Raw genomic sequence first — 144,179 nt, forward strand, 5'->3', positions numbered from 1 at the left:
GGAATACTACTGTGGTGTAGTAGTATTGCACAGTCGTTATCGGTATCAGTTTCATTTTTATTTAATACAGGTAAGAACTCTGGAGAGCTCATTTCAAAGGGAAAATTGCATTGTGGGAGATTAGTATTCCTAATGCAATTTACCTTATCTGCACAGGTCATAAAAAGGTACGAGTTTGTAACTTTTCAACGGAAACTCTAAAGAAGACTTTTAGCTGGTGGGTCTAGCTGCAGTCTGTTTCAGTAGGTTGGGTCGGAGACTCGGATAAGCTTACATTACCCTTGGTACAGCTCATTCAGAGGTTTCTTTGGGAGAAATGTACATCTAGGTCATTTCAGGGACAGGGACAGTGTGGTCAGAAATCGATTAAACTAACCAATTTTCTAGCCACTTTATCCAATACAGGATTGAAGGGGAGTCGGAGCCTATCCCAGCAAGCAACAAGTGCAAACCTGGACATATCCGGGACGGGACAGGACAGTCCATTGCAGGGCGCGCACAAATACGGTTAATTTTCCCAGAATTTTCCCTCAAATTACAAACGTGTTTCTTCACCCCCCCTTCCTTTGTCTGTGAGCCCCCATTTCATGTCTGCATTATAGTTTTACATCTTTTGATTTTGTTGCCTGTTTGTTTAAAAAAAATGTTGAAAAACAACTGAAAGGGGTATAATTATCTAAATAAATACCACTGTAAAAATAAAGAATTGACAAAAGGAATCTACAGCATGTGTGGAAGTTATTTTTAGCCCAGAAGAAAAAATCCAATTAGTCCAAAACCAGCAGTTACGCACAAAAATATTCTCATGACACAATGCTTATAGTCATGCTTTGTTACCAAGGTAACTGTCGTTTTTTATTTTATGTTTATTTTTCCTTAAGTAATGTTTTGAAATGTTTGGTATTCCATGTAGATATAATTAAGGACTAAAAATATTTACCCGTCACAGTTCTACATCATTGCAGTGATGCCAAAGCCCTTTTTATTCCTATTGGAGGAACTGGGTAACACCCAAAGTCCTTGCCTGCGATGTACTCCACATGGAAATACAGTCAGCTTCAATCTCTGTCATCCTTCCCGTATTAAATCTCAATCCAAGGAGGGTATGGTCACCTAACTTTTGGCTCTTTCTATAGGCTCCAAAGAACCACTCTGCATGGGCCTGCATGGCCTGATAGCAAACAGTGAGCAAGAGACAGAGCACAGAAGACACCAGACAGGGGACGATTGGGTAAGCTAGAGTCCCATTGAGCTGTCTTTGGATTGCGGCACAGCAGTGCCCCCTGTGGCTTGCTGGAGGTGTGTATAGTCTTGCTAGTGCTAGTGCAAGAAAAGCATGTGTGAGCCAAGTTGCTAGACAAATCAGTCATGCATTTTTGATCACCTGGAAGTATGCGTGCGCACACTTGCCGTCTGCCGCGTTCTGTTACATTAATAAAAGTCTCTTGCTCTGTTTGCACAGAAAATAAAAACGCAGTCAATCCAGTCTCCACATGGAGCAGCCCGGGAATCCTCAGTGTAAAAATATGTCAGGAGGGTCTGTAGCTGCTATTTAGCTCCTCTTCAGTGGTCAGATGTGATCTTGATGTGTCTCCACACGAATCAATACACTCAGTTCACCTCCAAACCCTGCAGCACGTGGCCCTGCGGGGCAGTGAAAGCACAGACGGGCACTGTGGCTCTCAATTTCTTTAAAGGCTTTTCCCAGCATGTTTGCAAATTCCAGGGCTTGTAGCTACGTAGTGTGCACGCATACTTTTATTATATATTTATTTTTCAGAGTGAACTAATTACCTCCAAGTTGAACATGAGTGTTCACTTAATTAAAGCCCAGACCGGGGATTCTACGGATGAGCCCAGCGAGCAGGCAGCGTTAATATTGTTATACAGCACCTGTCAGAGCAGCTACCAGCTCCCGCAGAGAAGGGTTATTAGGCAGCCTGTTATTAGATTTGTAGAAGCCAACAGCGGTAACTGCGCATTTCCTATTCTGAACAGGTAATTGGATTGTTCTGATCGAGCCCTGATGGGAGAACTCAGTGCATCTTACACCAACTTTATTGGCGGAAGACCCAGTTGCAGCTTCGCCGACTGATTTTCTGAAAAAGAGAGCAGGTCTGGGAACAGGAATTTAACAAAAGCCAGCAGGTTCCAAATTACTGAGAACTGTTTGCCTTCTCTTTTGCAATGCATACCGCCATGTGTCCAATCTGTGGATAGGAGCCCTCTCCGCCAAAGGTGGCTGAACGTTTTTCTTTGTACTAAGAAATTAATGAGCGTGGCATGGAGCAGACCTGCAGACAAAAGGTTTGTTTCACTTGAAGTCAATGGTTTTACAAAATGAGTCAGGAGGTATAAAGTGTTACCGACAGCTCATCACAGCAAATCATTTCAGTTATTATCGTTAACTAATCTGGCAGATGTTTTTAGCCCAAGATGCTACTGTAAGTAAAAAAAGCTGAGATGAAGTAGAAGTCATTGGGCTGATTTAGCTAATTTGGTGTCCGGCTTCATATCCACCTCAATTCCTGGTAAACTACATCTTAAAGGATGTCATGGAGTGTCAGTAGCTGAGAAATGTGTTCCACATCAGTGGTCACCAGGTGAAACCCAGGGGCCACTGTGATTGCCCACTGAAGTTGAGTGGACCTCCACCTAGAACTTCTGCAGTGCAGGACATTTCCAACAGCCCGAAACAAAATGGAGTTTGTAAACAGAAATTTGGGAGATCAAATTGTAATCTTGCACTTCTGATCTCTAAGGCATAAATATCTTTCCCTTTGAGCACCTTCTGAGTATCTTTGCTCAGAGTTTGGCATTTTGGCCTTGCCAGAGACAAACATCTCTTGCACTCCATGTTCCTAGATCTTACCTTCTCCTTCTCCTTTCCATGGGAAAATTAGACCCTGCACCTGCTTTCTTCTTCCTGCTCTTCCAATACCTGTATCCCCTCTCTGAAGCTTCGCAGCAGGTGCAGCCGAAATTCCCACCTCCTTCTCCACAATCCCTGCTTGGTCCACTCTCTCGTTTTTCCCTCTCCATTTCTTGCGGTGGATGGTCGAGCATCCAACCCACTGCACCAACAGCCCCAGAATATCTTCGATGTCTCATCTCTCCCCCTTCCCCTGTCCTCCTGATTGCCGCACCCACACTCCACTCTGAGGGTAGGAGAGCTCAGTGCCGGCCTGCTCTGGGCCCGGGCTCCTCGGTTACGAGTCCCGCCAGCTCGTTTTCCCCTTCTCTCTCACCACTGTGTTTCTGCGTGATGGACCCAGCATCTGGCAGAATCTGTTCTAAAAATGTTCTCTCGGAACAAAAAACGGCAGAGACCATTCAGTTTGATCTGCGCTTGGGTTCTGAATAATTTTTCAACCTCTTCAGAAAAAAAACAACAAAAAAGAGTTTTGATCTCCTGTGACTATCACACTGAGGCAAGAACGACATCGAATGATTTTACTTACATGGAAAATGACAGTCAGGATGCATATGGGAATTCCCTCAAACCTTGGGATCTTTGGCGCTCACTACCTAACAGATAAATATTAGTTATGGGACTGAGTAGAATCTGTATTTATCAGGTGCTAGCTGCCTGCCAGCCTGGAGAGCCACAGCATTTCCTCTTTAACCTGAATGAGATTTCTGACTTCCACCGCCAAAGTAAAATTACTCAGCCGTATGCAGTTCAGTCAAAGCTCTCTTCCTGACTCAGTCCAAAGTATATAAACTAGATTACCTTTCATGAAAACTCATAGCTTGAATTCCTCAAGTGTATAGACTGAAGTGGAGCACCATGATAAAAAACTTATAATTTTCCTACCCTCATTAGCAGCACTGGTAGTATTGGTGGTAGCACCAGCACTTACTGAAATACATTCTAACATAAGTGCCATACACATGGAAGCTTTGAAAAAACTAACGAGGAAATGTACCCCTAAAAAAAAAAATAGATGATTCTAGTAAATTATTCCACACAAGCCAGTGTTCATTGTTGATAATAGACACACGTACAGTAGGTACATGCATTGCATTGCATGGTTGCAGCTCTGAGCCATTTCGTTCAACTCAGTCAACATCTGTGCAAACTGAAACAAATAAGTACTCTCAAGAACTAGGCCGGCCTCCGTGCTGGTGGACGTTGTGACTGGATTGCTGAAATAACTGGATCTACAGAAGCATTAATAGGCGAGGAATATTCATGACCTGAGTCAATCTTCTGGGGTCTCATGGGTTTGCACCGGTTTCATTACTGTGTCTCTAATTAATTAATACTGTGCCTCCGAACCTCAGAGAAGCTATTTGCAAAAAAAAAGGCTCTCTGTTTACTCATGGTTTACCCATGGCTTTTGGAACTGGATTTCAACCAACACGGAACTGAGAGGCAGAGGCTCCGCAAAGCCCAGCTGACCCAGACACAGACATTAATCTTTCAGGAGAGCTATATTTTCCTGAAACAAAACATGGACCTAACTGTGCACTGAGGCTAGCTTTTAATGCATTATTTAACGCTTGCTTAAAAAAATGAAAGGGTGCTCGGGGAGAAGGAGTTTCATTTGGAGCATTTTTTTAAAGTAAAAAAGACCAACCCCTACCTTATTGGTGCAGATCATTACCAGATTTGCAGATGAGCTCATGTTATTTTTACACTTTGTGCAGCACAATGAGAGTTAATAAGCAAATACGGGCCATGAAGAAAACTCCTTCTGCACTTTGCATTTTGAACTGGAATGATGAATCGTTGATGTTGGTTTTATTTTAGATTTCTCTGCCAAGTATAATGAAACCGCTATAATTTTGATCCCCATTCCACTTTTGACAAGCACATTAGTACATTTTTCCAAGCCTTTGTTGAAAACTCTGAATCAGTGTCGCGTCTTGCTTGTGCAGAATATGAGAAAGGTTGCAAACAAGAGGAGGTCATTCAGCCTTTGTTGCTTGTTTGGTAGTTTACTCGCTCAGTTAATCAAAAACTTTATCCAGTAACTTCTTGAAAGTGCCTAAGGTTTGGGCCTTAACCCTCTGACTGGGAAGCCTTTTTCAGACACCCACAAGTCCTTGTGTAAAGACGGAGTTTGACATTGTTGCATAGGTTGATCCTATCTGTACCTTTTTGAACTTTATGAACTTGGATTAAATCTCCCCTCAAATGCCTTTGCTCTAGACTGAAGAGATTTCATTCATTTAACTTATCCACATGTAACAATCCCCTTAGACTGAGATTCATTATTGTTGTTCTTATTTCTAAGGCAATATCATGTTTGTGGTAGGGTGACTAAAACTGAATACAATATCCTAAAGGTGGATCCCTGTGGTACCCCACTACTTACCTTCACTATAAATGGGAAGATCTGCCTCTTAAGGTGATGGTAAACTGTTCCCTGTTTATTAGCCTGCACTAGGTCCATTCACATTGGGTCCCTACTGTTATGTCACACACAGTGTTCACTTGTGTTTACGACACTGTTGAGCTTGTGTTTTGGGGTTCATGCGTTACGGCACTTAGGTGCCTTGGCGCTTCATTGTCATTCTCTGTCAGTTCCAAGACATGCACAATAAAGAGCAGATGTCTGCGAAACCTGTTGCAGTCCCTGGTTTTCCACGGTGTAACACCTACATCTTTGCTTTAGAGAATCTACCATTTCTGAAATGTGGGTGTGACAAGCTGGCCGTTGAGTCTGCTGTTTGCGATGAACGGCACTTCAAACAACAAATCAATTCCCTGAGTCGCAGAGCTTGAAGTAGATACCACTGCAGAAACCACAACCCTGCTGATGTAAAGATTTAGATACTATTCTTTATACTTCCCTTTCTGGAAGCTTTGGCAATGGAAAAAATAACTAGAGCTCCAATAAATTTAGATTTTCATTCGCTTTCATCTGGTGTAAATGCCATATAGAGAGTAGTAGTAATACTATTACTGATAATAATAATCTATATATTATATAATCTATATAGAATTATATAATACATGTCTGTTCAGAACGCTTAATCAAAAAACAAATGGACACTTTCACAATTGTAACCACAACTATTTCAGTTCAGTAACTGGCTCATAATAAGGTACATCAGTCTCTCATTTGTATATATGGTGTCCTTTAAATGTAAATGCTGTAACGAACAGTTCTTTCCTGACCCTATGCGGACGACACAATCCGTAAAAGTGGGGAAACACTAGGAAAACGTCATGCAGGAATACGGGTCTGAAAACGGGGGGGCGTGTCCAAAGTGCGCTGGTGCACGGGGGAGGTGTGGCCGAGGCAAACAATCCAAAAGTAATCCATAGAGGGAATCCAAAAACACAAGAAAGTCCATAGCCAGGTGATCCATCCAAACAAGGAACTAAAAACACAAACCGGGTCGGAACCGGCGGACAAGGAACAGGAACAGAGGTTAAAACCTTAACCGGACCAGGCGCTTCCAGGTCCCGGACTCGCACGGTGCGGAAACCAGATGTAGATCCAGGCTGAATGTCAGCGCCTGGCTTTTAAGGTGGGCTGGGAAAAGGGGTCAGGTACACAGAATTAAGTCTAAAGTGAAAAGGCTGGAGCACCCTTAAGGAGGAGGGACTATAATCGTGACAAATGCATGATTCATTTCAGTCATTCCTCTGTCAATTTTGTAGATGCTTTAGCTTACAAACGTCATCCTTTCATGAAACGTCTGAAAAAATGTGGAATAATGTGGTACTTATTAAGAGCACTTAGAGAGCTGGGTGATCTGCTCTCTAATAGCCTTCCAATAGACCAGAGTTCTTCACTCCTGACTTAACTGGGATAAAAGCTGTATTTTCAAAATGCGCTACAAAACCCAATCAATGAGTTTCTGTGTTTAACAGTGAACTACCTGCTTTTTAGTGGGATGTAAATGGTGTTTTCTCCAGAAACGTGTTAATCCATGTTTGAAAGGTTGGATTGCCTCAGCTGACACACCATTCTCCAGCCGGACTTCTAACACAGACAAACCTGAATCGTGAGAATTTTTGACAGCGAAGGGTATTGTTCAGTTTTCACATTAGAAAACAGAAACATAAAAAATTGAAATCTTCTCGTTTCTCAATCAACCCAAACATTTTTTTTATGGTATATTGATCTCTCCTTCATAACCACAGTATTGATTGCAAAAAAAAGCAGACTGACAGTACATTGCATGCAGCTATTTCTGTCATCCTGGCAAAGTGAAAGACATCTTCCTGAATAAAAAACACTCTCCTTCTAAGCCCAGAGTCCCTGCCTCTGACTGAAGGTGGAGGAGCTGAGTACAGTCAGAGAACAGCCCATCAATTCAAGTCAAATTTTTGGCTCTTGGAGGTGCAAGAGTTATTTATAATTTAAGCACTGCAGACACATGCTTGGCAATTAAAAACTCACCAGTTCGGAATAGAGATGGAGGTTCAAGTCGTTTTTTTCCCCTGCTATGGGCGGCCTGCCCACTCCACGGTAAATAAAAAAGGTTGGCAGTTTGCCTGAAGTGGAAAACAAGGCCTAGCTATTTCTTATGTAAAATAACAAAGCCCCAAAAATGAAGGGAAGATACATCAAAGGCAGAAAACTGGCAACACCCTGCCTACCTTACCTAGAGTGTAACGAACAGTTCTTTCCGGACCCTATGCGGACGACACAGTCCGACGGAGTGGGGAAACACTGGGGAAACGTCATGCAGGAAAACGGGGCTGAAGACAGGGGGGCGTGTCCAAGGTGCGCTGGTGCACGGGGGAGGTGTGGCCGAGGCGAACATTTCAAGAGAGTAGTCCTAAGAGTATCCAAAACAAATGAGTAAGTCCAAACCCAGGAGATCCATCAGAAGAAGGATTAAAAACCACGAAGGCCGGGTCGGAACCGGCGGACGGGGAACAGGAACGGGAACCGAGGTTAAAACCTTAACGGGACCAGGCGCTTCCAGGTCCCGGACTCGCACGATATGGAAATCAGATGCAGAGCCCGGAAGAGCGTCAGCGCCTGGCTTTTAAGGTGGGCTGGGAATAGGACACAGGTGCACAGGATAAAGTCTCACGTGAAAGGGCTGGAGCACCCTTAAGGAGGGGGAACTATAATCGTGACATAGAGTGCTAATGGTTTATAACAGTGTAGCGCCCACGTGTGGCGCTGTAGCCGAGCGCACGCAAGGCAGGCTGGGAACAGTGGCTGAGGGGCGGGACTACCCGCCCGTATATAGTGGGAGGGGCTCTAGAGACGCCCTCTTCCCTCTTGTGTCTGTGTAGGTGTGGCGCAGTGCTGTAACCCCCCTCAGCGTCTTTAAGAAATGTCCTGCCAACCCGCGCCAGAGCCTCCGGCCTCTTGTCGTCGGCGAGCCCCAGGAACTTTACCATAGTTCCTTCCAAGCAACTGACCCGGGTTTGATTGCTCAACAATGTATTATCAAAACACGGGGCTTCCTGAGTCACTCGTCCATGACAGGAGCTTGCCCGAGCACGGCCTGGGCTCTATGGTCACAGGTTCGAGCCTGAGTCATGTCACTAGCAGTCCGTGATGGGGATTGCCCAGCAGGTGGCGCACTATTGAACAAGTGCAACCAGGGGGGGTGGGATTAATTGACCAGGCTGTCAGCTCTCAGTAACACAACAGTAACCCTACAGCAGTTCTGTCAATGAGCTACAATACGTGTCTCTCCTGCAATTGGCACTGCTCCTCCAATACGGGCGAGGCAGCCTGTGACATGTTGAAAGGTGATTGGCCGGGAGGAGAGTGAGTAGGAGGGAGGGGTCTGGACACACTTCCTCATTCTCCTGTGTATGCCTGTGGGGTTCACAGATGCAAACGAAATGTGAAAAACGAACAGCTGGCCATTTAAAATCTGTTGGGTAAAACACAAATAACTGGGGATTTTAAATAAAAAAAACTACACCTGAGACCTTGAGTTCTGACAGCTTTATTGTTATTGTTGCTTAAAGCTCAGGAGCACAACTGGAGTCTGTTTTAAAAGGATATATCCTGACCAGCATGAATTACTCACTATATTGCACACAGATTTAATTATTGATTCTGATTAACAAAAATTGCTTGTACTCTTCCCCGACTGCCTACCACCCCCACAACATAAACATCTAAACATGATAAAGGAGAAATGATTTCAGAAAATTGGAAGAAAAGTGCTGAAAAAACTGAAAACTGGCAGGTAATTACTTTATGTAATTGTCTCTGCACACAAGGTGACTCACTTCTCACTTTGTCATTTTTATTCTTTATTTTTGTTCGATAGACGTTTTTATCAAGTTCCAGCACATTGGCATCGCGCATCCCAGCGGTTTGTCCACCAGCCGACAGGAATTCAATACAGCCAGGATTTAATATAAAAACCTCCGACAGCGGCATTCCTCTGCAGCCTGACAAGGCGCCAGGAAAACGGGGGAAGCTGTCAGAAGAGCCGCAAAGGGGGTGGTTAAAAAAATAAATTTAAAAAAATACCTCGGGGAAACTTTTACTCCAAACCTCTATTCCCAAATAAATAAACAGATAGCGCGCGATCCAGCCACTTTCGCTGGATTTTCCTCAGCCTGCTGTGGCGGTCCCTGAATAATACTGCAACTTCTTCACCGTGATGATGGGATTTTGTATTTGCATATGAAGAGAAAGCTTTTTCCCCGAGGCACCAATTAAAACTTCCTTTGACTACATTTTAATTCTGTCTTCCCACTAACGTACGTTAACAACAGCGTGCACAGATCTGGGCATCTTTTTCTTTTTAAGAACGCGCTGTTAAGAATGAGCAAATCTGCAGCATTAAGCAAACATTACTGAATAATTTAAGACAGAGATTTGCATCAATCAGATTAGATGTTTTCGGATCGTTGTCACATGCATATTGAATAATAATGTGCATAAGCTGAAAGTTAGTTGTTTAAATAGTTTTTATTTATATTAATCGCACCCACGACTCCACCGGACGAACAACATACCCAGAACTTATTTGGCAGTGGTGAAAATCTTTTGGACTTGTTTTTAACCGTCTGTGCTGGCCTTAAAAAGGACCCTAAACTCTAAACTACACAGGTTGAACAGAATAAAACACAATCAGAATAGTCTTCAAATATTGTACAGTTTGGCTAGGTTGGGCTAGCAGCTGTACATACTGTATATTGGATAGAACTGAGAAGGTAGTTGAGGCTGTTGTGTATTGGAAACAAGCTGTTCTCTACACCAAACATGCAAAGCAGCTTTGCATATATTACATGCAGAACATATGTTGCTAAATGAAGAGCAACTCTCCAGAAGCATTGCCCTCGCTTGTCAGTTTAAAACTGGGTTGCTGCAGGCTGGGTGCTTGGTGCGCAGAGCCTTTCACCTTACAGACAAGAGCCCTACTTCGTTTCAGACAACTTTTACTTATTATTCCCATCTCTCAATAATAACAAGTACTTGTTGACAAATACAATCTGTTCTATGTCGCCTTGCCATACACCCATTTTTGTAGATTCAAGTAGCTACAGGCGACTCCATATCTTCCTCCAAACGGTGAGTACACGTGTGCTTTTACATTAGTATAGAAGTGGCAGGTGTCAGGACACCTGTTTTTATGTTCCTTCTAATAACTCCACAGGCTCCTGGCTCATCCCATGTACCACAGTCTTCAGGTTTGCCTGACCAAGTCCAGGGGACTACAGTGACGTGAGTTTCTGTTATTTATATTCCCTCTGAGCTCTCAGCAGCTTAATGGAATCCCTCATTGGAGGTACATGTTGCTTAATTGGAAATGTTCTTCTGATTAGTTCTCATGTTATTGCTCTCCCTGGCCAAACTATTTGGCCCCAATCAAATAAAAGACTCCCTCATAGCCTGTCATGCCTGGCTGGCTTGAGGAGCATGAGACAGATATCCATCACATTGACTGGCCTTGACCTCAATCCTATAGAAGGCCAGTTGACCTACAATACTTGTCTAAGTTGTTCAGTTCAATAACACTGGAGGTGATTGTGCAAGAATAGCACAAGACTGGACAGCAAATACTTCAGAAGCCTTGTTAAAGACATTCCACTTGCTTTTCGGAGTGTTGCTTGGAGAAGCCATTCTTGAAGCCTACAGCTGCTGAAGAGTTGAAAACAGCGAGAAATGTTTAAGTCAACTACCAACTGGAGTGAGCAGCCTGTACAGCACCGTGGTCACAGGCAGCAGGCTTGGTATCCTCCCTGCCAGCAAGATAAACAACAGGAAGAGCAGCAGCTCTCACTCGAACCCGGGACCACGCTCACAACCTGTCCCAACCAGGATCTGCGTCAATACTGCCCTTTAACGGCGACACCATACTGGAAGAGCATGGCTGGATAGAGTGAGGAAGGGACTTTAATTGCTGTGATTTATAAAGGGGCTTCTGCACACTGGGACTCCCTTGCCAAGCCAGTCCTTACTGCAGTCCCTGTGCCAACCAGTGCCAGAATCCCATAGCCTGGCATTCTGCCGGCACAGGGAGAACAGAAGCTGACCTTGTCCACCACCTTACACTCTTCCTTGGTGCTGTGACTCTTTATTTCAATTGGCAATTAGAGAACACTGAGCATCAATTACAGTGTAATTGAGGGTTTAATTTCTTCCTGAAACACAGTCATATGGTGGACCAAAGCTCTGTTAGGCACTTATTAAACAGAAATTGTAATTTCTCATCTCGAAGGCGGATTTAAAAAAAGAAAGCATAAAAGAAGTTCCAGCTAAAGAGTTTTTTTTTCAGTTGCTTAGAGACACAATAAGGATTCTAACAAGCTGAGACCTGTTGCATTTCAGTTTCAATTAATTTACAATAAATCCGCCCTGAGTTCTCATTATCTTCCTGCTCTATGACATTTTCTGTTGTTCAAAATCTGCTTTTTAAAATAAACTCAAAACTTTTCCCTCAATCATCCTGACGAGGAGCGTGATGGAGCCAATAGACTGAACCAAGAAATTCTATTTGAAATCATTATTTAAAATCACAGTAAGGATAACAAAACAATAGAGAAGGAATTTAACTTTATTCATCTCCAGGCCAATACATGAGGCTGGAAAGCTTGAAGGATTCTTGCTGTCTGTGCTTCTGTACACAGGCTCCTCAATCCTCACCTCTCTGATTTACAGTGTCACATCAGCTGAGCTCCTGGATCATTTCATCAGGTCTGGCCATGCAGCACACTCCATCCAGGGAGCTGTGAAGCAAAAAATCTTCTTTGGTCTTATGTATCTTGAAAGTACCTTACACAAAGAAATATAGAACGAGAGAGGGCCACAATGCACTTCAGAACTGTGCTTCATAAACAGGCTACAAGTGCTGAAGAATAAATTACAGTGTGAATATCGTAAATGGGAGGTCAAAGGAGACACCGCTATAAAGATCGGTTGCATGCAGATTTTTACAGTCCGTAAAAAGCTTATAAACTATTCATAAATGCTGGATTGTAACACTAAACAACAGGGATACAGTAACGTGTGGAGAAGTAAATATTAAGTCATGTTAATGGCTTAATGATCATTTATGCTTCATTAAAAGTATTAATTGGTTTATATGCAAATCCTAGCTGATCTGGTTCTCAGCCCAAGGCTGCTGAAGGACCTTTCCCATACAGACCCTCCTTGCCTGGGAAGAAAGGAGAGTGAGCGCTGGGTGAATCAATTTTAGATTCCTAATAAAGGGGAAGGAGGGGTAATAAAAATGCATTTTATCTCTACCTAAGCTGCTTTCTAATCAGCTTTTCACTCATCCTGGATTAAGGCCTTTCCTGGGGACTCCTCTGTGGGCCTCTGGAACATGACGTTCCCGTCCGCACGCTCGCTGTCCCCCTGCCATGTGCTCAAAGACTCCGGCAGCCACAGAGCGTCGGGGCCGAGTCTCTCCCGGACACAGACGGCCAGCAGCCATGCGGGAACTCTCTCCTGTCATGGCAGAGGCCAGATCCCAGATCCCCCACAATCTTCTTGAAGAAGGAAACAGACACGGCACAGCGCCATGGGCAGCCAGGGCCACCTGTCTCTCCTTCCCGTACCTTCACACACCCTAATTTCAATCTGGGAGTGAGAGACTACAGATTCCCTTCATTTACAGTTCTGTCCATATCAAAGTCGCTGTTTGTACAGAAAACATTCAGTATGTTCAAAACCACATTTTGCTTAACACCTGGATGGTGAACATGGTTGCTAAAGTATTCAAGCAGCTTTGCTTCACTGTCCAGGTTTTAAGCACTGCAGCTCTCTTCTGAAATGGCTTTGACCATTTTCAACTAGCTTCATGCTGCTTTTTCACAGTCGTCAATTTTACTTCAGTAAACCACAGTAAACCGCAGTGGACGCAATGCAAACTGCCATGAAATCATGAAAATGGGAAATTATCACAAGGTAAGAGGCAAGCCGGGAAAATTCATGGCAAAGGAAAACTATCCTTACTGGGAAAGTTTACAATGGGCAAGCATGGTAAAAGGGTGGAGCAGTGGCTCTGTGGCACAGGATCTGCGCCTGTGGCTGGAAGGTTGCAGGTTCAAACCCTGCAGCTGGCAGAGGAATCCTACTCCATTGGGCCCCTGAGCAAGGCCCTTAACCCCCAACTGCTCCAGGGGCGCTGTATAAATGAGTAACCCTGCGCTCTGACCCCCAGCTTCTCTCCCTGTCTGTGTGTCTCATGGAGAGCAAGCTGGGGTATGTGAAAAGACAAATTCCTAATGCAAGAAATTGCATATGGCAAATAAAATGATCTTATCTTATTTTAAACACATGGGAAAAGGCGAGGAAGCCACACAGATTTATCCTGGTACCTCAGGGAGAAGAGCCACCCCCCACACACACTTCTAAAGGGCCCTACCTGAGCCCCAGGTCACCACACTCATTCAGCTTCCTTCTGCATCGGTGTGCCGGAGCCAAGGAGGGGACACAGCAGCCGCCTAAATCAGCTCTTCCTTTTCTGGAGGACAAAATAAAGAGAAAATGACGGTTCCCATCCCCAGCCTGTGACCATCCGACTGCTCACAGAAGATCATCCAGCACAAGTGAGCCAATCAATGGGCAGGTAGACATCTCAGCACCTTGTGACCAGTAAAGCTTTATTCCATGCTGAAAAGAGAATAAAAGAAATGCATTGTTTCTGCTGTGGAGCCTTCTTCTTCTCGGGCACCTTGGCAATCAGGTAGAGCTCAAGGCCGTTCACTAAGCCGATCCGATAGTCGCCATGTGCTCTCCTTCTTAGCGAGCATCCATCTGCAGATGTTTGCTCTATCTAAAAGATGGAAACACAGGAATATTTCAAGACTTTGGTCAGGACTGTCTGTTTTTATATCTGATTTGGCATGTGCACCAAATCCAGTATTCACAATGTGAAAATGGCTTATTTTACATCTGGAGAAACACAGCATGGTGCTCTCTGAGACAAAAGAGAGTGAAATTTTGCTTCGAGATCACTGTGAGTGGGAGGCAGCAGAGAGATGAGACACACTCTCCCAAACATTGTTCACAGCTCAAAACTGCTTCCTGGGACTAGTTCTGTACTTTGCTGTAGACTTTCAGACCTGATATTTGGGATCAATGGTGAGGTCACTGATGCAATGGATGAGTTAGCTGTGTCCATATTCAACACCCACCAACGCTGTAATTTCAGCCAGGTAAGGGCGAGTCAGGAGAGAGAGACTCCGGAGGCTGGAGAGCAGACACAAAGACACAAAGATAGAAATCAAAGCATTCAATTTCAAATGTGCAGCATTGTTCTGCTCTTTCCACTAAGGGTGTTTTTTTCCCTTAATACAGAAACACAGTTCTGTTGTGATCTTCTACTGAGATTGTAGGTATTTTGCTTTAAGCTGCCAGGTGATCCTGCTAGATGTGTGTGTTGTAGCCCAAGAAGAGCTCGTTCAGCCTGCTGGCTGTGCAGAGGGGAACGGGTGATGTTCCTGAAGAGGAGCCCCTGACAACGAGTCAATTAGACCTGACTGGGAGCTGTGATGGATCAGCAGCTACAGCACTTCACACCAGCTGCTCCAGCGCAGTTTACCTCCAGTCACTGATTGTGAAAATGCTGAATTAAAGACCTAAATTGACAAGCTTGGCATCCATTTATCCAAACTAGTCTTTTTTAATAGCTGTTGTAACATCAGTGACTCACTGTGGAAACCACTAGTGGGGGCTTTGAGTAAATTGCTGATACTCCTAACATGCATACAGTATACCTAAACACCAAATTGTGCCCAAGATGTCTGGAACTTGCACAACAGTGTGTTTCATATCAATGATCAACAGAGATATGTGCTGCTCTGTTAAATCATGAGTTTCCAGCTACAGTAAAGGACACAAAATCTTGTTTTTCAGTTAAAAAAGTTATGAGAAGCTAGTGCATCTGTTTCCCAAAGCCTCGGTTTTCTGAGTTTATATATATTTAAAGCATTTAATTTTTCTTGCTTGTTCAGAATAAAAGTCTAGCTAAATAACAGAAATTACATCCATTCATTTCACATCAAATGAGAAAAATGGCCCATTTATACTGGAAGCTAATCAGAATCTAGAGGGTACACTGCAGCTTTTTTTTAAACTACTTCAACAACAAAGTGTTTTTTTTCCCCTTTAAAACATTTTTTAAACAAAACTAAAACTGTACATTACTGAAAAACTCTTCCTATAAGACGAGAGGAAAGGGAACTCTTGCCCAGCCAGGCTGCAGTTTAATAAAACCTACTGGAACCTGGGATCTACACAGAGACTTGGCTGCCATTCCTTGTCTACCACAGTGTTTTCTTTAAGCTTTTATTACTCTAAAACAGGAGGTTAATACAGGACATCCCACAATTAACTACTATACTTAGAGTTCACAGTTAATACACACTGTTACCTCTTAGATCCATCATTCTTGTCATTGTAGCACATTAAAAAAATAATTGAAGAAAAAATAAAGCTGAAATAGAAAGCTCTCCTAGACAAAGATCAATATATCAAAGCAGGCATTTGTAGAAAGGAGTGTAAAGCAAAGGTCAGATGTTTTGTGAGCAATATGTAATCCTTTCACCGTGGATTTCAGTCACAGTGTAATTGACTCATTAATTGCAACGTGCCCCTATGTGCTTATTGGGGAATACTTCTCTGGCTTCACTACAAGTTCCCCAGAGTCCGTCACCAAATATTTCTCCACTTCTCACGCCTGAATGAAAGATTGCAGTGCTTCTCCTGCGGCAGTCCCTTTCTCCCGCAGTGGCCAGACCCAGTTCTCAGCAGCCAAGAGCCAGCGATCATGCGATCCTAAAAGCATTACAGGTAGAGTCTGAGTAGACCCAACATAAGGAGCCAAGTAGCCAAGAAGTTAAGCTTTCGTGTTTCTACAGTCCTCCAGCTAACTTGGGAACAGAATTTTAAATAAAAATGTCTAATCAAGCAGTTTATTGAATCTATTAAGAGTTTGATAGGGTAATAGAGAGCACAGCTGCAATAAATAGCAGAAGACGTTGGCTTTGCTGTAGAAGTGTCCCTTGGCTGTACCACACAGTACACACAGAGCACACTGAAGCAAAACACAGCCACATCAGTAACATTGTAGACTGGGGGCTGCAAGTGCTATTTCTGAATGGTTTGGAAAATGGTATACATAATGAGCAGGCCAAGAAGATGATCACTTACATGTGGAATACATTTACAAAACTATTATGAAGAAAGATATCTCATTAGCCGGAGCAGGAGCACAAATATTTTATCAGACAGACATGACCCAAGAAAATTAATTCTGGAGATTAACATTCGTCATCAACAGGGCTGATCTGATAGGAGGTGCACCATGAAGATCACAAGCTAGTACAGGGTGCGGCCGGTGCTGGAAGTCGTGGCACCTGGGCACAGACGTGTCTGTTTACCGGTCTCTGAACCCTAGAACACACAGGTCATCCCAGCTCCCTCGTGTGTGTTTGACGGGGCTCAAGCATGATAAGTAGAGCATCCGTGAGCTGGCTGTCACAATCTCATGTCACAGGAGGTGCTGTTACATGAACGTGCAGAAGTGTACCTCAGGACGAGCTCTCATGGAAAGGCAGCGATGTTGGTTCCTTCTTGTGATTCGCTTTCTCGATTTTGCACCAGGCTGGACATTCAACGGGATAAATCACCTCATCAGAAGAGACCTATCAACTCTTTCCCTGTTAAGATGATTTAGTGTGATAGGCAAAACCGCTGGAGTGCATCACACATTTAATCAATATCCCAAATCAAATCAGTATACTGTAATTTTCTAAAATCACTGACACCCATAGAGTAGCTTCCTTTGATGCTCAGCGTATGAAAAACCATTAATAGAATGACATTAATAAACGATCAGCCGTTACTGCAGATGAATTGCTTATTTTGTATCAAAACCCTTATCCTGACCAGGGCCTGAATCACACTCCTAGCGCTGAGCTTGGGGTTATGTGCTTCATCTAGTTGATTAACACCTCGTTTATTATCCATTTAATCTGTGTAATTCTGTAGCTCCTCAGATGAAGTATGTGACAGTTAAAGCGTGGTCAAGCGTGCAGAGGTGAGAATTGTAAAACCTGATACAGTTCAAGGGGAAACCGCTGTGCTGCAGAACTAGGGAGAATAAGATCAGATCACTTTATTTGCCCTATACAATTTCTTGTATGAGGAATCTGTCTTTTCTCATACCCCAGCTTGCTCTCCATGAGACACACAGACAGGGAGAGAAGCTGGGGGTCAGAGGGCAGGGTCGGTCATTTATATGGTGCCCCTGGGGTAGTTGGGGTTAAGTAGGATTCCTCTGCTGACCGCGGGATTCAAACCGGCCACAGGCACAGATCCTGAGCCGCAGAGCCACCGCACCGCCCCGAGAATTGTCTCTGCAGAGGTTTTTCAAGAGTGGTGGTGTGAGGGCCACTGTCCAGATGCTCTGCAGCAGGCTGGTCGGGTCCCTGGCGAAACAACTGCCCCGCATGGGAGATAGAGACAATCGCAGGTGATGGGTGGGAGCAGTTGTGTGTTGTGCAGTATGAGCAACGGCAGCCACAGCATGGCTCGCGAAGATAAGCGCTCCCAGATAATGACCGCCAAAGCACGCTGCTGATTGACTGTCATCGTCTGAGAGATTTATAACAGGCTCGAAGCGCATATACTGTAACAGGTGGGACAGGCTGGCGATTAGTCCTTGCACTCAGCACACACGCGCGACAGTTAGTGAGTGCCCGGCGCCGGCGTCTCCTATAAATCTAATGCAGGCCGTGGTGTAGATCGCTACCATTACTGCAGCAGAAGAATTTAAGAAGGGCTTTTTAACACTTTCACAGGCCTCCCCTACCCAGTCCACAGCAGTGTTGATAGAATTAAAAAAAAGGGCATTTTCATGCAGGGTCTCTGAAACTTAGTTTTGAGCATTGCAAGTTTTCAGTAAACTGAAGTACGAGTAAGCAACGTAAGTATATTAAGTAAGTGAGTGAGTATGTGAAGTAGGCAAATAAAGTAAGAAAAGTTTGTAAAGTTATTTAAGTAAGAATAGTAAGCAAGTAAAGTAAATAAGGAAGTAAAGAAAGTAGTTCAGGTGGGGAAACACGTCAGCATGCGTAGGCTGCAAAGGAACAAGTAAAGGTTTATTCCTGCTGAAAAGAGAAGAAAGAAAACACAACTTTTTGGCTGTGGAGCCTTCTTCGGGTGTGAAGAAGAAGGTGAAGGCTCCACAGCTGAAACGTTGTGTTTTCTTTCTTCTCTTTTCAGCCTGGAATAAACCTTTACTTGTTCCTGTAAAGAAAGTATATAAAATAAGAAAAGTAAGTGAAGAAAGTAAGCAAGTGAGTGAAACAATTAAGTATATAAAGTAGGTAAACATATAAAGCAAGTGAAAAAGTATGTAAATTAAGTACATAAAGTAAGGAAAGGAAGTAATGAAAGGAAATATCCAAGTACAGTAAGTGAATGAGGAAAGTATACTAAGGAAGTGAAGAAAGTAAGTAGATCAAGTAACTATACAAAGTAAAGACGGCATAAATGTTATTTACCTGATTAAATTAGTCAATAAACATTAAAAACACCTGTTGTGTCCAGCTAAGAATTACCCAGCTTAGGTTGAAGTGGATAACAAGAAAGTTTTTTAGGTAATTCTTTCTGCACACTCTCATGTAGTTAGAGGAACGTTTTTTACTCGGAATTGCCAGTTATTTTTAAACACATAAACATACAATTTCACATTGTTCATTTATTGAAGTTTCAGCTTATAGCTTCCAGTCCAGGACCGCGTGGGAAGAATTGGGTTCTGCAGCTGTGCTCCTCTGATAAATTCGCTGGTCAGATGATTCATCTTCCGCCACACTGCGAGCGTCACGGAGCTGACAGGAGAGCAGGTCTCTCATTGACATCACTGCCAGCCTGCAAGTGCCCGATGAGTCATCGATGTCAGTGTTTGGCTAAAACCGCCAAGGCCCTGGTTAAGTCACCCTGTGAATTATATCAATCACAATCACAATTAAATGTAATTTGATTTTAGGCAAATTAAAATATAAGGATGACATTTTTGGCATCGTTTTGCTGAATGAACCATGACATCTCGACTAAGTGTGGTACACTTGAGTGCCTTGCCTAAAGTGATTGTTGCATAAATGTACTTATCACCTCTTTACTTGACCGAGTTTACGCACAGTCGATGAAGTGATTTAAGATGTCAAACCTGCTGAACTTCGAGACAAAAAGGACAAATAACAGGATGACAATGGGCCATGCCTCCGTGCCAAGGGTCACCTCAGGAAGACTCACCAGCAGGGGAGCCAAGTACTCCTTAGTGATGAATCAGCAGTGCAGGAAGGACATTAGAGAGTTTGGCGCACTAGTGCGCACTAGTGCAGCATGATATACCAAGAGAGGTGCACATGGGGAACTCGTGTGCTGGTCTGGACAGGAGCGTCTGGTACCTGTAGAACTCCACTTGACGTGGCTGACGGCAATCTGACTACACAGCCCAGCTCTGAACAAGTCCTGGGACCTCCCATCGGCTTCTTCTGACACGATAACTTTCCAGCAGGATACAGGCGCATCCTCAGGCTGCTTGTACACAGGACAGAATCCTACAATCTACGGTACCAGCAGCACCACACACCACTAGCCTGTGAGTTTCACAGCAGATCTCCATTGGTTAACCCCTTCTAATGACATAGGTTAATCAGCTTGATTAAAATCTATTGCGTCGACTCGATCTGTTCAATAAAATGTCAATGCGCCCGTTACAAAAATATTTAACGTTGTGGTAACTGTGAATCTGTTGCAGTTAGAAGCGATAGGTCTGTTCTGATGCTCAGTATCTAAATTCATTTTACAATGTTTAAGAGTTTCAAAACAACTGTTAATTTCAGTGTTATGCAATGTAGAATTGAGTCTTCTTGCACATGCCGTCTCCCAGACCTTCTGGGTGAAATCCAGCTGCATAATGATGAGCTACAGCACCAAACCAGCATCTCCAGCAGTGCTGCTTCACACAGCCCTTTCAGCCCACTCAGCTGCAGAACTAAAGCACCACCCCCACACTGCGTTATCACGTTAATCCTATTAATCGCCAACTAATTAATGAAGGAGCTGGTTGGTGCAAAATGATCTTCATTCACTAGAAGGGAAGAGATTTGGGTTGAGTCTCCCCATGTATATAAAGTAATTTATCTGCAGAAGAGACCATCCGAAGTGACTTGTGTCATCAGTCACTTTGGTGTGAACTGTGGCTAAGTAAAAGCAAAATCAATGAGTTCCATACCTGCCCAGAATGCCATACATGTGAACAGGGGGCTGCAGAGCAGTCTGCTGCTGGAGTATAACACTCACATTCATTTAAAAAACTCATGTAAGCAGTCTGAATGCATGAATTGCATCTAAAATAGACTTTAGGCACAGGTGGCACAGTGTTGCGACAGCTCTTGAGTCCTGGGTCCGGTTGCAAGGGTTATCTTCAGATGCTCTGGTTTTCTCCTGTTTTCCTTTCTTCCCTGAGATGCTTTCAGTGTTGGTGCTATTTCAGCTTGTACCCTGTTCCTCTGGTCCAGTTTGCTGCAACACTTATCAGGAATAAGCAGCTTTCCGGAAATGAATAAATGGGTGGACTTTATTTCAGGCGCTTGTTAAATGGACACTGACAACAAAGAACTCTGGCACCATCTGGTGGACATTACAGAACAGTGTACTGTTAGAGCTTGTCCATTCACAGCCTTGGGGACTCAGAATTGCCACAATTTTTTCATCCCAACCATTCTGAATCGGGAGCCCCAGACTGTCACAAAGAACTCCCCAAGCTGTAGCTTGAAGGAACAGCTTCTCCAACAACATTTTGAACTTATCCTCCTGTAAGCGTCACAATCTTGAAACCCGACTACCCTGTGCTGGGTACAGATGGGTCAGACGTCTTAAAGGACAAAGCAGCAATGAGCCTGGCTGTACTGAGGTGTCTAAACACTTGCAGTTCATGAAGAGGACTCAGTATAATGATAATACATTGATAAATTGATCAATTCAGTTTGTATCACGAAAGGTATTTTATAAAATATAGATTAATATTAGAAACCTTTTTGTTTCTGCTGTACACTACACATTTTATTTTGTCTGTGGAATACAATAATGGTAAAGATAGATTGTGATCAGTTAATTAATATTTCATCAACTGTGAAGCTACTACCTTCACATTAGCTCTGAATGTGTCCTCAGGTTCTCAAAGTCCTTCCTTCCACTTCCTCACTCCTGCTCTTGGGGCAAATCCATCACACAAGCACTGCGTCTCTTCACCTAGGCTTCTATGTAGGACTGGAACATTACTATAGAAACCTAAGGGTTATCATTATAAGGGTAACAACGGTATTGACAGATATCTGTAAATCATAAGCAACCAAAAAAGAAAATGTAATTTTAGCACAAACACAGACTTGTATTCACCTTGCGGAGAAGTGCTGGTGAACTATAAAGTGACTTATGCAGATATACACGTAAAAAAACGAGAATTTCACTCTCCAGATCGCGTGTAAAGACACTCGCAGGTGGGCAGCCTGCTGTCGTACAGTAAAAGCCGACCGGGGAGAAAAGAAAAATGGCCCCCACCTGTCGCAACACCTGCGAGCGCTCTCCGCCACTCTCACCTTCCCGCCGCGCGGCCGCCGCCAGTGGAGAGGAGCGCTCCAGACGGGTAATTGACTGCGGTTAAATCACCACCTGTTTCAAGCGAGAGCCAGCTGACTTCAACAGCGGCTGCCGCAGCACTGGGGCTCCCCCGCCCAGCGGGGACGCTGAACCGGAGCCATTCCTGGAGAAGAATCAGCTGTGACAGCAGGACACCTGGCATCAATCACCAGCCCCCGTCGTGACCGCCGGGGCACGCGCATGACCATACGGCCATCCCATGTGTGGCACTTCTGGGCCAGTCGCCGCCACACCTCCCTCTGCAACTGTGGGCATTTATAAAACTCAAGGACGTGTCTTTTTACTGCTACCCTTCATGCGAAATCAGTGTTACGCTCTGAGTGTTGCCCCCACACCGGGAGAAGAGGAGGGGTCGCCTGTTGCCACAAGCTGCAGCGCTGGAGCTCCAGGACAGCAGTGCAGAGAGATGCCGAGTGGTCCCCTTGGTCTCCTCCAGCCATCTGTTGCAGCCCGTGCCAGTCATGTCCAGGGACCCAGCCCTTGCTTCCTTGCCACAGGCCAAGCGTGTGCAAAGCCCTGCTTTTACAGAGAAGACACTGGATCGTTTTAGACCTGAAAGCTTCCAGAGAGCTAATGGGAGCTCAAAGGCGGCGAGATATTTGTGTGCCAGAGCAGAAGGTTAGAAATTGGAGCTCCTTCTGAACTTCACACTTATTTGAGCAGGTTGGTCAACTTCGAATTGAGACGTCGAGACGAGGGAACAGCAAGTCGGCGTAAGGAAATGGTAGCAACCCACCTGCCGATGCCCAGTGAGCAGCCGACGGGGGAGTGAGGAAGGAAGGGAGTGAAACGATTGAAGAGATCCTTTGGGCTCGCAGTGGAGTCGAGTTTGAAGTACAGAATATAAGCGTCCTGTTCCCCAGGGACGGATTTAAGGCTCAAACCTGAAAACAGCGGCTAAAGAGACGATCCTTGAGGGCAGTCAGGAGTCCGGCAGACTTGAGAGGGCTCCAGCTGGGGTCTATGTATAGAAAAATCAAGATTGCTGGATAACAACAAATAAGAAACCCCTGCACTCAAATTATTTATTCTTATTTCTACATGCAAGTTTTCCACAGAGTTGGAAACAAAATGGCGAGGTCAGTTTCATGCTGGACAGGGTCAGTCTAAGTGAGGTTGTCCGCTAATTATTTATCACCCCTGACCTCAGCCTAACTGAGAGAAGGAGCACCCAGTACCAGCAGGCGGCCCACAGCTCTGAAAGCGCACATGGGTGCCGAGCGACATGCACAGGGCAGGAAGCCCAGGCCTCCATCTCCTGCACCAGAGACCAGTGTCCATCAGCCTGCATACAGGCAGGAGCTCCAGTGGCGCTTCCAGATCCCGCCTGCAGGGGGGTCCTACTGGGCTCCTGCTGGGCCAGACGAGTAAAGTGGGAGAAACGGACAAGCACGGAATTAAGAGGAGGAAGCAATGTTTTTTTCAAAGAGATCCCAGTTCTTAAGAATTAAAAAAAACAAAACATATTTGTATTTGCAAAACGAACACTAAAAAAAACATGTCAACAAAGAAGAGTTTGTGGAGCAGGTAGTCAAAAATCTGCTTGATTCTAAGGAAGAAAAAATGGCTGATGGAAACATTGTGACTTATGAGCTGCGTGCAGTACAATGTCACTCGCAGTTTTTGAACATAAAAGACACTAAATCCCACTTTGAGGATTCAATGTTTCCGCTCTGAACCGCTTGCAAAAAAGAAAAGAACAACGCTTCCCTTTGCTCAGAAGCGCAGTGCGTGAAAACAGCAGTCGTGCGTCAGACAGAAAACTATTTATCGGAAAATAAGTGCTTTGTCTGTCTAGTTCAACATAAAATATTATTGTTCTTCCTGTGCTTCACCTGCAAATGCCAATATACTTTTCACCCAGTTAGGTTTTCCATGCCTTCAGGCTGGCGCTACGCATTAGGCTGCCACCACCCACAGATATCCAGGTGCCTCGATTTTACAGAAAGATGCTGGAAGATTGTTTATGAAGTGCGTTGTGGAAACTCTCACCCACCAACTAGATGCAATTAAGTGACAGAAATAAACGCACCACTAAAAATAATAATTTATAACATTTTCAGAAACATTACTAAGCTAGAATCCTGTAGTGCACAAAAAATATAAATACTGATCAGAAAAGTGGTAACTGAGCTTTCTAAACTCAATGGACATGACCTGTAGCACCTGCGGCCTTGAGACTCCAGAGGAAAAGGGCTCTAGGAGGCTGAGGACACTCAGAGTAGACTGAAGGAGGTAATTCATCAGCTCATCCTGCTCCAGTCTCAACACTCTCAGGCCCTGCAATCACCTGGGACATATTCAGCAACCAGATGATGTCTTTGTACTTGGGAAAGTAGCGGGCTGCCTTACAGGAGACGGTGTGTGGAAATGACGGGCTGTGATTGTCATTTCAGGTGAAAGTTCCCAGCTTAAATGCACACAGGTCACCTGAGGAGGAGGAGGAGAATGAAGAAGAAAGACGCCACATTGAGGCGGCAGAGATATGGGCCAGGTGAACGTATCAGGTGAACAGAGTGGGATAGGATGTTTGAGAGAACATGGGTCAAAGGATATTGTTCTATTTCACAGTACGTAGGCCATCACAGTGGAAGCTTAAGACATTTCTCTCCTTTTCCTGCATGGCTTAGTAAAAAATAAGCTGGGAGCCGCTAGTAATCTCTAACAATAAAGCATCACTTAGGTTATGGTGCTTGCTTCTGCATTATTCATAGCTACTCCAAACGGAACTGATAAAATACATTTCCAAGTGTTGCTACAGTATAATATGAGATAACGTGCCCATTAGGCTAGAATATTGCAGGACTGTCACTTTTAAGAAAAGAATACAGTTAAGTATGCTTGAGTTACATAGGCTTCCCTGCAAGTTATTACACTACACAGATACAAATGGAAAGATGGATTGATAAGTTTTTAACTTACAGCCAAGAGATTAGATATGTAAACTGTTTATATGACAAGGTATGAAACTGATCTTATCTATAAAAGCGAGACACTATCACAGCATGGGAGCTAGCCGCATAAATGCAGTGAGACAATGAGCGACATCGCCCTCCACCAGCCACAGCTGAGAAATGAAAGTTTTTAGCCTTGCTCTCTCACCAACAGATGGCAGTGCTGTTTCAAGCAAGAGAGACGATTTAACAAGTTGTAAAAATGCAAGCCCTACAGAGCTGTCGCTTAAACACACGCGCTTAAAACTGCCCATTCATCTCCGTCCATCCTTTTTTCATCCTGTCGAAGCATCATTCCTCCGATGGCATTTTTCACTCCACAAGTATCTTCATCACTCTGCATGCACGTTTTCATTTGTTTCAATTTTATTGCCAAATCCAAACCCACTTGTGGCTGGCAGATCTGTTCTGCGTGAGTGTAGGCCGAGGAATCTTGCGAAGGAAATACCACGCCCAGATGCTCGGTTAGTGCCTTGATGTGGTTCAGAGCCTACCGCCATTTCCAACCTCTGCAGCGGATGAGGTTTTAGTCAGACGTGCAGAACCTGGCCTTCTTGGAGTGGGTCCCCCAGAATCCTGCCTTGAGGAAAGCCCTGCGGAAACCTCACTGCGGGTTACCCTACAGGGCTTCCATCTGCCCCAGGCGGCGACCTGGACATCCATCCCTACGTCACGGCAGCATCCTGCTCGATTCCGCCAACAGGCAGCAAGGCTGCACAGAGGCAGGGCGGGGGAGTCCGGGCGCGTGCTCAGTATGGCCCCGCTCGCGGCTCTCCGTGGGTGTGAAAGCCCTATTCCCACCCCTGTTGTTTTTGTTTGGATGCACCGTGGAAAGCTGCCTATACGATTCCTCCCCAAGGCGGGAAATTACAGCGCCGAGGACAACGATCCGGCTCCAGTAATTTCAGCTTGGCAACCAGCCCCGCGGCTGGCAGGGACCTTTTACAGTTTTCATTCATGCATTACAAACAAAAGGAAAAAGAGGGGATGAGGCCGATTTCGGAAGGCAGGGCTGCTGAACTAAGGCTGTCTCGTCTGCGAGCCTCTGTCCCACCCCCAGCCTGCGGAGAAACATGACGAGCGTGCGCCTCATCAAGAGCATCCTGCTCCACATAGTTGTAAATTACTGCTTTGCGCCTCACTAACCAAACCAACCAGTCTTCAAAATGTTCCTGGCGAAAGGAGGGACCGAAGAACAGCACGTCAAGTGCTCTGCTAGGTACTACCTTTCCTCCAGTTGACTTAAAGCCAGATCACACGGGGAAAACATGACACTGGATCGCGCTGTTCGCCGGGAGGCGGTTCGAATGCCAAGCCCCGTCTCCCAGAGCACGTGCCCTCCCCCTGCCTCCACGCTGTCGTGACAGGCGGAGCCCTGACGCGTTCCAGGCAAGAGAGCTTCCAAAGCACCTTGGCAACGACGCACGGCAACAAACAAATCAGCAGGCCTGCCAGGGGCCAAAAATAACCGGAGCTGAGCTGCAAAACAAAGCCAGCAAGTCTCTTCTCATCAACTTGGTTTGCCAATTTCTGTTTTGTTCTGCTCGGCTACTTCAGCGGTCACAAGCAGCCCTCGTAGGTGTCAGGGGGTTCATATTTCCCCTTCTAGATGAGGTTTGTGATTTTTTTCCAGCTCTTGGAAATGATGGGAATATGACACAAAGCTGTAAAGCCTGCTGACCTAGAACTACAGATGGTCCAGTAATTCTGATGGGGTGGGAGGGGTTGGGGATCTTCACTTTGCTGAGAACAGGTGGCAGCTCATTATTTCTGTGAGCATCCCTGACTAAGCCAGTCACACAAATCGCTTGCTCACATCATGAGTAATCATGACTCAGTCTGCCAGGAGAAACCAGGCCAAGTTCTGCCCCGAGTATCACGCCTCTCACACACCAGACTGAAAATATCGAAGGGAACCCTTGCCCACCTGCATGTCAGCCAACTGAGGGCAACATTAACATGGCTTAAAAAAAAAAAACATGCTTTTTTATAAACAATTTGAAATAATCACCTTGTGATTTTCACCTCCGCAATCAAAACAAATCAATTTAAAATCTCATCTTGGTAATGGCCAACATGCCTTAGAAGCTGTAGTTTGTCTTGTAAAAGGCACACAAGGGTGAGACAGCAGCAGTCTCCTTTTTATGATCTATACAGGGATGCAAAAATTAGGGATTTTTTAAGTAACAAATATTCCTCTCTACCCCTAAGCATCCTCCTTTCCACCCTGACCCCTGGAGTCAAGAAAAGGGAAGCGAACACCAGTGAGACTGAAAAATCTTTCGGAGACCTCGGATAGCTTCAGGCTCTTCAGGGAAGGACTGGAATGAGACGTGAGAGCCAGGAAGGAGGCACAAGCCAGTAACATCACAGAGAGCGGGAGCATCTTGTCGGCAACCGTGTCCGGATTGCGGAGAGGTGAAAGGAAAACGAGACCCCGCGCGTCTGAGGGGGCACAACTGGCACAGCTGAGCAAAGCGGTGTGCTTCCTTCTTGCGTTCAGGCTTTCAGGTACAACCCCTCTTCAGAGGCCCCGCGAAGTCACTCCAACGCGATGACCGCCGAGAGGCACCCTTTCTTAATGCACTGACCACTCTCTACACAGCATGTTGGGCTCTGAGTTCTTAGAGAAACTTTTTAATCTAAAAAAAAGTTAATAACATTAAGACTTCTGTTCACTGGTGTGACAAGAGTTATTTTTCCCAAAGATTAACCTAGGTTTCATGTCTGCATCAGCTTCAACTACTTGGGAAAATTAGTCACAGCAAATGTCTGCCACATTTTGTCTCAACTGTAAAAAAAATTGGTTTAACATTGATAGGCAGCAGTAAGATCAATACCTCAGTCAATGAGTGATTTTCCACTCACTTGTAGGCACTTTTTTAAAAAGAAAACATATCTGCCTACTCAGCTCATCCTTGCACTTAAGCTCTTGTCCTTGGCCATCTGGGACAATGGAAAGATAAAAATCATATCTTTCCAATGCATTCACTCTCATCTCCGATTAGCACAGCGCGTCACATCCGAGGCAACTGGAAAACACTCCACCTTATCTGTTCTCTGACGCCTTCAGCAACGTCAGAACATGTCGCATTAAATGTAGAAAAACAAACGCTTTTTCTCTGCTTGCTCCTTGTCCCTGACCATTCACCACTCAAGAGGCAGTTACTGCGCACAGCTATCAAGTTTGCAGTGCTTCACAAAAATCCATTGACTGCAGACCGTCTGATGCAAGTCCAATGGTATTTTTTCTAGCGAACTCAGTTTTAACCACAAATAATTAAAATCATTTTGAGGTGGTTGTAACATTAAGTGAAATAGTGAACGTGCACCAGAGAGGTCATCTTGTTCAATCGAACAAGTAATAGGTTTATTCCATGCTGAAAAAAAGAAGAAAGAGAACACAACGTTTCGGCCGTGGAGCCTTCTTCAGGTGTGAGAGAGACAGGGCAGTAGGCAAAGGTAAAGTAGCGGGAGAACAAAGGTTGAGAGGGAGGAGGAGTGAGAGGCGGGAGCAGGGGACAGAAAGAGAGGCCAATCAAGAGGTGTGAAGTCAGAATGGGTGCAGAGAGGTGTGAAATGAAACTTCCAATGAATGGAGAAAATTTAAAAGAACAGTAATCTGTCGTTAAGGGAAGGGAGAATGTGTGATCCTAGCTGCAGAATAATTTTAGTTTCGGTGGTCTTTCTAATGTATGAGTTCGGAAAACCGTCTTTGAGAACACAGACGGAGAGATTAGAGTGGTCGTGGCCGTCAGAGGTGAAATGAGAAACAATGGGCTTGGAGAGATCTTTAATCTTCACAGCCCTGACGTGTTCTCTGAAGCGGTCTCCGAGTCTCCTTCCTGTTTCCCCAATGTAGATGGCTGGGCATTTACTGCAAGAGATACAGTAAATAAGGTTGCTGGAGGTACAAGATGCTGTCTGGGTGATCCGGAATTGTCCTGAGGGGCCTTGAATGAGTGTGGTGGTGGCTGTGTACTTGCAGGTGATACAGCGAGCTCTTTTGCAAGGGAAGGTGCCTGGTGTGGATGGTTGCTGAGGGCGGTCAAGGGAGCTGTGAACGAGGAGGTTACGCAGATTAGGTGGTCGGCGATATGAGATGATAGGGCGATCAGAAAAGAGGGCCCCAATGGAGGGCCCTTGTTCAATCTTGTTCAATCTGTGAAGAGAATGCAAGATATAGGGGGCCCCTCAGCAGTCAAGGCAGAGTTTACCAACCTCCAACCAGAATGCTGAACAGTGCAGCTCACACAGCGATGGGAAAACAAGCTATCTCATGGGCATCTCGGTCTTCCAAACCAGCTACTGCAGAAGACTCAGCCCTACATTCACAACCGTTGTCTGGAGATTGTGTAATTTCAGGTCCATGAGTGCGCACACAAAAAAAATACCAGTTCCAATGCGATTGTTTGCTTTGATTTAAAACTTTATTTCAAGGGATTACTAAATGTACAAGCCGTCAAAAAAAAAAGTGATGTTCTCTCCCCTTGTCCCCGGCCCCTCAGCTCTTTCAGTCGGTGATGGAACTTGGCACAAACTACATGATAGACTAAATTCTGTCAACAGGAAGAGATTATAACAGACACTTAGGATGTGTTCAACCCCATAGTTTTCTTTTTAAACCATTCTCTGCCTTCTTAAGAGCCCCCTTCAAACTTGTTAGGAAATCCACATGACCTCCTGAAAACAATGCAGAGATGCGCAATGCATCTTTCGCAACAAAGCTTAAAAATTAAAAGACTGCAATTTAAATAAAAAAACACCCCCCTTAGTATAAACACACCCAAAACAGAAAAATCAGTTTGAGAAATAAAGCATGAGGAAAGAGGGGAAAAAAAACACAGGAGCAGAAACGGACTTTGTCTTCTTTCCTATGGTGCAGTTTTGCCAATAGAGATTTCCAAAAGGCAGTCAACTGCTACCGCACAGCAATGTTGGATTTACTTTGAAACATTATATTAAAGGAGACTGGGTTTGAAAATGAATCCTAGGTAATTGTCACTTTACAAAATAAAAATGGCGCAATTTGTCTGCAACAACTACAGTAAATCTCAAATTCCTTGACGGGGAATAAAAAAAGACTGATGTATATTGCGCATCAGTGTGCTAGGTCAAGCGCGCTAGTGGCCGCAGCTACTAGCATTAAGGCATACTGGCACGGGACAGGGATGAGGATAACCTGCGTTTCACCCCTTCATGCGAGAAGCGGCTTCAATTGCTTGTCACCCCTGTAAATGCGGTGCAGAGGCCCCATGGCGTCACCGCCTGCTCGCCAGGCAGCTTTCATGCAGACCAGCCAATAAGATCAAATCAACAGTCCTGTAGAAGCCGGGTAGGCCTGACCTACAACTCAATCTGGAACATCGCATCGCCCGTGCTCCCCACTGAAGCGGTGGGTGGGCAAATGATTTTTTGGATGCTGAAATAAGAATGACAGGCCAAGGGCCTAAGAGAACGTAATTTCTAGCTCAGTGTCTTAACTCGTGTTTCATATTTCAGTTAAAAAATGCCGCAAGAGAGCACCCCTTTGTAATTGCTCCACAGGCCAAGTGTCAAACAGATGCCGAGAATGAGCACATTCTTTACAGATAGAAGCCGTCGCCTCACAGTCAGAAATGAGAGAAACTAACAGCACTAGGACAACACAGAACAAGAAGATATCCAGACAGCTTCACTTATACTGCCGAACTTTCTTCCCAGGTTTCCTCCAGGACTAATTATTCCTAAAGTGCTGAATCATTTAGCCACAATGATTTAATCTACCCAGGCTTGGAAAAACAATTTAAAATAAGCTTGGCGAAATAATTGGTTGTCTGTTAATTAGCTGGTATGTGCCAACATGATCATGGTATACTAGCATGTGAAGACATGCAATTTGATTTTAAAACCATACAGCAAGTTGAAAGGATAAGTCCACTATATCTACCTTCCAGAAAGAAAAAACGCTTCCAAGTCCAAAATACTTTAAAAGAGGAGAAATTTCATTTTATTTAAAAACGTTAAAGGAAGCTTTTAAGAGATCTGGCTGGCTGGGAATCCTCCCACCCCTTCAACAATGAAATTATGGAAACACTAAGATACACAATGAGATGAGTGTTGCCATTAAATGTTTCTTGACACCTTACAGTGGTGTTGAAAGAAACGTTCTATAATCCAGCAGTGTGACTGGGGTGAGGCCTGTGTTTCTCCATGCAGGTGGCAGTACCTTTACTGGCAGATTGTCATCTAGTTGACAAAAAAAAAATGACAGGAAGCTCTTGGGACAGTAAAAGGGCAGGAAGAAGCTTTTCTAAAGCAATGCCTTCACCCTCGTTAACGGAGCACTTTCAGACTAGGGCACAGAGAAACCGCACTGCCCATTCTCTGCCAGCAGGGGCACAGACAGAGGGGTGGCCGAGAGGGAGAAAAGGCAGAGGGAGGGAGGCAGCTTTAACAATAGTGATTCTAGAATTTAAATAAAAACTCTAAAGGATGATTAAGAAACAACGATTTCTGCTTTATTATAAAATCTCATTTGACCTCCTCCCTCACCCCCCCCCCCCAAGAAAAAAAAATCATAATTACTGCATTCAACCGGAACCTTTTGGACACTGTGCAAAAGTTTACTGAACTAAAAACATTGCTGAGGTTTCCAAAGAGTGATCTCTGCACCCCTCCGCTCCCTGGCCCCAAGAAGATCCAATCCACCCCTCCAAAATACAGAAACTGATTTTTGTTTTTAGGGTAGACAGAACAATCCAAAAGGGACACAATCCATCACCTATCAAGTTCCAACCAACCACGATACAAAAAACAACATGGAATCCTTCACCACAATTATGAAGCTAAAATATAGAGACATTTATCCTTTGTTAAAAACACGCTCCACCAAGCAGACTGACCACGTAGTTCCATGCTGCAGGAGGCTCATGACTGCGAGGGCATTTTTTTCTTAATTTTCTCAATTCAATTTTCTAATCATCATCATCATCATTAACTCCCCCCACCCACTTTCTATCTACTGAATGCAGCAGTTGTGACCGTTTGCGTCCTTGAACTTCAGGCGCATCTTGGGTCGGTATTTTTCGAGGTAAAGCAGCTGTTTGGAGTTGAAGGCTCCACGTCTCTTCCTGAAAGGCAAGCAGGGGAAAAATGTCTCGATTATAGGTGCACTAAGACCGTGTCCAGACGCAACACCTTGTCCTGTCTTTAGGACAACAGGAATTTGAAAACGTACGGTTTCACGCTTTGAACTTGGCCCCTAATGAAGCCCCTGTAACACTCGTTTGATCACCCGCCTACACACGTGCTCATACAAACGTCCTGCTGCCCCATGAAGCATTTTCAGGACAAAGATGACTGATAAGACCCAGCCATTTTTTGCATGAATGAAATGCATGTGCTAACCCAGCTGATGCTCGATTGCATGAAAACTGTTTTGAAATTGAAATTGCTTGCTCTCTCTTAGTCAAGGTCACTGTTTTACAGCAAGGGGTCAGTAGTAAAGAGCACAATTTATAAACTAGTTTGAGCTGCCTGAAGTGCAACAAATACAAGATTCAAGGCAGCAGCAGCAGCATGGGGGAGCGGTCAGGCCTCTGGATTCCAGGCTTAAGGGTAGCAGGTTCAAATCCAGGCAGGACACTGCACTCAGTGTTATTTGGTAAAGTCTCAGCTCTATAAATGGGTCCCCAGAATCAATAAATGAAAATTTGTTCTCAATGGACTTGCTTGGTAAAAAACAGTAGCGAAGCCACTCCAAATTAACCATGATTTTACACACACTAAACAGAACCACAATTGTAAATAGGCTAAGAGATCCTTAGTCAGCTCCATGGCAGCAGATTTGTGATGCGGTGCTGTTTAAGATGATTCTGCTTATATGATGAAGGAAAAAAATAAGAGGGGTCTTGTAATAACTGGGATTATTATGCAAATATTAAAAAAGCTACAGCGAGAAACATGTTGACAAGCTTACAGGGTAGCAAAGAAAACCACAACCTGAAACAAAGAAAAGTTTGAAATGTTTTGGATGAGTGAAGTCCTTCAAATTTAAAGATTCCAGTCCATGAAAGAGGAGGAGTTTCAGAGTAAATTCACTTGGAGCTAATTCTTAGCAAGAAAGAATTCCAATCCTTAAAGAATACATAAAAACAAAATTCCATTTTAGTCCTACACTAACTTCCATATGAGTCTGGAACAAATATGTACTGGAACTAGTTTTAACACGTCTTTCAGCGGTACTGCTTAAGGGATCTGACAGTTCCATAGGTAGTTTTTGTCGACTAGCCTCAGCCTAGAAATCTTCAGTCTGGACAAAATCTATAGCATTGTATAACCCAGTAATTCATATTACAATCACTCTCCTTCACCTGCAACTGGCTCTAGTGTCTTAAAATACACCCACTGCATTCCCTCCCACAATACAAGGACCAACATAACTTACTGTCGTATAAACTGGACCGCATCCTCATACTTCATTCCACATTCAATTAAGGCTAAGGCCACCAGGACAGGTGCTCTGAAAGACAGGGAGCTGCATTTGAGCGCTGGGGAATCAGAAGTCGGCAACAACAGCAAATGAGAACAGAACCTCTCTGCAAAAGGTCACCGAGGGTCCTGACAAGCTCAAGATGCTTCATGACATATCCGCCAAGGAAATGAAGCACTGGACCCCTCCAAATCATTGTAAACGCTGACTGAAAAAAGAAAATGGCAGTGCAGTAGGCAATTTGGAAATAGTGGAGTATAATAAGTTCATCTAAAGACCAGCCTTCAGGAGAACAAAAAAAATCAACCTGTCGAAGGAAGTGGTTACGAAAAACAGACTGGTATCTGTTTTAGATTAACACTTAATCGGAAGTTCCAAACATTACAAACTGTTTTGACATGAAAAGCCAATGTCATACTAGGGATTGGCCATGAACAATCTAGTTTTTAGCTTTCAACTTCAAAAACATTTTACTACCCAAAAGCTACAACAACAATGCAATGCTCACATATTCGCACAATCTGCCAATAACCATTTACAGTAGTTGGCCAGACCCATCCTGTTTGATAAAAAAAACTCTTTGATACCCAAGTTGCAGAAACAGGGTCATAAAATATTCACCAGCCCATAAATGCCGACAGCAAAATGCTACTCTAAGGCAGCTTGGTAAGGCAATAAACTTAATTCCTGGAAAAAGAACGATTGCCCAAGTCACATATTTCGGGAAGAAGAGTCCATTCGTTAAAAATCTTTTAATACCACAGTACCTACATAAACATATAAAGTCAATAAACCCATCACTTGTCACTCTGCTCTACCGGTATCATATCACCACACTTCTGCTGAATTCATGCAGTGCTGTGAAGAAATAAAGATATATGCAACCAGACTAGAACTGCCCTTCCTCTTCAGACTCGGCTCCTGTGTGGTCTAGCAACATCTCGTTTCTTCCACCCACATTTTCAATTACACTGCTGGTCTTCATAGCTGCATAAGTGTAACACTTTAGGTAACTGTACCATTAATGAAGTCAATGCGTCATGCAATTAATTTAAAAAAAGGCTTATGGAAAACTCTATACCTGACTAATGAAAGAAAAATAATTAGCTGAACTGAACGCCGGTTGGAACAAAACCCAGAAGATAAGGCCGTCCAGGAATGGTGTTTGAGAGGCCAGCGGCGGCGTACAGCAGGGAAAGGAAATGTGTGGTTAAGAACAGTAAGAAACCTCCTGAAACACTGGGCTTCTGCCACCTGCTGTCAGGTCCGGCAATGTATCCCTGCAAAACACACCCCTCCCCCACAACAGGGCCCGGGCATGCTTGATTCACTAAACAGGAAAACAAAAGTCATGGGATTTAGTTTAAGCAAAAGAGGAAAAAAATAAAAACAAAAAACCATTAAAGTCAGGCTCTCCTGCACAGTAATTTGGTTTTTCTCGTTGTCTCTACACTGGTATTTAAGTGGCTTTTTCAGGCCTAACCAATGTTATACTTGGAATGTGGTTATTTTGCAATTTTTCTCCCAAGTCGCAGAAGACTAAAATTACCCTATCATTTTCATTTGACTATGTCTTTCCTAATGGCTCTGGGTGCCAGATCACAGCGGCTCAGCCTCCTTCGGTCAGGGCAGGACCCAGGAGGGAGATTCTTGAGGTTGTGTGTGGGCTGGATCCTCCGAGTGACAAACAGAGTGAAAATGCAGACTTCACCCACATGGCTTTCACACTTGTCATTTTCCTTTGTTCACATAATTGGTGGACGAATTAAAACATTCGAAGAACAATAAATGCTTCTAGTTAAAAAAAATTGTGGCAAATCCAGATTCCAAATGCCTCACTCACAAGTAACTAGAAACTGTACAATGTTTATTTCAAGGGAAAAAAAAAAACTTATTGGCAATGAAACAAATGAATACTTGTAGCAGTTCACTACAAATGTTTAAGTGCCGCTGACAGCATACATACTATACGGTACAATACAGGAAAATGACACTTGTGATTTCTATTTCATTTTAAAGTCTTCAGAACTGTTTAAATGCACCTATAAAGCTGAAAAATAATGGCAAGAAACTTTGTCCTGAAAAATGTATATATGGATATTAAGAGACCTTAAAATCCATTCCAATCAACCTACATACTTGACCACAAGGGTGTTTATTCATCTCTGCTACAGAATGCCCAGTGAAGTAAAAATTTTGTAATTTTGTACCTTGTTTCAGTGCCAATAAGTATTTTAACAGAATTCTGGATCATGCTTAAGACAATAGGAAAGGTCTTCCAGTTAGGTATTGATACAGAACAGTTCAGGAGCAGGAGTATTGCTGACCTCTTGGCCATGAAGACTGTTCTTTAGCCTGCAACAGCATTACAAAAAAAAGAGCTGTACAATTTTGCAATTTTAAGTGTAGATAAGCTTACAAAGAAAACTAATTTGTTCAATGGCAGTCATATTATATGTTCAGGTGGGGAGCTGCGTCAGCATGCGTAGGCTGCAAAGGAACAAGTAACGGGTTTATTCCTGCTGAAAAAAAGAGGAAAGAAAACATCGTTTCGGCCGTGGAGCCTTCTTCAGGTGTGGCCGTGGCTCCACGGCCGAAACGTTGTGTTCTCTTTCTTTTTTTCAGCACGGAATAAACCCATTACTTGTTCCATATTATATATGTGAACAGAACATGACTTTTATTCACAAGTCTACAAAAATGCTTATGTAAACTAAAAATCTGCAAGAAACAGCTACTTCTTTTACCCATCTTTGAAATGATCTGCATGGCAATGTCTTCTCAGCGGCCGACTGCTATAAGCCTCTTAAAGGAAGAGCGCAGACTAGCTCCCTGTAGGCCAGGCTGCCTGGCAGGAGAGTGACGTCAGAAGGGCGACTCCCCCCGTCACACCAATGGAAGCCACCTAGTCTTCACACATCCATCCTCGGCAAGTCCAGGTCTGTGCTGCCCACTCACCGGCCCAACCCAGCCACGCAGTGCACCGCGATGCAGCACCCTGGCTCCTCCCGGAACTTTGTTTTCAACAGATTCAGCCAATCATCGACGATCTGGCTGGGGGGAGGGGCTCCGTCGTCGAAGGGCCAGTCCTGAAAGAGGGAAGAGGAGGACAGCTCTTACTTGCCAGCTCAAACCTGAGCCACGGTTTTAAGGCATTGCCAACGTGCAGCAGAGCAGCCTGAAATCAGAAGACTCGAGACTACGGCGCGGGGTCGCCACTGAACGTTGCCAGCATTTGTAAACGGAGCACACAGACAACCGGTTCGCCACAGGACAACCGGAAACCTTTGATCACTGCGCCATTTCAAAACAGTTTTCCTGGCTTCACATCCCTCTGAGATAAGCCTAAAGTTGTTAGAGACAGCAATCGATTGGAGTCAGACTTTGGAACAGCAGTGCTCAAGGATGCATGCAAATACTAAGCTAAATACCATTTGAAGAGTTTTTATTGAAGCACAGAAAGTGAATTTGTCCCATTAAATGAATTCAAACAACATTCAAGCTTATACATTCCTCATGTGGCAGAGCTTAACTTCCACTGAAATTCAAACTGTTTTTCTTCAGAATGTGATAAGGGCAAAGAGCCACAGATACTTGGGAGTACCCCCCAGAAACCAATGCCATCTCCAGGAAAATTGCAACACCGCAACTAAGCAATAGAAGTTAGTGAGAGTCCTGAAGGTGAAGGCCGTGCCTGCAGCCAGGGGAGTGACATACAGATGACATCTCCTGTCTGGGGCATGGAGTGAGGAGGTACCTTTCTACACTTGGGGGGTTTCAAAGCTATGACCTGGGGTGGGGGATCATCCCTGAAGACTGGCCTGTGTCTGCTTGTGTTTTAGGACTGCTCAAACACACAGATCTCCACGTGGAAGTGGCCCAAGTCCAGCCAATCGGGATTCCCACACAACGCTGGACTTGGATGCTGTATTCCTGTGGATCCCGCTGTCCACGGGAATACACCTCGCACTCCCGCGGACTTGCACGAATGGAACGCGTGCAGCTATATACTGACCATATTTGGGAAAGAGGAAAAAAATAACTAATGAACGTAACTTATGTCCAAACATTGTGAGCTTTTCCTAATTTTCATTAAAAAACAAATGTAACTATTAACACACGTCACATCAAACATTAAAATATTTTAACAGATGACTGCAGAAGACTGCAGAGGGTATAAGTCACGTCAGTGTTCATCTGACAAAGGGCAAAGCTCTGCTTCCCGAAGAGCGGGGAGAAAAGCCTGCTCTCGGTGACATCCAGTTCCTTCTGCTGCTGAAAGGCCTGGACTCCAGCTGAGCCGTGGATGAGCCTTTCTTCCCACACAGTGCCTGCCTGCCCTCTGGACAGAGCTTCTCCACTCACGTCCGCAGACCGCAGAGAAAGCAGAATGGACACCTGATGCTCTGCTGGAACCTCCCAGACTGCTCCAGCCCACACGCACAGTCCCCAAACCCCTCACCACCAACACCTGCGTTCACACTGCGCTTCTTAGATGTCAGATTGAAAAAGGAGGATAAAATATGAAGTGCGATTTTGCAGTTCAAAACCACTGCAACTATGTAGTCTATAGGCTTTAAATCTGTACATACTCCACAACAGCAGCACATTAAAAAACCCATCTGGCCCCCTGCTGTTTATGACAGGACCACATGCCCGCCTCCCTCACACCCAGGAAACACGGGTATTTCTCGGCAGAAACCCAAACTGTGATGATGATACAAGGAAAGCATTCAAACACTGAACTAGGTTTATCTATACCCGATGAAGTGGTAAAATTCCAGAATGGTGCATAGACTCCAAAGTCATTGACCAAAGCAAAGCGTTGACTTGTGGGAAGACAGCCATGCTTTGTTCTCAGCTTTCATAACCCTTTTCTTTTAGCCACAGTCATACCGCTAAATGAATGTCGCAGAGGTTCCTCTGCATTACACGAATCCAAACTCGACTCGTAGCAGAAAACCTTGACCAAGGCATTCTGTACGAATGTTTCAAAGAAGGACAAAGAAAAGGGGTCTGTGAAAGTCTGATGCATTGACTGGGAGAACGCCTACAGATATCTAGAGCACCTCAGACACCTCAGGTTCGCCAGCCAGAGAGATTCACTCAGCCCCCTGCTCTGATTCACTCCGGTTCCTGGACAAAGACTACCTCAGTCCCTTTCAGTAAGGGAGGATCAGATTCACTGCAGGCACATGGTGGGGGTGGGCTGGGCTAATGGGGGTTCAGGTCTTGCCTGACCCAGTTACTGAAATGGTTGAATCACTTCAACTTGGTAAAAATCGACTTCCCTGCTCCACGAACAAGGGGAGACGATCTGGAAAAGATTCAGACAAGGAGAGACAGCAGAAGCTGCTGATGTTCAGCTGACAAAGGCAAAAAAAAAAACAACCTTTAAGACTACCTACAGCTGTGTTTTTGAAAAAAAACACCTAAAGCCAATACAAAGAACCTTTCTAAATTTAAGCACTACAAGATGTAACAGAAAAAGGCTTCTCAATTTACCTCTGCTGGCATCAAGTCCTTTACTTTCAGAAATTCACTTGCACTGCTGCAGCCTTCTTTTAATGTACAGCCCTCAGCTCAACACCAGGGGGAGCACACAGAAACCCACTGTGTTCCACGACCCCCGTAAAACCTTTGTGGCCTGAATTTTATGTTTTCATGAAAACAAGTGTTTGTATTCTTGTATCAGACACAAAAATAACATTGCTAAATAACTCATTCATTCCTAATACTACAACAATATGTAAAGGCAGAGGGACTTGGAATCTGGGCTTCTAGCCTGGTGGAACTTGCGAGTCCATCGAGTTTCTCTGATGGGACTTAAGACAGGTCAAAAGGGCTTTTCTGTCAGGGGAGGCTGGTTGTCTTCCACCCTGCACTGCTGTGGATTGCTTAACGTCCAGACTTCATCCACCTGTATAAAGATTAATTTGCAAGACCTTAATGGAAATGTTATACATTCCCCTAATGAGTACACGAAACTGAGCATCCATACACACACCAATGAACATGCTTAGGATGTGCTGTACATAGCAATATGCAAATTTTAACCACTTTACCCGATGAGAATCAATTAAATTCTTATGATTATGAATACCAAAAACAGATCATGTGTGTTTTGTTCTATAATATTTAAAAAGTTAGTCATAGGAAAGAGAAAGTACACCCTCTTTCAATTCAATGGTTTTATATATCAGGGCATAAATAATCGTCTGGTCCTCACTAAGCTGAACTCGAGCTCCAAGCAGATTAGTAAAAGGGCATCCTCCTCGCAAACAATGGTCACAAAACTGTTATACTTAAAAGTTTTTTTTTTAAAGGCAAATCACACGATCTGGTCATGGAGAAACAACAGGCATGCAAAGTGAAAAAGTGGGGCTCATGTCAAGTGGAAGAGATCAGAGGTGGATTTAGAATCACAGATTTCATTTTTATTTTCAAAGCATTAACATCGACTTGTCACCTAGTAATAAAGCACAGGCACTATTGCTTTTTATATATATTTTTAGATTAATCCTTGCTGGGCTCACGGTAAGCACTCTTGGAAAATGGTCAGGAGTCTTTGCTAATCCTCTAGACCTCAGCCGTGCACATAAACAATTTAATACCAAAGATGAAAGACTATCATTACATTAGCAGCTGCTCAAATATCTTTTTCCATAATCACTCAGCGCAAGAGAGGGGCAGGTGAAAACATGAGTTACTGTAAAATCTGATGGAAAATTGATTTGAGTGGAGCTGCTCTTTGGACAGAGGACAGGGTTGTAAGTGGAGAAAGATGATCAATGGGAGAGATGGAGATTAACACCAAGGAACAGTGACCTGGAAGACCGGACGAGAAGAAAGGCACCAAGTGTTTAATTTAGCGTACAGACTCGGCCACGTCTTCGTGACAGAAATAAAACAGCTGCAGCTTCCAACTAGATGGTAATGTCGTCAAATTATTAGAACACAGAGAGAGACTATTTCTAAAGCCATGAACAGTCTTTAAACAACATGAGTCACACTAAACAACATGGGCCGAGGTTAAATCTGAAGTCTCATTTACCTTCCAATCACATGTGACATGGCTGATACTGGTGGGTATATCAGCAGTTTGATTTAATCCCAGCTAATGCAACAATAAAAGCAAGGTGTACTGTGCACAAGCAGACTGGCAAGGAGGGATTTTTGCGTGTGTACCCAGCGGGGAGTAGGCGAGTAGGCCATTACTTTGTTATATCTTTTCGTCATTGCTGTCCACTTTGGGGTGGATTCAGCTTTAGCTATTCCCCAGCTTCAGTGAAGACCGGAAGACAGAAGGCAGATCCTAGCTTCTGTAATGTTGAGCACACGTAATGCTGGCTGCACACATCCCGGCTCTCCTGAAAGGCGAGTCTAGGTCACTCACCATCGGAAGACAAAAGCTAAATGCAACATCTAAAAATACACACCTAACATGCTTTGGAAACAGCATAATGTCTGAGACGCCATCAGCCTACTACTCCACTGGGCCCTTTCAAGAAAGAGCCTAAGGAAGCCTTTCATGTTCCTCAGTGCGACGTGTCCTAATCCAAACTGTAGCAACCCAGGTACTCCTCCCCACACAGTCACAGAACACCGGGCACAGCCCGGCCAGCAAAGTCCCAACTTATATTTAGCACGGACAGCTGCATCAGGATCTGGGAATCGGCTTTGAGGAGACCGGCAGGCCATGGATTACTCCCCGTTGGAGACGAGGAGTCCCGAAAACTGCAGGCGTCAGGCAGGGCTGTCAGCTGCAACTTTGCTGGAGGTTAGCTAAAGCAAAGGCATCCGTGAACAAGAGGAACAGAGGACCCTTTGTCTGCCGTCAGCCTCATATTCTGCATGATAGTTCCTGGACAGATGACGGGAATTCCCTTGTTAACACCATCTAAGACAGCAGCTAAAATACCCTGAATCACATATTTATAAATGTGTCCCCTAACCAACGTGGGAGAAACTCAAATCAGCCAGAAGTTAAACTCGCTAGGGGTCTGTTCATCTTTTGAATGGTTAGTAAGGGACAAGGTACTGTACCTTGCCAGCATTTCAGTATACTTTCCACAATTACCAAAAGCCCCTCCTGCAAACAGCTCTAGAGTCCTTATACAAACAGCACCCATGCCCTCTCATACGCACTGCTGTACATGCTTAACGAACACCCAATATTCCGGCAGATGAAAAGAATTGCCACAAACCATAAACGCAGAGGAATGTTAAAAGTCTGATGCTGCAACAGAAGCAGAACACTTCCGTCAAGGTGCTGACTTCACAAAATTGCTGCAGTCCAGAGTGAGTGGTCACTGCCACAGTTCCTCAAATTCACCCTAAATCGGTTCTGTGAAAAAAAGTCTTTCTGGCTTCATTTCTTTTACCGTAAAAGAAGATAAAATTAGCTATGTTAAAGCAGCTTACAGTATTTCACGTGGCTTAAAAACCGCTATTTTGCACAAAAGGATCAGCATAGTATCAGCTAGCAGAGCTCTGCACAGTGCAACAGGTCTCCAGAGCAATCTTGACTTGTGGAAGAGCAATGTTACGGCAGTAGTTTCCTGTATGAAAGTCTTATGAACAAAACCCCAGACTGAGGCAGTTGCATGTTAAGCATAGTGTGATCGAGGTATACCGCAAACTTATCTGGTCACTGCCTTCTCGCATAGATGCCAAGGCGCAAAATAAATATGCGTATGCAAAAAAAAGAGTGCTGACCACTCTGAAGGTCCATCTGTATTACATTAGAAAGTTCATCTGAGCAGTTCATGAACGGAAACTTCAGAATCACATGGCAATGAGCAACAGAAAGGTCTCTTACCAAGACTTGAATCCCTTCCTTCTCCACTGGCGCTTTGTCGTAAGTGGCATCGCAGACGCGGACCAGCGTGTGGACTCCGTACTTCTTTAGCTCCTGAGAAGCCGAGAAAGCAGAGAACCAGTCATCACAGCTTTGTGAGAAACCATTCTCAGAAACGCCATCATGAGACCACACGAAAGGGGTGACAGGCTGCCAGACCGCTGAATGCAACAAGGGCCTGACCGACCAAATAAGGAGACTTTCATCTTTTGCAGTCGCGCACAAAATAAGGATCTGCAAGGGATATGGGACTCAACCTAAATCCTAGACATTGCAGAGTTGGGCAAAAGCCATTTTGCAACTGGTCACAAAGTACTTGGCATAGCATGGAAGAGCAATGAATATCACAATTCTTGATCTTAAACCTTAGACATGTTTCAAGAAAACCACTATCTTGAAAGTCAGGTCTTAAATAACCACTAAGGCAGTGAACATCACGCCACAAAAGCTGCTTTATAAACTCTATATACACTATGTACTGTATATTTGCCAGCAGCTGAAGCTGAAGCTCAGCAGGTCTGAGCCTGCCCAGTACCTGGATGGGAGACCTGGGAAAAACAGGCTGTCGCTGGAAGAGGTGTTAGTGGGGCCATTAGGGGGTGCTCACCCTGCGGTCGATGTGGGCCCTAAAGCCCCAATATAGTGACAGGGACACCATATAGAATGCTATTACTTATATACACTAATATATAAAAAGCTGTCCTTCGGATGAGATGTAAAACCGAGGTCCTGGCCTCTCTGTGGTCATTAAAAATCCCAGGGCATTTCTTGAAAAGAGCAGGGGTGTTACCCCAGCACCCTGGCCAAATGTCCCCCTGGCCTTTACCAGTCATGACTTTCTAATCCCCATCTCTGAACTGGTTTCTTCTGTTCTCCCCCCTGAGAGCTGGTGTGTGGGAGCGTACTGGTGTACTATGGTTGCCGTTGCATCATCCGCGTAGACTTTAAAATCCTCATGCTCACCTACAAGGCTTTACATGGCTTGGCACCTCAATACCTGTCTGAACTTTTATCGCCCTACTCCCCACCTCGCAACCTCCGCTCTTCAAATTCTGCCCTCCTTACTGTCCCCCAAGCCCGTCTACATTGTATGGGCGACAGGGCCTTCTCCTGCTATGCCCCCAAGCTCTGGAACTCCTTGCCCAAGGATATTAGAGAGTCACCTTCTCTAAACTCCTTCAAATCCAGACTCAAAACCCTCCTTTTCAGAAAAGCCTTTACTTAACTGCTTCCATTCTTCACCCCTCTGCTCTTCTTAATACCATCTTCCACGGTCTCCTCTATTGTTATTGTTGTATTGTTGTAATTATAATTGTGTCCTGTCTTGTGAAATTTTCTTATTTATTGTTGTAGTCTTCTTATTTATTGTTATTGTCATCCTGTAAAGCGCTTTGAGAAGCCACCTTTAAAGGCGCTATATAAAATAAAGTTTATTATTATTATTATTATCCAGGTGGGGCTGCACACTGGTGGTGCTGGAGGGGATCCCCATTACCTGTAAAGCGCTTTGAGTGGAGTGTCCAAAACAGTGCTTTATAAGTGTAAGGAATAATTATAATGGACCTCAAGACCTCAAAAGAAAAATGTGGGGGTATCTTACAACAGTGAGGATGAAAAAAGTCACATCCAAGGTGTACATAAAACACTGACTCATGGCTCTCAAATTTAGGACACCTCAACCATTAAGTCTGAATATGACTTGATAACAGTGCACTGGGACTTACCTCTGTGAACTTGTTCAGAGTGGTGTTGGTGGGATTGTGGGTTATTAGAAACCTCATGCTTTCATAGGTGATCTCGACGGGGGCAGGACGGTTCATGTTGGCAAGTAAAGAAAAGACTACGCCAAAAAAAGGTCTAAAAAATTGCAATTAAATTTTAAAAAAAGTGGACTTTGGCTCAGATGTCAGCGAGGACTTTTTTTTCTTTACCGGCAAATGTGCCAAGTAGAAATATATATATAAAAATTAAATTACAAAACTTAAATAAGGGGGGGGGTAACAGGATGTGGAGAGAGGAAACAGGGGGAGGGCAATAAGGGGTGTCAAGTCCACAATGCCCCCGAAAAAGAAAAGGGGGGGAGGGACTATCCTTCAGTCATCCAATCAGACAATTGCAACAGATTACCCCATTCAGGAGAGGTGGTCTGATTGGAGGTTTAGAGAGAGGGGGTGGAGTCAGAAGACAGTTCAGCCTGTGACGGTACAGGGCGTGTGCCAACGACTACGAAGGTCCCCCCAGGGCTGGTAACAGCAGCAGTTTAGTCCCAGCTTGCTGGCGTCCAAGGGCGTCTACGGGGGCTTCCGGGCGGCGTAGTCTCGGCAAGGACAACCGACGGTTCACTTGTCCGCGAAGGCGAGGTGCTGTGCCTGGCAGAAGTCTCCGCTGACGCTCAGAAACGCCATAAATGTGCGGACCAAATCAACACAGAAACACTGCAGAAAAACAGAGATGGGGGAGAGGGCAGGTCAGGTAGTGCAACGCAGTCACACGCTTCAAGAACTGGGATTTTTCAGAGAGTCAGCCGTGTTTCTTTTTAAAAAAATCCTAAAATCTTCCGTACTACCTTGAGGTTTCGCAAGCAGGAGCTCGCTTCAAGACGGGAGCAGATTTACTAATTAACCTGTGGTCCCCTTGCATCACTCGAGTCAGCTTCGAAGTGCCTACTGTCCCATGACACACCAGCCTGGTCCCTTGCAGCAGGTAAACCTATAGCACCAAACATTTCTGGAGTACACTGAAACTCAATACTCCCGAGGTGTGACTAAAACAGAACACTACAAGTCCTCCACTAGGCGCCTTCTCACCAAAGCATGCCTGTGTCCTTTCACTTGTCACCACAATGCTCTTGAACAGGAGACACCGGGGGCTGGAATCCATTTTGACTGTTTGAAAAGTATACTAGTCAGCACTGCAAGCAAAGGCTTACAAAACTCCATTCAAGCAATAATAATAAGGGCCTCCCTGGTCATGTGAACAAACAAATAAAGTTTGTTTTCACAGGCGTAAAAACTGAAAAGTTTCTCCTCTCACTTTTTGAAATCCTCACGAACACCACGCACTGAACAGGCCAAGTTGTTTTGCTCAGAGAGGAGGTTCTGTTAGAATGCATCCTGGCTCCGGAAGCCTGCTGGGACCAAAACTCTCTAAAACTGCATCAGTGTGGAAACTGGTCACAAGGGTGCAGATTACACAGAGGCAAGACTTCAAAGAGCCCTGGCTCTTATGTTCAAAAGCACGTCTGCAGTGGCAGAAGCCCAACAAGAACCTGCACTTCAGTTCCAGTTGTGCTTTGGATGAGATCCAATGCAGAGCTTTAAAAGTAGCGGCTATTTTAAGACCTGACTAATTACTAACCAATCAATTAAAAACGGAATTCACGGGATCGACAAAAATAGGGCCAACATGGCAGCACTACTTTAGAACTGCTTAAAGAGCTGTCTGGAAAGCAAAGCATATCATAACTTAAGAAACAGTATTTTAATCTTGCACATTATTAAAATATATAACCAACAGACACTGTGATAGTAAAATTTATGGAATCTTAAATTTTAAAAATCCCGACCCCACAAATTAAAGTGAAAAGAAATGAAGTAAAATAAAAGCTAAATTAATTTGCAATATGTGGAGCATTTCACAGTTTTTCCTCCCTACCACCACACCTTTGACACTTTCTGTAGGGTTCATTTTATATTGATTCTATGCAACTGCAGTTTTATTTACAGGCGTAGCAAATAGCACCGTACAGACCTGCATAGGTCACTGCCTCTGTGTGTTGCTTACAGCTCGCTATCTCACTGCACCATCGCTGGAGTTTCTGTAAAAGCCAGACCTCTTCCCCTTTGCCAGGAACTCATGCAAATTTCACTGACAGATGACATCTGAAATTACAGTGCTTGGGTACAGAACTCTGCAAACGCTACATCACAAAGCAGAAAGACCACATGCAAAAGAAGAAAAAAAAAGAGCAACCCAGAAACCCCATCTAGCTGTGAACTTTCTCGTGGGGACATGGCAGCCCACAGGAGCAGAGACAGGTGCTCCTGTCTCCAGGCCCTGCACCAGCGTGCTTGTGAAGCTCCCAGACCACACAACGTCAACACTCGCTGCCCAGCTGCTCGCAGGCAGAGCTGTGGCTCGGCTAACTGGAGCACACACACCCTCTACGAGCGCTGTCGCGCGAGGCTTTGCAGGAAACGCTCTCAAGCAGCACGAACCTGTCTCTGCCAGGGCTGTTCACCGACAGCGAGGGTACAGCAGGGGCTTACACTCGTGCATCTCCTGGTTTGAAAAGCTCGGAATGAACACTAAGCTGACCTGGAGCCTTCCAGGTCTACGGAAGAAATTACAACCTAAACTGATCAAAAACCATCATCTTGTTATGAGTCTTTATAAAGTGATAACCGAGGCAGGCCAATACCATTGGTCATCTTCCAATAACCATTCTCTACCCAAGACCTTTATGGCTCACTGAACTCATTACAAACACAGGTACAACATTCCAGATGTTTAAATTACTGCATATTGGGTTTCTTGCAAAGCCTGCAGGATCCAGAGCAATGAGGATCATTGTTCTACACACCCACTCATCTTGATGACCTTTCCCCCCATCTTCTCCATAGCCTGCTACAGCCAGCTTGTTAAATATTTAATGGATAAATCAGCAGGATCAGTGTAACAATTAAGTGCTGGTTGTACAGAAGTACTGGAGCACAGTGGCCTAGAAAGGTTGCATGTTGAGCAGGCCTGCCCTGCACACCGCATATGAAACTGAAGAACACTTCAGGTGTGAGTTTTTAATGTGGCAAGAGTGGATGTGAGCTCAGAAGAGTCTGAGCTGTATCAAGAAGCCTCAGCAGGTTTCCATCACAGCTCATACACTGGAATTCACATCTGTCAAAAACGGCTTCCTGGTAAGTTCAACACTTTCTAGCAAGGTTCCTCTGTTCTCCATTTCAAACTGAACACAGGCCTAAGAAGCTTGCTTTTTAGTCCTGCTTAAAACATGCACATTCAAAAATCAAATTAATAAACAGATATAAATGCTAGTGTAGGAGTGCTACAGACTGCTTCAGATCAGAGGGTGACAGTGCTTCCAAGTTTTGGATCGATGCAAACACTGACCATGAAATTAGCAATGGATGTCCCACTGCTTTTAAACCAAATTAGACTAAAATCCTTTTAAAACCCTGTGCATAGAAACTGCTGCTATATTAATGCTACACCATTGCAGCATCCCCTCAAGTGAAGGCTACAATCACTTGTGTTCTAGCACTCAGGGAAATAAAAACACAAATGACCTAACAGACCAAGACTACAAGTGTTTCACATGGTTCACCTCGTACCCCTTGAAGCCAGCGAGTCTTGGGCAATGCAGACTTCCCGTTACCCAGTGTCAGATGCGCTCTCTTTTTCAAGTGAGCTGGCAATTTCCACAATCCGGATGCTGGGCTTTCATGCGACAGAGACGCTGCGACTGAGTCACCCATGAATGAGCCCCCAGGGGTAAAGAGAAAAGGGGGGTTGCAGAAGGTTTCCACAAACCTTTAACTCAACACATCTTTGTAAGGAACACCTTTCCTTTACAAATGATCCAGAGGAGGAGCTACTGTGCACTGCACCGCTAGAGAAGACATTAACCCAAACAAATGATAAAAACACACTTATCTTTCTTCAAGCACCTACATATAGAAATGTCATCTGCCATTATTGTTCACCTATCTGGAGATGCGAATTAAATTAAAATGTTTCTGAATGAACGATCTTCTGAAATCTTGTTGAAAAGTACCAGACAGTAGTGATGAACATCAGTTATGAAAAGTAGATAAATGAGGCTTATTTAGAACTACTATGTCCTCAGCACTTTTTATGAATAAAAAAATAAGTCTTCCTCGCTGTTAGGATTTGAACTTATGAAAGTAAAAATGTCCCAAAGTTACCAACATGTTCATGTAGTGTAGCAAGACCCTAAATAAAGAAAAATGATTTAATATATCTTTAAATAAAATCCTCCATTCATCACTGAAACACTATATCAACAGTGCTAAAAATACAAATACTAAGAAGGGGACTCCAAGCTGGTTTCACAACCCTCAGCAAACAACCTCTTTCCATATGTCTAGACGCGAACATCTTGGAAAAACTTGCCATTTTCGTCCTTTTGTCTGATTACTTTGTCTGGAAAATGCACTTTTCTGAAAGGCAAGAACAGGACTAAGGCAGAGATCCACAATGAAACATTCGGGGATGTAAATGACAATTAAGTTTGTATAAAGAGGAGTAATTGCTTACTGCTTTGCTCTAATTTATACAAACATAAAAACTGTCATGTCTTACAGGGAGTCATAAAATCTGACCTACTGAAAACAAATTCCATGTAATCTTCTTAAAAACCTTAAGACAAGACTGCTCTCAGAAAAACTCTTCGACTGCGTCTGCTTCTACTAGAAAATCAAGTGATTGTACAAAATGACTGATCAGTGTGAGAATTTCCCTAACTGGGTTATATAGAGTAATCCCTCTAAGGAAAGAACAGGCACAAGAAAGGTGCAGCCCTGCTAACAGGTCAACTTTTAACTGATCCAAAGCAGGGCCGCGGGAGCCTGTCTCGGCAGGACATACCCTGGACAGCATGCCAGTTCCGTGACAGGACACACACACAAATAAACACACGTCCACCAGGTCCAATTTCCCTAGAACCCAACTGTCCCCCCAGTACATCTTTGGACCGTGGCAGTAAATCGGAGTGCCCGGAGGAAACCCAGGTGAACACAAGATCAGAACCAATCCCAAATCCGAGAGGCAGGCTCAGCGATGTGCCAGTGCTCGTGGCCACACGCTGAAAGCAACACTTGGCCCTTCTCCCCCCCCCATAAAGGAATATAATGTGACCCGGGAAAGGTCAGAAGTATGAGATTTCAAAACAGCGCCAGGGCAGGAGACGGAGCAGAGGCAGCTCATTTGTTCCTAGGTGCCGGAATCGGGAGACGGCCAGTCCGAGCGCAGATGACATTTTCTGGAAATAGCACCGGAGCTCCGCCTCTCCTCCCAGGCGGACGCGCCAGCCGGGAGACCAGCGGTACAGTTACTCGTGGGTACCAGCCGGGGCAACCCGATACGTCCCCTGACACTGCCTCACGAAGAGGAACGAACACTCTGACAGCTCCAAGAACACAGTGCCACGCGAGCCGGGCTTCAGAGCTTTTGCAACATTAACATAATACTTAAAAAAATGTCTTCACTTCTGGCATCCATTACTTTGGGTAGCTTATGGTTATGGGCTGTATGGAATCATCTAAAAAAAAGTGCATTCATCTTGGGCAGCTTCAGTCCCAGGTATGTTTCAACCGGTGTCCTGTCCACATTTCCCCCTGGTCACAGTCACCTCATAACCCCCCTCTCTGAACTGGCTTCATCACTCTGTTCTCCGCCCCACCGGAAGCTGGTGTGTGGCGAGCGCACTGGTGCAAATTTGGCTGCTGTCGCATCCTCCAGGTGGGGCTGTACACTGGTGGTGAAGGAGGGGAGTCCCCATTACCTGTAAAGCGCTTGTCCTGAAAAGCAGGACAACTGTAAGGAGTTATTATAACTTAAGGATCTGAAATAATACAGACTATTTGGCTTCTCAACTAATTAGTTATAATCAGAGGTGGAGGCTTGGGAACCTCTGGCCCCTGCACTATTTATATGCGAAACCTCACAAGCACTTACGCTCTCCGCATTGGTGTCTTTCCTGGTCTGGCCCTGCCCATGCGCCAGCGATCTGGCATCTCATTCTGCTCCCAGTCCTGCACCTCTGCTCCCCAAACCATCTCTGGCAATTACCTGGGAGGAGGCAGCCACCGATATCGGGCAACACGAAGACTCGACAACTGCAGATGATCAGAGAAAGGGCCGTAGACACCCAGAATGGATTATAACTAATTTCATTAGAAAGAAATCAGACATCTTAGAAAAAAAATTTAAACGGTCAATTTGCTACACAATCCAATCTCACAGAATCCTACGGGATCTTATTTTCAGACAAGCGTTGGTCCCTACTGATGAACAGCACACTACCATGCAGCTTTGCAAAAAAAACATTAACCAAATGCATCTGAAAAAGTAATCCCTCAGTAACCAAATACTTAAGCCCTCCCCCGCATATTTCTCACACATTACTATCACCTTGATTCAACTCCCTTCACAGAAATAGTCATTTAAAAGACTTATCTTGAAAGATAAGCCATAGCTGTCCAATCATAAACCCGAAAGTTCACTTTCGGCTCCCCCACACACAACATGTTAGAATTTACATTATCAGACCTCCAGCAGTTTATTTAACAAGTGCATAATTTAATTAAAAGACTCGTGATGATCCCATAACCAAATGCTATCAAAGTTTAAAGAAACAAAACCCATATAGGAACTGGACTACTGAATGAGCCATGTGAGAGCGTATCCCCAAACTGCAGAGCTATCGGGTTTGAGGGGAATTCCCAGCACCAGAACAGCTAGGAGTCTGTACTGTACACTTGAAAGTGGCCTTATGAATCATGTCACATGCAGGAGGATAAATCCTACTATCCAGAAGAAAGTAACAGGTTATCACCCTGGACCCATGACCTACCATTTCAAAGCAAAGCCCCTGACTAGAGGAACAGAGTACAATGTGCACCAATAAAAACACTTCCAGCACACTGCGCTCCATCACCTGTGGCTCTTTCCAACAGGCAGTACGAGAGCTGCATGTGAAGAGATCGGCAAGATACCAGGTGTAACACCTTCTCTGCATCTTTAAAACGCAGAAAATCAAGTGGATCAGGAAGGGCTTTGCGTTTAAGGCAGTATAAAACCTGGTGCATAAGGAATAAGTCATCTAGAGTCCCAGGAACAAGAAACAAATGCAATTCGAACTATAGTCCAGCACTGGTCCGGCCATCTCCTCTCTATGGTCGATCCAGATGTTTGTCACCAACGCAGCAGTGGAGCGCCAGCAACACGATCGCAGCCACCTGCTGGAAACTCAACTGCCAGCTCTTTGCATCTGAGGGTTTCAAGCAAGACCTGGGTTTCCCGTAAAAAACACAAGCTAAAACAGCACTTCTGCCAAAGGTGTTGGAGGAACTTAAATCCCCTGGCTTTCCAAAGGCCGACTTTGCACCACTGGAAGAAAATGCAAACAAATTCCACCTCTGTGACAGGCTCGCTTGCCGAGACCGCCGCTCCTTCAAAGCATTCCAGGAGACCCAGGCAGGCCTGCGCACCTCTAGCTGCTGCGAAACAGTTAAGACAGATCACAGGAAATACTTTCTAACTGTGTAGTGGAGGAACCTGTTTGCATGGCAGAGCTGAAGTCCAGAGGCCAGGCTGCAGGGGCTGGTTATGTAAATGCAGAGGAAGAAAAAAAAACTGCAAGTGCAAAGGTATGACTTCAGTATCACAGAAATCGTAACCTTTCAAGTCAACGGAAAACTATAACCGATTTCTTGTAGCCATTATGATTTTTAAGAATTCGATTTCTTCCACCATTAGATTTTTTGTCAGTGTCTTAAAATGTCCTCTCCCAGCTCCCAGGACTGTGAGCGAGAAGCACAGCCTGGGTCTCACTGGAGGATGGAGCACCTGAACCTCACATAGAGCAGCTCCTTCAGGCCAGACCGCTGTGCCTCTGGGCTCCTCTAGGACATCACACACGATGCCTACACGAGGAGGGAAGGCAAGTAGCTTGCAAGGCATACTCACTCCTACTCTTCAGACAAGACACCTGGCCAGCTACATGCTTAAAGTTTACTCTGCATCATTTAACCAATGAAGCACTGCTTGTTTGTAAACAAAAAGCAGCCTTTTTGTATGTTTTAATGCCTAAAAATCATAAACAAAAACTCAAAGCCACACGGACCACACGAGCTGGTACCAGGCCAGTCCGATATGCTGCAAGGATCTTGCATTGCAGCCTGGATGTACTACCCCAGGTATACCTGCCACACTCCACTCCATAAGATTATCAGCAGGTCACCCTGCTTTTAATTAAAAGCTGAAAGGAGCTTTTTCGTGGGCTTCACTCTCCTGGATAGTTAAAATACCCAAAAGAAAGTGAAGCGAGTCTGGAAAATACAAACCAGCACCTGCTCATTCCTTTTAAAGTCCTTCACTCAACTTTTACTCAGATAAAGCCTTATATTGGTTACAGGCAGTTACATTACTTCATTAAAAAGCGCCAAACCTAGCTTTTGTCAGTAGTGGACAATAGAGAAACTGCATCAAACAGAGCAGAGACATCTGCAGTAGTGTGTGATACAAGCAGGACAGAAGTGCTCAACACTGCTGAGAACTTGCCCTCCCAGTGTTTGCAAACTATCGTCAAAAACGAAGAAAACTCCGGAAGATCTTTCACGAATGCGAGGCTAGTTTAGTGCAAAAACACAACTAAGCTGTCACCAAACGTTTTGTTTGATGGAAAAAAACAGAAACCCAAGCAGAATAAGCATCAGTACAGACAGCCATCTCTCAGACAAGTGGATTTTATTCCAGTCTTCCGACATTCCAATGCAATTTGTGGTGACAGCATTCCGATTGTTCAGCTACCTGTAATTAAAACTGCTTATTAACAGCAAGAACGAACACACCATTTTCCCTACAAGCATGGACTGCTTCGTGTACTGCTAGCTTCACAGCCTAACCTGGACACTTCACCCTGCAAACAAGATGACAATCTCGCTCTCCTATTCCATCATCTCCAGCACTTCTTCAGAACTGCCGAGTGCAGGAGGACAACAGCACGACACTGCTACCAGTGTCATTAAGCAAAACAAATTAAACACAAGATGCCTCACGCATCATACTGCGATAACTGCACTAGTGGACTATAAGATCAAGAATTAGAGCACGCAGGGCTTTCAAGACTGGTTTGATCCAAAAACTGCAGTGTACAAAACTTGTGTTCATCCCACAATGGGGTCCCAAGACAGAGGTTTCAGAGTCCCTCCCTCTATCTCAAAGTACACACAGGACAAAAACTACACATAACCAGCTGGAGATTTGTAATGTGGTCTCATACCTTTTGAGTCCTGGGCTCCCTGGTGTGGAGTTTTTATGGTCTCCCAAATGCTTATGAGGCTTAACTTGTATCTCAAAACTGGTGTGTGTGTGTACACGGCGCTGCACGTAATGTACCTCTCATTTAGTTCAGCTTTGAATCTCTCGCTAGATAGGACACTGGTTCTCAACCCTGGTATACTGGTCCCTGTAAGATCACCATCTTGTCATTTTTGTACCAGCCAATTGCCTAATCACAGGCTAATTGATGTTAATGTTCTACCTGAGAAATATTCAAAAAATCTGCTTTCACACTGAAAGGCCTTAAAATGATCAAGTGGGATTTGTAATTGGTATCAACCCTGTATCATTTCTGAGTTTCAAAGCTGCCCGAGATGTAACCAGTCAAAAGGAAGACTACAAAAACTCTACAAAAGGAAGAGCTTTTATCGCTGCCACCTGCGTCCCTTTACGAGAAACAGATCAAATCGCAAGAGCTGTTTGGTAAGAAATAACTGCCAGCAAAGCTGCGGAAACAGTACCTTTGAAGTAGGGTGTCGTTGACACGCTGGACTGACAAATGTAAACAAGCTAGCTGATTGTCCTGCAGAGTCGGTCACCACAGATTCAGAGCTCAAATGGGATGAAAACGAGCAGACCGAGTGACAGCCCAAGACCCATCACTGCAACCCTTGCCAAGAAGGACCAGCTTTCCGATAACAGGTGGATATAAGTTTCCAAATGTTCGCACTTGGTCGCCCATCTTGCTCTTTTAAAGTCTAACTGCTCTGGGTTGGGAAGGATGCGGAGAAAGTCAGCGACCTCCATTTGCCTAAGGCAGAGAATGTGAAAGATAACCGTATAATAAAATAAAATATTTCAAGGAAAACATTCTATGGGTGCACTGCCTAGCCATGTGATTGGAAAAAAAAATATCAACATTCAACTTTACTTACTGCTGGATGGGACCAGGGAACTACAGCACAATTAACAAGATCCGTAGCCTCGTGTTTGTTCCTCTTCAAGCGAGGGTCTCCAGCATGAAGACACCCGTGGGCCACTGGGACAGCCTGTGAAAGGACCTCCATCGGGAACCACTGCAGCGCAGGACACCGCCAAACCCCCTAATCTAACACATGGAGACCCATCACGCACACTTGACACCAAGGAAGCGTCAAAATGAGTAACAACAAAAAGCCGAACAGTCACTTGTGCAACAGCAAAAAAACAATCAAGCAATAATCCCCACGTCTTCCGAAAGGAGTTTTTTTTGTAATTCAGTTTCCTTGCGTAAATGACCACGTAGGAAAAGAGCAAAACTTTTCACAGAGCAGCCTCTTTCCTTTTTTAAAGGAAGAATTTAAAATAAAACGCATGTAGCCCTTAGGCCACCGATGACGCAAAGGGCAGCCCTGCTTGTGACCCCTGTCAGACGAGTGCAAAGTTACAAGTAACCAACTCCGCCCGAACAAAGGGAACCAAACCCACGAAAACTGACAAAGCGGCTGCCCTTGCCCTCCCCTCCTGCAAGGTCAAGTCACAGGACATTCCCAGAGGGCAGGATGACGAGAACTGTGCCAACTGTTGGGCAACTCAGAGCTTCAGATGGATGCTGGAGGGAAGCCGGCAGAGCTGGAGAGGAAAAAAGACCAAGCCGAAACCTGCCTTTTGGGACAAAGATTTGTTTCATAAATCCTTGCCCCGTTCTTTTGCCTCATGGACACCAGAAATCTGAAACAAAATCCTTGCACGAGGCAGCCTGGCTCCTAATATCAGGCCAACATCCAATAATTGCATGGTTAATAGGCACCACAGAGTTGCTTCCTTTTTCTATTAACCTACAGACTCACATCAGAGACTGCTCCTCGTTCTGACTACAGCATGAAAGAGAACCAAGACCAAAATGAGTAATTTCGTAACTGCTGCCATTTAAAATATCAAGAAGCAAAAGATTCCAGCAGTTTGTTTTGTTAAGACAACAGGAATGCTATTCCGAAGAAAAGAAACACTACATTACCTCAAAATGAATACCTTAAGTGTTTTGCAGAAAAAAAAAACATTAACAAAAGTGGAAAACAGTGCTCCCGCGTAGCTCACACAACAATCTCCAACAGAGCCCATCCAGCATGACTGCCACTTACTGGTCAGTTACTTCTCGTTAACCGAGCCCACAGACGCTTGTAAACCGAACAGCCAACAAAAAAGGCATTTTGGGTAAAACCCCCACAGCTCACAAAGGGACACATCAGCCTGAAGGCTGCTGACACACATGCAGTCTTTGGCACCTGAGGTGAAGGCATGCAGAGTACAGCATCCCTGCACCCGCTCACTCACTGCCTTGCCACAGCTAGCGAGCAAGTAACTTCACCATCACAGAAAACACCCTGGGGCCACCTCTGAGCTGAAGCAGTTTGAAAAACAACACAGTAGCACAGACCAGAGTCAGTTTCAGAAGTATACGTTTCTTCATTGAATAATTTATAACTAAATTAATGGTGCCGTTTACATAACCATAGTCTTAATACCAAAGAGCGCATTGTCAATATCCTTTAGTTCCAACCAGCTCCTCCTGTTGTGTTTCTTTCCTTCTTTCAGGAGATTCCTACTGCGGCACCCTGCGGAGCTCTGCGACCGAAAGAACAAGACGACCTGAAAGCCAGCTGAGAATCACTCTCTTCAGGGGAATGAGGAGGACCCGCTGCTGTTTTCTGAGAGTTTCAGATAAGGGATGGAGAAGGAAGGAATCACCCTACTCTGACCTAGAAGCTTCACACAATTTAAGACACTTGCACCAGCCCCTTCTCTGCATTCAAAAGCCTGCACACTTCGTTGTAGGAAAAACAAGCGACTTGAAACTTTTACCATGGGGCTTTGGGAGATCCTCAAAGCTGCCGAACTTGTTAAAAGTCCCAGCCAGCAAGACAGAGAGAACCACCCACATCCCCTCCTCCCCTTGGTGATGGTGGCCTTCATCGCCCCACCCCCACAACCCTTGAACACCTCAGTCTGCACTGCCAACTTGCTTTTATCTTACCACTTAATTCAAAATGATTTCCTGGAAAGTTCCAACAAATAGCTGGAAGGCAATTCCAGGGTCAGTGAGATATCTGTAACCATATGCGGAAAGAAAGCTACACAAAATGTCCTCCTGTCCTTTTGTAGCACCCCTCTTTGGTTAGCGCGTTTTAATTGGGAGCGGATTTAAATCCTCAAGATGCAAAGGATGTTCAAAACTGTTCTTAGCCCTCATAATCTGTGACAGGAAGCCAAAAGCAGCCGATCTAGCTTCGGACTACCCTGTGCTAAAATACTGGCACCACCTTTAATCAGGCTGGATGTGCTATTTTAGAGTCCCTGAGCAGTGGAAATGCTCTTCAGAAAGTAGGTTAGATCAAGGAGTCTGGCTCCTCCGGTGCCTTCAGAACCGCCCAGAGCGATGCAGGAAATATCACCTGTTTCCAGCACGACGGGGTGGGGAGGGGTGAGGTGGCTACGACTGTCCTGCCCCGAACACTCAGACTGGCGCGCACCGGCGTCGGCAAGAATCTGGTTCGAGTCAGTTATGCTTGAACCTTTTTCACATCCCTGGTTAATTTAAAATGACTCACAGCATAAATAAATGGACAACTAAAGCCTCTCGGAGACAACGGAAGCATGCCAAAAGCAAACTGACCTTTGAAATGTGTATCTAAGAAGCATTCTTACACTGGACGCAACGCAAACCACAACAGGATGGATTGTTCTAAAACACGTTTTTGGCAAGTCTCTGGTTGTTTTTTTACCATAATAAATCTTACTTAACTCGTGGACAAGGAGAAGCTTCAGGGAGAGAACCAGATGCGAGGTCACATTTGACTGGCAGGAGAAATGGAACAGGCGGCCTAACGCCACGCTCACAAGCGAGAGAGAAGGTGAGCAGGGCTGACCGCTGTGCAGGTGCGAGGCGGCGCCGTCGTCGGCACGGCGGACTGCAAGTCGGCCACCGGCCGCGAGATCTCCGACGCCGGAGCAGCAGAGGCTCCACAGTGGGCCGGAGCGGTTTTCCACAAAAAGTGCGGACAGGGCGAGAGCAGCAGTGCTCCCAGATTCCGTGGGGGTGCGGCTGTGCCCTGACGAGGTCCCCTCAGGGGCCGAGGGGGCCCCCCGTGACAGCCCGCAGCAGGACAGGGTGGGTGTTGTTACCAAGTCAGCGACTGAGACGGCCAGCTGGAAAACGCGCTGAACGGCAGAGAGGACCTCCGGAAGCAGGCTCCTGCAGCCCACACTGTGTGGAAAGTTCAGGACAAGAGGTGGGGACAGCATGACTCACACGTGGGTCCCTCCAGTGAGTAACCAGAGTACTGCATGTACTCAAAACAATGTGCAATACCACTCAGTCCTGATAACACGCAGCTTTTATGAGTGGAAAAACTCTCTCCAGATACCACGTCTTGAGCAGAGAGGCCGTTATCGTTTGACGGGGGTGACTGTTTTCAAATTTTCCAAGCAAGTTAAAGATTAAATAAGGAAAAAAACAGAGCCGACGTTATCGTCCCCGAGCTTTAACACGAGCCTCTGATCCCGATCTGCTGGGTGAGAAAAGGCTCCTGGGGATGGGAAAGCCACCGGACCCACAGCGTGAGGGAACGGTGCCCTTGTGGCAGGCGGGGGGTTTGGGGGTGACCAACAATGCCAGCATCCACTGTGACCTGCGCCCCAGCATGACGTGTCCCCCCCACCCCTCCTCCACAGAGGGGGACACAAAGGCAGAAGGATCTGCCGTGTTGAAACGCTCACCCCAAGCACCGCCATCGACATGAAGAGACGCTCCCCACATCACCGCCACCTCACAATCAGAAGCATGATAAATATTTTGAATTCCAGCACACAGGCTCTCTCGAAACAGAGGAACTCTGGGGGGGAGACACAAAACCCCTGCATATGCACCAATTGTTGACTTTATAATTGAGCACCTCATGATTTCCAAATCACCTGTTCCGTTAGCTGCCTACTTTCAAACTGAGCTTCACTGTCGACCTGCTATCCTCTCCCTGTAACAGGACACAAGTGCAAGACTTCATTGCAGGCAGAACAGCTTTTGATGTAAAATGCTGCACCGCCAAATGCGAAGAGACAACAGTTCAATCCTTTTGCAGATGTCAGTTGTAATGTACGAGCCGATTACACATGAGACTTCCTGGATACAATACTGACGAGCGTAAACAATAACATCATTTCCTCTCCAATAAATATTTAGCATTTCTGATCTAGCTTCGATTTATTGAAAGAAAATCTTCAACAATATCCCCATCCACAAGTCCAGGCAGGAACCTGGAAATAAATTTTGCATAGAGAGGCACGACTCCCACTGAACAGCAATCTGATAATCAAGTTCTATGAAGTACTCCAAACTGAAATTGACATTATATGCAAATGAATTCACAGTAACAAGGGAAAAACACTAGTCTGCCTCGCTGGAACTCCAAATCTTGATGCAAAGGGCATCTGGCCAGTTTCCTCATTCATGCTTTTAAGCACTTAATTTGTGTGAGTAAACCCCACACTTCTTACAATTCAGTCTGCCTTTGACAGTTCTAACCTGATGAAGACCAATAGCTCAGAAGAGCATGATCATTTAAATCAGACTCAGCAATGGTTATTTATAAATACTGCCCATCTTTCCACCGTATACCACAGCATAACGCCAGTCACCTGAAGGCATACTTGTTTTGCTCCAACCATACAACCCATGTTTAACTACAGGACTGAAGATAAGCAGTAAGGAATACATTTCTTGAATAGGTGGAGACTTTCATCTGAGTACCTTAAGAGTTATCTGTTGCTTTCAAAACACAAATAAACAAAACCAAATAATAAATCAGAGGGGCTTAAGCAGGTCTCATTTTGAGAGGCAGCCTTCCTCACCTGGGAGAATTAAGGAAGTTACCTTATCTGACACTAATTATGGCACACAATGTGCTTTCTTCAAAAAGAAGCAGATTTTTTTTTAAAAAAGTGGCAAAAGACCATCAACCAATTTGATAGCTTGTTCTTAAAGACTCAAGTGCCGAGAACTCGGGCTCAACAACCTGGCTGTTAACCCTTGAAATGAGCACTGACTGACCCCAGCCTGCATTAGCCTGACAATCGTATCTTAGTTTAGTGCAAGGAACGTGATAGAATCAGGCAATAAAAAACACTTAGTTCTTAATATTGATGGAGGCTCAATCTGACCTTTCGGCAAATACATGCTTGGTGTAGCAGTCTGCACAAAGGACTCCTCTCAACTAGCTAGTCAACCCGCTGAACTAGGAATGGATTTACTGCGTATGTGAACTGGCCTGTGGGCAAGCCACACAGTGCACACAGGGAGAGGCCCAACCCTGCACTGCTGTTCCCTGAGGCCGAGTTCAAACCATCAGGTCTCCCGTCCTCACCAGGCAACGGGGGAAACCCCTGGAGACTCCCACAGAAATCTAAACTCTGTATCCCCTCGAGATAAGAGGTCATAAATATGGAACAAAGAGCTGCTTAATCACACAGTACAGCTGACATTTTCAATACTGGTTGAGATACAGAAGGTTTCAGACTTATTCAAGAGCGAAAAACATTGTGAGAGCACAGCTCAACACCATTTACCAGTGAGGCCTGAATATTTAGGAAATGCCTGTTATAAAACCACCCAGAGACAGTCAACACACCCCACACACATGCACCGATTACATGACCCCCGACACTCATTTTAGATGTTTACCATTGTGTGTTGTTTAAAAACCACTTTACAAAAGCCAACCCAGAACAGAAGGTGATGGCTTTCTGAGATCTGTTTGCTTACTTGTGTTGTAAGACAAGTGACTCATGCGTGACTTCCTCTTAGTCCTCACTGGCAGAGGAGAGAGTGGTATCTCTGCACTGGGCAGCCCTGCATGCGAAAGTCCAGGAGGCCCCCACCAGGCAGAGCTACAATTTGGAGCTACCCTTGTGCAGGACATCAGACAATGGAGAGGCATGAAGACGACACCAGAGCAGCCCAGGGAACTTGAACCCGTGACAACCAGAATATCACAGAAGGGAACATGCTGTTCAGAGTCTGAAAGATTAAAAAAAACTGACAAGTGCTACCAGATGTTATTTGCTTTTAATGAATTAATTGCTGTTCTTGTAAAGCATCACAGCTCTCAGAAGTACTGGCCAGGCATTAGGATGCCAATACCACAAATGTAATTAAATTGTTTAAAATAAACATTTATTTGGGCTGATGCTCTTATCAGCAACAGCATTCATGTTATACAGCTTGGTATTGTACTGGAGCCATTTAAGTGAAGTACCTTGCTCAAAGGTACTGCAGTCTTTCACCTGGGATTTCAACCCATGATCTTGTCACAACCTGCCTGACAGAAAGACCATTATGCTGTGGTTTTCTGTGAACGGGCAAGCAGGTGCAGATTTTATTAGAACTGCTCACCTGTAGCTGGACAAGGAATGTAAATACTGCAGGTAATTAGAGTCACAAAGAAACAGGGAGGAAGGTGGGGGGGGGGGGGGGGGTCTTGACTAATGTCTTATGGTAGCACAACAGAGTCAAACAGAGCCCCAGCTGACACAAGGCCTTTCTTAAGAAGGGCTGAGAGCAGCAGTCTTCTTTAAATATTTAATAAACATCTTTGAGAAGCAGCATTTCATTACAGGGAAGCAGCAGCGAGGCTGGAGGCTTTCAGCAGCCCCCTGGGGATGACAACACCAGCCACAGACAGCAGCACACTGACCCCACTCTCACATGAACACTATGCACACAAAAGATGAGGGGGTGGGGGAGGAAGCTGGCTTATAACATCACTCCGACACTCTGTAAAACACGACGAAATTAAACGCAGGATGGCTTACAGGCCACTCCCACGACCTGAACGAGCAACACGGGTTTCGATCGATTTATCCAGAATAAATTGCAGAAGGATATGACATTGGGGGGGGGTTTCATGTCACACATCTCAAATATTTTAATTGTCAGATGTCCAGCCCTTCTGTGAGAGAGAGAGAGAAGCCAGCCAGGAGCCAGGTGGAGAGTGTGAGGGAGGAGAAGGGGCTGGGAGACTCCAAAAGACAGACGCACCACATGAAACACGTGGGCACAACCAGGCACTTCTGTAGCTCAAACATGCAGACTGGAGGCGCTGAGGCAGCTGCACATTTGGTGCACAGAGAACACAAGTGCGACAGCAGAACCGCAGCAACCGGAGAGAGTCGGACCCGGCCCCAGCCGGCGGGGAGCCCCTTGGACCGGTTTTAGTCAGGCCCAGATGTAGCCAACCACCGGGTTTGCGTCTGTACCTCAGAACAACCTTTAGAGGACAGTCAGGATCACGACAGTAACACCAATACCAAGCCAGCTAAGAGCAAGCATGGGCATCAAGGGCCTCCACACTGGAGTAACAACAGAAGTAGCCCCCTCCACCGGACATCACACAACAGCAACCTACCCCAGCCCTGCCTCTTTACAACACCAGACAGAAAGAGGGCCCACTGGACTTCCGAAGTGGAGTGTAAATTAAAGATTTGATTAAAAAAAGATGTCCATTTAGCAATGTTAAAAAAATCATACAATTTCACCTGCGAAAAACACATTTAAAAGGAGAGAGTGGGGGAGCACAGCCAGTCTCAATGAGGCGCCCTGCCGGAGAGCTGCGGACAGGTGACAGGTCAGAGACACTCCGCATGTACACCGCAAAACGCCACTTGGCCGGGCTTGACCACGGCGACGACCGACCAACCCGGCCAGCCAGCCAGCGAGGGGTGTGGGGTGGGGCTGCATGCTGATTCACAGCAAGTGACCTTCTGGGGGGGGCGCCGGTAACAACCACCCTCCACGTCCCGAACCGCAACGCCGACAGCTGCATGCAAATATCCGGAGAGCCCCCCACGCCACTCGCGGAGTGGGCTGGCCGCCCCAGCTGAGAGCCGCGTGAACAATGAAAGCGAAACCTTCAGAGATCTGCCCCCTCCGTCATCAAGGGCGCACAGATAACTCCCCCTTTTAAACAACAATTAAATAAAACAACACCTTCGTCCACTCAGCAGGGCCGTGGCAGCCCGTGAATCTGCACGAGCGGGCCCCAGGCCGGGACACCGCTGACCGTGGCGTGGATTCCCGCACAAGGGCAAGTGACCTAGAGCCGGGGCAGGAGACGACGCCCGGCGGTCATCATCATCATCATCAATTCCTGTTATTGTGATTACTGTGCTGACGATTAGTGCGCGGAGATCCAGACCCAGCCAGCCAGCCCAGGCTCTGCGCCTCAGTTTCAAGTTACACACCGCTCCTTGTTCTGCAAATGACTTACGAAACCCAAAGAAAAAGGCCGGACTCGCGTCAGCAGGCGAGATGCTGGTCCTGCCTGCTCGCAGCGGAGTTTCAACGTGGTGATGACGCATTTCAGTGACAGCTGTTTCACGACCTACCCTCCCTCCCCCCCGACAGCAGACAGCCAATTTCGCGCACACAACTACAGCCATACATACACACGGCGTGTAAATATACATGCATGTGTGCAAGCCCGTTGTAAGGCTCTTGCAATGCAATGCTCTTCCGAAAGAACCGATTTCTTTGCAAGCCAAGACTATATATATACACACACACACAACTCAGAAGATGTCGGCCGTCTCTCTCCCTCCCCAGACTCAAGTCCATGTATATGCACAGCTCAGGCTTCAAGCCTCGCACGGGTTTTTTTAAATCCCTTTAACCCAGCAAGCACATCGCGTCGCGTTTTTCCAATTTAAAAAAAGCCTTTTAAACGGCTTTGTTCTCCCCTCCCAATGAACCCCGACAAACTCGCACTCGTCCCCCTCCTCCACGGACGCTATTTTTGTTTTTCGCCACGATGGGATAATTATTTTTCAGACTACTTCAAGGAGTTTCGTTGAGGTTTTTTTTTTCTTTGCAACCTCCACATGGAAACAGACTCTTCTTTAAACAGACATCAGGAAGTTGCGAACAAGCAAACTAGTAGTAACCCTAACGCCCACGAAACACGTACAACTTCATCTAAAATATATCTATACACACACACACGTATCGCTGGAACTATGAAGTCCCAACAAAGGGAGCTACACGTCGTGAGGCCGTTTTCGGATCAGACACACGTATGTCTATATATCATCTTTTTTGTCCCCTTCGGAATTAAAAAGCCTCGCCCGGACCCACCACGACACACGAGCAGAGGATCGAAGGAAACGGAAAACACCTTCGCCGGCAGTGCAAGCCACAGACCGGAATTATTTAAAAAAAAAAAAAACAACAAGCAATTAGAGCCGAAAGATGAGACCGGCGAGCGGCAGCGGATTATACCGACGCTCACTCCTAATGGCTGCCGCCTCGCCTCACTTTCCCCGGCGCACACACGGGCCACCCCGGAGCCAGGGAAGAGGCGGGAGGAAAAGCGGGGACTCGGACTTACAAAGGGCAGGCTGCTCATTGAAATCCCGTGACAACCCCCGGAGAAAAGTGGACGTTTTACTGCCGTGACCGTTGGCTGCTGCTGCCGCCGCTGTTGTTGTCGTCGTCTGCTCCGAGCGCCGCGAGCGACCCAGCCAGCCTGCCTGCTTCCCTCCCTCTCGCGCTCGCTCGTTCCCTCCCCCCGGCGGGGAGGGGCTGCGCTCCACGTCACCCGCCGCGCCGGTGACGTACTACACACGTTAAAGCGACGGGGCGGCGCCGGCGGCCTGGGTGGCCCCAGCGCGAGGCGGGACCTCGCGTCCAAAGAAGGAAAGAAAGAAAAAGAAAACAAACAAACAAACAAAAGCGACGTAGAACATCAAACATAAAAATCACAACCACGCGGGGGAAAAAAAAGGGGCGTGTCACCTTACTGCAGCACGCTCGGTGTTGGAAAAGAAAAATTTTATTGCTGCGCTTTTAAAACTCCCGCCCTTAAAACTCGCTTGGATACAGAGGCTTTTAATCAGGTTTATTGCAGTTTGCAGTTTATTGCAGGCAGCTGTCTCTGTTGGTCTCCCTGTTGCCTTGTTTTATCGTGAAGCGCCTTCAGCTGATGAGTCATGGGTGTGTCAGAATGAACGACAGAGACCGCTTACATTTCTTCTTCATCAGGTGACTGAGGACAATAGCACCGATGTGTCACTCTGTGCAAGTGCACCGCGCACCCTATTTTCACTTACCTGTGCAACTTACACTGCGCTAATAATGCAGTGTATATATGGTAAAACGTTTGCATCAAGATCAATAAACTAGTTATTATAATTAGGTTGTCCCTCATGTGAAATAAAGCTGATGGTTTGAAATAATGGAGTTTTACTCGGCTTCGAGTGAAAGTAAAAGAGTTTGGATTCATTTCAATGGAAACTTTGTGTATTCCCACAATAACATCAAAATAAGCCCCCTTATTGTTTTAAGTTCCCAACAAGAATGCACACAGTATTTATTTGGAACCCTTTCCAATCTTTTTAGATGAGAATGAGAAAGGAAAACAATTATTTTAATCTAATTTGTTGAAAGCCTCTTGGTAATGGTTTGGCCAGGCTCTGTTTGATTTCGTATGTTAGGTTTTGGTGATATCTGGTGATATTATTTGCAATGCTGAAATGCAAGCATGGATCTTAACAAGTAGATATTAAGACATTGTAGACATGTCAGCTACTCCAGACAACATGTCTCTGGTTTGTGGGGGGAAATGGGAGAAGCCAGAGAAAACTCACATGGGGGGGTGGGGGGTGGGAGCTAGATGTTCTCCTAGGAAGAACATGCAAACTCCACCCATCTCGACTTCAACCCAGGACTGGGGGGCTGTGAGGCGCCAGGGCTATTTGCCCACTACACAACATCTTTTCTAGGACACTCTTGTGTCCCAAGAGCTTATGATACTGCCACCCACTGGGGGAAAATAAGTTATAACAAGCGAAAAAAATGAAACCCACTGTTCTGGATCCAATAGAATAAACCTTTCACAGGACATCACTTGCAAGGCACATCTGTGTTGGAATCTTGTTCGTCCCCAAATCATTGCATCATTTCTCATGACAAATACACCCCGTGTACGGGAGCCGATCGTTGGGAAATACTGTGCATGACTCTGAAGTGATACACTTGTACAGTATGTATACACTTGTACCCAGAGCTCAAACAGTCCTGTGCAGCGTGATTTAACCGCAGTCGGTTTTCATGAGTATTGTAGTCTTCTACAATGTGCACTGAAATTCAAATAAGATGGATATACAGTAAAATCCCATTCTTTTTTCGCATGCCTCAGTCAGTCATTTTTTTAAAGATATGATTTAGTCCCTGCATGCAAATTCTGCATGATTCAAACATGTCCTGCAGAATGCCTCTAGAATCTTTTATATTCTGGGGGTAAAATCTCTATCATATCCCAAAAGGCTTCTTCGGGATTCCATTATTTTTCCTGAAAAAGTCCTGCAGGATGTTCCCTGTGGGATATTTTCAGAGATCTACAAATATTTTGGCACTCTCCTGTAGGATCATATGTTTATTTATCATTTCTAGGTTTGAAGGCAGTCTGGAAGGATATTTTATGTGAGGGGAACATTTGGTGATTCAATCATTTTTTCCAGGCAAAACCAGTGAGTTAAGTCTCTTAAATTGTACTATTGCAATTCTGACTAGTTACCCTATTATAATACTACACCACACTAATGAAAATAATAATATAAGTAATAAGGAGACAAAACACATATACAAGATACTCTTTATTGATGTGGTATCAATACAATCAAGTACTGTAGTTTTAGTTTCAAAAGAAAAAAATCTTTTAAAATCACAAGAAAAACAGGAGTGCATTTTATACCCACTTCCTATTACAGACAGTGCATGTAATAGACAATTTCAAAGAAAAAACAAATATCCTATAGTTTGCTACATAGTACATTAGACAGAAAACAGAACTTACATAAAAGCAATCCTTCAAAATCAGCACCAAGGTGCACTGATTACTCATTTGAAAAATGTAGAGGCAGTCACATATCCTTTTAGCAAATACAGACTTTTTGATTTAGATATCCAGTTGTAGAATTGTTGTCATTATACAAGAAGAAACATAGTTTTACAATGTCTTGTTTTGTGCAAATGGTAATGCAATGGGCCAATTTTCTAATCCAAAAGAAAAAAATACAATATCCCTTAGGAATCTAAATAAGGCACTTTTTCTTAGCTGTATTTTCTAAAGTAGTCTTTCATTATATGAGCACTAAATACCTGCTTAAATTTGCTTTGTAACATTTACATACTTCCAGAGGGGGAAGTGACAAAAACACACAATACCATGCATCCTTCTTCATGACACCTGCTAAGAAATGGGTATGAGTAAGTTGTACAGCATGTCATTCTTGGAGTACACAAAATAAAGGAAAAACAAAAATAAAAATAAAAACCAGCATAAATAACAAGAACATGCCTTGCATTGTCTAGGAATGTCACAATAATGATCATTTACAAGCCTTTTTCGTTAACTGCAAAGTATACAACAGTGCGAGGGAGTGCAATTCGGAAATACTGGAAGGGAAATACTGTCGGACAAGCATGTATTTCTTTTAAATCAAGCTAACAGGCTTTAGAAGTTAAAGTAAATACAAAAAGAGTTAGAGCCGTATTTTTGGAACACGTATAGAGCTGAGTCTTGTGACTCGGCCACCACGGATTAGTTTTGACAGTATTATACACTTGCTTGACTCCGATCCATTAGAATGCACGCCCCGTTAGTTTAGATTGGTCGCGTTCCTTAAAAAAAAGAGTTTTTGTGAAGTTTTCCCGATGTTTGGAGGGCTGTACTTTTTTTTTTAAATCATAAGGCTCGCTTCACTGTTCAAAATCCACTTTACCGCTCACGGATTGTCCTTATAAGAACGTGGGAATCTGTTTGTTTCTTCCCCCACCACCTACAATCTATTGACTATAAACGCTTGGAAACCAGAGTCTACAGATGAAAAGATGGGGTGTAACTGAATCATTTTGGGAAGCACTCCCGTCAGTCCCGAAGCAATGCAGAGGGCTGTTGTTCTTCTCTCCAAGCTTCCTCTCACATTCTTCACTTTCATGTAAAAAGATGGTCGCGACCATCACATTGTCCCCTGTCATAATCAGCAAAAGAATACATTTGCAAGGAAGAAGGAAAACTCAACAGACATTCGCTAAAAACGTTCTATAGTACGGGGAAGTGTATTTAATAGCCTAGTTTCCATCTTACATCTCAATGGCACTAGATATGAAGTCAGAGGGATGGCGGACGAGAGGGGCCTGCGGTTCAAACAGCCTATTTGGTTTTCAGTAGCTAACTGATCCGAGACCCTCGAGCAGCTCTTTCTTGAGAGGATCTTGGCTTCGAACGCATGACTAGACATCTCACAACCCAGATATTCCTCAATGCACTGTAAACTACGCTGTAGCAAAGGGTCCTTAAATTAAGTATAGGCAATCCATTTAAGCGTTATTCACCAGCAACCTAAAAGGCGTCGACGTAGAGATTTTTCACTTTTTTTAAGCGATTACCATCTCTTTAATGGACCACAAATAAACGAAAATAAAGCTCGAAACCTAATACTGGAGTTCCCGGCAACACTGGACATGACAACGAAAGGATAAAAGCGATGGCGTTCCCCCTTGAAAAGTGCAGAAAACCTGCCTGATCTAGCTTCACCTTCCTCTAAAAAAAACCAAACTACTTTACCTCAGCTGCCGAAGCGCGTGTGCTGACGTCACAGGGTTCCCGCGGGAGCAGAGCCGCGGAAATGACTTCACCCCCTCCGGAGACTCGCCCGCGCGGAGGCTCGGTCCTGCGGTGTGAAGTCATTGCCCGCTGCTCAGAGAGGGGAGCAAGCGCGCTCCGATCCCAGCGGGAGCCGGGGTTGCTTCACGCACGACACAGACTGCTGTCGGCCCTCTCATCGAGACTTCGCTTTTCTACCGGCCGCCATGACACGAGCCAAGCGCGAGGATTTCGGTAACGTGCCGCGAAGCTGCGGGGGGACAGCACCGGAGTGTGCATTGTGCCTGGACATCACGCCTGGGAACAATCTAACTGCAGTTCACTTTATCCCATCACCCCATGGCAATGCCCACCTGCAGCGGTTTTACATTCGGTCATCATTGCGTGCGTGTGCATGTTTCTGTGATCCAGTTCCAAGTGATCCAAGGATAATTAAGGCACACGCCGTCATCCCTCTCTCAGGCCACTCTCGGTCTCGATCGGGGTCATTTCGCTGTTGCACAATCTCGACCTCCGGCCTCTGCGTCCAGGACAGAACCTGCAATCTCTTCGAGCCCTGTTGTCCCCCCCTTCGCCACTGAAGACACTACCAAGAGTACACTGGAGCTACAGCCATTGGGTTCTCCTGACACCTTCCAGCCAAGACAAGACTTTAGACTTCAAGGGAAAGAGGAGGAAGCCAAACATTGACTCAGAAGCCCTATCTTATCATCGCCCCCACATGAAAACATCTACACAAGCCAAACACTCAGGGCCATGTGGGTATTAGTCTGGACATGGTTTTAACGACCTAGTAGAAAACGTAGCACATATCAGTTTGCAAATTGAGACAAAAAATGCTAACTGTATTGACTCTTAACTCTCATGCCTTTGAAAATTGTAGGATGGTATTCTGTCTCTGCCAAAACAAAAAGGAGTTTGGAATGATAAAAAGCTTATGTATTAACAATGTAATAGACCTGTGGACATCAGGATCATTCATGGCACTTTTGCTCTGCACTCAATGGCTGTTAAAAAAAACAGAAGGAGGATGTTGCCCTAGATTTGCCAATGATATTTTAAATCTGATTGAATTGCTCACAAGTTTTCTCAACCTGCATTTTATTACAGACACATTGTCAGTGCTAGGTCTGTGCAGTCCCCCTGCTCTGAAAAGAACATGTAACTGTGCTGAGAGGACAGTTCATTCACATGTAGTGAATCTTCAAAATGTACCAATAGGCATTATAAACACAGCACTGACGAACAAGGCGGTATGTACTAGCACTTTGAACAGGATACACTCAATTCTTCTAACTGCAAAATGCTGCTGCTTGTTGAAACATCATGAACAGACTGTCCAATGTCCTCTGGATGAGACGTTAAGCCCTAAAATATCCATCCGCTCGTTCCAGGTGAAGGTTGCAACAACCCTGAGTTTATTCCAAAGGGTATTCCAGCTCAAAGTTGAACTACATAGTCAATGGGACACCAGTCGATGGCAGGGCGCATGCAGGGGCAATTTAGAAATGGCAATTAACATAGCCAGCATGTCTTGGGATGTCTGAAGAAATCAGCAGATCCCAGGGTCACAGAGCTGTCAGGCAGCAATGGTGCATTATTATTACAAATTATATTATTACAAAGCCTCCTATAGTGAATTTTGAAAAATGATCTAGCTCCTCATTTAGTGTTATTGCTCAATATAGCACCTCAGGTGAGTCTGTAAATTTGTGATGGGTTTGCTGAGGTGCTGTTAAAATGATTAGCATTGTCTGCACAACACGGGTCTTCCACAGATCGTGGTGAGTACACTGGTAATATCTTTAGAATCTCGTCCTTGAAGAGCAAGAACAAGATCTGTCTTTTCACAGTTACAAAACTGTGAAAGTTAATGAAAATACTTCACCATTTTGTATTTTCAGGCCAAGGTACATGTACTGAACACCTTAGTGCTCCTAAAGAATCTGTCAAAAATCTGTTCAGATTTTTTTTTTTTAGATATTTCAGATTGGTTTTGGAACATTTGTTTTCTTGTACTCAGTTCTTAAATGATACATTTGCACTTCTGCATAACACAGTCATATCTACATTCTGTCTCTTTCTGATTTAGAATTATGAATGATTACGGCAAAGAACAGAAATCAATAATAACTATTTGCATTTATATGTGGTGATGCCTTCAAGAGAATGCATCATCTTCAGTTCAATTCTTTTGTGCTTCTCCTAGATTTGCATGCACATCTGCTCGTATAATAAATGATAACATGCCCAGCAGGCCTATTCATATAGCAATGTTCCTTGATCATGTTCTGAGAATTAATAGCAAACAGATTATATGTCATGGGACACCTAACATTAAGTTGTACTAACAACAGGCCTGTAGCCTGTCGTTAGTCTCCTTCCTTGGTAAATGTCATTATAAATGAATACTTGATAGAGTGTGGAAGTGTAACACTGTGAGAAATAGAATTGGAAATTACTCTGCAATAAAATTGCAAAATCATCAATCATTAGTCCATTATGGCTGCCTTCTCCGCCCTGGAATAACAATTTATGTGACACCTGGCAAAACTGCTAATTGTACTACATTAGTGTGGCACCGATGGCTTTAAATTGTTACCCCTGAAAACGGTTTTGAATGCGTGCATTTACGGTCATGTCCCAGCGATGGTGGCACAGGCTTGTTCGGGGGACACAGGACGTGCATGCATCAAAACCCAAAACAGAAAACTTGTAAGGTCCAGCACCGACGCGGAAACTCATCGATCTCTTTAGGACAGAATCCAGCAATACCACTAACACCAGAAGCTAATCTTACAATCTGTCCCTTCTTTGCATGAATGTCTACTGTCTAAATTTATTGTCCATGTCTGTTTGTCATTTGTGCCTTTTTTTCTTTGTCTCTTTCTCTAATGTTTCTGGGTCCAGCTGAACGAGTAAGCATTCCAATACGCTTGTGTCTTACCGACACTAGAATGGGGTGACGTCACATATGCTTTACAATTAAGGTGCATCAAATGTTTCCATGAACAGGGGTAGGCAGTCAGGTCGGGGAAGAAATCAGGAATCAGACTTAGATCTTCTTCCTTTCAGGATGTATCTGGTGCCTTTGGCCTGTGTGCACAATTGTGGGGTTGTTGTGCTATTAGCACACTAGAATTTGAAAGCATCTCCCTTGTCCTAACATTCGGAGAGGGTACGGCTCCCTGCACCTGTTTCACTTTTGGGTGGCAAATGGGTTGGATTGCTCCCGACTGAGAAAGAAAACAAATGGAATCAGAAAACCATGTAAGCTCCCCAGTCAGAACTCCCCTATCCCCATCCCACACGTGCTTGCGCGATCCAGACACCGAATTAACCCCCGCTAACCTTTGGAGAAGGGTCGGGCCGGGGTGGAGGAGGCTAAAATTCCATTAAAATGGGAAAATTTACCTTTGGAGTTTTCTTTCTACAGTGAGCAGGAGTACACAGAGAGAGTTAAAAGAACCGCAAAGAGCGATCTGGACAGCTGGTGCTGCTGGAGTGGTTGCAGGAGTGTGGCTAGGTGTCTGGGCAGGACCAGGGGCAGGGTGCGAGCAGGCACAAGGGTAGGTTTCTGGACCAGGGGCGGGGGCCGAGCAGGCACAAGGGTAGGTTTCTAATGATGATCGCCGACCGACGGCGGAGCAAAGCCCTTGATAGTCTGATTTCCATAAAACGACCGCAACAACAGTAATAAAAAATATTAATAATAAAATAATATAGGCTAACAGTAAAAACGAACACAACATTAAAATACAAAAATAAACCCCAAAAAAACAGAACTGGAAAGGGTGAGACAGGCTGCCTCCGAGCGAGAGTGCCTTCCTAGCTCCCGGCTCTTTTGCTCACGCAGTCATTTTGTGTTTGTTTGCCGTCGTTGTTGTTCTTCGATATCCATAAGTATGGCTGATGTTTCGAGGTGCTGGCGCTGTTTTGAGCCGTTATGTTGGACAGAGCAGGAACCCTGAGAAGGATGAGTGGATGTACTCGGTGGAGTATAGCCCATTGGCCTGGTCTGAAGGCATCTGCACCCACACCTGGTCGTTCTCCTTGAGCTCCAGCACGGCGCTGCCGGAGGCCTGGTCCATGTAGCCCTTCTTGTACTCATCGTAGGTGTACGTGGCTGGCACATTGTTCTTGTACAGCGCCACCCACAGGCTGGTTCCCTTCACGTGGACGTGGTAGGAGAAGTAGTAGACTCCGGCCAAGGGGCTGGTGAAGATGCCGGTGGCGGGGTTGTAGGCGTTCTGCCCGTTGTACAGGGTCTTGTCGAACTTGATGGGGATCCCAGAGGGCGGGAAGGGGGTGCTCAAGATGGCGGTGAACGCGGGAGCCATGCTGGCTGACAGCTCACCGCGCCCGAACTGGGGTTTCCCCGGCTTCCCGCCTCCCGGCACAGTCTCCCCCCCGACCCCGTTCTCCTCCAGCCCCATCACCCCCGTGCCTGGCCCATTGATGAAGGCTCCTGGGGGACCAGGAGGCCCGGGTGGCCCTGGGGGCCCCGGGATCCCGTTAACACCAGCAGGGCCGGGCTTTCCAGGGGGCCCCTGAGGCCCTGGGGCTCCCTTATCACCCAGCCGCCCCTCACCCGGGAGCCCGGGCAAGCCCGGCTCCCCCTTCAGGCCCGGAATACCCTGGGGACCCATGGGCCCTGATGGCCCCTGGAGCCCAGGGATCCCTGAAAGGCCCCTGGACCCGGGGGCCCCAGTCAGCCCTGGCTCCCCTTTTGTCCCTGGCACTCCTTTCAGCCCTGGAGCCCCTGGCAATCCTATGTGCCCAGACTCACCTTTAGGACCTGGTTTGCCCAGCGGACCGTGAGGTCCAGGCAAACCTCTTTCCCCTGGGATGCCAGGCTTCCCATCCAATCCACTAGGGCCTTGATCTCCCCTGATTCCTGGCAGTCCGGGAGGCCCTATAGGACCCACTTCGCCTTTAAAGCCAGGTATGCCATGTTTCCCTGGGAGCCCACTGGGGCCCTGAATTCCCGGAGGCCCGGGCAGTCCCTGCTGGCCCGTGACCCCCGGCTGGCCGTCCAACCCAGGGAGGCCCTTGTCCCCTGGCATCCCCGGTTGTCCCGGAGGGCCCTGGTCGCCTTTCTGGCCGACAAGCCCCGGCTTGCCGAACCCCGGCGCCCCCGGGAATCCGGGAGCACCCCTTGGACCTGGCTCCCCCTTGGGTCCGCTCGTTCCAGGCACTCCAGGCAAGCCGGCTAAGCCTGGCTTGCCCACTCCATTTAATCCCGGCTGGCCCTGCAGACCTGGCGGCCCCATTTCCCCGGTTAGCCCAGGTTCCCCTGGGGCCCCCTGGTCTCCTTTGGGCCCCACTGGCCCCGGCAGCCCGTTCAGCCCTGGTTTCCCTATCCCCTGCAGGCCAGGCGGCCCGGGAGGTCCGGTGATGCCGCTGGGGCCCCTGGGCCCCGGAGGGCCTGGCTGGCCGTTGCCGTTCTCCCCCTTGATGCCACGTTCCCCTGGAGCCCCCTGCCCGCCCTTCTGCCCGGGCTCCCCCCTGGCCCCCGGCGGCCCCCTCCCGCCGGGCAGCCCGGGCTTGCCGTTCAAGGACAGGCCCGCGGGCCCCGGCAGGCCCGGCTGCCCTGGCAGCCCCCGGAGCCCCGGCTCGCCGCGCTGGCCCGGCTCCCCCATCGGCCCCGGCTGCCCCTTCTGCCCCACTTTCCCAGGCAGCCCCGGCAGCCCCGGCTTGCCGATCCCGGAGAATCCTGGGGGTCCCTGGGGCCCGGCCTGGCCATTGAGCCCCGGTTTTCCCACTCCTGGTTTCCCGGGCAATCCCGGTGGCCCCGGTGGACCTCTGGGGCCCGGTTTGCCTTGTGGGCCCGGCTCCCCCTTCAGCTCCATGGGCAGCACAGGTGGTAAATCTAAGACAACAGAAACAGACAGAGATGCCTTTGGTGAGTGATGGGGCATCCAGTACTGAAGATAATGGGGCACCTGACAGCCAATTATCCACCACATGTAGTCACAGCTGGCAGGCATGGGCACTTTTTTACAGACTGCAGGACCATTCACCCATTTGTTCCAAGCCGCAGAAAGAGGAAAGAGCGATTCCCGTCACATCAATGCACCGTAAACTCTTGCCTAAACAGGTCTTATTCTGCCGGGCCCGAACATGTGCATTTTCACACAAAACAGTCGATGACTGCAAGAGGAAGTCGAGCAAAGAGAAAACGGACGCCAATAAAAAAAAAAAGAAAATATCCATGGAAAATAACTCTGACTCAGTCGGGTTTTAAAGATAGAAGCTAGTAAAACTTTGTCTGCAGAGAACATTTTGCTTTGGAAGACTATGAAAGAATAGGCAAGCATTCATCAAACATGTCCAGAAAAGTACAGCTTCAGAAATGACAATTGGCATGCGTCTAAAACAAAGTTATTCTGTATGTTATGACATGTAATAAGTATTGTTTGCTGAATCTTCTTTGTCAGTCAAACCTTTTCAACACTTATTCTTCAATTAATTTAAGAAACTATACAGGATGCAAATACTTATGGCTACAATTACGTAGCATGTGCACTTTATCTTTTAAAGGTTTAATGATGATTGATCAATACAAATCTTTACTTTTTAACACACATTTAGCTCTTTAATGAGGAGCATTAGACCAGAACTAGCCTGATTGAAATGTACCTGTGACTGTGGCTGTAAATCAATCAGGGCCTAGTTTATAGCTCTTTTTTATTGCTGCTGGGCAGACTAAACTATTCTGCCAACAGATTATCCCTGTCGTTATATCCCAGTTAATGTTTCCCAGTCACCCCACACATGGTTATAATTACACACAAGCCATGACCTCGGTCAGCTGATAAGGGAAAAAGGCAAGCTGAGTGCCTTTTGAAAGGGACAGCCAGGAAAATCCGGCACAGCCTTTTGCTGGAAAGAGCCAGAATGCTTGTCTGTGCTGTTGGCTGCTTGTTTTCCAGTCGGTTTCGGGGGAGGTGGAGAAGGGTCTCGACTGAAATAAAATTAGTGGTGGCAATGCTGACAAAAATAATCGTCATTGCAGCTCGACCTGTGCTATTTTTTTCTTGGAAGAGCTGGAGAAGAGAAAAGGGGTGGATGTCTCTTCACAGATAAATCTGCTTGGGGCTGGATTGTATCAGGACTGTGGCTCATAAACCAGTCCCAGATTTCAAACCGAGAGCACAGAGCCTTTCCATTGGGTGGGAGAAAAAAGCTGCTGCCAGACAAGAAGACGTCAAGTTCTGGGCTGTGTTTTGCAATGGGTAATCGCGCTGAGTCCTCGCCTTATGACCCTTGCTGATGAAATATTGAGTTTCCCTAAAGAAGCACGTTTGTCTGTTTATTTGATTTTCTCTCCACAATATTTCGGAACACAGCTGTATGCGGTACAATTGCTCTCGTTCTGCATTATGAGCTCCATTGTTTCTGTCAGGAGGTTCTCTGATAAGAACAATGTGGCGTCTCCAGTCCGCTGACATTAAAAAGCGCATCTCCTGTACGAACAGCGTCCTCAGGGCTGGTCGTTTTACTCATTTCATCTTATTCACACAGCTGCTCTGACAAGCCCAGGGTCGGAACCACCGCAGCAATACAGTACATATTGAGTCAATTCTTCTTCGCTGCAGCTGTGCTTGAACTTCTCGATGTGCAGAAGAATAAAGTAATAAAATATTTTTTAATAATACACTGGTATTATTAAATAATACACTGGTAGAACCTCATTTTAGAATGTTGTGCCCATTGCTACAATAAAAACGCTGCTGCTCTGGAATCAGTCGAGTGAAGAGCGGTCCGATACATTTCTGGGCTCAAAGCACTCCCTCACACTGACATGCCGAAGGAACTGAGTCTCTTTAGTATGAAGGGAGTGTCCCACCCTGACTGGCTGGAGGAACTGAATCCCACTTGCTGTTCACTAAGGCAATAACAGAAGACTTAGACAGAAACTGATTCAAGCCACTGACAAAACTAACTTACAGGTGGGTAGCTGCGTCAGAATGCATAGTCTGCAAAGGAACAAGTAACAGGTTTATTCTGTGCTGAAAAGAGAAGAGAGAAAACACAATGTTTCGGCACTGAAGCCTTCTTCAGGTGTGAGGGCTCACACTGCTCACATTAGTTGTTCCTTTGCTAACCTACAGGCTACTTTTGTTAAGGTTGATACCCTGGCATCTTTCAAGAAACTGAATATCTGTGCATCACTTAGCTATTAACATCCAAACTTATAGATGAACTGAATGACCTCCTTTATTGTAACATATTTTAAAAATTCTATTTCCTGAATCTACTTTAGCATTTAAAAGGCAATTTGCTCCCTTCCTGAGCTAATCACGATAATAAATCACAGACCGAAGGACAATAAATCACAGTATTCAATTTCCCGGTGTATCTGGTTCATATCTACAAGCCAGTCGCTCTCTGGAAGTCTGAATGTTTTACAGATGTGGAAGAAGGATTTAACCAAATTATTGTCCAGAAAACTGCGGCTACAACACAAAAACCTACGTTTACAAATCACGCGAAAGATTGAACTGCTCACTCAAAAGTAGATAAAATCGTTTAAAAATACTATGATGGGTCCTATTCGTATTTACAACAATTTCAGTCGAATAACGTTTTTAGGAAAATCACCGGAGCGCAAGTGCGGTCCAGCTGGTGAAAGATTGCCATCTTGTGGCGATACTGTGAAAGTGCAGCTGCCGCGGAAGAATATTCCGGGATAGCCTTCTGTGAGCTCGGTACACTTGCTTGGTATTTGCCCCAATTTTACAGGGGTTTTTCCAAGCTTACTGTTTTGTCCGTTACTTTAAATTCCTTACAATAAATGTCTAAGCTTAAAAGTTGGAAATTATGGTTTCTAAATGTCCTGAAGGGCGCATAAACGTATAAGACGAAGATCACTTTTGAGATACAGACCACAAGGAGTAAATAGATTTTACTCTGACTTTTGTTTTAAACTAGAGACTGAAAATATAATATGAAAAATAAATTCATAATAAGGGAATCTCGGTGTTGCAGGATAAATAGAGCACGAACTGTTTAGAACAGATTTCAGTAAAATCAATGGAATATAGAAGCTGCAGGACCATTCAGTTCTCAGAATAATTACAAAAGAAAACAGGTGGCAAAAATAAAATCGATAGATATGTCAAGATAAGTCTCGGTCCGGTCGTTTGGCATGGCTCTGGTGTTGCTCTTCCAGGTGCGTGCCACTTTTCGCCACTTTTCCTCTTGTACCTGCTTAGCTCGTCTGTACCTGCTTTGTATCTGTTTCTTCTCGTACCTGCATCGTTAAAAGCTCGCCTGTGTCTGCGTGCTGCAGCATGCCCGTTAGGATCAACAATTTGAAAGCAGGGCACCTTTTTCTGCTGTTAATCAGAAAGGGCTGTACTTGGGTTAGGTCCTCGGCATACATCTAGATACAAAAGCCACGCTGCGCGTCTTTTCAAAACAAAAAATGTTGTAAAGATGCCAATCGACTGCTTCTGACATACTTGACCGCTTGAGTATGGGGGCTGCCACTTGGTCAGCAGGCCGAGTTCCCTTGCAGGCCCCATTTGCACCTGACGCCAGAGCTGTCTTCAGTGGGGTGCTCTCCACTGCCAGGCAGCTGGCTTCACGTTGCCTGCGACGGATTCCCACCCCTCCACCCCCCGGAAATATCAAGCGCAGAGCTGGGGAGCCGAGACGCTCCCAGCTCCCCTGTCAGCGTGCTGCCCGAGGGTGTACAGAGTGCCGTGGGGGGCAACAGCGCAGCGTTTTGCGGGTTTTGCGCAGGAACGATACCCGGGCCTGTAGAAACCCCCCCGCCTCTCCTCGTGGGAAGGGCCGAGCGCTGCTTTAACATCCCACAGCGAGGGCCGCGCTCTCTGCGACCAGTGCTTGGCAGCAGAGCCAGCGGAGGCGCTGGACTCGCCCGAGGGAAAAAAAAAACTTGACTTCGTTGACTTACACAAGAAAGACCTGTCCTACAACTGAGCTGACAACAGAGGAGCGACGCTACAGGAGAATCCACGTGGACTGAAACAGTGGAGACCTCAGTGCTGCTCATGGGAAGCCGTGTCTTTGAAAATGGAGCGAGTTAAGAGAAAGGAAAACCCGAGATGCTGGAGCAGCTCCTGCTTCATTCCAACAGCCTCACAGCTCCTTGGAACATAAAAACGTACTGCTGTACACTGAGGGTGACGGACTGACTGTTCTCTGTCTGAAGGCTCAGTACTGCATTTACAGTATTTTGCGTGTTAGCATTTCATTCTAACTCTAATAAAATAATGAAAAAATAGTTATTGTATGTTCAGCTGTAGGTTTTTACATTGTCGTGCAATGCAGCCTTTTGCCCAGTAGGTGGGGATAGAAACGTGAATATGGTGCGAGTTACAGAGCCTAGTCTCTTTGCTGTACGGTATTTAAACACACGAGTTCACATGTGCATGGAGCGCCGGCAACAGGCCGGTACAATAACTGTACAGGAGAATTCAGAATTATCTTGCAGACAGATGTTTGTTTCTTACTTTCCCACACAGCGCTGAGCACGTCAGGAGTCCAAAAATCCAAATAACAAGAAAAATAAGTAATAGGTTTATTCCATGCTGAAAAGAGAAGAAAGAAAACAACGTTTCGGCTGTGGAGCCTTCTTCAGGTGTGAGGTGCCCTGCTTTCAAACCATTAATCCTAACAGGAATGCTGTTTGCTGCTAAAAAAAAAAAAAGATTACTTTTGTTTTTTAAAAGCCTCTGAGTTGCAGTGATGCTCTACAAAGGAAGGGCTTCCTTCTCCTGTCATGGAGTTAGCCACACGGCAGGTGGTGTGAGTCAGTTCGGAGAGCAACACAAGTGGTGCTTTTAGAAAAACTCCTCCCTGGAGAAAACCACAGCTCTCGGCTCTCTCCGTCACAGAAGCAGAGGACATCTCAGCCTCTGGCCTCTGCTTTCATGCTGCTTTTTCTAAACCACCCCAGCGGGAGTGTGGCTCTGGAGGTGGGGAGTCCTCCCCTGCTTCTTTAGTGCCGCCTGTACTTCTCTCACATCGTTTCAGAAACTGGCTCCCAGTGCCACAAACTGGGCACCCTGATGCAAGGGTGTTTGTTGTATAACCTGCCCCGCAGAGACGGCCTGACCCGGAGGCTGACCAGCCTGACTAGAGCACTGTGGGGCAGGGAGTGTGTGCAAGGGGCTGGCAGCACTGATTTACTCCCCGGTCAATTCATTCCCTCCGTCACTGCGGAGAGCGTGGCAGCAGGCGGATGTCACGCATCAGATCCTGGTCCAGATCTCAATGGCGAGAAAAACAAACCCGTTCCTAGCTGGAGACTACATAGAAGACAATTAAAAACAAAGTTCCTTAATATACTGTAATTGCCATATCTTGTTTAACAGATTTCTGGGCTATCTTCGGTAGAAAATGTGTTCAGGTGTCCAGACTGGCCGCTTACCCAAACCGTTAGGCTTAACGCAACAAAAACATAGCCTGACCACAGGCCAGATTTAATCTCGTAGCTTCCTCTTTCTGGACTCTGCTGCATTTTCAGTATAAAAGACAGAAGTGGGGCAACACACACACAAAGGGAGAAGGAAGAGACAGCAAAAAAAAACAGGATCTCAGAATGACATGTTTGAAATGGCCAGGAAAAGCAGGACAACTAGGAGTAGTGCTGATATTCTCCATATGAACCCCAGATCCTACTGCATGTGCTATATCTGTGCTACAATTCAGAACAATCACAGCGCGGCCTATCAGTCAACAAGATTCCTGTAGTGCGTGGGCAGTGAGAACGTCAGAGGTCTGATAGACTTCACTTTCCAGGTCCCTTGAGAGTGTTCCTGGGCTTTCACCACAGTGTCTTTGGTGTGTGTTTGCTTTGGGAGAAGAATTGTTTGTGTGTTTTATAGCAATCTAGGCCCTTTCCTTGCTGTTCTAAATGACTGATATTACTAAACACATTGCTCTGGGGAGCCATCGTGTTTTTTGGGAAGATGCCTTTCTGGTGAAGACAAATCCGACAATCCAGGGCAAATAAGGTGACGTGACTGAGTGAGGAGTCGGAGAAAGCAGTAATTGTTATCTCGACCATCAGAGTGACAGGCTTGCAAAAAAATTGTATTTCTGTCCTTTGGGAGAAATAAAGGAAGAAAAGAGAAAAACATTGCTAATGATGACCAGATGCCGAGCTTGAGCCTGACTGGAATCTTCTGCTTGGATGCCAACCAGAGTTAAACCTGGAAGGGTTTATTAATGGGCAATCATGCAAGGGATGAAACAGGTTTTGGGGAATCATGTGAATGACACAAATGAATAGCTAATTGGTTGAAAAATGAGCTTAAGCTGCAAGAAAAAAGTCATTTTCTGCCATGTAATGCTCAGATTTTTCTGTCTTGTTACTAAAATGCCCATTTTGTCACTAACAGAAGTAAACTATCCTCTCAGCCCTTTCCATTCTACATATATTTCTCATACATTGCTTTGACATTTTTTTCTTTTCATGTTTTTCTCTCCCCCTTTGGCCACAAAACAAACATGTTTCGAAGAGCCTGGATGCTGTTCCTGCTCGCTCCCGCAGGAAGGAATGTGCGTGCGAGCGGTGTTCGTCTGCGCTGTGTTTCTCATCACTCTGTCGACTGTCCCTGCGCACCTCTCCCAGTGCCAGCGCCGCACCAGGGACACGGCGCGCTGATATACTGCCCTCTGGGGAGCCGTCACAAACCCCCATCTCTCTTTCCACCTGCTCATGCACTGAGCTCCTCATAAATCACCCCTGTGTTGAGCACAGCAGCCTGTCCCCCACAGAACTGCCTGCACCGCACACATCGTTAACCCCACTGCATGGCTGAAGACTCCCACAGCTCTGGCACACAGCACAGGAGGTACAGCACAGCACCGAAACGCCGGACTCTGCAGTGGACAAATGCTCTAAGGCTATTCAGCCATTCACACTCCAGTGCTCCAGAGAGCCTTCCGCTATGAGCTATACAGTAATAAGGCAAAAATGAACAAGGTACTGAAGCTGTGATGAATTATGGCACATATACCGATACTGTATCTAATGTGGTCTAACTTCCATGTGACCCAAAGATGAACTGCAGTTTCAGCTCCTCGGACTACAGGTGCAGCAGCAGAGAAGTTGTATACAGAATCCTGTCCGCACTAACACTTAAATTCTCCTGTTCTTCTCCGTAGAGCAGGCTTGCTTTAATAAGGGGGAAGCAGCCGCCTTTGACTTTAAAGGAACAAGAGGTGGAATGAGAAGTGAAGACAATTGGAATCCCTGATGTTCCTTGTAAGATGCCTGTATGTCTCATGGGGAGGAAAAAGTTAATTTCATGCTGAAAAATGAAAAGGAGAAACAATGTTTCAGCAGTTAAACGTTCTTAAGTTGAGCCCTCTGCACACCTGAAGAGGTTCTGCAGGCGAAACGTTTTGAGTTCCTCCTCTCTACTTTCATGGCAGGATTAACCTTTACATCTTCCTTTCCAGCCAACGCTGCCCACTGATGAAGCTCCCCACACCTTGCATGTCTAATGCTTTAATAGGCAAGATTTCTTACATTGGGTGTTAGGCCCTAAAAGCTACTTCTTATGGCTCAAAGGTTAGTCTCCCTGCCATTTCTCACTCTCTCCTGTGTGCGGATGCAGGGTTCATAACTGCAAGCCGAGGGTGAAAAACACAGATTCCGAAATCTGTTGGGAATTTCCAAATCGGATAGGTACAGCAACAAATAATTGACAATCCTATTTTTGTTTTGTTTTTTAAAAAGATGCCCCTTTTACTAAAACATTAACTCTCCAGGTCACTGACAGCAGCCTGTTCAGTTTGAGTTGAGGAGTTGGAATGAGAGCACTCACCCAGGTATTGACCTTTGCCTTCCCTGAAAGGAGGTCCCACTGGCCCCTTCATCATAGGCTGTACGTACTTGACCTGGGGCAGGGGGGCATAGCCCCCTCCTGACACGCCCCCGCACGCCAGCAGCACACAGACGGGCACCAGCAGAGTCTTCATCATCCTTCGCTGAACGGAGCTCTGGACCTGCAAGTACAGACAAGACAGGGCCTTGTTAAAGACTCACCTGGCCAGACAAATGCTTAATCATTTTCCATGTTTTCTGGAGAATTGTTGTTATAGTTTTCAACGACTCAATAGTACAACCTTTCCCAATGGTACAACCTTTACCCCTAAAACTCTGCGTGCTGTTTTAGGAGAATCCTTGTGTTTTCACCACCGGTTTGTTTCCGAGGTTTGAAAGAAATCTGATTCACCCTGCTTTGCCTCAAGGATCTGGCTCTGTGATTTCACTGTGGTGGGTTGTACTTGGACAGCAAGTGGACAGTGGCTTGTTACAATCCCAGAGAGGTACCGAGACCAATCAGACTTTCTGTGCAGTGGGCCTTGGGGTCGGAAAAGGAACAGTTGATAAGTTTACAAAACAACCCAAAGAAATTTAGAGGAGATTCCAGGGGCTGCCAACATGACTGGATAGCATTTAAGCGTGCAGATGGGGTACATGTTGATACAGAAGGGCTGTTGTGTAACCCAGGGCCCGACTCTCTCCGTGCTTGCTCACAGAAGCGATTGGGTTTCTGCGGTGTCTGATTGGCTGGCTGCCCTGTCTGCTGAGCTCTTGGTTAATTAGCTTCTGCTGCGCCGGAGAAATGAGGGCTGAGTCAATGGGAAGCAGTCGGTCTCCGGGAAGCCTGGCAGCGGACAGCTCGTGCCCACAGGCCTGCCACTTCAGGACACCTCGCCAGTACCCGAGGGCCGAGGGGGAGGGAGTGTGGGGGTGCTGGGAAAGAGTCCTGCTTCTCCTCGCCGCAGCACCGAGAGCAGCTGCACACACTTGTTCTCCCCTGCCAGAGACTGATCAGAGCGGACAGCGGTGATGTCAGCACTTGGAGGTAGAATCTACCTACTGGGACACACGGAGGATTACCGCAGTAACATTCCACTATACAGCGCAGCTTTGCCGTGCTCTATTTCAAGCATTTACCTTGCTTTGCTGTGATATCTCTGCTATTGTCTTATGACTCTACATACCGTGCGATGCTTATGCGGTGTTCGCCTTTACCTTGGTATACTACAGTGTGTGATCTGGATAAACAGAAGAGGCCATGGGGGTGTGTGATTGAAGCACACGTATGCAAAGGTACAAAGGGAACACCAGGGACACATTCAGGATCTGCTCTGAAATGGACACCAGACAGTTAGAAGAGAAATTTAAGGGCAGACATATGTTTTATAGACTGAATACGGGAGAAAGGTCTATACACAAAGAGTAGTGGGTGACTGGATTATCTTCATACTGTAGGTACATTGACTGTCTGGGATCCTACAAGGAATGGCTGAATGCAGTTCTGGGACCAGTTAGCTGCTTGCTATAAAATAGGGGAAAAAGTCATACCTTTTTGAACTTTTCTTACACATCTATGGCAAGCCTATCACAAAATATAATGGCCAAATCAAATACAACTTGTATCAAATGTATCAAATACAACTTTTGGCTAGAGTGTATACCAGTTAACTTTGTGCTCCATCATTTGATATTCGTATTTACAATACAGCAGCATGTATGTTGTCTTAACCATTTCTTTAAATTAAGAGGCAAATACTTTTTTAACAAACTTGATTTCAAATTGGCCGTCTTGCAGTCAGCAGTTAGTGTGCTGTCACTTTCACCATGTATCTTTTGGAGTTATGTTTTATGTCAGACAATTACAACGAAGAGAGGACCGTGCTGTGCATGAATTTGCAAAGAGCGTGACTTATTCTTAACACGAAAGGATGCTGGCGTAGCTCTGTAATCCTTATGATTGGCTTTGACGTTAAAAGAAATCATGTTTTTAAAATTATTTCATATAGTAATTTCCAATTATTCCCCAAAAGTTTATTTTTATATTTTAAAGATCTGGACGTATGTCATGGAAAAAAGGAATAAAAGTGAAATTGCTGTAGAAAGAAAAGCCAGGAACCGTAGATGGGTGATTGGAAGACCTTGACAAGTGGCTTTGCTCTGTTTCTCATCGAAAAGGCTTTCTGCCCAGGGGTCAGTGCTCAGTGGAGGTCTGTGCATTGATGGCCACAACGAGTTCATTCAGAACACACAGGCAGGCGGGCACGTTTAGCAGTGTTATTCTTGAGCCTGCCACTTCCACAATGGCATAATTGACCCCTAATTGTGTCTGACAGGGATGAATGAGCTCAAATGAGCTGTTTATAGGGCTCTTTTGCAGACCACAAGGAGTAATAAAAGATCTTTTTTCTCACTTTTTTTGCACAAGACCAGATGATTAATGAGTTTCAGTGACCGCTGCATCTTTAACCCTTTATTTTACGGAAGCAGTTTCTCAACACACCAGATCTCCTCTGCAGCTACTTCATATACAGCATGGTCAGAAAAAAACAAGCGCTTGTTTTCTTGGCGGTAAAATCATCAGACTCCTAAGGCAGCATGCAGTCTAGTCAGGAAGTTAAGGAAGTTAAATCTTACTGCAATTTTTTTTTGTGTTATTGGTTTTGATATCTTGCTGAAATGAAACTATTCACTAATGACTCAGACACTAGAAAAGAAAGACAAAAGGGATTGTGGATGTCTGGAACAAGCTGTGTGGTTGAAGCTTATTTCAAGAAACAGCTGGATGAGACCCTTGGATCCATTAACTACCAGCAGTCACCTTTCTGTAACCTTTCAGAATTTATCAGTTTATCACCCACAGACAGCCTCGTTTAAGTATCGCACACTTTAAGTGCATTGACAACTGGGTATCTCTGAGTTTGATACCTCAGTTTTTCTCCAGCTCATTAACAGATTAAGGATAAATATGGAGAAAGCTTTCCTAAAGACCACTTTCTGAACCACTGGGTGGTTGGGGTTAGGGAAGTACTTCATGTCTATGGCTAAACATCACACTTTCTTAGTGATCAAAATATGATGTCTAATCATACATGCAAAGAGGGCCAGTTCCAAAGGTCCCCCATGCTCACTGCAACAACACACACTTTCAACATCCACAAGAAGCAAATGTTTGCAGACGCAGCTCTGGATTAATTGTTTCCATGTGCTTGAAGGAATGGCTGCTATTGGAAAAAGTTAAAAATGAAGGAAGGGGGAGCCAGGCGAGAGCGTAAACAGGCACCAGGGAGCTGGCTTGCAGAAGTGTGCGGGTTCAGCCGGGTGTCAGCGCGGGCCAGGCAGAGCGGCTCGGATCTGTCTCGAGCGGTAGGGCTCCAGCGAGACCCGCCGGGGATGCGAGTCAAGGAGCTGTGCCAAACGGAGGGCATGTACCTTGCTCCGCGTTTGTTTAACCTACTATTCATGATGACAGCCGGGCCTGTTTTCTTTAAAATACTCCAGGAGCGCCGGGCAAGATTATCCTTGTGCCGTCTGTGCCAAATGTTTGCACAACTGCTCTGGGTACAGGGGTCAGCAGGATCAAGTGTTCGGCAGTCTTTTGCGTTCTAAATCCTAAACTAATTCGCCTCAGGGGTCCCAAGGTCTGTACATGTAGCGTCTGTGCGCGCTCTCTTCCTCTTCAACCTATCCTGGGGTCTGGGGTCCTGCAACAGAGCTGAGAAATCCCAGGCAGATTTATCCTTCCACACTGATTAAACGTGATGGGCGTTTCCAAGATCAAATGGGCTTCTCAATAGAAATGGAAAGGCGACCCATTTGGGAATCGGTGTTTAAATTAGTGCAGAAGCTACTGTAGCCTCAGAGGACAGATCTGCGGGTTTGAAAATCTTTTTTTTTTTTTTGCATCACAGGGAATTTGTTCAGGTTCTTCTGAGAAACTGCCATTGTTTTTCTGTGGTGCGGACCAACAAGTTTGCCTTTCAGAGGATGGGACACTATACAAGTACAAAACCATGGCTTTCCCTTCTTTAATGCACTTTCAAAAGGCAGGAACGAACTACTTATAAATAAAATAGACTAAGAGTTTCCAAAATAATTTCAAGAGTTTTGTAGGTTCTTTTGAGTTACTTTTTATATTTTTTCTAATGGTATTAGATGTATGGTTCAGATAACCTAGTTTTCAGGTGATGATTTTGTCACCTGAGATGCTGGAAATTTGGAGTGGTTGGTAAAATTTAATTTTCATAATGAACATGCTTGATGAAGACTATATGTTCCTGTTTAATAACACATCTATTCTAGTGCTAATGGTTTAATGTTGCTGACAAACATCTGACATGTCACTTAGTCCTACTATGTCATTACCATATAATTAATCCAACTGCTAATAATTCTAATAATCTCTGAGGGAATAAATCCTACTGAGGGTAACTGATAGGGATGCGTGATGTGAAGCCTTTCCACCTGCCTGGTCTCCTCACCGCTTTGCCCAGTTTCTCCAGTCAGGAGGCCCTGGGAGTCAACTTGGGGAGTCAAGTTGCTTCCTCCTGGGAGTCGCTGTGCTGCAGTGCTGGGTAGTTCTATCTAACTTGATGTGTCTTACACTGTCTCTAATACACCTGTTGATAAGGATTCTAAAGCTGAAAGTGGGACTACACCCTGGATGGGACATCAGACCATCATAGGACACCCACAAATACATAAGGTCCAATGTACAGTACAGATTCAAATGAATGCACACGATTATTGTCTTTGGACTGTGGAAGGAAATTGGAGGAGCATGTGAGATCCTATGTGCACAAGAGGACCCTTTGCATAGACATAACCAGGCTGAACACAACATCCTGGAAGCAGTTAAAAAGTCTCCTTCAACTGGCCTGGCATCCGCTCATACAGGGACATTTCACTGTGCAAAACTTTCACTGTGTGCGCCTCACACGCTTGTGAGCATGCCCACAAGCTGAGACACAAAAGGACTGGAACCCGAGAAAAAAGCCCACCCGAAGATACAGTGGGCAAACGGCACCCAGCAAACCAAAGCAATCAAAACAATTAAAGCCCTCTGGCATGCAGCAGAGAAAGAAGGGAAGAAATCGCTGCACTGGCAGACAGCAGTGACATTTTATTTAAACCAGATTTGCAAAACCTCATGCAGGAATTTTTTGGTTACAGCTACCAAAATCCAAAACAGCCGAGGAGAGCAGAAGAATAAAAACACTGAAAAGAAAACTGAGTGGGAGGGAGCATTGTCCCCAGACGAAGAGACACTGCCAGACACACAGGGCTCCTCTAGAGGCTCTTATGGACCCCAATCAGTTTGCAACACTCAGATTGCACAATAAAACTGCACCAAGAAAAAATAACTCACTAATAGCGCACACTGTGTGGTGGGGAGTCTGGCAGGCTGAACGTGCTTCATTGAGGGTCAACACCCTTGATGTAGGACAAGGAATTCAGGACCCCCCGCAGAGTGAGGAAGTAATCAAGAGGGAGCTGCACAGATGGAGATGAGCTAGAGGGAAGAGGCAGACAGACAGGTGTGAGCAAGAGAGTGGGGCTCGCTGAGGTATGTGTATCTTTACAGGAAGTGACATCACAGAAGACCTGAAGGTGGAGTTCCAAAGGAAAGAGAACATGGCTGCTGCCATGCCGGATTTCAGCTAAAAACTCCCATGCAATTGGCTAATTACTGAGGTTCACAGTTCTGACAGTAACATTTCCAGCACTCCAGAATTGTGAAAAATGATAGGGTTTAGGACTAACTGGAGGTAAAGGTTTAATAAAATTAGCTTTTCATGGGAGATTTATTTAGAAATCCACTTAGAGGTACAAATGTGGAAAGATAATCCACAGACTAGAAAGAGCACACTTCACACTATAGCGACATCACATCACGGCTCTTAGAGAGCCCAAATGAAAGGTGACAATTTGACCAGAGCGAATGTTCATCCGGGGAAATGTATTTCATTCAATTCCCCAGTCCCCCCACTCTCCCATCATTCTCCTGCAGAGCTCGGCACCCTGTACCAGGACCAGTTCAAGGTTGGAGGAAGTGCATGGCCAGAGGGAGGAAGTCAGCGGTGATCAAACTGGACCAGAGGTTCCAGGACAAAGAATGCAGACCGCATGGCCTTAATATTCCTGACATATTCAGCAGAGCTATACTCCAGTTACACTGCCTCCAGACAAACCACATGTAGACAGAGGCCTAGCTCACCATTGTATTATTAAATGTAACCCCATGAAACAGAGTTTTCTTGACACAGATTTTCTACATTCAAAAACTAAGATTATTCCAGGTAATCTGAAATACCAGATCCTTTCCCCTTATCCATCCATGTCCTTTCACCAAATATTTTAATCTTCAGCATATTATTTGCAACAAATATCCTCCCAGGAGTTGGAAGTATATGAGAGGTGATGGGAGGAGGAAAACTGCAATTGGAGAGTTCATACAATATTGTCATATTCAGTTTACACTTAATCAGATGCTCTTATAAAACATAGATCATTAGGAGGGCATATCCTATTGAAATGAGCACAGATACAAAAATGGAGTAACAGTCAAATTTATACGCAGAGCCACTGTGTGCAGATATCAGTCTTCTATATGACCATCTGCTCCAGATGCCTGAGATCAGGTCATGAACCACTGCTCCATTTTGAGAATAGGTGCTGTGTGCTGAGAGTGCGGTGCTGAGAGGCTGTGCGTCAGACCTCTGCAAGAGGCTCTGTTTTCTGAGGCGAAGGCAGTAACTGAGGAATTTTATCTCCGGCAGGACATGTCCATTGAACTTGATCGGAAGACCTGGGATCGAGTCCCAAGGGGATGCCAGACGAGGAGTTTCCAACCCCAGTGGGACAGCTGGGGTTCAGGCCAGGGACAGACATTTCCCTGTCCCTGAAAAGCCGTCTTGCCAGATGCCGGATTAGGTGGACATGTGCATCCTGAGTGATGTATTTTGCAGAGGTTCTCATTATAGCTCAGATATACCCCCCCACACACACTTCCAACAGGCATTACATCTGTGGGGCTATTAACTAGCAATCCACATGTGAAAGACTGACCTGAGGGGATAACCATGAGTGCACATGGCATTTATTTACTCAGGCACTGTTTTACAAGACAAACTCACTCATATATTGGGTAACTGTGACATTGCCGGGGAGAGAAACAATGCATGTGGGATGAGCAATGAATCCCGTCTAACTGCAGAATGCGTCTTCACCACAGGTGACATCTCAGAACGCACAGGCTTAAAATGTGCTGAAATGAGCTGATTAGTTGACTCGGCAGGGAGCAGGTGCCCGGAGGTAAAAGCCTAAATGTTCTGAACTGCAACATTCTTGTTGAGCTTTTTGTTGATCTCATCATGCAATAACCAACTGATTGAAATGTGCCTGTATTCTTAGACATAGTAGTCTCTTAATTTGCAAGTTAGAAAATTAACCAGTTACCCTAAGGAAGAATATGATCTAGTATGGAAAAGAAAACTGTTTCCTCTGTGTGCCTGAACATTTAGAGCTGAGAGACCACAGCTCAGGTCCCCTAGCTGTGAGATCCCCTAGATCTTCATAAATCAGCACCCAAAAACCCAGGGGAGAAATGGTTTGAACAGGTTCAGTTAAGTCTCAATGTGTTCCACTCACTTCCTCTTCCACCGGTCCAGCTATTGATTATTTGATAACACATAAAACACCTGCTGGGCTGTGGCCGTGGTGTCCTGTTTAAGTGATACCCTCATGTGAAGGGAAGCAATCAAGTGAAAAGTGTGACTGAAATGAAATTAAAATTTTAGAAGTAAATTACTTCTCTACAAGTCAATGATGTATATTCACTGTCGACTACAATACAGAGCAAAGGACAGCCACGAACAATTACACCACACAACAGAATGAGCACGAGATCCATAAGGATATTTCCCCAATCCATTGCAGAAAGAGCTGACATTGAGGCCCGATTCCCCGCCTGTGACAGGCATTTCCCAAGAGAGCAAAACATTTCCTAAGGACTAAGAATTCTTAATGATCACAAATCTTAATGTATCCAGGGACACATCACAGCTCCTGGGCTACACTCCTGAAGCACAAGGGATGAGCAAGCTGAACAAGCACTTGCTGAAGTCACATCTACTTTGTCAAACTTCATAGGGAAAAGGATTGGTCAGCTGGACCTTTTTCATCATACAGTTCCTGGATCCACATTTCAAATTAACAATGAGCCAGCAACTGATTAATCAGGAGCTAATAGCTTTCTGTGCCCTGTAGCAGACAGAATTATAAACATAAAGCATTTGTGCAACATTATCATGAGTGAAATGATAAAAAAGCTTGTAGGTCAACAGTTAATTTTGTAAACAGCTTATCATTTTTAATTCAATGAATTTTCCTGGAAACGTGGCTTATTTTACAAAAATTAAAGTTCAAATCCAAATATTTCATGCTACTTGCACGAGAGTATATCCAGTGCTAAGCCTGTAAAGTCAGCCAGCCCTGATGGCCTGAACAGGCTTTGCTGAAAGTTTTGAAGTTTACGATTAGATGAAAATATGCAATGCGCAGTAGCTGAATTTGATGATTTCCCCCCTTTTAACACAGCGATTCAGAGCTTTGCCGTAGTTCACCTTGTGTGTCTCTCCCCCACCAAACTGCTATTGCACAGCAAAAAGCAAATAGAAAAGCAGCAGAGATTCTGACCTGATTGGACTTTTCCTCGCCTGAGCTCCAGATATCTGTTTTTCCTCTTACCTTCTCAGTGCGTCTCAGCCTGGGCTCTGGCAGTGGTGCGAGCTGGGCTCCCTCTCTCCCCTGCCGCAGAGCGCATTGCTGTGTGAATACTTTTATTGTGCACTGCCAGCGCCTGACGTCGCCGCACTTCAGCGTGCGCTCCCTAAACATTCACATGTGCCTCTCACAGACAAAGTGCTCATTTTCCTGGGTTCCTAACAACACCCCAGGGAGGGGAAGGAGGAGAAGTCTTGCAGAGGGGTGGGGGGGCTTTTGGGGGGTGCTGGGAGGAGGCCAGCTAACCGGGCAGGTTGTTCGAACCACTGTCAGAGCCCTCGGCTGAGGTCCCCAGAGCAGGGCGCAGCTCCACTCCTTCTTTAAGAGGGAATGTGGCCTGTTAGTCAACAGGGGAAAACCACACACTCAGAGACACTTTAAAAATCCCACAAATCCATGGCACTAAGTCTCCAGAATTAGGTGATTTACTACCAGACCCGTTGCTAAGACGCTGGTATCACCCAGTCTGGATAGGCTTGCTCTGTGAAACACAGTTTTCCATATTTTGCTGATCTTTAGCCTCTGCCTATGGAACCAGCTTCCCGCTTACTTCATTTTTTTAGTGCTAGCACATTTGTTTTGTTCCCTAAACACTTCCTCACATTACCAATGCACTGTTTATTCTTGTTGCCCTTGGACGTTCGCTTAGTTCCCTGTCAGGGCTACATTCCACTGGTTACCACCGTGACACAGGGCTGAGCCATACTCTCTGTGCCAACTCACACCACTGACCAGTGGCAGACAATGGGCAGCAGACCACTGGCTGCTCCTACAGGGGCTTAAATGTTATGAGGGCTTCTCAAAGGCAAGGAAACTATAACTCATAATTAAACTTATAACTGGTAAGTTGTTTTCAAACCCATTGTGTACTTGGTTTAGGAGTTACAATGTAATCATTGCCCGCTTACCTTTACTTTATATTCTAACACTACTCCTTTAAAACTACGGCTTTGTTCTCTTTCACTCTGCTTGGCTCTGGCTTTTAAACAGTGGGCATTGTAAACAATCAGCCAGCTGTCATGCTGGACGCAGTTACAGAACCTGAAGACTAAGCAGCCACAGTCCTGAGTACCAATAAGTGTCAAGTCTCCCCTTCTCAGCCTTGCACAGAGAGGACCTGACACCAATATCCAAAATCCTTACAAGTACAGTCAATCCAGTGGATTTCTTTAAAATGGACAGTGAAATGTGCACCAGAGGACACAAGTGGAGACTGTGTGAGAGAGTATAAAAAGCCAGAACAGGGCTGAGAGAGTCTGGAACAAGCTGCCCAGCTTGACCATACCCTGTATTCCTTCCAGAAACAGCTGAGGTCTTCAGCTTTATCTGCTAATGGTCAAACTTTTCTTGGGTTCTTAAATGAGCAACTCCCACCAGTCAGTTAACCCAGGGTACTGTCACCAAATTAATCTAGTACATGAAAATGTGGAAAGTGTCATTCTTTTCTAAAGATAAAAATAAGTATACTCTGAAAAACAAGTCTGCATGCTGTAACGGTACTGGCTCTCTGCTGCTCCTGATTTTCAGTATACAATTTCTTATTTTTACAAGCAAAAGAAAAAAAAAGAGAGACCACTTAAGCCCCCTAGCATGGCTTGTGAACAGCCGGGGTGAATAAATGTGCCTGGATGAGCCCTTGTCTTTCAGGAGCTCCTGTGGATTTATATTTTCATAAGAGCCAGGAAATCTTTGTCAAATCCCGCCAGTGTGATGAAGTGACGCCCTGTTCTGGGTATAATAAAGTCTATTCTGGGGCTTCACATCAAACGGCAGTCAGGTATGACCTGGGGCGCAAGAGGAGCTTAGCTGCAACTGCAACACCAGCACAGAAGATCAGGATAACAGCCCTAGCCTGCTGAAGCCCGAGGGATAGGCGACCTTTATTGAGGACATGTCCCCAAGGCAGTAAAGAATGTCCAGCCTCCTCTTTTAGTTTTAATCTAATCTTTCTTCATAGCGTGAAGCCAGTCCTGCGATACAGAAATAAAATAACACAGAGGCATAAACTGTTTTAACAGAGCAGTGGCTGCAGCAGGAAATGAACTCACACCTCTGGCACTTTTAGAAAAACGTTTAACAGCAACCACAAGCGCATGTCACGAGCAGTTAGTATATAGAAAACTGTGTTCAGCTGAACAACATATAAATGACTGAATGATTCGTCATTCCTGAAATCTATCTGTTCACTACTGTAGATGTGACTTAGCTTGCAACAGAGAAAATACTGATCTGGTACAAATATTTGCTGTAAAATGTATGTGCAGGAAATAACCAAGCATTTTTGTTACAACTAAGCTATGCTATACTGAAAGTTATGCACATACTGCTATATAAAATCTGTAGCCATGAAACCTTGAATTTAAATACTGAATAAAAATGATTGATTTGAGTGCTTACAGTAAATTACCAACGATGTCTAGACACGATTTTGTACTTGAAGTTTTCTTGCACAGCATTAGGGTTTTGCAGTGAATGTGTTCTGAGCTCTTGAGTCTGTCCTTTTCCAGCAGAAATCCTGGCATCTCTCTCCCTTTGAAGTCCCAGAAAGTGGACAGTGTGTCCTTTGAGAGCTGCTTTCATCGCCTGCAGAGCAATGGCCTGGGCATCGAACTGTGGGCCAAACATCCCCACCCCCCTTTCACCTCATTTTCCCTTTCTGGGTAGCCTCCTCCTGCCTCTTCTGGGCTATTTCGGGGCACAGTGTGTCAATGAATGAATCCCAGGGCACAGAGCTCGACCAGTGGTGCCAGTGAGTCAGCTGGCTCTCAGGGCAGCCACTCTATGACACAATAATTAATATCTTATGGGCTGTTAGATGGGGGAGCGTGTGTACTGAACTTTAAAGGCTGTAGGCTGTTCTATTATTCCGTGTCCTGATAACTGATTGCTCAAAGTGAAATGAGCGTTGTACAAAAGAATGAAGTTTTTTAAAAAACAGCTGAATGAAGTCACACACGTTTTATCCTTGCTGGTGTGTCACAGCTCCATGCAGCTCAGCACGTCAGACAGTGCAGGAACAAGTGATCCTCATTTGCAGAGACAGTGAAAGAAATAGAAGCTGAAATTGACTTGCCAGTGTTGGTTTAACCTCTCACTCTTCAGGATAATTATTTCTTTTTCCCTCCTTTCTATTGAGGAAAGAGTATTGGAGGCAGGAAACAAATGTAAGCAGAAACGCTAAATTCCTTCTGAGATTCCAATCGGAGCCATAATGTACAAACATCAGAACAAACTTTAGTCTTGTAACCTTTAACTGTAAACGTTTCTTCTCTGTAAAGGGTGCTGTATGTGCTGACTTATAAACCCTATCTTTTCTTGCTCCCATTTGAATTTCAGTCATCTCCAAAGTGCTAGACTCTAAATGAGATTTCACAGCTCCCTTCTTCCTCAGAAGCACTTTGCTGCAGTGATATGATTTTAGAGAGTGTGCAGACCTTAAGCTTGCTGGCCCCAGGAGCAGAGTCTCAACGTTTCACTCAGACACTGTAAGGGATTGTTGCTCCCCAGTTTGTGTTTTTGTTAAAAAAAGGAAAACTATCTTTGCTATAACCCTACAAAAAATGCAATAAAACCCTGAGTAAACAGCAGCCACAGCCACTCTGAGTGCTGTTCACTGGGTGAACTCTGGACTCCTGCTAGTACAGGGAATTTCTAAAACTTGTATTCCATGCAGCTTTGAATTTCGAACAATTTGGAGTGATTTATCTGCAGTATAGTCATGTTAACAGTCTGGTTTTTGTAGTTTGATGGTTGTGTAATAAAACATTTTTTGCCTGTATGAGTCCTTGTGAGCTGTTAACTCAGTCTGGGTGACAATGTGCCAAATGTTGAGCTGATTAAGTGGCATGTTCTGGGCACATACCATCTCAGATATTTCTCCAGGCAAACATGAGACAGCAACAGCTAAAACAAACTGTTCCACCACTGCACACATTTGCTTAAGACAAATGATAATAAGTATGTCAATTGACATATATTGCCGTCTAGCTTCAAAGCAGTATACAGAATAAGCAATGAATGAAGGCCAGGAAAAGCAACAAAAAATAAATTCAATTAAATTCTGGATCAAGTGCAAACTGGCAAGACATTTGAGCACTGGAGAAGATACTTGTCTGCCATTCTGAAGTTAGCTCTAGTGGGAGCAGGGAGCAGGGCGCGGGGTGTAACTGGGCTCTGTCTAGACAGCCAGGAACGTTTTCTTATGGAGATCTGTGGGCAGCTGAAGTGGGATCATGACCCATGACTTGTCTGCTGGACTCTGCAGCATGTTGGTGCCAGATGAATGTTTCTAAATTGCCTTTCTTTGGCAAAGCTATGGGAAATCTTGTTATTCTTGTATAGGCTCTGTGTGCTATGAAAAAAAACACTGGACTATGGCTCCAGATGGATTGGCTCTCCTGCTATTTGCAGACATAGACCTCCCACTGTTAGGAGGAACCTCATCTGGAATCTGTTTTTTTTTTGTTGCCTTTTTTGTACGCTTCAAGCCTCTTGAAGCTGTTTGAGCTTTGTCCCATACTTTCTAGTTAGCACTTGCATTTGTCCAGTTTTCTTCCCTCCCTGCCCTTTGATTGGTCAACACATTTTGGCTTCCCAGAATTCTTTGCAGATATCAAAAGAATGTCTTTGGCATCACTGTCAAAGGCAAAATTTATCTTGATGGGCTTGGAACTTTTCTGCAAGCATGAAATACTAAAAGGAGCCTCTAAGAAAATGTATTAAGCTTTTCTGAATTATATACAAACTTTTTTACTATTGTGCACTACACACACGTAATTATAACACAACAGCTAAGTGTTTCTAACATACACAGATGGATAGTTATCTAAAAAACTTCTGCCTAGAACCTTGCTAGTCTATGAGCTTTTGTATACTGAAATAATATCACAAGTGGATTAGATGGAATATTGCAGTTGTTTCGTAAATAGTGCATATTATAGTAAAGCATTGTCTGGGTGTTTTACTTCCAGGCTAGCTATTGCTCCTAGGTCCTACCCTGTCTGTAGTCATAGACATGGGTCTCCCATGAGGCACCTCTACGCAGAAGAAGTAAGGGGTAAACAGAGAATGCACTTCAGAGCCAGAAGAGGAGCAGCAGCACAGAATAAATCTCAGCTCGGCGGGGTAAGTGTGCCTGTCAGGGGGGATTATCTCAGTACTTCCTCTTCAAGAGTTATGGCTTGGCCTTCACATTTCTTTGTCACCTTCTTCAGTTCCACACAGAAGGACAATTAAAGCCAGAAATACTTTCTTTCTGCTCCATTCAGAACATTCACTTTGTTCCTTTTGGATTTATGACTATTTTTAATAAGTCATAACTGAGCTCACCGGAGCAGATCCAAATGAGAGCTTTTGTGGTCAAAAATCATTCAACCCAAATGTGCCTTATTTCACAGATTTTGAAAACTTTTCATTTAAATTTGGATGTGCATCAAGGATGAGAGAACTTGAAGTTTAATCTGGTTGTATACTGAATTGGAGTGGAATCTCAAGTTATTACAAAGACAGAGATAATAGCAAAGAAGACCAAAGTATTCTTAAACCTATGTGGTTTGAAAATGACTTTGGTTATTCAATGGCTGGTTATCAATTAATATTTTTGCATGAACTATTAAGTAAAACAAATCAACAAACAAATACATTCACGGCCAACGGGCTAGTAAATTCTTTGGTCTCTTCCCACACAGCTAGGAGTATGAAAATATCCCAGGCAGGTTGTTTTCGATGAAGACAGCTGCCACACAGAGCTAATTTGACACAGTGAAACAGAATTCCACCTGCTTGACTGCATGACTGCTCCACTGCCAAGACCCTCACTCTAAGAGCATTGAACCACCAGGATAATAACGTGTGTCGGACCATTTCCTTTTTGATGTTTTGCTGTAAGGGGTCAACAAAACAGAATATCCTTTTTCTTTCTTTTTTTTTTGAAGAAATGGACTGGCTACGAGCATGAGTTCATCTGAAATAGTGCATGACTGAGCAATTGATTTCACTGAACAAAGGAGCTGGAAGTGTTTTGGCGCATTTAACTCAGAAGTCAGAATCTCACCACCTGCTTACACACAATGCACAGAGAGCCTGTAAGTGTGTGCAGAGCTCCTATGTTCCCAATATTTCTTTCTTGGAATAGACGCATAGTTCATTCACGTACTGTACAATTCAAAATGAAATAATACGGAAGCGCTTAAGTAGTTCCTTGCTGCCTGAAGCAGTAAATCTGTGTGACTGCCTAGATAAGGCTGATAAACTTATACAGCAAGTAGACTTGAATTGGCAGCTACTCCCTTCAGCAGTGGAGTTTTAACCTCTGTCTCTTTCTCTATTAAAAGAGCATAAAAACGTAGAACCCCCCCCCTCCTATCAGTCGTTGTTTAAGCCCCTCTCCTACACCAAAGCCACCTAGACTCTGTTCCCCCCCACCACGTAGCCATTAAAACTCAGAAGCAGTGATATCCATCATTCTTATCTCTGCAGCAAGCTGTCTGCTCTGCACACAACAACTTCCACCCAGTCTGAATAAGTGCGTTTACAGCCCCTGTGGGTTCAGGCTCCTTGGCCACAAGCCTGAGTAAACTGTAAATTAAGCATTGAGCACTGGGAAGCTTGCTCATCCCTTGATGAGTGATTGGGGTAATTGTCAGACGAAGCAGCTATTCTGACAGACTTGGCAGCATGTCTGAGAGAGAAAAGAGGGACAGCTCAATGAAAAATAAAATACACTCCGTGCAAATAATAATAACCTACCCATGAAAAAAGAAGCTGGAAATGTTGGGACGAACATGATGAGGTACGTTCTAAAAAGACAAAAAACAGCTAAGTACAGGCAAAGAGGGGTTGAAAACTGCCTTATTGACTCTAATTCCAGCCACACCACTCCTTGAGAACTGACGCTATTCCCAAGAACAGAACAACGTACAGAATTGTGCAAAATTAAAACATTAAACACAAGTCATAAATGCCACTTCAGACAAATTCTTTTTTGACATTTCCTCAGTCCTTACTACAAATAGTTTGAGTCAACCTTGAGCTTGAAGATCTTTAATTCCACAAGATTGTTTCTCTAGGGTGGATAAATGGTTTTGGCAGTAGGGCTTTTAGGAAATAAAAACATACTTCTGAAGGACAAGGGTATCTTGAAAGGAGCAGATCTTTTTAACCACCACACCCTGAGCTGTTTTCATTTGTTGGGTGGGCGTCCTAAAACAAATACTCGTGAATCATGAGCTAATGGCAAAAGTGATACGTTAGGTCAGTCTACAATCTGTAACCATGCATAGCACACCCACAGTGTTGTATGGGGCACTTAACACATCTACCTTTCATAGTTCACAAGCAGCCCCTGTTTAACCAGAGTTCAGAAGCAAAGAAAAAACACCTTAAGTGACATTTCCACGACGTGTTCCCTTTAGAGTTTAAGGGTGTTGCCCCAAGATGCTGGACACATTTAAATCACTATCCAGTTATAGGGAAGAACATTCAAATATGCAGAGTTCAAAGCAAGGGGGTTTCTACTGCATACTTTATCATGCATTCAACTTCATTCATGGGGGCATCAACATGCCCTGTGCTGAGCAGCAGCCGCGAATGCTAGTAAAATTATTCCACTGTTTGCTTCCTGTGTTTAAATTCCGATCGCCTTCTTTTGAGAAAGAAATCAAATATGAAGCAGCCTAAATCCCCTACGCTTAGGACATGGTTGTATTTGACTGTTCATTTTTTAAAAGAACAAGGTAATTAGAATCAAGCCATGGAGACGGGTTGAGCCAAAAGATGGACTGCTTTACAAAACATGGCTCGAGCTCAAATACAGATCTTCACCTGGGTCTGTGTGGGGAGTTTAATTTGATGAGAACAGAAGATGTTGCTTGACAGATTAATTTAAGGAAATTTAAGACGAACAATAGCAGAGCTAACTTGAAAATGATTGCCTGGTACTTGAATACCTCTGAAGTTCTTACAGACTGAAATCCCTTTCTTTTGTCCTTTTTTTATCCTTTCTTTGATTTAGAACTCCTGCAAATTCCAGACTGACTCTTTGAAAGGTTTCCACGGTATTGCTGTCCAGGTGCATAACTGCTGGTCGGTCTGCTGCCCTCCTCAAAAAAGCTGGTATTTTATGAGAAGTTTCCTGTTTAGAAGAAGTTTTTTTTGGGGGAGAGGGGTGAAACAGCCATGTTCAGAGATTAATTACATCTGAAAAATACAGCTGGGAATAAAGCCATTAGGATTTTAATCGCCCTTTTCTTTGTAATCATAACATGACAATGATGAATTAATTAATACTACTCCCAAACAGACAAATCCAATCTGAACATTTCCTCTTAAAAAGCAATTGGTCTGCAAGCATTTAAATGTTTTTTTTTGACAATTTTAATAGGCTTTGTCTTTGTGCCAAACTGCAAACACTGCTCACATTCTTTGATTTAAGATCTGAATAGTAAATACACATGGCTCTTTCAAAAGCAGGGAAGTGAGATGGAGAAACCCAAACTCTTCCAGAATAAAGCTCTTACTTGGTCTCTCCAGGCTGTCAGACATTTCAGCAGTTTCAGCTTGAAATTTCAGCTTGAAATGAGAAGAATCTCATCTTTGGTTTAAGAAAGATAAATGGATTTGTTTTTGCTTGTAAATTTTTTGTCTGTGGTTTAAAATCCCAAACTTAAGAAGAAGAGAAGGTGTTAATAAGAGCTGATGAGATTAGAAGGCACCTGTCAGTCAAAAATACCAGATTATCACCTTTTGCTCATTCGGTCCGGCATGACCTATGGTGACCCCGGGAATTATAAACCACTTCCAGGTCAAGAGCGGGTGATAAATTGAAGACGAGCGCTGACGTTATTTTTATTATTGTGTTGGATTTTTCTTCTTGACTTCTTACCTCTCAATTCATTAGTTTTGCTTTTGTTTCTGATTTAAAAAAAAATATTTTATTGCTCAGAATAACAATCACCCTCCATGCCAACATTCCAGCGACACTAAACACTGAGACGCGTTGTTGGGAACCCAGCCTGGCGCATAAAAAAACAAAACACAAATCAAACAATGAAAACCAGTGACAGTTTGAGCCCCAGAGGGTCCAACATGACCAGCCTGAAAGCCTCTTGAATCAAGCCAGCTTTCCATCTTCAGATATCGGCTTTTGATACGCGCTTATAGAAAACAATGGCTTCCACTCATATTCAATACAGCAATTCCTCCACGAGGGGGACAGATCTTGTACTTTATCCATGGAGGTTATAGTAATTTCTGACACTAGCCATGTTAAAAAAATGTTCCCTTGGAGAATGCATAGTGTGATCTGAAATGTAACATGTTTTTCCCATGCCTAAGTCACAGACTTTATTTATCCTGCTTGATGGAGACCACATGTTAGTTAACTCTGTTTTCCTCGGTAAGTTGGCTCATTCTTTGCCAGACGCACAATGAGCTTAATCTTTTTATTTTTTATACTCTATAAGTGGCCTGACTTCTCATTTTATAGATGTTTCCCTATTTTGTTGATTGTACACAGAAGTCTCCGTGACCCTCTAATAAACAACGTTAGTAAGCATTTATAGCAAAACACCTAATTAAAAAGCAATCTGGCACACTTAAAGAAAACTGCATTTGTGAGCCCCGTCTGTTCCATTAAGACCTCTTGAGAGATTTATTATGGGGGCATGGTTTAAGACAGACGGATAGTGAGTCTTGCTAAGAAGCGAAATGTGCTGTACATTGCCACGCATTTGAAATACAGAACTGGGCAATAAAACAAAAGGGACCACAGACACTTTCCTTCTGCCAAACCAAACCTAAAACCAAAATGAAGACATCAGCTGGCTATTAAAATAAAGTCAGCTTCTCACCACCAGGGAACCAGAAACCATAATAAGCCAGTCTGGTAAATTAATTACTCTTTCAATGATTATAAAATGTTAATGTCGCTGTGTAAGGACCTCAATTAAACGTCTGCTGGATTCCACTCATCCATTTGTATTGATTTCCAAAGGCAGGTCCTCACCCTCGCCTGCTACACATCTTTTTCATAAAGAAGACCTTTGAACTTAAAACAACATGTTCATATCCTTTGAGCAATACTGGGGCCGATGTAAAGGGGCGCGGCACTGTTCTTTTTCTTTGCTTTGAGGAGTTATAAAACTGGCCCAGACCGAGACGGTCCCAGTGCCTTCCAGCTGCCCATGTTCTCTGCAAAAAAAAAAGGGCTTCAGCAACCTGGCAGCTGGCTCACCTTGAGAGAGAAACAGCTAAAGTGATGCAGATCGGTGCAAGAGCGAGACAACTGGTGAATTCTGCTAGAGCAATTACCTTGTTCCCAAAATCTGCCAACTGAAGGAAATGTGTGCCCAGTGCCAAAGTACACGTGTAGCTATCGGTATGAGCCATTGTGCTGAAAAGGGGTTTTATAAGAGACTCGAACTTCAAAAGCCTGTCTCGTCAAAGCTGAATATTAGTTCTGCAGGTGTTTCTGAGAGCTTGGTTTAAATCCTGCACTTCTCTGGAGGGTTTTTTTTCACCTCTGCACTCAATATCCCTTTTCTTCGCAACCGCACAGCTGAGAGAACCTCTAGGAGTCACACAGAGGATTGGAGCACTTGGCATGACAGGTAAATCCTGGGCTCTGAGAAGGCACACAGCACAGGCTCATATGGTGCGAAACTCCACTTCGTGTTCCACCCATTAAGGCAGAGGGCTTCTTACCTGGTTCTTCTCTGACCCAACGAGTCGCGACTTGTCAGCCTGAGTGAGTTCCTCAGTTCACCTGACTTTGATTGAGACATAAAACTGGGATCCCATTGTAAGTAGCATCACAGTAGCAGTTATTGATTGCACTGTTTAACCCCCTAAACTCTCGAATTTGCTTTGAATAAAAGGAGCTTCTACATGCGGTAGTAGTTCGCATGTAGCTGCGTCAGCATGCGTAGGCTGCAAAGGAACAAGTTATAGGTTTATTCCAGGCTGAAAAAAAGAAGAAAGAGAACACAACGTTTCGGCCTATAACTATAACTTGTTCCTTTGGAGCTTCTACATGCCTCGTTGTCTGCTTAGCTGGGACTGTGAAATACAAAAATGGGCTCAAGAGAAGCTGGGATTGTATGCAAATGCAACATTAAATAGGTGAGATGGTGTTCCAGAAGTTAGCTTCACCATTCTTGCAATACTGTATTTGCTACCCAGACTGACAGAAAGGGACAATGCCAGACATCTTACTCCTGTCTGCTCTCAGAAGATGTATAACGAGACAGCCTCAACTGCACGGGCTTCACCATGGCTAACCAAGCTTCTACCATGAAACCACTGTACTTTCACCATTGTTTGTAGATCACCAGATCTTTACAGATCACTGTCTCTCTCGTTCTATCAATTTAATCAGTTATTGATTTTATTCATTGATTTATTTTCTGGCGTGGCTGTTCTTAGCACATGGAGTACAGGATGGGAATCAGAGGTCAGACGAATCTCATGCCATATTGGTAAAAGCTGTGGAGTTTTACACACACTGTAAGTTTCAAGACTGACTATAGTTTTTGACTTCAGTCAGAAATTGCCTCTTGTTATTGACATGCAGTTAATCTGGAACTTAGCTATTATCACATTTATGCCACTTTATGAACATTTTAGAAATGTATTTTATTCATTCATTTATTAATGCCATTTACAACCTACATTTTAAAGTATTACCATTAAAATCCCTAGTACTATTGGTTGATTTGTAAACTGAATTACAAAAAGAATTTAGGGGTCAACTAAACCCTGACATATATTTATGCACAATTTGTATCACAAAAAATACCTGCAGCACAACCCAAACCACCTCAGACAAGTGATCCCTTAAGGTAAAAGAGCAGGATGTAGGCAAATATTTTAAATTGCCCCACAGACACCCGTCGAAAGCCGACACGTTGCACTATTTTAGAAAGTGCTTATCCTTCATGCCCCTTTGCTTAGTGCTCTCAGGGAGAATCTGCACAGAAATTAACCTTCTTGTTGAGCTCCCCCTGAACAGATGGAGAGAACGCTGTGCTAAAGAGAAAGAAGAGGTGAAAACTTCAAAAAAAAGGAGGTGGATGGGCCACAGGGCTTCTTATGTTCTTGAGAATATGCTTCGCCTTTTGCCTGCCTTTATCCTGTCTCCCAGGAGCTCTTTATTTCTTTTTCTGCCTCCCATTGCTCTTTCCCACTTCCCTCTGTCTCCTTTTCCCTAATAGAGTGTCTGTGGTTTTTATTGGAATGACTTACGACTGGCCTTTACAGTCTGAGAGTGTGTGTGAAGGTCTGGAAAGCATGTCCGTGCACTCTCCTTTCCATTCCCTTTGCCAATATTTGGTCAGTCTCTTTTTCTCCTCGTCTTTTTCCCTTCTTCTGCCCTTCTTGCAGTAAACACCGTGTTAAATTTAACACCCCACTTAAACTTCAGGTGCTGGGTGCTAATAACAAGTCCTCATGTTTTAATAGTGCTTTTTATCACAGTGATTCCCAGAGTGCTCTAAATACAGGAACAGTTCATTCAGCACTGCTGTGCAGCCATTCCACACCATCGACAAATTGCTTCTCCCACATTGGTTTGGATTTCTATTCCAGAGAGAAGAGTGCCACCTCTTGCTCCACCAACTCCAGTTCAAGGACAAGATGGACCGTGCAGGTGTCCTGTCCCAGTTCCGACCTAGCCCAGCATTAGCTTCTGAGATCTGATGATGTCAGTATAGGAGGTGGTAGTGCAGCTTCTGCTTAGAGCACAGTACATAGGACACACAGAGACATAGTACTGTTTTGTACATCAGGTCCTGTGCTGTGTGGATGTTGGCAGGGATGCACAGACTGAATGGAGAGGTTCCTGACCTCTGCAAAATTGCCATAAGTAAATAATAAAATAGTGGGCTACAGAGAACACAGTATTGGAGAAGAATGTGAAATATACACCCTTCACTTAGTTATTTTCTTGACATGCTTACACTTAATGTTTACTGCGGAGGATTTCACCCTGCCAAACCTTTAACTGTGATATGTGGAGTTTATTTGGCTAATAATTCCTTCTACATTTTTTTCCGGCTTTGTCTCAGGACCAGCAGGCTGACCAGTGTAAAAGCTGGGATGCTCAGCGTATTGTTTTTAGGGTTTGAGAAATGTATCATCACTCCTGGTTTATTCCATACCGTCAAAATTCTTCGGGTGAAGACTTTTCTCAAATGTACTTCTGTGAAGTTTTTGCTTGTGCCCCTTGGCTCATGTTTCACTGCTCAGAATCCATATGGACACTTTGGGGAACAAACTGCTAACAGATTCCTTCCAGTACATTGTTTAATCCAGAAGACTATTTTTACAAAGACAACAAGATAAGATGTGTTGAGAAATTCTACATGATACTTGCAGGAAGGCAGACAGATTCTTATACTGTTTGTGTCCTGCTGGAGGTTTTATGTGAACCATGCAGATTATTTTGTGTGTATTGGAAGTCACCTCTAGAGTGTGGCAGCTGTCTCCCTTTCGTGATTGCTGTGTCTCAGTGATATTTTAACATTTGTATAATTTGTTGTGACTTAATTTCCCATGACCCTTTTAAGGACATGCTTTTTGGACACTTGGCAGCTCTATGACACGCTCCTTGGACTGTGCTTAGATTAATTGCACAGTTGTTTTTTACTCGAATGCTTGAATGTGGCCCAGTGCACTTTTTGTTTTCAAAAGATTATATAAGAGCCCCCAGTCACATTGAGTCAGAAACCATTGAACGGCAAAAGAGAAGCCAAACACCACAGATCTAAAACTGTGGCTTCTGACACAATTACTGATCACAGAAGGGAGCCTCCAACAAACGTCTGGCTGGCTGTCAGTTATGGGAAGTAAATCATTCTAATCTCAAGATCAATGAATTATTTTATTAGATCTTTTTGAAAAAAACATGAACTTCCTGTTTGAAAAATTGGTTCTGTTCGAGTACAAAGTAAATGCAAACAGTTGAGAAGTTTGGGCGTAACAAATGATATAATGATGGGAGACAGTTTGGGCTCATTTTTAAGAGCTGATATGTTCTGACTGTGCCGAGTAAACACATTGAGAAGCCAGGAGGCAGAGAGGGTGCCAGAGACAGGTTAACAAAGAGAATTGCCAGGCAGATCGATCAATTTAATCCCAAAACCCATCTTTCACTCCTCATTTACTAATCAGGATAGCTAATCTGTGGTAGTAGAAGATGTAGTAGTGGAATTACAGATTATAGTAGTCACTTGCACTACATATTCCTGCAAATACAATAGAGCTACCACTGCAGCATCTGGAATCCATGAGTACTTGGATATTCAGCGTCAGTCTCTTAACCATAATACTAAGTGGTGATAAAGAAAAACAAGCTAGTCCAGACTGGGTAGTCCTTTTACATTTTCTTCCAAAAGCGCAATCTCAATAGGGATGGAGAAGCAGTTGTTAATACAATCTACTCCTAAAAAGGTTTACTGAGGCTTTGCTTCCTTTAAAGACCTTTGTACTCTGATTTCAGCACCAAAAAAGAAAACAAAATCCCAGCCAAACAAACTTCTCAAGTGCAGAAGAGCTCCCTTCATGATCTGGCGAGGAATACAATTGTACCTTTGTGAGCCTTGGAGCGATGTAGCCTCATGTTACTGCTAACTTTGAGCAGCTTATATTTGTCATCAGTTTAAACAATATTAAAATAATAAATCACTGAGATCAAGTTTTTGACTAGGATTGAAAATGGAGTGAGGCAGATAATGAAATAAAATAATAAAATTAATGTTTATTTTACTTTTCTCAAAGCCATACAGGTGCTCCTGGTCTGATTGAAGTTCTCTGTGTGCCTTTTCAGGCTATTTCAAGTTATAAAACATTTTATGTCAACCAAGCTGAGGTCCTCACAAGATCTTGAAACAGAAGGTGCGCTCATGGGGAACGAGACGAAAGCTAATGATGTCACCTCCCTGGCCTTCAGCAATCTCAATGAATATTCGAACACATTTCAGAACTTTGAGGGAATGTGTTTTCATTCTCATTCTTTGAAAACTAGAAAAACGCAGGAACGCTAAATTCCAAAACATCCATCCATTTTCTAACCACTTCTTCCAATTCAGGGCCAGTGGGGAGCTGAAACCTATCCCAGCAAGCAAGAGGCACAAGGCGGGGTACAGCCTTGACAGGAAGCCCGTATATACCAGGGCAGACACCAACACACTCACACATTGGGCTAATTTTCCCAGAAGCCAATTAGCCTACGAGTAGGGCTTTGGACTATGGGAGGAAACCAGAACAACCTGAGGGAATCTACACAAACACAAAGAGAACAGAGAACCCACCCCACAACCCCTCAAAAGGTCAGGAATTGAACCTGCAGCCCCAGTGCTACAAGGCAGCAGTGGTATTGCATTCCATGTCTGAGCCCTCTCTCATGGAAACAATGTTCAATCAACTAGAGCTGCTTTCCCCAGTCCTGACGCTCATGCAGGATTCTTAGATCTCTCCAAACCAGCAGTACTGACGAGGTTTGGAGTAACTCGCCTTGCTCCATTTGAAGGTGAGCTGGAACAGTTTAACTCTTTTATGAGACCTAAGGATTTAAGGCTGCTTAGGAAACCCACTGGGCTGTGGCTCCTCATTACTGGGGATGGGGAATTCATTAATTATAACAAAGCTTGGAAAAATATGCTTCTTGTTTTCCTGCATCCGAATATTGTTCAATAGCTCCACCCGAGACGTTCTTGGGATCTCATCTGACGACAGATTCACGACTCACGGTGGATTGGCTTCATGGTTTTCGAATACACTATCGATCTTGTTGAGTGTCAGAATGTAGCTTGTTTGATCACACGACTTCCACAGAAGCTGTGGTAAAGGAGCTGGAACTGTTAACAGTCTGGATGAGATTTTTCAAGCCAGCCTGGCTTGCCCTCTCACTCAGCAAATTGCGCTTGCGTGTAACCACTCAAGGCACAGACTGCAGCGGTGTGCATGTGTTGCATCTGCAAAACAAGACAGTCCAATTACAGGAAGTTGTAGGAGACAAAACTTGTAACGGGATGCCCCGATAATCAGGATCCAGGCCCTCGTAGCTGGAGAACAATCTGGTACGATGCTGCTGACATTGCCTTAACCCAAACCAGCCCGCTGTAGATCAAAGACACCACACACTTTGGAGAACTCATGCCTTTATGTATTCATATCTGACTCTTTTCCGCTGTGCTATGCAATAGACTTTGGCATACTTCCTTTGTTGTAATTTCTCACTTTCCCCCCACAGGAGCTATCCCTTGTTCTTCTCCTTCCTCTGTATCACTCTCAGATGCTGTGGTCTCCTGCCCAGCACTTGTTGCTATAAGAAAGACTACTGGCAAACTGGCACGTCGGAAATAGCCCCGCGTTGATTTTCTGGTTTTAATTACAGCGCAGCAACAAAACAGGAATTTTATTATACTTATTAAACAAAAAGAAAAAAAAAGCAACTACCATCTGTAAACCACATGAAGAGCTTTTGTAATTGACTTAAGGCCCACACTAATTAAGAGTGTGTGCATTGGAAGGGGCTAGCCCTCAGTCTTTGGCTTTGTGTGACCGCAGGGGTATTTGCACTGGCAGCAGAAACCTGACGAGCAGCTGTTTATGGGGGCTCTCACTGTCCTGCAGTGCCTCGAGGTCTGTGCCCCAAAAAGTGCCTTCAGGCTGTGGGGCATAAACTGCAACTACCTGTGCGCTAAGTCACTTTCGTCTGTCTCACACTCGTATGTAATACAGCACCTGACATTCTTTATCCTCAACAGCTAGTCCAGCCCACCCAGAGCCCAGAATGTCACTGGCGCAACTGTTCCCATTAAGTTTTACTAGAACAGATGGGGAAGGACCCTAATGAGGACATGCCAGGAAACATGGGCACAGTGGGCAGTTGATTCTGAACACACATGAAGAAGCAGAAACGTGAACTGATGTTTTAATGGCCTGGGATGAGCTGTTTAATTAACGGGACCTTTTTTTTTTTTTAAATTGCCTGCCTGTGCATGTGTGTGTGTACACACTGGAACTGTAAGCCTTTTCAAATCTGACTCTCCCAGTTGTGAGAGGAGGAGGGCGTTGTACAGTAGGCTTTGTAAACTGCCGCTTCTGAGGACAAGTTTGGGCACAGAGGTTTTGGATGTCTCCTGATGGCAGTCACAGAGCAGCTCTCCTGTGTTCTAAACTTCCCCAGCACCTCTGGGGATACAGCCTCCTGAAATGCTTCCCTCCCTTTCCAGACTCCACGAGCAGTAAATGCTCTCTTTCTGGGGCCTCCTGGACTGGCAAGGCTGTTATATGTTGCTCTGCCCTGGTAAAAGACGCTGTGTTTCCAAGTCTCTCCAGTACCACGCTGGAGGGGCCAGCTCTGGCAGGTGAGACTGCTCTCTTCATGGCTCCCCATCACAGAACTCGGGGAAATGATTAAACTTTTACAAACGCCCAAAGCCCTTGCAGGCTTTGTGCAGCCAGAGAACGTACAGAAACAGAAGGGATACATTGGAAAATTGGAAGCTTAGTCAAACTTTTTCTTAGGGATTCTGGAACTGGATCCAATCCTAAGGGGGGAGAAATAAAAGTCTTTGATTTCTGTTCAATACTCATGCTATAAAAAAGCACTTCTCATGGCACATGTTAATCAATCCTGGCTCAGAAAATGTAATATGTATGATTTTCCCACCTATTTGATGAACACTGGAGCTTTTATACTTTTCACCATCGTTGCAAGACAGAATGTCTCCTATATACAATCTGAACACAACAAGGACTCTGATGGTAAATGATTGTAATTCAGTAGAACAGTACAGACTACATTAAAAATGCTAAGCATTTATTATTTAAACTGAATATTTTAAAAGAAAATAAAGGCAGTCAACAAGAAAGACAGAACAACTTCTCTTTGATCAACCTTTGAACAAAGCCCAGAGTTTTATTTTCTTAAAATGTTTTTCTAGTCAAATGGCAGTGCTGTGTCGTGTCACAGCAAACTGAGAACCCACTCGAGAGACAACCTGTAACCGATCTGTGAAATACTGCGCTTGCTGCCTTATTCCCTGGGCAAACAGGCGCTGACAGAGACAGCAGGGATCGAAACACCTGGCCTCTGAACTCACACACCCAGCCGCGCGTGACCTCACCCCACAGTCCTCTCTGACCTCTCTGAGTTACCCTCTCCGCGGAGCTCACGTCCGAGCGTCACTGTGTGAACTGCAGCCCCTTCGTCCCAGAGGGCCACCACCTCCCTTTGCCATGCGGCCGGATCCACTTCAGAGGTGACAAGTAAGGGGGACCCCAGCCCAGATTAGTCCCAAAACAGCAGAGGTGTGTGTAGTTCTAATATTCTAACTCCAAGACTGCCTGTCCACGCTCATTTACTTAAGGTAAACAATTAAATATCCAGGCATTACAGTTCTCAAGATACTTAAAATGTGCAGACTGTTTGCACCGTCTTTTCCCGTCGTCTGAAACACATGAAGGTCTGGGAAGTAAGAGACTGAAAGGGCCTCTATCGTTTTCTTGCTGCCCAACAAGGAGCTTCTCAAAACACACCAACACATGACTGCTTCCTGCTGCTCTTTCTAGCATCAGAAATTCACTTGCCTCTTACACACCTGCCTGCAAGCTACCCTTCTCTGCCTCCAGCCTGATATGTCTAATGAAACGCAGGTAGCTGGTGCAGACTCCTAAAGGCTGATATAAAATCAGAATCTCCAACTTTTTTATCATATACCCACCCAATTTGGTGCTGCCCATCACCTCTTCTGTGGGCAGATAGAGGAGGTCAATGCATTCTCATGAGGGAGAATGAGAAAGTGTTGACGGGTTCCTGTCCAAGAGCTCAGCCCATGAGTGACGCACAGGAGACACATCATGGACCAAAGAGAGGCCTGGCAGAGCAACCCTACCCTTCCCCTGCTATCACAGTCAAGCATGCACCACCACTTGGGGCATGTGACCCAGACTCCAACTCCTAACACCTGTAGCACAGAACACGGCCTTCCAGTCCCGATACTAGAGCTCCATACACACCTGCTAGTTGCCCAGTTGAAGCCCAGTAGTTTTAATAAATAGTTGCTTGACTAGAAGATTTGTAAGCTGGATATGTTTTTACCTTAGATGTTCGGGATCCAAGTTTTACTTATGAAATGGGATAGTTAAAAGTGAAACAAACAGCTCAAAGTTATCCTAGGATTAAACCAATTAAGGGTGCAATTGTATAACTTAGATTATGTGAATACAACTTCGTGTTACGTAGCAGGGTGACAGGGTGAGGGCTGTTAGGGAGCTGCTGCTGGCAACAGTGCAGGAAGTGAAACTGAAGGAGACATTCTCTGGTCCAAACTACCAAGCACAACCTCTGAGCAAAGTGACAGAGGGACTTTATGCATCTCAAGAGCAGCTCAATATCTTTATTGAATATTTCCTTAAAGGAATAATTTCAAAGCACTTCAGAACCCTCACAGTGTAAAACATGGTGATAAAGGGAAAAACGGTCACTTTATTTTGTACCAGAAAATTATTACATTTGTAATAAATCCTCAACCTCATAACCACAGCCTCACGTCATGAACACGACAAAGCCACTTACAGTAACTGCATCAAAGGAAATGTATACTTTTTAGAAAAATCTAGTCAACCAAACTGTAAACCTGATGTTGGTCATAAAATGTGTGTGAAGTGTAACAAATACTTTTGCTTTGCTACAGTCCCAGGCAGATGTTTGACAACTGGCCTCAGTGAGATTCCAGCTTCTAGTGTTTCAGGGTTTAAGATTTAATACACAAGCACCATCGTCCACCATCGTGTCTGCCTGCAACACATGCAAATCCCATCAGAGAGCTCTGAAAAAGTGTTGTGGCTCTGCTGTGGTTGCCAAGTTACTAATCTGGCCCCACTGTCATTTACACGTGTGTTCGTCTCTCCTCTGTTTTCAGCAGACTCCCTCCCGAAAAACAGGCCGAGACGCCTTCAGAGAAATAAAACCCGATGCAAACAAAGCTGAGTTTTTATTCTTTAACAGCTGGAAATCAAAGCACAGCGGCACGCTGACCCCTTACTGGACGGGAAGGAGGGTGGATAGAGAAGGACTGAAGCCAGGACAGATTTGCTACCAGGATTGCAACAGAATCTGGCGGACTGAATTGAACAAGTCAAACAAAACAAAAAAAACACGAAGCCATAGATTGACTTTGGGCATTGCCCACAGGTAGAGCAAACCAAACTGACTCCAGGGGTTTTGGAGCTGCCATTACTCAAATGGAGCCTGCAGGACTCTTATTTTTCAATAATATAAAGAATGGTTCTGCTTCTCCATCCTGTGCATTGCTAATATATGAGACAGGAGACAGGAGAGGAGGAAGTCTCACAAGATCAAACATGCTCGTGTTGGGGAACCGGCAGTCCAGTACTGTCCTGAGGTTGCACATCAGGTTGGGATGTAGAGAAGGCAGTGGAGATTGATGATTTAGGCTCACAATAAAATTTACTCAGTAAAAAAAAAAAAACTATAGCTTGTTACTGTTGAAACTGGCTTTTCATCATTGTAATATTATTTGATTGCTCTTAAATGACAAGATAATTATATAAGTTTTTGTAATAGCTGCACATGTTGAACTAAGCGTAGATTAAAGCCAAATTTCAGCCCAGCCAGCCACCAAACAGCAAATAATAAACATCAAATCCTGAGTAAATAATTTCCAGTTGGAGTACGTGCGTGTGTGCGAATCTAGTTCCTGGAGCTCAGACAGTGTCTTACTGCGATGCCAGTCTAGTATTAAAGGAAAGGTTAAATTACTTACTCTCAGCATTTTGAACAAGCACGCACAAACAAAAACATTTCTATTCCTAACCATCCTTACTTCATTATAATATTGTTTTTATTGTTAATTACAGTTTGCATGAATAAAACTAGCAAATGGAACCTTAGCATAATGACAAGGGTCCTTACAGAAAATGTGGCTTTGATGACTTGACGTTTTTCCTGAAGAGCTACAGAGGGGCCATTTCCCAGGAGGGCTTCCCTCACTGAATTCCTACTGAGTGCTGAAGGTGGAAGCCAGCAGTGCTTTGGTACAGCTCTGTGCATTGAGCTTATTCAAAGCAGAACTCCAAATGGGAGGCACATTAATAACAACACATGTCCCTGTCACAGGAAACATCTACAAAGTCCACACTCGCCCTTGTAATGCATTTGCGATAAGCCCTTTTGATTCACACGGAGACGCAGCACAGCGCTTAAGGCGGTTGATGACAGAGAGGCTGCTGACAGACCTGACGGGGAGGGAAAGGAAAAATCATAACGCGGGTCTGCCAAGCTCCCATCCCACTCCTGCCAACGGAAAAAGCCTCCTGCGTCCAGAAAAGGGGGCTGGAAACGAAAATGGGAATGGAGTCTTTCACCCGTCCTGTGGTTCAGACCTTTCCTTTCACCAGCCCGCCCTACACTGGCCAGCGCTGATGCTGCTCAGGCCCTGGGATCTCACTGGGGGAGCTGGGCTGGTCTCTGCTCAGCTGCCCCCCGCCCTCTGGATCAGCCGTTCAAAGGCTACGTTTACATCCAGTCCTGCACTCTTCCTGGTAGAGCAGGGCTGCGTGTTATTTCACAAAGGCAGGTGGTCTTCGTGGATCCTATTCACAGCTGGGTGATTCCTGAACTGAACACACTGCTGGTTCAAGCTTTTGGCCATCAACGCTGTATATTAGTAAAATACACTTTTGCTCCTCCAGATGTCCTGTAGCTCAGTCAGTCCATTACTGCCTGTCGTGCTGTGTGTCAGGATTAACGTGTACTAGATTATGTAACTAATACTAGCTGAATTTTTCATTTTGAGGAGGGCTGGGGTGACAGGAATGAGTGAAACTGTCTTGAAAATAATCCTCAGGAAGACAGAAGCCAAAACGTGTTTAAAAGCAAATGAAGGCCCTGCGTGGGGACTGATGAATGATGAAGGAGAGTTTAGCTTCATTACTGAAATAAAGGTGAACCAATATAAACAGACCCAGCCAAGATTACAGAGCCAGGGGCCTCACCACTTAAACGAAGTGCGATACATAAATCTCTTTTTAATCAGGCTGGAAATATATATTTCTGTTATTCTTGTATAAATCTGTGAAATTCTTAAGATTCATTCTTTCTTGAGTGAGAGAGTTGCTACTCTCTTGCAGATGATCCTATCAAGCAGTATGATGATGTTTTAATTCACAGTGTTGAGCTGTTCCAGGCTCACAGGTTGGCCTGGAGCGAAGTGCACCCAGTGACCGAGGGCTGGTGTAGTACAAAGAGGAATGCTGAAGCACAGTGCTATAAGACTACCAAGTCAACCGAAAAAAACAACTGTTGGGCAAATTCAATGGGTTAACTCTTCCACTCTGCCACGGCTGGCTGTTTAGTAGCATTTGTGTGTTTTAACAGGTTGCTCTGAAGACAGCCCACATCGTCCTCATGGGATGTGAGACAATCGCGTGGTGCCATGGCATTGTCTATTGACTGAGACACACATGGGCTCAATGCTGCGACTGTACGTCAGTAACACTTTGTGCCAGCACTGAACTCCGCCTGGTAATAGTGCAGCCTAGTGGCACAAGCTGAGGACGAGTTAGGTTCCTGGATTTATTTCCTTAGCAGCACTAAGTTCCTGCTCTTTTGTACAGAAAGGAACAGAGTCATAATAACGGATCAGGGCGTAGGCTGCCAGAAGGTAATGCAGGCATTTGTTTTCAAGGAGAATGTGAAGCATTTTCCCTCATTTCCTATCTCCCAGGAGAAACTGAATTCCAGATCTGCGATTTTTTTAGGTTACTGAACAGCTGTGCCTGAGTGGACTCCAAAAGAAGGCAACACATCGACTCACCATGCCCTCACATGTGGACGAGAATAACAAAGCAAAGTATTTGCATCTCGATAAGGCAATTTTTTATTTTTCTCCATACGCCTTAACATTGTACAGGACGGCAATCATGTATGCAAAGCAAATTACTTTCCTTTGGACCTACGACTGATTTGCAGTACAATCTTAAAATGTTAAATTACAGATTCTTAACAATCTTCTTATAACAAGTTTGAGAAATCCCTGCCTTTCATTCAGATCCATCCAGCACTTCCACTCCCTAGTGGTGAAGTAACAAACCTTCCCCTTGCCCTCCTCCTCGTCCAGCCCCTCACTCCGTGCTCAGCTGTAGCACTGAGGATGAGTGGGAAGCGCTGACAGCAGAGAAGACATAAACGAGGAAACAGGAATATGAGTGACATCATGACAGCCGCATCCTGCAGAGGTGAAGTGGCTGCTGTTGGAAATCATGTTATGTTGGAATGGGACAGGAATTCCCATGAACGAGTTACAGCTTCATGTGTACTGCAACAGAGCAGCTCTGGCCAGCTGATAAGATAATTCATCCTGATGCTCCAAGTCAGCTTGTAGGCCTTAACAACTGTGTTTGCAGTGTGTCTGGGCCTTTCTAAGATCTTCATTAGTCAGTCAGTTTATAATTCTACATTTCCGCACGTTCAGTGCCTCTGCCAACCACAACAAATACGCAGCATATTCCTGACTGTTTTAATTAGTGTAAATTTTAAAGAGATTTCGTTAATCTTGGGAGGTTTTCCACTCAATTTTGTTGCATTTATGGAAGCGCCATGTGTTCGAATTTGGAATGTTTTTTATTATATCAAGATACATTCAGGATTTTAACTATCTACAGATTCCACAGAAAGAAAACAACCTAAATAGATACAAATCTGCTTCACATTAGAATAGAGAATTTACGACAAAGGGGCTGGCAGTGTTGTTAGCAAAACAAACACACAAATGTGTTTTTTCAAACTTAAGAACAGGTGAGGCCATTTGACAAAAAACACATCATCTCATTTTTCACATCAATATTACAGCATTGTCAGTGGAAGATTTTATCCTTCAAAAGGTAAAATCAAGAGACTGAGACTGAATGGCATTTCAATTTTTAAAACCAAACTTGATTTGTGAGAACGGAGACGAAATAAGAAACCAAAAAGCAGGTCTTCTTCAGGGCCCGAGAAATAGGTAGATCTGTCTGAGATAGGCAGGGCGGAGGGATTTATCACGGGATCTCCGCAGAACTGCACTCAAGACAGGAGAGGCGGCCAACGATTCTGGACTCAGGAATCTGGCCGAGGGAGCCATATGGAAGTCTGGAAGTATCCCCTCTCCAGCTTTCCTGTTGTTCAAGCTGATACCGATAGTGATACTGCCTCCAATACCAATATCAAATCTGATATTGAGACTGGTTAAAACAGAAGCACTCTGTGTTGAAGCCCCTACTCTGGCTCCTTCAAACAAACCAATGGAAGAGATCTTTTTGGATCAATTATCTATTTATCAATGATGGGTTAAAAGGTCAAAATGGCCCTTTCTGATTTCTAACCTGTTTTTTTGTTCATCTGGAAACTTTGAAAGGAATCAATGCTGCCAGCATGCTTAGTTTAATCAGAATTGCAGCAAACATGCCACAAAGTATTTCAGCACCTTGTCTGTAAATAACCTTCGTGCCATGTGCTGTGCGCTCTCTCACTCTGGAGTCTCAGAGGACCCAGCATTCGGTTAACACTGTTATGTTTTCCCTAATTCCGATGGTACAGATCCTTAGCAACCATGACCTGCATTTTTTCTGCAAGAGCTTAAATAAACAACTACTCCAGTCCAGGGAGGTGAGGGAAAGAAAACAAGGGTGTTGAATTTAATGTCATCACGAATTGGAGAATTTATGTAAAACATAAATTCTGCGTTTCCTGAAAGTGTGTTTGGAGATGTTAAAGAGCACCTACAGGGCCAATACATGCACAGAGAAATTAAATCTCACTGAAGCTACAGAAGGGAAAGGGAGTGAGCCTGTTTAGAACACTGAAAAAGAGCTGGAGAACCAGGGCACAAAGGAACATGGATATAGGAAGGATTAGTAAGTTTTTAGTGCCCTACAATTGGGCATGACAAATAATTCGGACAGGCCAAAAAATCTGAATATCTGTAGTAAAGAGCAACTGTTAGTCCAAATGCCAAGGTGGCACCTGAAAACCCAGTGTAAAAAGCATGAGTACTGTATACTCCTTCAAACAGAATTAGTAACGAGCTCCAAGACCTCTTGGTCTCTCGCCTTCATTTTCTTGGCACCAACATCTGCTATGTGCAAGGTGCGCAGCTTAATTATTTCTTTGTATCACTAATGTACCTTTTTGAAGTTTATGGATCCCAGTTTTAAAGCACTTAAGCTACTGTATATTCATCTGAAAGAAAGTTTCTATTTATAAAATCTCTCTGAACACACACATACTACGTCTGCACCCTGTGGCTTATAAATTGAATTCAATGTGTAAAAATCACCCAGAGAAAAAAATAATACCAGCAAGGGTTGAGTGGGGTCTGGGACTGAAGCTGCTTTGTTGGATTCTGCTAGGTGTAGGACAGGGCCAAACATTGAAGAGAACTGCCCAGGCAATTGAGCCACTGAACAATGTAATTAAACTGGGCCGTGTGCCTTGCCAAATAAAATTATAAAACCTGCCTGAATTGTAAAAGGCAGTGCTATAATCTGAAAGCAATGCATATTGCATAATCTTGCTATTGTGTCCCATCAGGGCCAGCAAACTTGGCTACACGAACCATCACTGTAGGCAGCAGAGGAGGGGAACCCCTCAATTAGCAACAGCAGGGGCCTGAAAAGCCACATGCATCACAAAGGTGCCACAATTCCCAAGTCTCCTCTGACGTTCTCACATCCAGGGATGCGGGACTCCCAGCTGAAATCCAACTGCATTGGAAACATAGTATGGAAAATTGTATGTGTTTCAGACACAGCTAACCCAATAATAATAATAATAATAATAATAATAATAATAATAATAATAATAATAATAATAATAATAATAATAATAATAATAATAATAATAAAAATATGTCCAAGAAACACATTCGACAAGCTAAGGTTTAGTGTTCGGATTTTTAGTAGAGCATTAAACGTGGTAGAGTATACCAGGGGTTTTCTGAAATGATTTCTTCCCAAACAATATAATTGATAAGAATAATTAATAAATGCAGTGTGTGAGGTCTTTCTCACCAGACAGTGTTGTACACTTCCGCACATTGGCACTGGAAGGGTAACTGGTACTTTTTGGAAGGAAACAAATTAAACCCATTGCTTAATGTTCCAGTCAGAGAACATTATGATGAAAATAGTTTTTCTGCACTTGAAAAATCTTTCAAAATATATTTTTTTTTGCCAACCCTGTCTGGAAGGGAAGGCGAAGAAACGCATGGTGGCTCGATGTGCTCAATTTAACAGGAAGGCCAGAAGACAAAGAAAAAGGGGCCAAATCTGAAAGATGTGAAATCTCTTCCCAGTGAAGTCAGACGTTTCCTTTTCACAGTAAACAGATATTAATCCAAAACCAAAAACAGCCCAGTGCTGCAGAGTCACACAACTTCCTAGTATTAATTTAATTCCAGACATTGGCTCCCACAGCAAAAAAAAAAACATAACAAGACTCCTCAGCTCCACACATGTACACAGTGGCAGCAATGGAGAAGACTGGAGAAGACAAGCAAGAGGAGAAGGAAAAACGATTTGGAGAATAAAACCGAAGAAGTGCTGCAGATAGAGAAGGAGGAAGACAAGAAGAACAAAAGAGATGAAAGTTTACATGAGCAAGAAGGAGGAGTAGAAGGAGTCTGAGAAGATCAGAGAGGAAGAGTTGAAGCAGATGAGCAAGAACAGTCAGAGAAGGACAAGGTGGAAGAAGAAGAGCAGATGATGAATAAGAAGGAGGAGAAAGAGTGGGAGAAAGGGGAAGAGTTGCAAAAGAGAAATATAGAGTAGGGGTTAGAATTGGAAAAGAAAGAGTAATAATTAAAATAACAGAATGTCAGGTTCCAGTACATTGTTCAAAGCGCACCTGCAAGGCATACTGACATTGTCTTATAAACCACAAGAGGAGCTATGTTTTTAAATTATTGTCAATCTACCAAAGCGATTACCTAAAATTATTCAGGAAAGATATACAATGCCCTGTATCCCCACTCCCTCCCCCCCACCTCCCCAACATTGAGAACAGGCAGAGATCCCAAAGTCTGGCGGTCACCCCTGTAACGAGCAGCTAGCATTATATCATTCATCCTGAAGAATCTTCTGGGCTTAGTCTTTCACAACAGCTGTGCTGTGGCGCTGTGTACCTGATGTGGGAGCATAGACAAGGCAAACGCCTTCCCCTTCAATCACTGCAGTCAGAACTTCTGTCTCATGGTCTGAGCCAAATTATTATTATTTTTTAGGAAAGATGTTAAATAATACTCCACAGGAAAAAAAAAAACATCATCACAGCTCATTCACTCAGAGGCACAAAGAAAAGAAGATGGCAACAGACGCAGAATAGTAACCGTCCTTGTTGAAAGTGCACTTGATACACTTGACAGAACCAACCGTTGGAGAAGAAGGACAAGCAGCAAGTGAAGAGGAGAGGAGACTGACAGGGGAGAAAACGTGCAGTGAACAAAAAGAGCTTGCATTGTTTTTAATCTTCTCAGAATTATTTTCCACTCGGAATTACTGTACCAGTAAGATTTATGTCGGTCTCATGACTTAGAAATAAAGGAGTCTGTTTCCTACTCCTGTTTTCTTTGGCTTTTATTCCGTGGCTTAAAGAGGCATGTGATATAAGGTGGAATTTGAAGGTGAGACGAATGGGGATGAGAGAAAAAATGTGTACAATAAATTCTTACCTTTTTTCTGAAGAGAAAAGAAGAGCTCTTTTTAAAATATATATAGAACTATATATATTTTAATTTGAAGCAGGAATCTTCTGATTTTCTTTCACTTTTTAAAGTCCCAGCAAAAAAAAAAGAAAACTTAAGAAAACTTGGCAATTCTGGGAAATTCTGTCTTCTCTCTAAAATAAAAAAAAAATTACATGGACAAAGTCTTATTTGCATCAATTTCTTTATCTGATTTTCCTGCAGGGTTACTCCATGTGTCCTGTAATGTGCAAGGAAAGTTGCTTTTGCGTCTTCCAGAGTCTGAAGACGAGTAAGATTTGAGAAGCACCTTCAGTCTTGCTCACTCACGGGGAGAGAGTAGGAGGGAGAGAGAGAGGGAAACAGAGAGAGAGAGGGAACCAGAGAGAGAGAGAGTGAGGGGGGAGAGAGAGAGCTGAGGATACAGGGTGAACAGCTCAGCTTTGTCGTGAATGTGGAAGGAAGCCTTTGCACGGGTTTGTAATTGGGGCTAACCCCTCCAAATGTGCGCTCTTTTCCCCTTTCTGTAAAGGCTGTATCTCGGGTATTATCTGTAATCTTTCAAGTAGGGTCTGCCCCCTGTTTGGACCACGGATACAGATTGAGAGCGTTTGCAGAAATAGGGTGATGAAGAAGGAGGGAGAGGAAGATGGGATCAATCCGCTCTCCCCTAGTTCCCCTCCCCCCCAGACACACACATGAAACCTTTTTTTCTTGAAGTGAAAAAACTTTCTTCGAAAGGCAGCGACCGTTTGCGTTTCGGCTCTGCTAGACACCTTCTCTAGTGGCACTGCGCTAGCCTTCCCTCGCGCGAGTGCTGCAGACTTGAGCTCCTTCCCCCGTGATGAAGTGGACTGATATTAGAAGAGGGCAGAATGTGGTCGAGCTTGGCTCTTTAGGAAAAGGTTTAAGGACGGAGCTTTGACTTTCTTCTAGGCATTAATTGATGTAGCTCAGAAGGAGATGGACTGCACCTGTCCTATAGATTAATACCAAACATTCATTGTTGGGTTCGGTTTAATCCTGAAATCAAATGAACAGGAATTCCAGGCATTCTGAAACTTCAGTGGAATCTCAATGCAGAATAGAGTACACTATAATGTATGAGGGTTTAAAATAATTAATCAGGTAAAATAGATGTTAAGATCTCTGTCTATTTCTCTCCTGAGCCAAACTTTGAAAACTAAAAAACAATTCCGCAGTAAACAGAGTCTTCCTCAGAAATGCTTGAAGATCATTTTATTTGTCTTTACAATTTGGAATCACCAGTTAATGCTCTAATCTAAACCCCTCTCGCCAAAATAGCCAAACTGTTATCCAAATTGGTTTAACTGCTGCTGGACAGTGCTACCAGCACACCAAGCTGAAGGATAAGTAGTTCAGGTGGGGAGCTGCATCAGCATGCGTAGGTTGCACAGGAATAAGTAAAGGTTTATTCCATGCCAAAAAGAGAAGAAAGGAATCACAACATTTCGGTCAACCGAAGAAGGCTCCACAGCCGAAACGTTGTGTTTCCAAGCTGAAGGATAGCCTGGCCACTCAGGCACACTCAGTCCTGGGGGTGTCTGGCCCATTGCACGCTCACATGTGGGAAACCTGAGACGTGGCTGGCTGCCGATGCAGACTTGCCCTGCTGATGGCTGGATCACAAGTCTCAACCCTTTTTCTCTAAATGGCTACCTTAATGGGTTTAGCCTCTTGAGAGCCTACTTTGAGGCTATTTTGAGTATTATACACAATGCAGGCTATTGTGAGAATGATTCAGGAGCCCCTGGATTAGTCCACATGGCCTTTAATTGCTCTAATATTGTGTTATCTGAATGCTTATTTACTGTATAAGCACAGAGTGTCTGAGATTGGAATGAGCCTATACCCAAGCATGAAAGAGCCCAGCTCTTTACCTGACACCGTGGTCCAGTTATAGACCGTGAAACCTGCAGCCACGCTCTGGCTGAGACGGTAGCGGCGTGGCGTCAGGAGCCCCTGTGATCTGATTGAGCTGCAACAAATTGCTTGTCAGAGCTGCGCATAAAAAAGAGAGGCGTTACAGGATTAACCTATAATCACACACTTCCAATTCATCTGCTTATCCCACTTATTCATCAGGATGTTCTTTTCCAAATACACCAGAACTTGAAACAGGAAGAAATACCCCCCCTACTCTCACCATTCCTCAAAATCCCCTTCCTTTCACCCTCATTTTACAGTCCAAGTCCCATTACCCCCCAAAAGAGGTTCCCATGCAGTGTTTAATCTACACATGATTAAAAAGAGCACGTTGTTGAACCATTTTTGTTGATACGGAGGGATTTTCTATAAGTACATACTTGTGTAATGACCATTCCACACAATGGCTTTCAGGCTTTGAAGAACATCATTAGCTGTGGCATTTAAGAGGACTGTGTTTTCTTTTCTGTTCTTTTTTTCTTTTGATCTACACTTGCAATTTTCCCTGCAAGGGCAAGCGAGAGATGGCCTGGAGATACACAGGATGATTAGACTGAAATAAAAAACAAGCAGAACCCAGTTCAGTAGTCCATTGGAGGACAAATGCAATAACTACATTTATTTATTGTTAGATAGGGTTCTAATTAGGTAGTACTTGGAATTTGCAGGAGGGGCTAATTGAAACTTCAGGTTTCAGCTTGGGCTGTCACTATGGACCCTGTGAATTAAAGCTGTGTTGTTCACTAGTGGCAGACCTGATAGGAAATGGACGTGCTGTTCGTGTTACAGGGTGTCCTGCACAGATTTCCACAAGCAACACAGGATGTGACGTGATGAAAGATATACCGGAGAGCTATAGTTAATACGACATTCTCCCAGAGCTGGCCCGTGGCTGTTATGAACTCCACTGGCTTGTGAGAGGTCAGCCTCTTTGCACAGTTTTTATGGCCTGAGATCATTGTCGATGCACATACTGAATGACAACATGCTGTGTGCCTTTTCACAATGGAGGCTTCTGAAGCAAACAAATAAACAGTGTGAGAAATACACTGGACATACAATCAGGTGCTGAAACACCTCTTCATGGCCCAGAAATCCCATCTGATACCAGTTCTTTCAGCTGGCTGGGACACGTGTAGGAATTTGCTATGTCAAAAAAATGAAGCACCCTACTGTGTTTTATGGACACTCTGCACGTGTTTAACTGAGTATGAGTAGAGAGGTAAGTATTCCAAAAATAAAATTAATATAGCAAGCACATTGGGTTTGACAAGTCACTAGGGCAGCTCATAATCCATTGAGTGAGTTTATATTACTCTGGGTCCTTAAAGTGCCCATTGCTCGGTCCACACACATTAATCTTTGCGTAGCTGCTAAATATGAATATGAGATATTTTGATCAGTTTCTTCTGTTACTTTGAATGAGATTTTCATGAAAGTCCATATATTGTCTTCTATAACTCTGAAGTGGACAAAAGTTGGGGTTGGTGGTTGACATTGTGGCACCTTTCACAGGAAAAGTAAACTCAAAGGTCAGAGGGTCAGGCACTGTACTGTAGGAACACACACAGTGTGCCACGAAATCCTGGGCTTCAGTTGCAGCTGAACCCCGTATTCTCCTGCCTCCTTGCTTCTCCTGTTGTGCTTTAATAAAGAATGTTATTCAGGTGATCTGCACTACCTTTGCCTGTTGTAACCTTATGCAGGAATCTAAGGTATTCTGAAGAAAAAAAAGAGGCACTGAACATGATGCAAATTTCAGACAGAAATTCCTTTCTGCAAGGATTTCTGAGAGGCCAATGTATCTTTCTAGCAAGAGAGGGTGTGGAAAAAATAATCCTTGATAAAACAAATATGTTTTACAGAGGTTTATGAAAACATTTTTCTTTCAATTATTAAATATTTTTTAGAATTAAATATAAATACCATGCATACATTATACATTATACATCCATGCATTACTGCACACACTAATGGCCAAACATATTTGAACTCCCAAGTGAAATAAATTGCCTTGAGGAGGATTAAATGGACATTCATCACCATCACCCACTGTTGCCTTCATCCTAACCTCAGACAAAGGCAGTTCTGCTAAAAGAAAGGGATGGGACTGAGCTGTAAATATTTTACTAGATGATGGAACACCCACCACGTTCTATTCAAACTGTTTGAGAGCTCTGTGGTAAGGGTTCTTTATGTTTCTATCAGTGAATAAGTTTAAATATATATATGTTTACAAAAAACAAAGTTGGGTAAACTCCAATGAGCCATCCACTCCATGCCTGATGTGATAGACTGGTGGTGAGGGGTTGGGAAGCAGGGTGTGGAGAATAGTCCTACAGGGTGCAAGAGGAAGTAACGACAAAAGAAGAGTTACACACACACAGAGGAGGCCATTGAGACCAGGTGAATCACCATGAGATCGTTAGGACAGCAGCTAATTGACTGAATGATCTTGGTGAACTTGGAACCTACAGTAAGAAATGTTGCAAACGAGAGGAGGCCAGTCACACCACCTGACTCATTTGGTTGGTAGTAGCCAATTGATCTGAGGATCTCCTCAAGGAAACCAGGGTCTCCTGAGGATCTCCTGAAAAAAAAAAACCTGGGTGCCTCCTCAAGATCTTTTGGAAGGAAGGATATCAGCTTCAACAACATAGCTAGGCAGGTTTGTGATGCAGGGAACAGCCACAGAGTCTCTACCTTGCTTGCCTGGAGGGCACAGGATCTACAGTATATGTTTACTTTCCTGGAGAGCTTACAGAATCAGAAGCAAAAGAAATTGACGGTATGTGTTGCCTGCACAACATGATATAGCACAAGGAATGAAAAGAGAAGCAGACAATAATAACAAGAAAAAAGTAAATGCATGAAAAGGAAGACTTGTTCTTTACCAGCAGGTTTGCAATCTGCCGAGATCTTTGGAATAAGAGAATGTGAACATTATTATATTGTAATTGCTTCCAGAAGGTGGTATATCAGGCAACACCCACATGAGTGATCCAACCGGAGAGCTGGACACAAATAAAAGAGGAAAAACAAAGCAGGTTTAGCAGATGGAATAAGATAAATACTCACTCACACAACAACCAATATGGTAAAGACATTTGAAGAAGCTGTGTATATGCAGCACAGTCAATTAAGAAGCAGCTGAAACTTCATATCAACATTCTGCCTGCATTCCCTGCTTTCACTCACACTCCTGAGCAAATATCTCTTAGAGAAACGGTCCAGCCTGAAAGGATTGCTCAGCATGCCTCATGTTCTGCAATGTCCCGCCTTTAAATTCTGAAGATTAGAATGGGAAGAATTACATGTGCTTTTCCCACGTGTGGCTTGTAAAAGAGCAGTTCCATAAAACCCATAATTGCTTTCTGCATGTATTGCTATGTGGTGTGTATCTGACTTGAATTATGCAAGATTAGAATGTGTTATTAATTGAAATAAATATCTTCTTCCTCATTTGCAGCTGTGTTACTCAGTGATTGTGATACTGTGATCCCCTTGGTGGTTCCTTACCAGTGAGTTGCATGTTCCCAGGGTGAAAATCCACCTGGATGATCAGTGAACCTCACTGATTTTCCTGCCTGGTAGGGGTGTGAGGATGACTTGAGAGCATCGGGTTTCCTGTGTCTGTGGGAACCTGCCCTGCGCAGGAACCACTCAAACACATCTGTTTCCAACACGTAACGGAGTCTTGTGTCACAGAGAGCAGTTTCAGATGAAGCTTTATGCTATCTATTAGACTAAACACCCTTTCAGGTTAGGTATATGTTAAAAGCAAGAAGACACAGATGAATCATTGAGTTAAATCTCATATAGCTGCAATTTAACAGTACATGGAACTGTCTTATTAACTTTTATTCTGCCTTTCTGCACATATAAAGTCAAAGTTTATTAAAAGTTTATCCGTCTCTCTGTCTGCTTGCCTAACACAACAGTGCATATCCAGCCATCTAGTGTTCAATGCATGGGATTCTCTGGCTTTAATTTAGTACGAACCCATAACGACCTTAGTTAATTAATAGAATTTACAACGAAAGTTTGGTAGCGATGACAGCAACCAAGTTCTCTTTCATCTCAGCTGCCCTAACTTGTAATCATCTCTGATGTCATTTCTCGAAAGCTATAAATAGTGTTAGTAAGCCTCTCTTCTTCACATTTGTCTTAAGCATCTCTCCTCCACCTCATCTTCACATTTCCAGTTGCGCTCTTCACTCTAGGAGTCCTAGCCACCTTGTCACATGGCCAGGGAGTTAAATTCAATTCAATTCAATTCAACTTTATTGTCATTAAACTTACACAGGTGCATAGTATAATGAAAAGTGTTTCTCATTAGTCACTCAGGTGCAGTGTATAAGTAGGACAGAAGATAAGACAATAGACAGTTACACAATAGCAATAACAGTAACATGTAATAACAGAACATAAATAACATGTAATCAAGTAATCAAAACTGTGCAAAATTCCGCAAACAGAGAAAATATAACAGGACAAAAACAGTGCAAGGTAATTCTTGGAACAGTGCAAAAATAGTATGGTTAAAAATAGTATGGTCAATTAATATTAAATATTATTACGACTGGTACAGTTTTACTGGGCTACCGAGGGGACAGTACAATTTCGGCTTACATGTGTGTGTAGTGGTGTAGGAGTACAGTCGTTGTGGGTACAGGAAGACGTTAGGAGAGATCATAATATGGTGGGAGGGAGTGGGGGCGTCACCAACTTGACAGCTCTGGGGAAGAAGCTATTTTGGAGTCTAGTTGTGTGCGACTGGAGTGACCGGAACCTTCAGCCATATGGTAGGGGAATAAACAAGTTATGACTGGGGTGAGTGTGGTTAAACCTTAGCCAAGTAAGTTAAGCCAGATCTCCCTATGTTAAATGCTTGCTAAACACAATCTTTCATCATTTAATTAACAGATGCTGTTATTCCTTGTGAAATTTAATTGATTTAATTAATAGGTCGTAATTTGCATTGCTTTTAGGGTTTTACCTATTAAGGAGTTTCAGTTCTCTATGAAACCACCAGGGTCATAGAGCCTTGTCGTACATTTCCCACATTACAGAAAACACTGTTATGTTAACGGCACCGATTTCAATGTGAACTTGCATTAATTTTCTCTGTACCATATGGATTTTAAACCAATGGTGAATAGATGATGAGGTAGCCCTCATCCTCCAACTGTTGTGGCAGTCAAGGCTTGGGCTTGCAGCCCTGGGACCTCTCCTTCAGCATGGCTTCAAGTGGAGGCAGATAGAGGTTTCACCAGCTATGCAGTTTCTCTAGAGGCACGCGCTCTGATCACACTGGAGAGGTCTGGACCACCAGTGGCTTGTCTTGTTCCCCCCCTTGTCTGGGAAAACCCAGATTTCCAGAGAAGAGGGAGTCTGGAGGTTCATTTAAGGAACTACCCCCATTATTACATTGTTGGAGTCAGTCCTGTGCTGACGGGCTCCTTGCCCCCCTATTCCTGCTGGCTGCCTGGGAGCAGAAAAGGGCACATGTCAGAGACAGCGTGCAGTGCACGGTTGCCCAGCGGATTTCCTGCTATGGCTAGTGACTGGCCAAGCCTTTGTTTCTTAAGACAGACGAGTAAACATTATTGTTGGAACTCCCACAAAACTTCATGCGAGTTTTACTTTCTTTGTACGGAGTGACAGTGGAGGGTGATGTTTGCTGAAAAATAAAATAACAGCCATTACTCATATTCTTCCTGTTCCAAATATTGTTGCAGACCCTTGTGCAGGGACTCAGTTGTCTAACAGGAGGGTCTGTTTTGGCTGAGGGGAGGGCAGCATTTTGGGCCGGGTCTCAAGTCTGACTGCTCTAGAGCCCATTCTACCAACCAAATACAGACAAATAACTGTGTCTCTCTGCTATTCAGTCAGTCTACAGTACCTGTCCTTATGTTCGCCAGCTTCTGATGTTTTTCTTTCCTAATATCCCATTTCTCTCTGTTAGTCATTAAGACCACCAGCATGTCCATCGCTCCCTCTGACACTCAATACATTCTTGAGCTACTGAATCAGTCTGTCAGTCTGTCTGTCTCTGCCTCTGGATACCCAGCGTCTCCTGGCATAGGAGCGTTGGACAAAAGAGAATTCACAGGATAAAAGTTAAGCCAGAAATCTGTGGTGGACAGGCTGGACTGTGACCATTCCTGTTACATGTTTTTAAGCAATTGCTACCATTGTTTTTTCTTATTCCTCTGGGGTCCCTGATCCTCCACCCACCTCCTCATGAGGCTTGTAATCCCCACCAAGTGGAAAGCCAGCCAGCTGACCTCTGACATCCTGCTCAGGTGCTGCTCAGTGAGGAAGGAGGTGCAGCGCCAAGTGCACAGGGTAGGTTTCCTGCTGAAGGTGCCACCCAGTGCTTTGACGAGTTTGTTCTGTAATATATTAGCTCAATGCCAAAGGAGGCTAGTGCGCTCACTGGTTTACATAAAAAAACATGGACCTTGAACTCACAGAGCATTACCAGTCTAGTTACCAAACCACCAAGTTCTCCCTCATATGGGTAGGTGTCCTTGTAAAGTGTCACAGTGGTCCATTGTAATGCATTACACAAAGCTTTTCATGGAAGGTATTAGAAAAGGTCATGTTTCCTTTAACTGGGTTTGTTAGATGTAAAGCAACACCAGCAACAGCAGATGCGAGTATGCAGTATGTAGTCTGAACTAGGTTGGGTAAATAATTTAGCAAAGAATTCGTTACATCCTGTCGCTTTCTCGTGGGAAGCAGACGGAGATAAGTGCTGCGTTAGCTGTGTGCTCTGGCCGATCATGGCACTTCTCTTCCCACAATTAGGGCCAAATTCATAAATTCACGACGAGTGCAGAAAGATTTGTAGATGGAGTGTCTGTGATGCGAGAAGAGACTGGTCTTCCCTCTGTCAAGATGTAGTCAGACTCCAGATGTGAACGTCCAATGCCAATTCTGCAAAGAAGGTTTCAGTTTTATTTATTCTTTCATTCTTTTCTTTGATGTGGCCTGATTTTCCCCGGAGGCTAATCGAAAACAATAAGGTTCATTTTCATCACACAAGCTCTCCATCGAGGCTTTTTAGCTGATTTGTGCACGTTTCAGCATCTGTAGGAAGATAAACTGTGTACTTTTTTAATCCCAATTTCATCTGCAAACTGTTCTAAACAGTAACCAGGGTGCAAGCAGAAAAAACATTGGATTTAGGACATTCTTTAGCTACACTTTAAGCAAGCTAACATGGACGGCTACAGGCTGTGCACAGGGAATGACTAACTCAGGAGACTGGCAGAGGACTGTAAGACACTGACTACAGTAGAACTTGAAGGCTGTGTCCATCACTACATTTTAACGTATTTAACTTGTTTAGTTGTTCTGAATCTGAACTTAAAAAGGGTCTCTCAGGCTGAAGAAAAATCTTTAGCTGTTACTGCATCCTCTACATATTTCCTGTCCAGTTGATTTTAGCAGCACAGCTACAACAGAGTCATTAGCTTTCACTCTCTCCAAGTCATTCAGATGGAACTGTTTATAAAAATTCCTTCCATGGAAATATCTGGCATAAATTAAATTTTAAATCATAAATAGGAGGTCTTTTTTAATCATGTTCAATGTCATTTTCCTCTCTTTAAGCTCCTTTTCCTCTGTGTTATACCTCTTTTAGCATGCCGACAGAATTTTGCCAAGCAAAAGGAAAGAGTATTTTCATTTTATAAAATGAGAAAGGGGAGAGAGAGCACGAGAGTGAAAAAGGAATTTTTAAGAGAAAGAATACTGTTCCATGTTTTTCCCTCGAAATATATACAGTGGAAAGTCAGAACCCATTGTAACTGTCTTGTGTATTTTGGCTTGGCGAACATGACCCACTAAAATGCTCTCATACCCTGAAATGCGGGGTTGTAATGAGTTAGAAAGAGAGTGGTTATGAAAACATACAGAGCTGCTAGAGATCATCTGTTGAGTTCAAATCCAATAGGTTGTGTGATTGTGAGTAGTTAGTGGGCTCAAGGTATCTATTTCCCCTTTCAGAACATTCAGCAAACACAATACTTCGACTAGTCTCACCTCCAAAGGATTAAATCAGCATGTGGGATGACAGAACACAAAATCAGCAATATTCTGAGTCTTCACAATTTTTTCTTCGGCAGTAATTCCGACATCGATGGATCTCATTGAAAATCTATTCAATTTCTTTACCTGAAATCAATCCAGATAGCCAGCTACTCTTTCTGGTCTGGTTTTCTCCTGGTCTTTTCGGCACAAATTATGAAAATATCTGAGCATCTATAAGAAATCCAATGTAGTTTCTTTATAAAACTGAAAATGTATAGATTCCAATGAAAAATGAAACACCCGATGACTATATTATATTTTAACACACATCAGTGTTTTTTTATGCCAAATTGACAGCATTCAGCAAAGGACTAATAGGTCTCCAGGCCACCATGAATTTCCAGACCGTCGCAGCTAGTAAAGGACAGCATTCCTCTACAGCGCTCTTCAATGTCCTTCAGCACAAGAGCTCGCTGAGATCCCAAAGCACAAATGCTTTCATCTTTCCCCAAGATGTTCGGGTCCTGACCGCCGGGAAAAGGGAGGGGTGTGCATGCAGCGAAAAAAGAATTTCGGAAGCACCTGTTTCAGATTTCGATGGGTTTTTTTTTTGTAAGTTGAAACAGAATAAGCTGGGTCCCTTCCACTTGTAGAAGACCTGCTCTTGTAAAGGCTACAAGTAATTACATGCTTCTGATGGATGACAACTCTATTATGGTTAATTATAGAGGCAGGCATGCAGAAAGAAGGCAAGGTCACATGTTTTGGAGTTTCAATGAGCCATTGGGATATTAGGTAAGTGTGGCATACAGTAAGTCTTTGTAGCTGCACTGACTCATGGCACCGATGTGGTTATTCAATCTGTGTAAGGCATTGTTAGTAAATCATTCTATACTGGAATGAAAGTCTTCAACAACAGGAAAGTAACTTTGGAAATATAACAGTTGTACAAGAATTGTAAAGAATTAACCATACAAAGGTATGTGTCTCCAGAAATGATTTATATAGCTCTGAGCACAGGCTGCTAAGGTAACCCCTACAAAAGCTAAACATTAATTGAAAAGGATATCAAAGCAACCACACTTAAAAGGCTCAAACTGAAACATGTTATTTTAAGATCTGATATTAAGACATAGAAAGCACCAAAAAAAAGAAACAATTCGTGCTGGGTCTTTCGTAACTCTGAAACCAAGGCATGTAAAATATCTCTCACTCCTCAGAGCCTGTTTCACATTTCATTTTGGGATCGGTAATTTGCTTTATTCTGTCACACATCTTTCAGGCTTCAGAACCTTCCTCTGTGTTACCAGATTAGGAACATCTGGGAAGAGAAAGATGATCTTTCTCAGAAAAAAGAAAGAAACAAACAAGAGCAAACAAGCAACCCAGCTCTCTAAACGAGGTCACACTTTCTGCTGGTCTTGCTGCCTGTTGTCTTCGTAGCCCCTGCAGGTAGCAGACGACAGGGGCTTCACATCCTTGTGCAGGAGTTGGTCCTCCCAGTCCAGGACAGCCTTCGTGCTTTAGAAGAACCTCGGTCATGTCGTCACTACCTGGGAGTCAAGCAGCCTCTGTGTCCATCAGCTGGCAAGCCCTTTGTGCTTTTTTATTTTGCATCTGAGGAAAAACTGGTCTGGAAGGACTGAAGCGCAATGACATCCACAGTTTCTTCAGCATGTAAAAGGCATACTCATTTGGATCTGAATCTGGAGATCGACTTGGCCAGTCTTGGCCAGTTTCCTCATTTTTCTCCTGATGAGCCCTCTGGTGGAACTTGCTTAGTGTGTTGTGTCATTGTCATGTTTCATGTTGGAGTGCCACCCAATAAGTACGGAAGCATTTTCTACCACATCCAGAGAACTGTGCTACTTTTCAGAATTCGTCCCGCTGTTGACATCATGAGTAACATCATCAATAAAGAGTGAGTCATGAGAGTCGAGGGCAGGCCATGTTTCTCAGATGAGGTGGTGATCTTAGCATCTGTAGCTCCTTGCTTTCTCCACACTTTCTGCTTTCTGTTTATTTGTTAAAGGTTAATCTTTATCTTATTTGTCCATAAATGTGTTTTCCAAAACCTATTTCTGAAAAAATTCTGAAGCAAGGGAACATTATGGTCGCGGCGTGCATAACCCTCTCTGGATCACACTGGCTCATCAATCTAAAACTCACAATGCAATGATCAATATTACTGGAATGCCCCCAAAACATGCATGATACCTACTGTGACACCTGAAGAAGGCTCCAAGGCCGAAATGATGTGTTTCTTTTCTTCTCTTTTCAGCATAAAATAAAACTTTACTTGATCCTTAGCAATATTTACTCTACAGCTATTGAATTATATAATGGCTATCCTCAACAAACAAAAGATTTTCTTTTACAATTTATTTGTACACACTTGACAAATGTTTATCTTTAGCCCTTGTGGGAAAGAGCTGTGCTAGAACCGCATGCAAATGGAACAGGTTCAACACAAATGTAAAATGTGGCAAAGAAACAGAGGACATTAGATATACAGTCTGTGTGCTGGCTAATTTAATTTACCCGACCGAACTCTAACTGGCTTAAGAAGAAGCAGGTGGATGTCAGTTTGCATTATGGATTGACAGAGGGTGAGAATACGTCAACCAAGGGGAGAGTTTGTTGCTTCAGAGCTGAAAGTATATATTAGTTCTGGAGGCAAGCTGCAAATATACAATAAATTAATCGGAAGGATGTAACAGATAGCAGATTCCATTAAAGTATATTTGTGTTGCAAGATTACATTTTTAATAACGTTAAACCTAGTTTAACCAAAAGATATGCAACTGCAAATAATTCACATTTTCCCATCTACTAGAAGGCAGAGCATATTTCCAAAGTACCATCTTACCATGTCTAGCTGTGAGGCATCGTGCATGCAGCATTAAGATTACTACATTCATGACCTGTTTCACAGACAGTGGAAGTAAATTTGCCTTCTCATTTTCACATCCTCCAAGCTCAGCCAGAGGATGCTGGCAATTTATCAATCTCTAGAAAAGTGAGGTCAGCCCACGCATTGTACAGTCCATGTGTATGAAAAGTTAAATACTTTAACTTTGGAATTTACAGCAGGCCAAGGGGCTATGTGTTTTTTTCAGAATGGGCTTCTGGTCCTCACTTGCGCAACTTTTGTGCAGCCCCACAGTTAAAATGGAAAGCTACAGCACACTTGCAAGCAAGGACTGTTGTCATCAACCTCTGTTATAAAACATCATCTGCTGAGCACCATGACAATATATATACAGTATATCCTCTTTTCTTCATCCTGATTTGCAAGAATTAGACCCGAGTTTGCTATTTCAGGATCAACTTGTGGTCTTCCAGCTGGGTTTTCTCAATCTACAGTATGTGAACTAGTGGACCAAGTGGGTAAACTGTATAATGCACATGATACACGTGGTGAAATGATATGTTTTGTGCAAAAATGAAATGTTGACAGGGGTTCTTAGAAAAAACTCACAACTTGTCTCACCCTCCACTTGCAGGTATCTGCTGCCTGAATTTATGTGTGCTCATATTCTTGATAATACCTACAGTATATCATCTGTGCTCCTGTATTGGCAGAGATACATAGAGATGCTTTGATATAGTGCTAATATTAGAGGCAACACAAAGCAGAGAAGACAAAAACCTATAGTAGCAGTATTTGAAGGGCTTGCTTAATGCTTCCAGAGGAGTCTGATGCAGACAGCCGATATTTATACCACTGTATGGAAGACTTGACAATAAATCAGGCCATCCTGTTTTGTTTTAGGGGTCCATTTTAACCTTCAAATCTTATAAGCATTTCTATAGCTTTGTAGGACAGGTTGCCTTGGGGAATTCTCCACAATATCCTTCAGAATAAGCTCTCTCATCGGGAGAAGGAGAAGAAGATAAGGAAGAAGAATCGTGTAAAGCGTTCCTCCTCATGATCCCTCGTCGTGTGTGAAGGACAGGAGCACTGTGGTAGCGCGGAGCTGTAAGACGGAAGGGAGCCGAGCTGCCTGCAGCTCCCGGCCCCGATTCCAGCGCGATGAAGTCATGACGAGGAGGAATGTCAGGCTCCGGCTGAGCACAGAAGCCCAGCTCCCTGCCTGGCAGCCTCCCTCCCGCCTTCGGAAACAATCAGCAGCAGCTCGCTGCTTCTGTGGGTCTTTCTGGTGCCGTCCTGGAGGGGAGGAAGAAACAAATGATGTAATTAAAAAAAAACAATATGGAAGGAGAAAAAAGGTAACACTATATATTTCCATATGGCCTTTGCTATCTTGCGTTCGAATAGAGGGAAATATGTGCGCATGTGTCTACCAAGGGACACCTTCCAGGGTTTTGGTGCATTTTTAAGAACAGTCTCCATCAACCTTGGGATTTATATTCAAATGGTGAGATCTAATTAATATTTGATCACATGATTATGCATACAGTACAGCATGTGTGAGAATGAAACAGCAAAAATGTTCAAAGTGCATAGGGGATATAATACTTTTAAGTCAAAATTATTATGCTTTTTCGAAAAATATATGTGTAAGTTGGAAATAATCTACAATACTTGGATAAACAAACAACATTAATAGAGCATCAACAATGAAGTAGAGTATCACCATTAATTGCATGAATTATCTTTTGTAACTTCTTTATTAATGTATATTTTAGTGTTAATAAATTACTTATAAAGTTGGATTTTAACCTCCTAAGACAGTTATATCAGGACGTAATACACATATACAGTATCTCAACTCATAAGTGCAATATGATTATGGTGATTATGAGGTGCATATAGAAGGACTCAATACCCATGACTCTCCAGTAACACCCCTCCCTCTTGACAAGTATTGATGTGCCATATGACATGAGTTTGGCAAGATCTGGTCTGGTTAAAGGACATTCAAGAAAAAAAATAAAGACGTTATTTGTGCTTGAACAAAGCATTTATTTTGCCGCAATCAGCAAGATGCTTCTAGAAGGCTTCAATGGCCGGTGAAAAAAAACCGCAGCAGCTTTTTTTTTTTTTTTTTTTTTTTGCTGTATTTGTGTTTGCAGGAGTGACACAGCACACTACCTTTCCCAGGGGCAGAGAGAGTGACAATGGGACTCAGAGCTTACCGATGCCCAGAATGCTGGTTGCTAAGTTGCGGAGCTTCAAGAATGCACTGGGGGTAGAAAATCCATCACATGGACTGCCAGAGTTGGAATGTTCTTGCTAACAAAGGCCATATTGATTCTCTCACACTTTGCAAACACACTTGCTGTTTGTGCCACCATTTTCAGACCCTTTCAAGTCCACCAGACCTGCATGGTAGACAGACAGATTTTAATCTTTTGCACAGCATAAAAAAGAAAAAAAACTTTTTTTTTCAGTTTCAGTGTTGGCACACTGCATTTCAAACTAGTCTCAAACAGTTTAGACTATAGATCGCCCTCATTTAATGAATTTCTCTGAAACATCAATCATAAGTGCATGACTGTGGTATCATGAAGAATGTGATCTGTGCAGTTGGTATCTTTCACTGTAATGGAATGCAAAATATCTGTAATCTAAACCCTTCTTATTCCCTCTTTTTTTCTGCTGGGTGGAGTGGAGGTGGGAGGTTTGCATGAAACAATGTTCTTTGCTGTTCTTAAGCTCCCCCATTTAAGATTTCCCTAATGGCTCCCTTCCTCGCCACATGTGCAGCAGCACCACCTCATGTCTGCTGCGCCAGTGTTTCAGGTTTCTGACGGAAATGGTTCATTATTCCCCTCCAAAAAAAGAGACAAGAGTGCAAGATGGAGAGGGAAACAGTGCTGCCCTTGAATTTTCCTCTCCAGTTTTACATGTAATAAGATCTAGATTAAAGACAATATTGTTGTTGGCTGTAAAAAAGAGGTCGCTTTATGAGGTCTGGACCGAAGGCTCTCCGTTTCTCCTGTATATCGAGAGAAGGCCCACCAAATGCTTGATTCATGGACACCGTGTGGAGGGAGGTCAGCCAACACACTGAGGTTCCTAGTGTCAGAATTGGCACTTCTGCCATGTGCCCTGGGTAAGAGGCAATAGCACCTTCTGTGTGAGCAATGACACTGAATATGTTGTCATGGAGCTCTGTGCCAAATAGAAAGAACCTGCTCCTTGAAGGCCTTTAATTGTTTCCCTCCGTTACTTTGTCCAGGAGCAGCAGAAAGGAAAAGGATGGAACTGACAGATGATGACAGTCAAAGCCTTTAGGCCTAATTAGCAAGAGCCAAAGTTTGGTTTGGCCTCATGCTTGCTCTCTTTGGTATGTCACCCCATACAGAAAACAGAAGACTAATCCATTTCAGTCTACTGGTGTCTGATCTTGAAGAAATAACCCAATCAGGGTTCATATCAAGATAAAGAACAGAGGAGCTGGAGCCTTTGATCCTTTACCAAAGTCAGCAAGGAAGAGGCTTTCGGGTAAGTGACTGCAGGCACTCTCAAATGAAGCAAAATATCTTACACTTTTTCCCCCAACTGAAAAAAAAGGGTAAGGCTCTTGTTCTGCAGATGAACTAACAAATTGCAACCACATTGGACCGTTTTCTGCTCTCCGTTGAGGCTGAACAGAAAGAGTGTGTCTTGGAGATTTAAGCTGCCCTTCTCATTGAAGCAGTGTGTTAGTGTGGCTTCAGCCTGCAGAATCCCTCGCTTCAATTGCAGTTTGCCAGCGGACAAGCCAAATGCGATGCCAGTGGCTCTTCAAGCAATTAATAACTCCCTCTAACAAGGTATTGTTTACACAGATGGCTCCCTCCCTTTTGAACTGGCCACTCTTTTGCAGTGCTATTTCCGTTGTTGTGCAAGCTATAGCATCCTGTCAAGACTCCGGAAGGCCCTAGAAAGAGCTGCACTCCGATGTGCTGTCCTGTGATCGAGCTCGAGCACCCACTGCCCAGCTCTAAACCCAATGCATCATGGCACATCTGTGAGCGTGCTCTAAATGCCATGTCTTTAAAAAAAGAGAACTCAGAAAAAGACAAACTCAGGCTCTCTTTTGACCATCTGAACCAAATACGAATCAGTGAATAACTTGGCTCTGGTGTTTGTGGTGAGGATGGCGTGGATTCTACTTATATTCTGAGCCCAAAACAGATGGCCGCAAAGAAGCTGCTCTCATTAGTGCTTTTAAATTAAGGGACCTGGAACGCCATGCAGTTTTGAAGTGGTTGCAGAAAGCACTTGAAAATTGAAAGGCTTGAGCAGCTCATCTTGTGATGTCAAACAAAAATACTCCCCTGGCGAAGGGCAACCAATCCAGATTCAAACATCTCACTTGAGAAGAAAAGATAAAATGTCACATTTCTATTAAGATTTATTTTGTGAGCATGTGCAATACATTACTGGTTGTCAGAGAAAGTGACAGAAAGGGGGAAAAAAGGGTTAGAGCGTGAGGTCTATTAAATGCTAATTATGGAACCACTAAAGAAAGTAATAATACTGTCACATTTTTAAAAGGCACCCCACAGTTTCGAACAGGCCATGAGATGAAGAAAGGAAAATATTTAGGCCTGTATTTTCAACCGGAAACCATAATTGTCAGAGTTTAACAGTATGTACGCGGATATAATTGTAACAATCAAAAAAGACACACAAATACACATGCACAGCCCATGCAGAGTCACTGCACCATGTGGATCCAATACCACATGAAAAATTACTTGTATATTTTACTGTGCAGAATCACATTTCAGCCTGCCTAAGACACACATGTGTTTCAGCAAATCAGAAAACGGTAACCTTTGTGGCGCTGACTGTATACTATATTTGGGAAGAATCCATGGCCAGCTCGTGGGCGGAAAGAGAAACATCCAAGGGAAATGATGGCTGAACCTGATACAATAAAAGTGGACCATGTATGTTTGCCAGACGTTCGTGGCGGTGAGCTGAGTGTGAGCAGTTGATATGTGCTCTCTCTGGAGTAGTAAAGCAAAGGGTTTGCCTGGCTAAGGTGTTAAACATAATGTAGAATGTAAGCAGGTAAAGATGCTGTATTTCACTTAAGGGTCAACAACATCCATGGACTGCACGCTTCTGAATGCCTGGAATACCTGGTGAGAAAAGTTTTGTTTGACCATCTTGGTTAATAGACTGCCTCTTGGCCACAAGAAGGGAAGACTTGAACCCCATTCAGAGTGAGTGCACCAAGGGGCAGCATCAAGGTGAAGATGGGGCGTAGAGACGAATGCGAAGAGAGGTGTTCTGAGTTCAGTTCGTGTAGCTATTTTGGTGGTGATGCTCGTTGTTATCCCACTCGAACTTCGGCCAATAACTTCCATTTTAAAGTCTATTCCCCACATGGCAAAGACACGTGTGGAGCTCAGCCCTGATATGATTGGATGGCAGGGAATCCTCCTTCCCTCGTCACGCAGCAATGACACCCAGCTTCTCAGCTCGCACTGCTGTAACTGTGAATTTTGAAGGAAAGTGACGGCCATTCCTCCTCCACCATTGTCTATACCATGTGTGAAGGTTGCATTGATGAGCTGATTCACAACCGCCAAATCCAAACTGGATTGAGGCTATAAAGTCAAAAATCACTGGCAATTCCCTTTTTTAAAAAAAGAAAAGCCCTTCTTTTGCAATTTATTTCAAGTACCCGTAAAGTTTACAACCTTAAAACCTGCATCCATGGAAATCTATGGTGCTGATGAAAACATCAGAAGAGCATGCCTATCAAGAAGTAGGGCTTAGTGGTGAATCATGTTTTCTTTTTGACAATTATTTTGATCTTGTTGTTTGTTTGTAATGGATTCTCATGGACTTGGATTGGCCTCCAGTGCAAGGGAGAGTTTGTATCCTTCCCAGATTTCTATGCCTAATGCCACCATCGCCCTACACTTCACCATGCACTGGGACTCCAGGTGCCTCCTCCTCCAGGTGCCACTATTAAATTAGGGGAATCCCAACCCACCACTGGGATTTTTAAAAATGGAATTCACTTGCCGGGCGTGGAAGTGTGTGCATGAAAGTGCTGACCTTTTCAGAGCTCAATGAACCGAGGGGATGTTCTTTAGAAATAGTGAATGAGGTATCAGTCTTAAATCACACTTGGGTTCGAATGCATTAGAAAACATGGTTCAGATTGTTTTAAAGTTCTATTTTCCCCTGTTGATCACACTTCTGCCAGCTGAAAACCATTCAACTCAATCAAACGCACCTGGTCATTGCATTCTCAACATTTTGCAGTGTATGACGAAACGTTAAACAGGTTAAACTGTTTTTAGTGTTTAATGATTGCAGATTCATTCAAACATTGTGTATGTCCACTGGTGTACTAACAGAAGAGCACATGTTTGCAGAAGAAGCAGGAGTAGCACGAAGTGTAATACTGTAATAATACCGAAAGTGAATAAGCAAATGTGACAGGAGAAATCTGAAAACAGGGTTTAATCTTTTTAATATCTGAACAATTATTTCCTTTCGCCCCCTACCCCCATTTCCCCAGGGATACAGCAAAAGAAAATCCTGTTTTTATTCCACAAAGTGGGAGGTGTCAGTAATCTCTTATCAATGCAAAGGCTCAGCCAATGACTGCAACCTAATCCCAGAATAATTGTTTGCGCCAGTGAGACCTTGCCCATGGATTTTGTACTCCTTGATATACTTATTAAATTAATTGTACCCCATAGGCAGCAGAGTGGACTTCCGACTCTTGCGATTAGCATAGCGTTGCATGCCCCCTAATCACAGCCTCCCTGAATGAGACACTTGTCTGGCTCACAGAACCACAATGCCTTGGCACAATTGTGTGATTCAGCATAAAACTGCCCCTGAAAGAAGCAAGCAGGCATGGAGACTAGACTTTATACAGCCAGACACTGCAGGCTTTGTCCAGCACAGTAACTCTTTACAGCGAGAGTCAGCAAATCAAAAACAATTACCCAGGAATTAGAAGATTTTACCATTGAAACTGTTGTGCCTTTTTCCATTATTTGTAACTGAACATTTAAAACCTGATTGCTCCTTAGCGGCCTTCTTAAATATCATTTTGGCATGGACTTCACTCCACAATTCACTTCAATAAATGTAATTTACAGAAACAGGCCTGGCCTTTTTCTTACCTTTAAGAACTTTTCTCAAAGGGGCTTCTCATAGTTTGTATCCTTACCGTAAGAAGTCTTTTGTGAAAGATTTTGGAAGTGAACATATGGACCATAATACTAATATTAAACAACTGCACGGTATTGAAAATGCAATACCGTGGTGGCCATTTAAAAATGATCAAAAATGGAAAAAAAACACACAATATATAATTTACACACGATATATTAATTTATTGGACGGTGCGGTGGCTCTGTGGGTCAGGGCGCCTGTGCCTGGAAGGTTGCCGGATTGTATCCCGTGGCCGGCAGAGGAATCCTACTCCGTTGGGTCCCTGAGCAAGGCCCTTAACCCCAGCTGCTCCAGGGGTGCCGTGTAAATGTCTGACCCTGCGCTCTGACCCCCAGCTTCTCTCCCTGTCTGTGTAACTCATGGAGAGCAAGCTGGGGTATGTGGAAAGACAGATTCCTAATACAATAAATTGTATCTGGCCAATAAAGTGATCTTATCTATCTAATTTCACAGTGAAAACCAGGGTCATGAGGGTCTTACCTGGGTCCTTGCCGACACCATTTTCACACTGTATCTTTCCTTCTCCTTTATGTCCTCAAAGCATGAATGTTGAAAAATGAAAACACAGGCAACAGTTTGAGTGCTTTTGTCCTGAGCATTGCCTGAAATTGGGAGATTTAAACCAAAGGAATGTGGAATTGCGGTTAGCGTTTGCGTGGTACTCAGTATGCATTGTCAAAGAGTCCGTTCCCACTTTAGATTTTGTTTTGTCCAGGATACTTAAAGATTATCTTTATTATTAGTATAAATGATTGTCTGATTGGCTCTCCCTGCAGCAATGAAAGTACAGAGATACCCAAAGCTTGTACCCAACACTCCCAAGAACACACTTAGAACCAAGGTTGTCGAGAATGTTTTTGATAGTTCAAGAATTATTAGTAATCTACCTTTAAATATGATCATATGTGACTCGACCACACACAAAACACTAGGAGCTGAAGCACAGAGCGTTGTTTTGGGGTCACATGACAGACAGAAGTCCACTCTGACTCAGAGGATGAGTGAGAGCTGAAAACTGTGTCCTTGGAGAATGTTTGGATTAACACTTCACACAACACTGTACATATTGTATAGTCAAATGTAACTAATAAATAACCAACATATGTATATATTTTATTTTTTATTCAAATTTTTAAAACCGTCAATCTAAATGTAAAGACATATATTGCAAAATCAGACAATGTGTTGAACCCAGCTATAATGAAGTGAAAATCTATCAAATATATTAATGTATTAAAAGATAAACTATACCAATTGCTGTTTAATGTGAGGGAGAGAATGTGTTAGCAGAACAGCTTCCCAATTAGTGAACTCTGAACCTCAGAGCCAGAAGTTAGAATTTTTTGCAGATTAAAGTGGGCAAAGAAGCTAATTAAAATAGTGGTATTGTTTTTAAATCAGATAACATACCATTAAGATAAAATATCATGGAGCCAAAGTAGTTTACACCTCTGGAACACTAACTCTGAACACCCTGGTCCCCCAGGGGTGTGTGCTTAGTCCATTGCTCTACTCCCAACAACGTCACCCTCAACATCAGCAAAACCAAGGAGCTGATCTTTGATTTCAGAAAACGGACATGCCCCTATTCCCATCAACGGGACTGAAGTGGAAAGGGTCAGTAACTTCAAATTCCTTGGCATCCATATCACATGGTCTCTCAACGCCACTTGTCTGATCAAGAAAGCGCAACAGCGCCTGTACTTATTAAGACGATTGAAGAAGGCTAAGATATGTCCCCAGATCCTCACTAACTTTTACAGCTGCACTACAGAAAGCACACTGACAGGTTGCATCACAGTGTGGTATGGCAACTGTAGTATTGCTGACCGCAAAGCCCTACAATGGGTGGTGTAAACTGCCCAGTCCATCACTCATCCATACAGGACATTTATGACAGACGGTGCTTGAGGAAAGCTTTAAGCATCATCAAAGACCCCACACACCCCAGCTACAGACTGTATGACTAATGTGGGGGCAACAGACGATGCCTGGAACCTGGACAAGAACCCTGAGGTGAACTGTGTTGATGCTGATGTAGGAAAGTAACCAGTCATCAGTTATCTCAGTTGTCCCTTGCTGACATTTGCTAGAACTTATAAGGACTTGATATGGACAGAATCCAAGCATATTTCACAAAAGAAAAAAAAAAGCTTGGTGGAAGCTTGGAGAAGTGAGGAGTTGAGGGCTGACACCGCACCAGTTGGACGCCAATGGAAGAGGGGGGAAGCCCCTGATAGTAGCCGCATTGGCCATGTCTCTGGCACATTCTAACATTTTTATGGTCTGATCCTATAAATCTGTTCACACAGGAATAGAAACCAGATTTACTTTTCACATTTACTAGTTGATTCACATTTACTAGTTGGCGCAAGAGAAGGGGCATTTGGCATGTGAGCTGCTCACTCCTTAATGTTACAGGCTTTCCATTGTGAAAGAGTATAATGGCAAACTTGCTGGGAAAGTCTGATGCTTACACAGGTTTCTGCATGGATCAGCTATATTTGCATCCCCTAGTTTGATATAGTCTCCATAGATTTGCATCACCTGATTTCACCATGCTTTTACTCATTTACAGCAGCAAACTTTACTAAATGCAAATTGGAATGGCTGTAAATGTAATTTCAGATAAAATCATATATAGCATTCTTTTGATGCTTAAATTCTCCTGCTACCTTCCTAACTCAGCAGTGTAAATTTACATGTTGGAACTTTAATCTGAAATAAAATACTGGAGGACTTGAACCTGTCTGATGTTAATGGAACATTGGCCGTTGTACTATACACCTTCGTCATGGGGAAATGTATAGCACAGAACAAATGCATCCAAATTATGTGTTGGCATGGTCAACTACCAGCTAGTGTGTCCCTTGCAGGCCCCATTGCAGTGCAGCCCTACCTCAGATCTTAGCCTATCACATAACCCCAGAGTTGTACTCCAAAAAAGGATCCCATAATGTGCAATCAACATTCCACTGGTTTAATTGCAAAATTCCAGTTCTGTTGTTTGGAAAGGGAAATGTACTGGGGTGTGTTAGAACATTATTTTACGGCAAAATTCTGAGACCTCAAGTCCAACAATGCCAAGTATTTGAAACGTTCGCACACATTTTATAGTTTGTTTAGGGTAGTGTGGCCCACACTGATTTATTTTACTTTTATTTCTTGCTAAAGTCTAGACGTGCATCGTCCTTATTGCTCACAGTGGAGTTTCTTTTGTATGAAAAAGGAGGGGAAAAATCTTTTGCATTCCTTAAAAGGAAACGAGCAGATGCATTTTTGCAATACTTTGTCATAAAAAAAACATGGAGAACATGATGAATTCTTCATAAAATGATGTGGGTTGACCAGGAAAGAGTGGGTTTGGAGTGATTGTGTATTAACATATCCTGTGGGTAAAGAGACCAGTCTGGTTCAGATAAAATAAGGATGAGTTCAGTTCTGTACATCAGCATGGAAAAGTACTGCAATGATTCCATTACTGTCTGATTTGTGTGGAGATAACCTTTCTAAATTTCTCACTATATCTAAGTACTGTCTTTCTCATCATCATACTACAGTAAACCATCATGGTATATCACAGCTACATGCATGAGACAGGAAAAACAAAAAGAATTTCAGAAATGACTGCATTTTGTTTACAATATGTGCTTTTATAGCTAATGAAAGCTTGATTGCTGCTGGTTAGATTTAAGCCTTACAAGGCTGGAATTGCTAATGTCTCTGGTCTGTAAAATTAAGAAGACCGAGGGTACAAGGTTACCTTTGGATGGGAGGACGTCCATGCCTCAACAGTCTTTGTGATCATTTATTCTGGTTAGATGCTTATTGGAGGATAATATCTTGAACATAAATATAACAGCAATGGGTGCAAGGGACCTGGGATAATGGACATAAAGCCCCAACCAGAACTCCACACTCTAAGTTTAATTAGCAGATGGTCTGACAGAACAGGTGTTGTGTCTGAACAGGATCTTTAAAATAGGTGGGTCTCCGGACATGAACGTGTAAACGTAACTGGAAGATACAACCTAGAGGAGTTTACTTACAGCATGAAGGCCAAAAAACAAACCAAATAAAGGCCTAGCTCCTTTTTGGCCTTATGACTGAATTCTTTCCGTCTCTTTCTATAAACACTGGACAGACTCTTTACAAAAAACACTTTTCAAAAATAAGTTTCTCTCTCAAGCTCTTAAATTTGCAACAATCCAAAAAACTCATGGATCTCACAATCACTTGGTTGGTCGCTTCCTTGTCACTCCAGCAATTTTCACAGGGAGGATCTGCTCTCCACTATTCGGACAGCAGATCAACAGCTGGAAACCTCAGCTTCCTGCTTTATAAACTGTGACCTGACCAACTGTTTTCCAGTAGCTGGGCAGCAGCTCATTCCCCACTGCCTTCTGTGGTAGGTGGCCCAGTCAAGGGCTGCCATCTTGTCTGAACCTGCTTTGGGAAAGGTAAAACTTTTAAATGACTTTTAACAATAGCATGTACAGTATGAGTGTTTAAAAGTGGCCTCAAAATTTATTAAACCCTCCTGACCTAAGAAAAATTCAGGAAGTTGGTTAAATCATATAATAAGTCATTGCCTTAAAACCTAATACTTTCTAATGTGTCCATTGAACTTGTTACTGCCAGGCTGCCAAAAAGAAACCCTGATAATTGTCACGGACGTCCGAAGGGACTAACCGTGGGGAGCAGGAGAGCGGAAAAAGACCCATATGCGTAGCAGCGAGACGGGAAAAAGGCCCGGGCTCATTAGTGCAAAGAGTTCAGGAATGCCGTATAGAAACCTATGCCCTCAGGGAGCGGACGTGGGGCGCCCTGGTGCTAGGCGGGTCTCAGGACATCCGAACGTCAATGCTGAGCCAGAGTGCAAGACCCGGAAATATATAGCCCAAGGGAAAGAGAGGGACAGGAAGGACAGCAGACCGGAAACTAGGGACAGGACAGAGAAGGAGCGCCCTCTGGCTGCAGAGGCCTAACTGCTAACTGGGACATATTATTAGGGCTTAGCATCCTTTCCCCTAGGGGGCGGTCCACATTCCCCAGTCCTAGTTTGATTGCGGTATTATTCCCAGGTGTCAAGAATTAGTGTTGATATATACTGTAAGCCTATAGCTTCCGATGCTTGGGGCTCAGCGTTGGGACACGGATGTCCAGAGGCCCGTGGAGTTGTCTGAGGGCACAGGCCTTGCCAGAGGCTTCATGCCCCCTGAGCCTGGGGGTCTGGAGGACCAGGCCCTCATGTTCTTGGACTGTTCCCGATTTCCCTGTGTCTGTCTGGCTGGATGGATCGCCCGGTTTAGGATTATTAGACTAATCGGACCTGATTTATCCCTATGGATTAGCTTGTACCTGGATGCCTTGTTTTCCCCTGTTTGCCGGAGCACCTTAGCACTACCTTCGCGAATAAACCTTTGTGTGTTTTCCCTGATGTCCACCTCCTATTTGCCTCGGGATACAACACAGCGTAGGGTCTCATCACCAACCCTCTGTGGAAGACAGAGGCCCATTCGTGACACATATGAGCAGTTCTGGAAATTGAAAATCACAACCCAATGGGACTGGTTTCTCATTCCTGGCAAGAAAAGAGTTGAAGTTCCAAGATGTTAATATGTTCTGAAATGGCAGGGGGTGAGATA

General features: G+C 44.2%; 2 protein-coding genes and 2 long non-coding RNA genes across 17 annotated transcripts; all 4 read right to left on the minus strand.

Moving 5' to 3' along the window:
- Positions 1-11,934: 11,934 nt before the first annotated feature.
- On the minus strand, positions 11,935-13,471 carry LOC138241698 (uncharacterized). The gene is made up of 2 exons (XR_011190961.1): positions 12,645-13,471; positions 11,935-12,124 (listed from the first exon to the last, which is right to left on the minus strand). It is a non-coding gene; the product is annotated as an uncharacterized lncRNA (long non-coding RNA).
- A 5,621-nt stretch (positions 13,472-19,092) lies between these two features.
- On the minus strand, positions 19,093-28,379 carry LOC107077495 (uncharacterized). 11 transcript variants are annotated; one of them, XR_001478513.2, is made up of 6 exons: positions 24,367-28,379; positions 21,978-23,037; positions 21,562-21,707; positions 20,650-20,965; positions 19,820-20,050; positions 19,093-19,349 (listed from the first exon to the last, which is right to left on the minus strand). It is a non-coding gene; the product is annotated as an uncharacterized lncRNA (long non-coding RNA). The 11 variants fall into 11 exon arrangements; XR_001478511.2 differs by having other exon boundaries at positions 21,978-23,427; XR_001478512.2 differs by having other exon boundaries at positions 24,243-28,379.
- Positions 28,380-29,438: 1,059 nt separating this feature from the next.
- Positions 29,439-64,012, minus strand: ptp4a2b (protein tyrosine phosphatase 4A2b). The gene is made up of 6 exons (XM_006631209.3): positions 63,813-64,012; positions 44,088-44,798; positions 42,325-42,417; positions 36,462-36,592; positions 33,459-33,533; positions 29,439-32,142 (listed from the first exon to the last, which is right to left on the minus strand). Exons 2-6 carry the CDS (start codon positions 44,181-44,183, stop codon positions 32,031-32,033), a joined length of 507 nt encoding a protein of 168 aa, XP_006631272.1. The 5' UTR covers positions 44,184-44,798; positions 63,813-64,012; the 3' UTR covers positions 29,439-32,030.
- A 2,053-nt stretch (positions 64,013-66,065) lies between these two features.
- col8a2 (collagen, type VIII, alpha 2) lies at positions 66,066-118,749 on the minus strand. Of its 4 annotated transcripts, none has more exons than XM_069195393.1 (3): positions 118,419-118,749; positions 81,905-82,085; positions 66,066-73,962 (listed from the first exon to the last, which is right to left on the minus strand). In XM_069195393.1, the coding sequence occupies exons 2-3, from the start codon at positions 82,059-82,061 to the stop codon at positions 72,035-72,037; spliced, it is 2,085 nt and encodes a 694-aa protein (XP_069051494.1). In that variant the 5' UTR covers positions 82,062-82,085; positions 118,419-118,749; the 3' UTR covers positions 66,066-72,034. The 4 variants fall into 4 exon arrangements, with proteins under 4 accessions (XP_069051494.1, XP_015203960.1, XP_015203959.1 ...); XM_015348474.2 differs by lacking the exon at positions 118,419-118,749 and adding an exon at positions 90,652-90,777; XM_015348473.2 differs by lacking the exon at positions 118,419-118,749 and adding an exon at positions 90,601-90,777.
- Between the last annotated feature and the right edge of the window lie 25,430 nt (positions 118,750-144,179).

The sequence above is a fragment of the Lepisosteus oculatus genome, chromosome 11 (assembly GCF_040954835.1).
Source record: "Lepisosteus oculatus isolate fLepOcu1 chromosome 11, fLepOcu1.hap2, whole genome shotgun sequence".
NCBI classification, from domain to species: Eukaryota; Metazoa; Chordata; class Actinopteri; order Semionotiformes; family Lepisosteidae; genus Lepisosteus; species Lepisosteus oculatus.

Coding starts and splice junctions, on each gene's coding strand:
- ptp4a2b (XM_006631209.3), bottom strand. CDS start 44,183: ATGAACCGTCCTGCCCCCGTCGAGATCACCTATGAAAGCATGAGGTTT. Junction 36,593..42,324: donor AGGAAGGGATTCAAGTCTTG/GTAAGAGACCTT, acceptor TCCCTCTTTCAG/GACTGGCCCTTCGACGACGG. Junction 32,143..33,458: donor GCGGTCCAGTTTATACGACA/GTAAGTTATGTT, acceptor CTTGCCTTTCAG/GAAGAGACGTGGAGCCTTCA.
- col8a2 (XM_006631326.3), bottom strand. CDS start 87,322: ATGAAGCACGTTCAGCCTGCCAGACTCCCCACCACACAGTGTGCGCTA. Junction 82,086..87,271: donor CCACACAGTGTGCGCTATTA/GTGAGTTATTTT, acceptor CTGTACTTGCAG/GTCCAGAGCTCCGTTCAGCG. Junction 73,963..81,904: donor AGGCAAAGGTCAATACCTGG/GTGAGTGCTCTC, acceptor CTGTTGTCTTAG/ATTTACCACCTGTGCTGCCC.